Genomic DNA, 135,826 nt, shown 5'->3' on the forward strand with positions numbered 1-135,826 from the left:
CTTGTGACGGGCGGGTTGTAGGGTATGTGGACTATGTCTCAATAAAGCTGTTTGAAGATACAGAACGTGGTGCCCAGCTCGTCCTGCCCTGAGTGCCGGGAGGGAGGCCCCGGGAAAGTGGGAACGGTGACCCCGGGGCACGCGGCTCAGCATCTGCACCTCACCCGCCGGGACCCACCCAGACCTAACCCAGCTCTGAACTCCAACGGCCGGACGCAGGGCCGGCACGTCTGGCTCGGGGGACTCTCTGGGTTTGGCGGTTCCCCAGTTACACTCATGTACCCGCGTCCGCACGCACAGACTAGCAGAATTTAGGGTCACACGAAAGCCAGGAGGCGGGAGGGGAATGCTAAGATCACAGTCACTCCAGAGGAACCTTCCAGGAGGCCTGGGGGGTGGGGGACGAGAGGCAGTGCTGTGTCCCTGGGCCTGGGTCCCCTGCGAGGGGCTGGGGGCTCCCGGGGAGGGGGCGCACGCACAGGCCGGGAAGCAGGGAGCCCACGTGACCTGGGGCCCCAGGCTGCAGGAGGGCTGTATGGGTGCCTTCTCGGCACCGGGGTCTGGCCGGGCAGGTGGGTGAGGAGGGGGTCCGTGCTGTCATCTGTAGTCAGTTACTCCAGCCCTGGCTTCGTGATGCAGCCCCAGGGAGGGCTCGGCCGGCCCTCGAAGAGGAAAACCAGCCGCTGCCGGAGAGACCGTGGCCAGATGGGTTTCTGCTCCTTCCCGGCAGCCCTGGGTGGCTGGGCCTCACCTGGAACTTCTGGGGTGGGGGTGGGGGGGGGGGGGGGGGGGGGGGGGGGGTCCTGGGATGTGTCCCTGTGGGCCTGGGGCCCGCCTGCTGCGGGCTGTGGGAATTAAGCAGAGCCCCCGCTCGGTCCCAAGGGCCCTTCCCGGCCCCCTCAGCCCTTCCCCGGCGGCCTGGGCCTGCTGTAACCTGGCGTCACCGGGATCTCTCATTGCTTCTCACAAAGTAAACAGACCTCCCACATGGCGACAAATGGACATCTCAGGAGACGGGAGACTTGGGTGGGGGGGGGGGGGGGTTACTGGGGGCTGTCACTCTCTCCCTCTGTCCATTTACTTCCCCCGGGAGCTGGCGCCCTGGGTGCTCCCAGAAGGACCGTCCACACGGGAAGGGACACCCAGGCCCTTTAGGTCGGCTTCCCAGCCCCACGTGAGGTGTCCAGCCAAGGCTGGGGGGCCCACTGGGGTCGTTCCCCATGTGGGAGACCCTCCTCTGGTCCCCACGCGGAAACCTGGACCGTGTCTCCCAGCTGTGCAGGGACGAAGGACGCTGCGTCGCGGCGAAGACGACCTTGGGGCGGTTATCTTGGGGGCAGAGGCGACCGTGCAAGGGCTGTCCCTCCCCAGCCCCCAGCCGGGAGCCGCAGAGCGGAAGGGGTGTCCAGCCAGCTCCTCAAGCCCGCCTGGGGGTGGGGGTGGAGCGGCCCCCCCTCGAGCAGCCCCTCCCAAGCTGCAGGCCCCGCTTCCTGGATTCCTGAGGATCTGAAGGCAGCCCCCACTGCTGCCCCCCCCCCATCCAGCCTTCCCTCCTCCCTCCTCCCTCCTCCCTAGGCAGGGAGCAGGCTCTGCCGGCCCCAGGGGTGCTGGGGAGACCGGGGACGCTGCTGCTCTGCTCGCCAGCCCCTTCCTCCTCCCTGCAGAAAGACGCTCAGGCTGCAGGGGGGGTAGGGGACACTGGGGTCTCGGTGAGGCCGAAGAGCGGGGCGGTGACGGGGGGGGCCGTGCCGGGTTATGCAGGGTGGCCGGCGCTGGACCTGCTTGGATGAAGGATGGGATTCCTCTCCCAGCCTTGAGTTGGGGTCCTCAGGGCCATGGGGCCCCATGAATTATTTCTCTAAGGAGAATACCGTTGACTCTGCTCTCCGGTCGCCTTCCGGACCTTCCCCATCACTTTAAATCAATGCTGAAGGGCGGCGTTTGCCCGGACCTTCACCCTCCAAGTGGAGGGAGCTGCGAGGCCCACGTGATGCAGCCGTCCCCCGTCTGGGTGTCCCTCTGGGCGGGGGGATGTTGCTGAGCCAGTCCTCACTTCCACCTGCCCTCACGAGGCCCCCAGAAGAGGGGAGCGCAGGAGGGCAGCACTCGAGGACGGGGACCCAGGGGGTGACGTGGCCCCCCAATGATTTCTGGCTTGCTCCCAAATCCCCAGGCCCAACCTGTCTGCACAAAACCCACGCAGACACGCTCGTGCCGATGGCCCCAGCTGGGTTCGCCCGGGACCCTCAGCAGGAGGGCTCCCCGCCCCGACCCCCGGCTGCAATGGGGTCCCCTCCTTAACTGGGGGGACCAGAACGGGTCACGCCATCACCCAGGCCCTGCTCCATCCGTGCAGCCAGGCGCCCGTGTGTGCCCGTGGGGTGCAGCCCTGCACAGGGACACCGGGTACAGAGGAGAACGGAGTCGGGGGTCTTTACTCCACACGCAGGACTTTATTGGGGCCGTCACAGGCCGAACCAGCCGGGGACACCACCACGCCGCGGGTCCCGGCTCTGCCTCCGCCGCTGCTCATCCAGGAGCCTGTCCTGGATGTCTTCGTCGCTAGGGCTGCCGTCAGGGCTCTGCTTTTGCTCGGGAAACAGATCGGGGAACGTGAAGGTCTGTCCGTGCGCCTACGGAGAAAAGGCAAGGCCTCCAGCACCGCGCCGAGGACAGGGACACCGGGGCCCTCCTGCGCGGAGCCCGCGGCTGGGACACGCGGCCAGCGTCTCGGGGGCGAAGGTCCTCGCCTGGAAAATAAACATCTCGGCCTGCTGCTGGCTTTTATCTAACAGCGGGAAGCCATTACCCCGGACAATGCCCCTTTTCATCGACATTATCTCTCCGAGGCCTGGTGTCTGCATTGGCTAGAGCCTCATTAAAAGCAGCCCAGCAAAGCGCCCATTCACCGGGCGCGGGGGGCAGCCCGGCCGGACTGGGGGGCAGGAGCGAGGGGCAGGAAAACCCGGCACAAACAGCGTCTGGTGCCACACTGAAACTTTTTCCATCCAAAATACCTAAAGGCCTTTACCCACATTAAAGACTACCCCTCCTCCCGGCTCGGAGCTTGGCAAATGAGACGCGTGTAACGTACAAAGAAATGTACATATGCAGCAGTCTATAAATCAAGACCGGCTTTGCAAATTAACTGGTTTTACGTCTTTCACTAAAAGTTCAGACTGTGCCAGTGTCGGCCAAGCCCCAACCCAGACCCCCGAGCATGTGTGCGGGGGCACCGGCCGGGCCCGCTGGTGCGGAGGCGGGCGCTCTGCCCGCTCCCCGGGGACCCGGGCAACCGTGAGGTGCTGTTTCAATTTGCTAAATACCCCGGAGCAGCTCCCCAGATCGGGGGCGCAGGAGGGGACGCGCCAGGGCAGCGCCGTCTGCTTCCAGACGGGCGAAGAAGGATGCAGGGCGGCCTCCGTATCTGGAAAATTTTAATAAGTAAAATCAGTAAAGCGCGCTGGTTGTTGGAGACCCTTGTTTTGTAAAGAAATTTGGCTTTGGGCAGGCGGCCAAGTATGATCTGAAACAGCCCACCCCCACCCCGAGAAGAGGAGGTTTATGAATTCTGATCACACGGCGTGGGGCGCAGGCCCCAGTAAGAAAGCAGGGCTGTGTGCACGCGGTAGCCAGCCTGCTGCAGGATTAGCTTACACAGCTCAAAACTGCTTTTTTTTCTTTTTTAAAATACCAAAGGGCAATAGTTTACATGCAGGGCTGACTGCCCAGAACGGGGGTTTATGTGTAATATATCGAGGTGATTTTGCTAGCTTTCTGAGGTGGGGGAAAACCCAAAATGACATTTTAAAATATAAATACAAAGATGGCAATTTGCAACAGCTCGGGAAAAAACGGAGGGAGCTGCCGCGAGAAATTCTCCCTCTCTTATCCGAGGCAACGGCCACTTGTGGGTGCCGACTGGGCCCCCCGGGGCGCCCCTCTGGAGGGAAATTCGCCTTGTACTTCCAAAAGTAAGCCCTCGCTGCCTGCGAAGGGGAGAGTGTGAGCTGCTCGGCGGCAGAAAGGACCGGGACAGGAGACTGTCAGTCCCAAGCGCCCCTCGGGCCACCGGCCGTCCCCCACGGGCTCCCGCCGGCCAGCGACTGCGGTGGGAACGGCAGGCTTCCGCGTGCAGGGTGACGTTCCCCTGGCTGCGTGGGCCACAGGGCCACAGAGATGTTTATCAGGGCGTCGGGGGAAACGTGGGGCCCCCACCCCGCCGGACGGGCTTTTCCGCAGCAGTCAACTCAAAATAGATTCGGAAACTTAATTTGTGTTCGTGATTGACCCTCGTGCGCTTTGCAATTCGCTCTGTTTTTGAAAGCCCCAGAGCGGGGCCCACGGGGACACACGGGGAGCGGTCGGGCTCGGCACGGGGGTGGGGGCAGAGAAGGGACCCTTTCGGAGGGGAAGGGCCCGAGCTTCCTGCCGGTTTCCAGGCTGGGGGGCGGGGGTCCGTCACAAATGCCACTCTGGGCCGGCAGGAACCATGCCCAGCAGGGACTCTGTCCCCAGTTGTGCTGCCCGATTTCACAGAGGAAGAAAGGCACGTCCAGCGGCAGCTGCGCGCACCAGATCTAAGCAGGCTCCGCTGAGCGAGGTGGGGCCCGGGGAAGAATGCGGGGGCTCGGGTGACTCAGGAGCCGCTTGTAACCGTAGCTGGCCTGCTGGAGCCCTGGTGGCGAATGCCGGCACACGGGTGTCGGCCCGCACGCCGTGACAGAGACAGATGGCCCGATTTCACACACGGGACACAGGCGCCTTTATAAGGCCAACGGCCGCTCTCTCCACCTGGATAGGCTGGTTTTGTGCACGGCAAACGTTAGGCCAAATAATTACGGGGGCCCCTGTTTGAAACAGCAACTGCAGTCAGAAAAGGTGCCGTGCTCACCCCGTCCTGCAAGCAACGGCCTCCTAGCGCCTAAAACGGGGCCACGGGCCCAGGGGGTTTGCAATAGCGCTACTGCCATCTAGCGGCCACGGCCGGCCGCCTCCCGCCGTGAGCTCCGGACAAGGAGGAAGCCCCTGCCCCCGGCTCCCCGCCGCGTGTTGCCAACAGCGGGGGGTGGGGGGCAGCCAACGGACCCTGCAAGGAGGGCCCTCGCTGGCAGGTCCTCACGGAGACCAAGGGGAGGCCCTGCTGGGGGTCCTGGAGGGCTCGTCCGAGGAGGCTCCAGCGGGGTCACCTCACGCTGGACGGAAGGGCCTGAGCAGGGGGCTGGGAAGCCGGCTTTCGCTCGCCATGGCTCTGGTCTCTGGCCGGCAAAAGCTGTGACGGGGTCCTGGACCCTCTTCCCGAGCCCCCGGCCAGGCAGCACACGATCCAGAGGACGGGGCAGAAAGTGCCGGTGCCCCACAACCCAGTCCAGAGGGGAGGGGGCTCAGCCAGGGCCCCGGGGCGCGGTGAACCCACCCAGGCTTGGAGGCGGCTGCCCCCCACCCCCCGCCCAGGGCCGTAACTGCCTCCCAGCCTGAGGCCTGTCGGAGGCCAGGCCAGGCCGTCCATCCGCGGCAGGAGGCCCTTCGGTGCTCGGAGAGCCCTGGTTTCTGCCTGAGCCCGAACCCCCTGGACCTGAGTGGACCCGCCTGCGGCCACAGCACGTTCAAAGTCCAAGGGCGCGACACAGCTGGCCCCTGAGAAGTTCCGAAATGCCCTGCGCGGTCCCCTCCCATCAGCTGAATGTGCTCGGATCACCAGCTCAGCCTGGGGATTCGCCGGGGGTTAGAACTAAGCGCAGGCTCGGCCCCGTGCGCCGCGGGCCTGGAAATCCTGCCTCGCAGGGCCCCAGGCGGGGGCTGCTGCACAAACACGTCCCCCGCACCAAGGTCACGGTCGTGATAAGTCACGCCCATGACTTGGGACTCTGCCCGAAGCCCACTCACCAGCTGCACATAGGCCACCTTGTAGTCTGGTTTCTTCATCCTGACGTTTCTGTAATCCCTCTTCCTGTTGGAACCTGTCGCGGGGGAGGGGGGAACACTTTACTCCAAGCACGAGATCTCCAGTGCAACTAATCCAGGAACCCACTTTCTAGAAAGAGGCAAACGTGGAAGAATTGGTTGGTCTCCCACAGGTTACAGCAGGTCACGCCCGAACGGTGACCGGTTCACATTTACCAAGTATGCTCGGGGCGGTGAGCACCGCCAGGCTCTGCTGGTGAAAACGCAAACGTGTCTGAGCAACTCCAGAAACCCCTATTTCCCACGTGTCAGCACCGCGACCCCCGTGGGCTGCCTCCCCTCACGCAGGAGGCTGCCGGGTGGGGGGACGGAGGTTAAGGGAACAAAGAGGAAAGCACTTTGCTGACCGGCTCCCGAGGCAGAGGGGAAGCGGGCTGCGCGGCCTGGGCAGGGCGGGAGCAGGAGCGGGGCCGGCCCGCCCGGGTCCCGTCCCAGCTCTGCCCTGTGGGCAGCGAGGGCCCGGGAGGCTGCTTCACCCTGAGTGCCTCAGTTCCCTCACGTGCCAGGAAGCAGACCCCCGGAGCGGCTGCGATGAGGGGAGCCCACCCCCCGGCAGGGCGGCAGGGGCCCGGCACGCACCGTGCTGCACCCTCGTCCGCACGGCGGCCACGGGCACGTTGTAGATGCGCTCGAGGTAATTCCTGACGTCCACCCTGGTCATCCTGGGCAGAGAAGAAAAGCGAGACTCAGCCGGGCCGAGATAAACGGCAGCTGGCCGGTGGGGCGTGAGCCACGGTCGATGCGGCCACCAGCCCCGCTGGCGCTGTCCTGCCCTCCACACATCGGTGGGGGGACACGGGGGGACTGGGCAGCTGCAGCCACCATTTGCGCTCACTAGGGGCCAGACCCCCAAGCAGAGCTCTCCGGAGGGAAGGGCCGATCCGGGGGCACGCCTGGGCGGCCAGGAGCCCGGCCCACCATGGCCAGTCCCTTGCACAGCTGCCTCCCCACTGCAAGGTCCTTTCCTGGAAACGGCAGCCAAGGCGTCGGTAGCTCAGGCCCCCAACCTTTGCACCTGACGCGGCATCATAAACCTCATCCTTGGCCACACCTGGCCTCTAAGAGCTGACGCTCAGGCCAAGCCCAGGCCCATGCGCGGGGACAGTCACGTCGAGACTCCAGAGAGTGCCCTGCAGCTTGGGTGACAGGACGCTGCGTCCCTCCAGCGGCCAGGGCCTCTGTGAAGGAACCACCTTGAGAACTAGGTTTTGGGAAGCCATGGTAAGGAGCTCCAAGAGGATGGGCCCACCTGCTGGGAAAAGCACTGAGCTCAATGCAGGAAAAGAAGTGTCAGGCCCTCAACTAGGCTTCCCTGTGGGGGGGCAGCCGGGCCTCACCCCAGGCTCTGCAAACAGCAGGAAGGCTCTGCAAACGCCAGGACCTGGGCCACATTTGCAGAGCAGCTCGGAGAGAACAAGGGGAAGCCACACCTATGAGCCGGGCTCTGTGACACCAGCAGGTCGGCCAGCCCCTCGGGGGCGCTCCCCAGCCCGAACTCGGGGGCTTACTCCATGGGGATCCGGAACTGCACGGTGTCCTCGGGCTGGGCCGTGCCGGGCCGCACCAGCCGAATGAAGAAGTTTGTTCGGAAGACACGGAGCTGGGGGTTGCCCAGCTGGTAGAGAGGGTACCTGAGAGGGAGACATTCGTCTGCATCAAACACTCAGAATGCGCGACCCCAGGGCTGCCCCGGCACACCCCCATCTGTTCACCCATAGCCACAGGAGTGGGAAGCAAAGGGGGGCAGCTCTCCATAGGCCAGCACCCCACGGCCCCCTGTGCTGATGGCATGGCTCTGCCCGGTGTGGGCCCCGAGACCCCTGGTGCCCATCCAGTCAGAGTAGCGTGGGCTGCAGACCCTCAGGGCCAGCCCCTGCAAAGGGCCCATGGGAGACTCAAGGAACCGGCCAGCAGAGAGCACGCCCACCGCGGCCCCCCCCACACGCTGGTGGCCAGGCTTGGAGACACGCCTGTTCAAGGTGACGGTCCCACCAGCACGCAGCCCAGCGTGGCGGTGCTCCCTACGAACCCTGGCTTTCCCCGCAGCAGGGGCGTGGGCACCCGCACACCGTATGGGTGGGAGAGCATCACAGTCCCCACCCTGAGGACTCCCAAAGCAGGTGGGCACAGCTGGACAGGCGATGCCACCACCCACAGCCCCGGCCCACTGACACTGCCAACCCCACATGTGCTCTGGGCCTGCACAGGCAGCGCAGGCGGGTGAGGAGGGTGTCTGAGGTCCAGTCTGCAGGGAGGCCAGAGGCCAGGCCTGGGGGAGGGTGGGCACACAGGGACATGGGGTGCCATCAAGGGTCTCACTGGGACCCCCGGTGACCAAGCTGCGGCGCTGCACACGGCCCCCGATCTTGGAGCACCACCTGTAGTGTGAAAGGAGGCCGGTCGAGGCCAATCCTATAGCGGGCAGAATGAGGACAGCCAGGGGTTCGGAGGCCCTGGTGAGCCCCAGAGCTGAGCGCCATCTACCTGAGAGCTGCCGGTGACCAAGTCAGAGCGGCAGCTGCCCGGCACAACCTCCGTGGTGAGAGGGGGGTAAGGGCAGTTTCTGGAGGCTGCAAGGCCTCAGGGAACAAGAGGCCTGCCTTGTTTTACCCTCCACCGGAGTTTGGGCCAATGGCTGGCTACCCAAGGGGCTCACTTATTCCCCCTGGTGACCAACGGCGGCACTGCAGGGGGGCAAAGTCAGGCCCTCTGGGTAACTGTCAACAGACCCTCCACCTCTCCGGGTCCCTGCGTTTGGGGGTGGGGGGAGGCCCAGTGTGAGGGTCGGAGGTTAGAGGCCTGAGCCGGGCAGGGAGCGAGTCTCCCCCGGGCGGGGATGGCCTCAGAACCCCCCTGTCCTCCCCGACGCTGAGCGTCAGGATGAGTCCCAAGGGCCTGCCTGACGCTGGAACCTTCCGGCCCCGGAACAACCAGCACTGCTGAACACCCTCCCTCGGGGCTCCAGAACGGGGCTCTCCCGGCCTGGTGGGAGGGGACGGCACCCCTGCGCGCCCGCCCCGCCCCCTGCCCGGCTCTCCCGCGGATCCCACAAGCGCGTCTCCAGCGGAACTCCCAACTTCTGCTCCCAGCACGGCGCTCTGGCTCGCTGCCACCTGCCCTACCTCCCCGTGGCCCCGAGGGTGACTCACCCGTGACCCCACCCTCCCCGCAGGTCCCGCCGGCTCTCCTCCCGACCCGCGGCCCTGGCTGCTCCCCACGTCCGCGCCGGCCCCTCGGCCCCGCTGCACCTGCCGGGGCGCCCCGGCCCCGCCACAGGCCCGCAGGTCCACCCGCGGCGGCCGCGCGCGAGTGCGTGCGCCACCCGTTCATCCCGGGGCCGGCGCCGCTCGCAGGGGACACGGGGCGTCAGCCTCTAGCGTGGGGGGCGGGCCGCGGGGGTCCCGGCGGACACCCGCACAGTGTCCTCGCCCCGGCGGCACGGGCGGCGGTGACCCTCCCGGGCGGGCGCCCGTGGTCCGCGCCGCGTCCGCAGCCCCCTGTCCTGCACCCCGCCCCCCACCCCGCCAAGGCCCGCGCCCCGGGCCCCCGGCCCCCGGCCGCTCACAGCACATTCCGCGCCATCGCCGGCTTCCGGGCCGCGGGCGGAAGGAGGAGCACGCACCGCCCGCGTGGACCCGCCACAGCGCCCCCTGGCTTCCGGGAGGGCGCGCGGCGCCCCGCCCCTCGCCCCGCCCCCGCCCCGCCCCGCCCACCTGCCCGCCGCCCCCGCCCCCCGTGCAACCCCGCCCACAGCCACACCCACTGCCCCGCCCCCGACGGTCCCGCCCACCGCCCCGCCCCTCACACCTGCCCCCGACACCCCGCCCCGTACACCCGTCGCCCATCCCCATTCACCTGCCCCATCGCTCCGCCCACTGTCTCACCACGCCCACTGTCCTGCCCACTGTGTGGCCCACCGCCCCTCACCTGTACTCCTACCCCACCGCATCCGCACCACTCACGGCACCTGACTCGCTCTGCCCCAGCTTCCTGTCTCACCAGCCCGGACCCACGTCCCTACCCCACTGCTCCTGACCCATTCACCTGGACCCTACTCGGCCTGAACTCCTTGTCCTGCACACCCTGTAAGAGCCCAGAATCCCTCATGTCCCTGGGTCCCTCCCAAGTCCCGCACACCCTCCAAGTATCCAGAACGCATCTTGCCCCAATCCTCTCTCACCCTACCCATGGCCTACAGCACGCCCTTAGTCCCACGAGTCCCCCCCTCCACACCCCTCTGCACCCCGCACTACCCCACATGCAACTGTAGGCCATGGCCAGCCAGCTAAGGTCGGAGATGGGGGAAGGGGCGGGTGGGTGGCCCTTGTCTAAGGCCCCTATCTCCATCTGGCTGCGGTGGCTTTGTCCCCTCCCAGATCTCAAGCTCCAAGCCCCCTCACAGCCCTTCTGGCCAGCACCAGGCTGCTCTCCCCACCTCCTGTGGCCCCTTCCCCCTTACGGCTTCCCACACAGCCCTCATCCAGGGGATCCCCGACTCCGTAGGGCACATGTGGGACCCACTGCCCCCTCCCCACCAACAGCATGCAGACCTATGGGGGGGGACCAGGCTGCAGCCTCCCTCCTCCAGCCCCCAGGCCCCACTCTTCCCCGGTTTCCTATGCCCCACGGCTTTTGGCCATTCGTCAAGCCCTTTAGCTGCCTCTCCCCCACCTGAGCGGCCTGTTCTCTTTGCACCAACAGCAACTTCAATACTCCTCAGAGCCTCAGAGCCGGGAGGGCAAGAGGGAAGTGTCAGCAATCTGTGGGGGAGAGAAGGGACCCCCAGGAAGTAGCAGAAGAGCCTTGCCTCCAGGGTGACCACGGTTCAGGCAGCAAGGAGGCTGGCCCTGCTGGCTGTCCCAGGCTTCGGAGAGGAGGGCCTGGGTCACGGAGAGCGGCTGGGGTGCCCTCCTTGCCCGTGTGTTTGGCGTAAGTGGGTTCACCTAGGAGGAAGGTACTAACGGTGAGTGGCCGCTAGGGACATTAGCCGAGACAGTCCTGCCTTCTGGGGAGGCACAGAGAAGGACAGGGCTCCAGGCCCTCTGTAGGAAGAAGTCAGTGGGGAGGGGGCATGCTGGGTGGCAGGGAGGGGGATGGAGCTGGAGAATGGGGGTCTCGGGGCCAGGAGACTTCTGGTCAGCGCCGCCTCTGGTCGTGTTTGAACTTCAAGGCGTGATGTTGGGTGGGACGTGCCCTCAGAGATGTGGCTGGAAGGCGGGCCCACGGTGTGTGTGGCTGACGGGGGAGGGCAGTTGGCCGACTCTGATGGGTTGGAGGGGGCCACCTGCTGCTCCAAGGAGAGGGATCACATCTGAGCAGGTCGCTGAGGGTCGTGGAGGAGGGTGGGGGCAGGGCTGCGGTCCCCATGGTGCAGAGCCCTCAACACTCCGTCCCGTCTCTCCGATTGTCTGCCAGTGGGATTCCTCCCCATCAGGCCTGGGATTTCTGGGCGCAGAGGCTGGTCTTGCAGCCTGGGGCACCTGCGTGCACCTTCCCCTTTCCTCCCTCCCTGGTGTCATCAGACCTACCCCATCACTGGCCACGTGCCTTCCCTGGGGTGGGGCTGCCACATAAAATGGAACATGCCCAGTTAAATTTGAAACGCTGATAACTTTGTCTTGTTTTGTTTTTAACAGACACTATTTTTTAGAGCAATTCCAGGTTTGCAGAAAATACCCAGAAATTCTAGTATGTGCCCCTCCGCTCCCCCACGGATCGCCCCTTTCATTAACACGCTGCATGAGCTGGGACACTTGTTACAAGTGACAGAGCCATACTGATACCTTATTATTAACTGAAGCCCACCATTGCCATTAGGATTCCTTCCTGATGTTGTACATTCTGTGGGTTTAGACGAATGTATAAGGACAAGCATCCACCAGGACAGGGTCATACGGAGTAGTTTCATGGCCCGAATCCTCTGTGCTCTGCAACCCCCTGGCAACCACCGATCTTTTTTTACACTTTCCAGCGTTTTGCCTTTTTCAGAGCGTCACAGTGTTGGAATCCTACAGCATGCTGTCCTTTCAGGTTGGCCGCTTGCCCTTAAGATCCACTTAAGGGTCCTCTCTGTCTTTTCATGGCTCCATCACCATGAAGACAAACCACAGCCTGCTTCCAGGGCGGCCGCCCCGTCCTCCTGCATTTCCCAGCGGCAGCGAGAGGGTTCCTGCCAGTCCGCATCTCGGGCGACATTTAGTGTTGTCGGTATTCCGGACTTGGGCCATTCTGATCGGTGTGTGGGAACATGCGTCTTCTAGTTTCACACGTGTGTCCACTCACGTGCTGAGTTTTCCAGGCTGGGCTGGGGCGATGGGGCTTTTTTCAGAGAGCCGTGGACACCCCGGGCTACGGGGGAAGGATGGGGTGAGCTTGGAGGGGACTTCGGGCTGGGTCGGAGGCAGGAGAGAGGCTGTGTGTGCACTCACTCACTCACGCACTCTCACTCATTCGTTCCACCCATATTTGCCGGGAACGACCGTGCGTCCAGCATCTTTCCAGGGGTTGAGGACACAGACAAAAGCACTAAACCGACAAATCCTTTGCCTCCGTGGTTATCGTCCCCCAAGTCGACAAGTGACGAACATCAGATGCTCTTGGAGACGAGTGTGGGGAGGTAACAGGAGGTGGGAGGGGACTGCCGTTTGGAAGGAGGGGTCAGAGAGCCTCCCTGAGAGGCATTTCAAGTGCGAGGGGCATTTCAAGCGAAAAGGTCTGGTGGTCGCGTGGCTAAGCCGCTGGCCCTCAGAAGCCCCTCACCACCTGCATGAAGGGAGCCTGACCCTCTGTCACCCCATCTGCACAGAAGGGCTCCCCCAAGGGCAGGAGCGGTGGGGGTGGGGGATGGGGTTCAGAAGGCTTCTGGCGGGAGGAGGGGACTATGTCTCACCCTGGGTCCCCAGAAGCAGGGTTCTGGGCAGAGAGATACCCATGAACCAGCCCTAGGTGACCCTGGGGAGCATGAGAGCCGGGGGGGAAGGACAGAGTGGAGAAGAGGGTGTAGAGGGGCTGGTTGGGGGGACTGAGAAGCCATCGACCTTTCGACTTTTTCTTTATTTATATTCTGTTGCTTTTTGAGCTGCTTTGTAGAAGCAGACACGGCGGTCACCCCACGACCTGGTTCGGCTCTAGCCTGCGCTGGCCTCCAAAGCCCAGAACTGCGAGCCGTGTGCCTACCACCTACCGCGGACACGCCCTGTACGCAGGCCCGAGGTGGCACAGTGACACCGGAGGAGGCTGGCTTGCTTGCTTGCAAGCCTGCCTCCTCCCCTGAAGCCCATGAGGAACCACAGGAAATGGAGAACGTTCCGGAAGGGGACAGGGCGTTTCTTGGCCCACATAAGGGCCAGGATCATCAAATTCCCGGGCGTGTGTCAGTCTCGGGCACCAGCTGGGTGTCCTATGACTCAATGCAAATCCCGCCCTGTCCACCTGGAGTCGGCCCACTCCCAGAAGACCCCCCCCTTCAGCGGCCAGTCTCCCAACCAGGTTATCACCTGTGCTTCTGACCGATGGGCTATAAACTGGAGGCTCCCACGCCCCCCTCCTTGGGGATCCGTCGCTGGATCGTCCATTAATTATAAAAGAATATAATCGGGAACGGCCAGGCGGAAGAGATGCGCAGGGTCCGGCGTGGGGGCGCGGCGTGGAACCTCCACACTCTCTGAGGGTCCCTCCCCTGCCCAAATCTCCACGTGTTCGCCGGCCCGGAGGCTCTCGGAACCCCTCCTCTTAACGGAGGCTTCATTGCACCAGCCTGACTGATGACATCATCGGCCTTTGGCGATTGAGCCCATCTGCAGCCCCCTCCCCTCCCCGGAGGTCAGGGGGCAGGACTGAACCTTCCAACGGTCCTCCTGGGCACCCAGCCCCCACCCTTAGGGCCTTGCTGGAGCCTCCCTCTAGCGCGTCACCCAGCTGCTACACAGAACAAGACACCCTCTTCACCCTCGTGGGACTGAAGACAGGGACCAGCTCCCGTAACGAAAGAAGCTTCTGTTGTTCTTGGGCGCCCCAAGGGTTCGGGAGCTGCGAGCCAGGCACCGTGGACGAAGACCAAGTATCTGTGAGGATTAGCCTTTGGTCATCTCAACGACCCAACATCGATTTGCCGTATCGCAGCCCGGCTCCGTGCCGGGGGAGGCACCAACTGTGTCCTCCCGGCAGGTCCCTCTGTCCCGCTCCTGGCTGGGGCCTCCCTGCTCCCATGGGCCCCCAGGCCTCACCCCTTCTCCAGGCTGGTGCCCCCCTCCCCCGTTTGAAGCCCACAGCCCCAGCGTCTCCTCCTGACTACACCGCCCGGCGGCCTCCAGCGGCCCTATGCCTCTCACCGCCTCCGTCGGGCGTGCCCTCCTTATGGGGGGCCCCCTGGGTTTCCGGTCCCTGGGGGTCTCAGGCAGTCAGCCATCCAGCAGGGCCCGGCGTCCCTGAGCTTCGCCAGCAGCGGTCCTGCCTCGGGGCCTCCCGTGTGGTTGAGAGGGTTCCCTCCTGGTTTGAAGGCTCCATAAGTATGAGGTGGCCCTGCTGGCCGATGGTCAGGCTGGTCAGGCTGGTACCCGCACAGGCAGGACAGCCCAGGCCGGGGCCGCAGGGTCTTCCGGACCCTCCCCTGCACCTCACCGGGCATCAGTCCTGGCTTTGGGGCCCCAAGCAGGCTGCACTCCCCGGAGCCGAGGTCACCCGGCCAGCACAACGGGTCAGGATGGCTGCTCACACGATGGCACCGTGTGGCATGCCTGCCTTCACGGCCGGGCTCCGAGACTCTGCCCCGTGAGCCCCGAGGGTCCCTCCCCAGGAGTCCCTGGCACCTGTGCCGAACCTGTGTCTGCCTTTCCCTCGGCCCTTGTTCCTGGAGGCGCGTCTCTGCCAGGGTCTGGCGTATAATAAGAAACGTTGAAGCCTTTGCAAACCTGGGCATAGGACGGCGTGTCACATGTCTGTCTTCACCGGTATCTGCCTCTCCTGTGCATTGGCCACTCATTGGTCATTCGTATTCCTGAGTCTGCGACTTGTCTGTTTATGTCTCTTGCTCATTTTTGCCATGAAGGTGTGCTATGGGCTGAATCCCGTCCCTCCCAAGGCCGTGTGTTGGAGTTCTGACCCCCAGCACCCCAGGATGTGACCATATCTGGAGACGGGGACTGTACAGAGGTGATTAAGGTAACATGGGGTCACCGGGGTGGGTCCTGATTCCGTGTGTCCAGTGTCCTGGTAAGAAGAGGGATCAGGGCACAGACGCACACAGAGGGACGGCCCCGTGAGGACATAGGGAGAGGATGGCCGTCCACACACGAGGAGGACCCAGCCCATCACCCCCGAAAGCATCTTTGGACTGTGGCAATCCCTTCTTTCCTCCCTTCCTGTGCCCCTCCCCATCCCCATCAAGCAACCAATGACCTGGTTAGCTTGCATTTTCTGGAGTTTTCTATAAATGGAAGCATATAGTTTCTCCTCTTCTCTGTCTGGTTTCTTTCTCCCGGCATAACTATTTTGGGATTCATCCGTGCTGCCTCGATCCTACATTCCTCCAGATTGCCATGGTATGGACAGACCAAAATTTGTTTATGCTTTTGTCTGTTGAAGGACATTTGGGTTGTTTCCAGTTTTTCTGACGATTAAAAATAAAGCTGCTATTTACATTCATGTGAAAGTCTTTGTGAGGACAAACATTTAATTTTCTCATGGGGAAATGCCTGGACATAAGGACCACATCACATGGCAGGTGTACGTTTAACTTCTCGAGAAAAAGGATACTGCCGAACCACATCATTTCACATTTCCACCAGCGACGTGAGGTTCCCCTGCCTTCTGCCCAGCGTTTGGTATGGCTGGGCTTTCTCAATATTAGCCGCTCTTATTGGTGGTTCCTGTGATTTGATGTGGCGTCTCGCCGATGACCGTGGCTTACTTGCTATTCCAACATCTCGTTTACTGAGGTGCCCGTTCTGCTCTTCGGCCCATTTTAAAAAAATTGGGTGGTTTGCTTTCTTATTACCGAGTTGTAAGAGTTTTTTCTATATTCTGGATCAGCCCCTCATGAACTACATGTTTTGCAAAGGTTTTCTCCCAGCTGGCATCTTACGTTTTCGTTCTCTTTACAATGAAACACTGAAATTTGAAGAGCAAATTTTGAAGATTTTGGGTGCATTTCAATTCACCAATATTTTTGTTTTTCAGGGATTGTGCTTTTGGTATTATATCTAGGAAATCTTTGCTGATCGATATTCACAACCATTTTCCCCTATGTTTTTATATTCCTGGTTTTACATTTAGTCTATGATCCATTTTGAGTTAATTTTGTATACAGTATGATATGTGAATTCAAATAATCCTCCCTCCTCCTCCTCCTCCTCCTCCTCCTCCTCCTCCTTCTCTTTTTGTCTTGTGTGTGGACATCCACTTGCTTCAACATGATTTATTAGGAAAGCTATCATTTCTGCATATGTGTGGGTTTATTTCTAGAATACTTCGCTCTGTTGATCTAATATCTTTATACCAAACTCGCCCTGTTTGGGTTACTCTAGACTTATCCTAATTCTCAGAATGTTAGCCCGACTTTATTCTTTTTCAGGGTTATTTTGGCTACTCTTGGTCCTTTGCATTTCCATATGAATAGGCTTATGAATTTCTACATTAAAAAATGCTGGGATTTTCACTGGGACTGCATTAAATGCATAGGCCAAACTTGGGGAGAGCTGGCATCTTAACAGTGTTGAGTAAGCCTTCCGATCCATGAATACTCTACACCTCTCTGTTATCCAAGTCTTTGACTTCTCTTGGCAGTGTTTTGTATTTTCAACATGTAGCTCTTGCACGCCCTTTTTCAGATGTATCCTTATTTTTTGATACTATTAGGAAGTGGTGTTTTTAAGTGTCAATATCTGATCGTTCATTGCTATTCGACAGAAGTACAACTGACTTTGTATGGCGGCCTTGTGTCCGGAAACCTGGGTAAACTCACTTGTCAGTTCTTGTGGCTTTTCCTATAGGTTCCATTGGATTAGAGGATCCAGTTGTCTGTGAGGAAAGCAGCGTTCCTTTTCCCCCTACAATTAGTGTGACTCTGTCTGGCATAATTGCACCAGCAAGAAATTCCAGTACGATGTGACTGCAAGTGGTGAGCAGACATCCTTGTCTCGTTCCTGTCTCTGACGAGAAACCTTTCTCTTTCACCATTGGACGCCCGTCATTAGGTTGAGGGAGTCCCCTCTATTCCTGGTTTGCTGGGAACTTTTCTTTTTTTTTTTTTAAGTCAGAAATAGATGTTGAATTTTGTCAAAATGCTTTTCCTGCTTCTATCGAGATGATCCTATGGCTTTTCTTTCTTAGTTTGTTAAAATGGTGAAGTACTCTGATTGAGTTTTGAATCAATCATGGGGGTTATACAAACCCCATGTTGCTGGGATAAACCACACTTGGCCATGGCATGTAATCCACTTTATACACTGTTGAATTCTACCTGCTAAAGTTTTACTTAGAATTTTTGCATCAACGTTTATGCAGGATAGTGGTCTATAATTTTCTTGTATTGTCTTTGGTTTTGGTATCAGTAGAATGCTGGCCTCAGAAAATGAGTTAGAAAGTATTCCATCCTTTTCAATTTTTTTTTTTAGAAGAATTTGTATGTATGGGGCACCTGGGTCGCTCAGTCAATTAAGCATCTGATGCTTGATTTCAGTTCAGGTCATGATTTCAGCAAGGTTGGTGGGGTCGAGCCCCAAGTCAGGCTTGGCACAGGGGCTGCTTGGGATTCTTTTTCTCCCTCTTTCTCTGCCCCTCTCCCCCCCCCCCAATAAATAAACTTTAAAAGAATTTGTATGTTATTGCTATTATTTCTTCCTTTGAATGTTTGGTAGATCCAATAGTAGATCCCAGAGTTTGGACCCAGACAGGCCTAGAGCTTCCTTTGTGGGAAAGACTTTAACTACACTTTGAGTCCTTTAATCACTGTGTGATTGCTTGTGTTGTCTGTTTCTTCTTGAGTGAGTTCTGATTTCAAGAAATGTGTCCATTTTCATCTAGCCTGTCAAATTTGTGGGCATGAGGTTGTTCATAAGTTTCCTTATTATTCTTTTATCTTTTGACATCTGTACAGTCTGTAGTGATGTCACCTTCCTCAGTCCTGATTTTGGTAATTCCTGCTGTTTTTCTCTCTCTCTTTCTCTTTTCCTGATTAAATTGACTAGAGTTTTGTCAATTTTTATCGATGTTCTCAAAAAACAAGTTTTTATTTTATTTTTATTTATTTATTGTTTAACGTTTGTTTATCTATTTGAGAGAGAGAGCAAGCAGGGGAGGGCCAAAGAGAGAGGGAGAGAGAATCCCAAGCAGGGGCTTGAACTCATGAACCGAGAGATCATGACCTGAGCCAAAACCAAGAGTGGCCGCTTAACCAATTGAGACACCCAGGTGCCTCTCATTTGATTTAAAATTTTTTTTTCTATTATTTTTCTGTTTTCTACTTCATTGACTTCCACTTGATCTCTATTAGTTCCTTTCTTGTGCTCACTTGGGTTTAATTTGCATTTATTTTTAGATTTTCCTTAAGGTGGGAGCTGAGGTTATTGACTTGAGACCTTTCTTATTTTCTACGATGGATATTTGATGGTGTAAATTTCGCCCTCAGGACCACGTTAGCGGCATTCCACAAGTTCCCTTGTGCTGTGCTTTCATTTTCATTCAGTTGACGATGCTTCCTAAGCATCAATTGCCTTTTTGATTTTTCTTTGACTCATGAATTATTTAGAAGTGTGTTATTTAGATTCCAAACATTTGAGAACTTTCCAAGGATCTTTCTGTTATTAATTTCTAGCTTAATTTCACTATGGTCAAAGAATATAATTTATGTGACTTGAATCCTTCTCAACTTACTAAGTTTTGTCTTATGGCCCAGAACATGGTCTGTATGGGTAAATGATGTATATTTGAGTGGAGTATTCTATACCTGCCAAGCAAGTCAAGTTGGTTGGCAGTATTGTTCAAGTCTCCTATGTCCTTGCTGATTTTGTGCCCACTTGTTGGATTAATTGTTGAGAGAAGGTGTTGAAATCTTTGACCAGGACCATGGATTTGTCTGTCTCCTTTCAGTTCTATCGGTTGTTGCTTCATGTAACTGTCATTCCTTTTAACCAGTTCGTGTGTTTGTTTGTTAAAATGTGTTTCTTGGGGTGCGTTGGTGGTTCAGTTGGTTAAGCGTCCAACTTTAGCTCAGGTCATGATCTCATGGTTTGTGAGTTCGAGCCCCACATCGGGCTCTGTGCTGACAGCTCTGAGCCTGGAGCCTGCTTCGGATTCTGTGCCTCTCTCTCTGCCCCTCCCCCAATCGCACTCTGTTTTTCTCTCTGTCTCTCAAAAGTAAATCAAACATTTAAAAAATTTTAAAAATACGTGTTTCTTGTAGGCAGCATATAACGAAGTCTTGCTTTTTAAACCCAATATGACCAGCTCAGCCTCTTAATTGGGGTGTTTAGACCATTTACATTTAATGTGATTATCGGTGTGGCCCAGTGTGAGTTAATCATCTTGTTACTTGCTTTCTATTCATCTCACCTGTTCTTTCTACTCATTTCCCCTTCTTCTGCCTTCTTTTGAATTCTCAAGAGTCTTATTTATTCCCTTTTATCTCCTCTGTTGGCATTTTAGCTGTGGCCCAACCTTGGCTGGTTTTTTGTTTACAGTGTTAACTTATCACAGTTGGTTTTGATTGGTTTTTCTCCTCCTTATGGGTCACATTCTCCTATTTCTTTGCCTGTCTGATCATTTTTTATGAGATGCCAGATATTATGAATTTCCTTTCAGTGGGTGCGGGATATTTTTAGATTTCTATATATATTCCAGAGCTTTGTTTTGAGGTGTAGTTAAGTTATCTGGACACATTTTGATCCTTTCCAGTCTTTTTCTGATTTGCAAGGCAGGTTTGGAGCAATGCTCCATTATTTATCCAGGGTTAATTATTCCCGCTACCGAGGCAAGACATTTCTGATACCCAATGCCCCGTGAATTATCCACTTTTCTAGTCTGGTTGCTGGGAGCAGACCCTCTTCCCGGCCTTGTGTGAACATCAGGCACTGGTCTCTCCAATCCTTTCCAGTGGCTCTCTTCCCAGCCTTGGACAGTTTCTGTCCAGTGTGAATGCTGGAGGGGCCTCGCTGCAGGCCTCCAGGGTTCTATTCCTGGGCACTCTCTCCTTTGTGGTCCTCAGTCCTATGCCTCAGTCTCCCCAGACCCTCAGCTCTATATTGTCCACTCAGAGACCTCTCCGCAGGTCCCCCTTCCTTCCCTGAGGCCTGGAAACTCTCTCAAAAAAAAGCAAACTAGGCAATTGTGGGACTCAACCTGACTGTTTCCCATCTCCCTGGGACCTCAGGTGTTCACTGCCTGATGCCCACTCTCTTGAAAACCATTGTTTTGTGTATTTCTGTTCGGTTCCTCCCCCCCCCCCCACTGTTTTAGGTTGTTTCAGGCAGGAGGATAAATCTGACCCCTCTTGCTCTGTCTTGGCTGGAAAAGAAGTCTGCCTTTTGATGAACATCTTTGATATAGAAACATAAAATTTCCAAGTAATGAAATCCACTGAGCTTTACCTTTCTTCCCTGATGCTTCCACTGCTTGTGAGCTTAGAAATTTCTCCCCAGCATGAAAGCAGACAGACACGTACCTACATTTCTCTCTAGGTTTAGTTTTAACAATTTTTTTTTTCATGCTGAACTCTCTAATTCTCCCGGCATATATTTTGGTATTTGGCATGCAGTGAAAATCTCATTGCCTTTTCTTCTCCACATGCACGTCTGATTTTCCCAACCTCTTTTATTAAACATCTCACCACCTCCCTTTCATTGACTGAGAGGCTTCCAGATGCTCATGTATATGTGATAGCGTGCTGATAAGTACTGTAGAATTGGGCGAAATTTTACAACCTTAGAGAGCAGAGGGCGTGAAGTCGTAATCCATGGTGTACGGTTAAGTCCACTGCTTAGGGGCTATGTAACCTCAGGACCTGGCGTCACCCATTCTGAGCGTCAGTTTGCTCTTCTGGAAAACACAAATGATGGGAATATTTGCCTCTTTGGTCTACTGCGAACATTGCATGAGGAAACTAAGAGGAACTTTGCTGGACCCGGGGTCTGCAGGGAGTACTCAACACATATCAGCTATAATACCTTCACTTTGGAAATCTGCTCTTAATTTTCAAACATTTCTTAGCTATCCCTGCATATTTTTCCTTCTCTATGAATCTGAGATTCATCTTGCCAACCACCTCCCCACCCCTGGCTCACCCTCTTCCCCAAATAAATCCTATTTGAATTTTGGTTGAAGATCTGGCAAACCTATACATTAATTTGGTAAGAACTGATTTTTTTTGGTAAACTTCCCACTCAAGAACAAGCTATGTTTTTTCTTTCTCTCTCTCTCTCTCTCTCTCTCACTCTCTCTTTTTTCAAAGTTCATTTTTATGTTTCTCATTAAACTTTGTCCTTCTCTTCCTACAGACCCTGAACATTCCTAAGAGGGTTATTGCTAAGTATTTTACGCTCTTTGTTTTGTTTTGTTTTGTTTGAGAATAATATTTTTATTCCACTTTATCTTCTCTCTGGTCGTTGCTAGAAAATAATAAAAAATGTTGATTTAAAATATGTATTTTGCATCTGGCCACTTTCCTGAGTTCTCTCATTTATCCTGAAGGTTCTTCCGCTGACTCTCTCGGGGCTCCTAGGAATGTGGTAGTTGGTTTCCTCCTTTCCAGAAGTTATACATCTTATTTCCGTTTAACATCTTTCTCATTGTCTTCAGTTTCCAGTCCAGGGCCGAAGAGTAATGGTAAAAGCAGGCGTTCTCGTTTGGTTCCTGTCTTGGACTGAAACACTTCGTGTTCCACCACCGAGTGTAGATAAAGGAAGTGCTTATTTATAGTTTTCTATAGTTTCTTGAGCCTTTGTTTTGTTCTCAGAAATAAGGATTGATTTTTGGCAAGTGCCCTCCCCCCGATGTTTAACAATTAGGAACTATTTCAGATACACCAGGAGGTAGAAATAAAAATAGGAAGGACCTACATCTATGCACCCACCACTTGGCTTAAGAAATAAAACATGATGAACCCTGTCTTGGTGCTCTGGGTCGCCCCTTCACAATAAAATCCCCTGGAGGGGAACTGTTCATCTGAGATGTGTGTTCCTCACATCTAGGCATATATAATTTGTTTTCATATTTTTTAAAGCTTATCCATTGAGAGAGACAGAGAGAGAGAGAGAGAGAGAGAGAGAGAGAGAGAGCACAGAGCCCAACGTGGGGCTCGAACTCCCAAACCATGAGATCATGACCTGAGCCGAAATCAAGAGTCGGACGCTTAATGGACCGAGCCACCCAGGCGCCCCTTGTTTTCATATTTTTAAAAATGTTATGTAAGTAATTTTTTCCTTTTGCAACTGACTCATCGCCCCCAATGTTGTGTTTTCACGATTTGCCAGTGGTTGCATTTAACTGCAGGTCCTGTGTTTTAACTGCACAGTCCGTTTGTGAATCTCCCACAGTTTACCTGTCTGCTGTCCCCTGGATGAAGGTTCCAGTGTTCTGCAATTGCCAACAGTAATCTGTGCGGGGAGAGGAACCAGAACTGGCAGGCTTCCTGGAGTTGACCAGGCGTCCCGGTATCTGCTCCCTAGCACAGCGCCCGGTCGTCTCCGCGCCTGCACCTGAGCACAGGTGTGCACCACTGTGCTAGAGCTTTCCATCTGCAGACTCGATTTTGCTACATCTGGTCCCTACCTCTCTCCCTTCCCGAGCCTTGAAGGACACTCCCAGACAAGTCTCGGAGCAAGGACCTTCTCCTCCATGACCACATCTCCACTACTGCCCCGTTGATACAAGTGTCACAAACGTTCTCTGTCACTTTGGGTTTGGATGTGGCATGTAGTCAAGGCTGCTGCATCTCCTAATGTGCCCCGAAGCTCCTTCTGTATATTGAACACTGGCCTTCATCGGGGATGTGCTCCCAAGACGTGGCTGGTGGCTCCCCTGGGCTGATGGTGTCATTTGGTGCAAATGTGAGAAAAGAGACGGCAGGACCCACGCGGAGTCCCTTGTCCGGAGCCCACGTCACCAAAATGAGCTTTCATGGTGACCTTCTGCCTGTCCCTGGAGCTCGGGAGGGCGGGGCGAAGGGAGCAGGACAGAGGCCCGCGTCCTCCCGGGAAGCCGGGCCCCTCTGCCGGCCGGACCCCACCCTGGCTCCGTGGCCCTGCCTGAGTCCAGAGCCCCTGAACCCACCAAGGCCTTGAGAGCTGGCTCACCTGCGCTCTGTTTCCTAACCTGGAGAGGTTCACCTTCTTAAGACTTTCTTTATGCCTCTGGACTTCACTGAACTCCTGTTTCACGGTGCGAAGGTTTTACGCCTGGTTCAAGAAATTCCCTTAGTGGGAGCTATGCTCTCCTATAGCTGCTTCCTGAAACTTGGAATGTTTTCCTTCTCAGACTTAGGCCTTTACTTGGCAGGGGGGCTGATTTTCGGTGGTCGGTGTGAAGAGGCGGGCGCACTGTTTTACTATTCGCGGTGTTGGTCCGTCCCGGGCCCCCCACGCCCCCGACACCAGGCGCGCCCATGGCCCCGCACATGTGCCTGTCCTCTGTGTGCCTGTGTCTGTGCTTGTGACCGTGACCGTGTCCTTCTCTGCGTCTGTTCCCAAGTTCACATCCCTGTCCGTGTCTGTGTCCGTCTGGGAGCCGGCGCTGCCCCTCATGTGGTCTGGTCTGTCCACAGTCCCCTTTCCTTCTGCGCACATTTAGACTCAGCATGAATTTACATGAATCCCTGCGGGCACATGGTTGAGTTGCCCTGAATTTGTGGATTAATTTAGAGAGAGCAAATAGTTTTGATACATTACTCCTCGTCTTAGGGAACATATAATAGCCTGTAGGTATTCATGCTGTTTAGATACTTTTCACTAATGCGATTTTATCATCTGTCTGCTTGCCTTGCACGTGTTTTCCTAGATTTGTACTTATTATTGTATGTTTCTACATTTCTGTTGTAAATGGTATTTTTAAACACTGTCGCCTAACTCTCGATCTTTCTATCTTATGCTCGCGCACACCTATACAGAACTCTTCGTTCTGATTTAGAGTTGCAGATTTTATTTTCTTGGGGGTTTTTTTTGGTAGACAACTATTTGGTTGTGAATGGTGGCAACTTTTTTTAAGATTTTCTTTTTAAGGACTCTCTATACCCAATGTGGGGCTCGAACTCCCAACCCGATCAAGAGTCACACATTCCGTTGACCGAGCCAGTCGGGCGCCCCAAATAGTGGCAATTTTTTAAGGCACAAGTAGGTAGGACAAGATACAATTTTTCTTGGCCTCTTGACCCCCTTTTCTGGCAGTTTATTTTTCTCGCCCCGAAGCTCTGGCTGAGACACCCGGACTGTGAGGAGGCAGGTGGCATTCCTGCCTGAGTCTTGAAACATTTCCTCGTTGAGGGCGATGTTTGCTGTAGGCGTTTGGAAGATGCTTTCCTCGCTCCAAGGAAACCGTCTTCGACTCTTAATTGGCTGAGAATCGCCTTCACTGACTGTGTTCTGTTTCCCCCAAGTCTCCCCCAAGCCTCCGCTCGGTGACTGTCTCAAGAGTCCCCCGGACGGCTTGCTTGCCAATATAAAACTACCTTCGCATCAGAGGGGACCCCCTCGGTCGTGACGTCATTTAAAAAAGTTCTTAGTATTTTTGGTGATTCAAGTAGGATCACTTCACCAGTTCTGCAAAACCAATCTTTGACTCTTCTGATTCCTTTCTTTCTTTTTTTTTTTAAACTTTTAAAATGTTTATTTATTTTTGAGAGAGAGACAGAGCATGACCGGGCGAGGGGAAGAGAGAGAGGGAGACCCAGAATCCGAAGCAGGTCCAGGCCCCGAGCTGCCGGCACAGAGCCTGACGCGGGGCTCGAACCCACAGACCCTGAGATCGTGACCTGAGCCGAAGTCAGGTGCTCAACCGACTGAGCCACCGAGGCGCCCCATCTTCTGACTTCTTGAATTAGATGTTTAACACGAGCGTTTGTGGGGGGGGGGGGGTCTCTCCCCTGCTTTTCCAGCGCGGCCGGCCCGCTGCTCGGCAGAGCCCGGCCTCCAGGCTCGGCCCCAGATGTGTTGACATTTCTAAACACATGCTATTAAGTTCCCTGCCTGGGTCCACTTGGCCGCAGGGGGCTGACTGCTGGCTCCAAGTGCTGGTCCCAGGCAGCTTCTAAATTGCTTCACATGTACTCTGGTTTAGAGAAACAACCTTCTTCTTTTTCTTTTTCTTTTTTTTAGATTTTCAAGTTTATTTATTTGGGGAGAGAGTGAGAGAGAGAGAGAGAGGAGGGGAGAAGCAGAGAGAAGGGAGAGAGAGAGAATCCCAAGCGGGCTCCGAGCTGTCGGTGCAGAGCCCCACGTGGGGCTTGAACTCAAGAACCGTGAGATCATGCCGTGAGCGGAAACCAAGAGGCAGATGCTTAACCGGCTGAGCCCCGCCGGGTGCCCCGGTGGAGGAACAGGCTTCTGCCAACGCCCGTCTTCCACACCTGACTGTCTGGTTCAAGTCTGTCCCCCGCTACTCTGATCCTCCCGACCCGTGGGCGACTTGGGATGTGCTTTCAAACCTCCCGCTCAGATCCCGGACCTGTCCGTGTTGCCCGTGGTTGCCCGCGTTCTGGTCAGCTCCCGGCAGCCCGTGTCTGCACAACTTGGGGTGAGCCGACCCTCCTGGCCCCGGGCTGACCGTCTCCCCAGGCAGCTGTCGCCTCTCAGAAGAAAGCCGTGTGGTGGGACGGCTGTGTGGGCTGGGCGGATCCCGCCGTCTGTGCGGCGAAGGCCTTCACCTTGGAGTCTCTGCAGTACGGCTCAGGGGCCACGCTTGGTGTATCTCACCTGCTCCCCACGGGTGTGCCGGCGGGGCTGGGGCGCGGGGGTGGGGGGGCCCGCGCGTGCCTGTGTATCTGTGAGCGTGTGCGGGGGGCGGGGGGGGTGCCCACACGCGCCACGGGCGTCCGTCTGGGGCGCGGCCCTGTGTCTGGGGCGGGCACGTGCCGCCTGGGGGTTCGACCTTGCCCCGGGGTCCCGCCGCCGCCCCGCAGCTCTCTGGAAGGCGCGCTTCTCGGGTTCTTCGGCTCCGCGCAGCCCTCCCGGGGGGCGGCTCCGGGCTCTGAAGCCGCCTCCGTGAATGCTTCGCTGTGCGAGGCTCTACGTCTCCGTCCAATTTTCGTGATTTATATTTTCCATAATTCTGTTTGGTCAGGATTTTCAAATTTATTACACAGTTGTGCACTGTGCCGTCTGATAATATAGAAAGAAGGGTCTGTGTGTGCTGTGTCTGCCCTCGCTGAAATGTGTTTTCCTGCTCCTTTCCTCCGCGGGCGAGAGGCCCCTCAGGCTGAGTGCACCCCCTTGTTCTGGACCCTGCGTCTGCCCCCCACGTTTCCGGGGGACGCCTGTGAGCTCTCCCAGTGTGCTCCGGCCCCCCTCCTCCCACACCCTCCCAAAGCCAAGCTCTCCCACCCCAACCTGGCTTCAGAGCCGACCCAGGCGGCGGGGGACCGCTCAGGGCGGGGGCGGGGGGCAAAGACCCCAGCTGAGGCGGGGAACCGAGGGGCACGTGGACCGCAGGGTGGGGGACAGATGTGGAAGCCGCCGGCAGAGCCGGGGTGGGGCGCCCCAGACCTGGGCCCAGGGCCCGGTCGTCTCCCGGGCCGACCCCGAAGGTGAGCGCCCCGTGTCTCATGGGCCCCCGGCCCGCAGGGTGATCACCCCACACTCCTGTCCTCCCAAGCCACCCCCCCGGCCCCCTCCTCCAGGCCCCCCAGGGCCCTCTCCCCCCCCCCCCCCCCCGTCCAGGAGTCAGCACACGCTTAGTGGAGGGGAGCCTGCTAGCTTTATTCACAGGCCCCAGGAGGTGGGGGCAGCGAGGACAGAGACGTGGGGGGTGCCCGGGGGTGGGTCTGGGGGCCGGGCGCTGCTGCGTGGGCTGCACGGGCCGAGGGTCTCTGCCTCCGGAAGCTTCCCTGGCTGCTTCACTTCCAGCGCCCGCCGACCTTGCCCTTGGGCTGGGCTCCGGCCTTCTTGCTACTGCAAACGGAAGCAAGCTGGTCTTGAGCGGCTGGGGGGGGGGGTGGGGCCCTGGCCTGGATCCTCCTCAGCGCCCCCCCGCCGCCCCCGGCAGCCCCCCGGCCCCGACAGCTTAGCCCACCCACCCAAGCCCCGGGCACACATTTCAAGCAATGGTGACTCACCTGCACTTGGCCCGGCTGGGCCTGGGCGCCTTGTGCCAGGACGGTTAGTGTGGTTAGTGGAGGGAGCAGCGAGCCCAGGGCACCCCCCAACCCCTGCCAGGGGCTCGGGCTCCGGGGGGCCACCCTCAGGCAGACCGGAGCCTGCCAGGGAAGCTGTCTGGACAGATGGCTCTCACTGTCCCAGCTACTTTGGCCTGGAGAGAGCCTGTGCCGTGCGTCCCAGATCACAGCCTTCCCGAGGCGGGACAGGCTGAGGACAGTCCCTTGTTCCCTGACCCCGGGCCAGCAGGCCAGGCCTCGTGGACTCGGGGCCTGGAAGGTCAGCGCCCTGCCGGATGGCGGTCCTTAGGAGCCTGCTGTGTCTGACTGACTTTGCACATCAGGCAGCCAGCAGGGAGCTGGGTGCTGGGTCAAGGTCCCAGAAGCTGACGCTCCGGGGACAACTTCTGGCTGTGGCTTCAGGGGAGACCCTGGTGCTGGTGGCCATGCCCGTGGCCCGCGTCCTGCAGGGGTCAGCCTGAGAACCCTCACGCACATGCACGCACACACACAGGCACACACGGAAGGGCTCTCACGAGGCCTGCCACAACCCCCGTGACAGAGCCCAGGGAGGAGGGTGTCCCCTTGGCCAGTCCCCTGGGGCGGAGGAGCCCAGCCCTGGGAGCAGCAAGGAGTCGGGGGCCGGTGGAGGAGGGAGAGAAACCCAACGGCAAGCGGTCCTGGGGACACTGCACTCCGTGGGGGTGTGAACGGGCTCAGTGATCAGACTGGGAGGCAAAACCCCAGCACAGGGGGCACTGGAGCGCCCACCTTGGGGGCGGCGGGCTCCTCCAGGCCTTTCCTGGCGTCTGGGGTCGTGGGTCCCACGGACCTCGGGTGATTTTGCATACGGAGGGCTCACCGTCTGAAGAAACGGGGGCCAGGGAGGCCCGCAGCCAAGCAGGTCGCATCTGGAGCAACGCTCGGCTGGGGAGTCGGGGTGGCGGCCCAGGACGGCCCAAATCCCCAGGCGGCCTCCTCCCGGGGCTCTGGGCTGAGGAGGGGCCAGAGGAGGCTGCAGGCCCGGGGGGTGCGGGTTCCAGACACGCGGGCGCCAGTGGCCCACCAGTTAGTGTTGTTACCGTCGAGGGCGGCGGCCCCCGGGACCGGCTGAAAGCGCCGGGCCCCGGTCAGGGGGGCGGCAGCCGGCCAGCCCCCTGGCACCGTGTGCCCGGCACAGAGCGACGGGCAGGGGGGGTTACTCACTGCTTCTGGGCCTGATCGATGCGGCTCCTGAGGTTGGTGATCTGTGAAGAATACGGGTGGCTTACCTGGCAGTTCGAGCAGGGCCGGGCCGGTGACCCTCTTCACCTGAGGCCTTGCTGCCTTACTGCGCCCTGGCTCCTCTGCTCGGAAGGCAGCGGCCCTCGGCCCCGGGGCTCGTGCCTCTGACTTACTTTGGGCGGCCTGAGCTGGAGACCTGGGCTGAGACACACGCAGCCGCTCTGGAGCCGGCCACTTACCTGCGGGCCTGCGGCAGGATGCGGGGCGGGGGCGTGGGGAGGGAGGCGAGCCTCGCGGAGCCCCCCGACTCCGGTCGGTCGGAGCCGGCCCTCTCGCTCCCTCCTCCTGACCGCCCGGAGAGGCTTGGCTGGGGCGGGCAAGGCCCTTCCCCGCCTGCCTGCCGGCAAGGGCGGCAGGGCGACCTCGGAAGCCGCGGGCTGCAGGTGGTGGGGAGGAGGTGGGGTCGGGAGGCCGGCCTCCGTCCCCGTGCCCTCCGCTGCCATCCTCCACGAACCAGGCTTGCCATGCGAGAGGCTCACCGTGCATCGCACACCACGAGCCCGGTCCAGGGTGGACCCTGGCTACTTACAACTTGGCCAGCATCTCCACTCTGGCCCGCATGTTCATGATCTAGAAAGACCGAGATGGTTAGCCGGCTGGGTGGGTGGCTGAGGCTTCGGGGCCCTGCCGCGTGCTGGGCTAGCCCAGGCGGGGGCCCTCGTGGCTCTTCCGGCCCCTGGGGACCCACTGCGGGTCGCTCACAGGTGTGTCGGGAGGCACTGGGTGCCCGACTCGACTCCCTGGACCCCGAGGGGGGCCGTGTGCGGGTGAAGCCCCCTCCTTCACGCCGGGCCTCCCGGAGGAACGTCAGGAGAGGACGGCGGTGTCCCTGACCCTGGGCGCGGAAGGGACACGCGTGCTCCGGGGGCGGCCCCGGTGCCCCTCCTCCTTCTAGGAGAGGTGAGGAAACTGAGACGGACCAGGCGAATTGCCCTACGGCGTGGCTCCCGAGAAGGAGCCGCATTCTCCAGTCACCGGACGCCCGCTTTCCTGGCGGCCTGCGCCGACAGCCGTGGGAGATGCCCCTGGGGTGTGCGCCGTCTCCCGCCAGGGACCCTGGAGGACAGCGGACGGCGGGGACCATGCCCCTGATGGTGAAGCTGGCGGGGTCGCATGTGCACAGGGCAGGTTATCTCCCAGCCACCAGGACGGCGCCCCCTCCCCAGGGCTGGAGGGGCGTCAGGGAGACAGAATCTGCACAGGGCCGCTGTTCCGAGTTGTGAACCCCACCCGGGCAGCTCTAGGCAGCCACCTTGCCGGGGACTCAGTCCCAGACCCCTTTCCCAGCTGCTGGAGGGGGGTGTGTGCCCTCCTGCCTGCACTGACCCGAGGAGGTGACAGCTTGGGGACCTGAGCCTGGGCCTCCCCAGGGGATCCAAGGAGGCCACCCTGGTGCTAGAGGAAACTGTGCTATACGGGGGCGAGCTGTCCACCGGCTCCGGGCGATTCGGAGCCTGGACCCCGAGGCCCCTCTGCCCTCCGTTCCTCTTGTGGCCCTCGGAGTGAGGCCGACCGCTCGGGACACGGAGGCGGCCCCGGAGGGTGCCTGCGGCCAGGCCCCGTGAGGACGGCCCTCGCGGGCGTCCCGGGCACCGAGGCCGCGGGGGTGCGGGGAGGTGGCCGCCCCGGGACCCGAGGGCCAAGGTGTCCGCACTCACGTCGTATTTCTGGCGCTTCAGCTTCTCGCCAAACTCGAACTTGTCGATCTCCAGTTGGTACAGGGTGTCCCAGAGTTCCTTGGCCTTGTCCCTGGGAAGGCGGCAAAGGCGCGGCGGGGCCAGTAAGCGCCGGAAGGCGGGACCCAGGCCGCCCGCTGTCCCCCTCGGGTCGCCAGGGAGAGCCAGCGCCCCGCCCCCTCCCGGCCCCACCTCAGCTTATCTTCGCTGAGATGGTCGATGTTGAGCGGCTTGCGCCTCTCTGCCAGAACCTTCTTCTTCATCTCCCGGGCCGTCTGCTTCTTGCCTCTCTTCTGGTCGGCCTGAGGGGACGCGGCAGAGGGGCCCAGCGTCAGGAGGGGCGCGCCGCACCCCGACAGGAGGCCGGTCAGCGCCGCGGCTCCGAGGGCCCGCGCTCACCTTGGCCAGGTAGCTGCTGTAGTTGGCGCCCATGGAGGACAGGGCCTTCTTCTTCTTCAGGTCTTCCTCCGCTCTCCTCTTGGCATCCTCCTCCTCCTTCCGGGCTTTCTCTTCCTGCAGAGACCCCGTCCCCGAGGCCTCAGTGCCGGGCTTCGAGGACCTGCCGCGCAGGACAGGGGGAGCCCGGCCGGGGGCCCGCGGGGTCCGGGGCGGGGAAGGGGCCCCCGGCTCACCGCCAGCCGGTTTTGGCGCTCCCGCTCCTTCTCGGCCCGGATCCTCTGCTGCTCGGCTCGCTCCGCACGGCGCTTCTCCTGTGGCGGGAGGAGCAGGTCAACCTCGCCTCGCCGGCCCCGGCGCCCCCTCCCCGGGGCGACCGCCCGCCCCCGCCTCCCCCCAGAAGGGCCCCGACTCACGATTCTCTCCTTGAGGGCGATCAGCTCCTCCTCCTCCTTCTTCCGAGCCTCAAAGTGGCTGTCGATGAGAGCCTGCAGCTCCATGAGGTCCTTGTTCTGGCGCTTCTTCTGGATGTCCTGTGGGTGGAAGAGGCCCCTCGTCTCCAGCTCCTCCCGCCTGACCCCCCCCGCGCGGCAGGCGGCCCCTTCCCGTGCTCCGGCAGGGGCGCCCTGTCTCCTCTGGCCAACACGAGGGTGGCCAGGGACGTTTTGCCCTCACCGTGTTCCCATGGCCATTGCCCTCCTGAGGCCCAAAGGCGACCTGATCCCTTAGCCCCAGGGTGGGAATGTTGCCCTCCCTGTGGGTAAATCGGGGCCCCGCAAAGCCCTGAGGTCATCAGCACTCCTGGGATGGACTGGCTCTGACTTGGCCCCGTTATCATCCTCGGAGATGTTCCACATGGGCCAGACAGAGAGGAAACTGGTGAGTGAGGTAGTTTATTGAATAGACAGATGGATGGGTGGGTGAAAGGATGGACGGGTGGATGGACGGGTGGATGGATGAGTGAATGGATGGATGATGGGTGAATATATAGTTGGACGGATGGGTAGACGGATGATGGACAGATGGTTGGAGGGATGGGTGGATGGATGAGTGAATGGATGAACGATGGGTGAATGTATGGTTGGAGGGATGGGTGGATGGATGAGTGAATGGATGGACGATGGGTGAATGTATGGTTGGAGGGACGGGTGGATGGATGAGTGAATGGATGGATGATGGGTGAATATATAGTTGGATGGATGGGTAGACGGATGATGGACAGATGGTTGGATGGATGGGTGGATGGATGAGTGAATGGATGAACGATGGGTGAATGTATGGTTGGAGGGATGGGTGGATGGATGAGTGAATGGATGGATGATGGGTGAATATATAGTTGGACGGATGGGTAGACGGATGATGGACAGGTGGTTGGAGGGATGGGTGGATGGATGAGTGAATGGATGAACGATGGGTGAATGTATGGTTGGAGGGATGGGTGGATGGACGAGTGAACAGATGGATGGATGGGTAGATGGGTGGTGGACAGATGGATGGACAGATGGGTGGATGGATGGGTGGGTGGATGGGAGAGGAGGGAAGAGAGATGCTTGACACTGTGGGAGTTTCCTTTGGTCCAGAAATAAATTAAGGCAGAGTTTCCTGGAACCAGGAGGTTCTGGCTCTGGCTGCTTGAGAGCAGATGACCTTCCCAGGCCTTGTCTGTAGGCTGAAAGCTGGGGGGGTCTGAGAATGGAGGCCATGTTGATCCGGGTCCCATAAACTTACATCGAAGTCTACTTTCTCCCCTTCCGGGATCTTAGGAGCAGTGAGTCTGAAGAAGAGAGAAGCTTGTGAGCAGGGGTAGGTAGAGACCTACCAGGGGTCTGGCCCTCCCACCCTTCCCCCTGGGTGACAGCTGAGGACAAGTGTGTGTGTCCTGGTCAGGCGTGTAACCCACTGTCCCCAGAGCGGCCTGACCCCTTTGAGAAGAGTTCAGCCTCTTTGCATCCCTCTGTTTTGCCAACATCTGGACATCGAAAGGGCTGTTTCACCCCCGTCTGTCCAGGAAGGGCACTCTCTCCTTCTTTCGCAAACAAAGAAAGAAGTGCAGGCAGGCCAGACCAGACACAGGCTGGCCACTGCAGACCCCTGAGGGGCGTTGGCCTCTGTGGTCGGGAACGGCCATCCTGACCCTTCATGTGTCTCCGGCCCCTCTTTAAACTGTCTTCCTGGGGACCCAAAGAAAGGGGGCTGGACAGAAAGCAGTTTGAGGAAGAAACGAGGCCCCCGGGTCCCGGGCCCTGCCCCCAGTGCTTTCCAGATGGAGCAAAGAGTTACGACAACAACAACAGTTGTTTAAAACAAGCCACAGAAGAAAGTGGGTCTGAATATGGACCCAAATGCTGGAACAGGAGAGGGTTTTCTAAGCTCGGCAGCACCAGAAGGTCCCGCTAAGGGAAAGATGGCCAGACGACTCCATGCAAATGAAAAACTTATGTATGTGAAAAAAAAGCAAAAATTGGAAGGGGGGGGGAGCCCAACCCAGACTAGAAAAATATTTTCAGCGAGTACAGAGAAGACTTATATCCTTGTGCAAACCGATGGCTGAGAAAACGTGCAGACGCCTTTGCCGTTAGATAAATGGGCAGAAGGTGCACGATGCCAGGTCTCGGTAAGAAAGACGGCCAGTGAGGCAGTACGCGGGAGAGGCTCTCCCGGAGCAATCGGAGGCATGGGAGCAGAAGCGGCCCCGAGAGGCCCTCCTCATCCATCAGTGTCCCCGGGCGCGGCAGCGTGGGGCACAGACCCGCTCACGTCCACGTCGGAGCCCGCGCTGGCACGGCCCCCGTGGAAAGCAATTTGGCAACGGACGTCAAAAGCCTGAAAGACGTTCATACTCTTTGACCCAGTAATTCTAGTTCTGGGAATGTGGCCTAGGGAAATAACCCGAAAGACAGAAAACGCTTTCCACCCAGCGTTATTTATGATAGTAAAATATTGGGGGAAGCCTTAATGTCCCGCAGAAGGCGAACGGTTCCAGAAATTATGGTTTGTCCAATTGATGGAATATTATGTGGCCATTCAAAATATTTAAGAAGGCTATGTAAAAACATGGAAAAATACTTATGAATAGTGCTAAAATTTAAAAAAGCAGAATTGAAGTTTGTATAGACAGTACGATGTTTGAAAAACGGCTCAGAGTTTAAATCTTTTTTTCCGAGCCCTATGCATGGAAAGAGTAGGAAGAAGTAAGGCTTTTATTCTTTTCTGCCTTTTCCCGCAGTCTGGCTGGCGGGCGGGGAGAGTTATAGATGATTTTCTTTCTTCATTGGACTTTTACGTATTTTCCAAATTTTCTTTAATGAGGTGTTTTATTTTCATAATGAAAACACAAACATTTTTTTAAAGCTAGAAAATATCTTGTGACCCGGCAGCTTTATTTAAAATAGCAGAAAAATAAAGTGCAGTGGGTGGAAATATGCTGGCTGTACCCGGAGCGCGCCGCAGCCCCCCGGACCCCGGAGCGCTCCCCAGGTGGGCGCGAACCCCGGGCACGTGCTGGTGAAGACTTGGGTTAAAAAAACAAATCCCTGAAATACTCACAAGCAGGTCGAAGGAGGGAAAGACCATCTAGACCAGGACGATGGCTCCCCAGAGGCCCCAGCGGGGGTGGTGGGTCCACTCGCGGTTTTCTTCTGAAGGGGCCACGGGGCAAGACCCTCCCTCCAGCCCCTCTCAAGGGTGTCTCACCTCTAGGGCCGGGAGAACCCCACCGCAGGCCGCGCGCAGTGGGGGCCGGGGAGCAAGAGGGGAGCTCCGCTGTGCCTCCCTCTCTCTGCCCTGTCTCCCCCGACCCCCTGTTCCCCGTCCTCCCTTGGCCCCCCAGCCTCCTCTTACAGAAGGCCTTCCTTGCCCACACTGGACGAACGGGTGGGGACGCCCCACCGTACCCCCAGCGATCGTCTCTGCTCCCCGCCTGGGGGGAAGGCGCCAAATAACCCCATTTTCATCAAGGACCTTCACCGGATGTCTAGAGCTTTAAACACCCAACCAGGGAGCAAAGAAGCAGCCACCTTCTCGAAGGGGTTTGGGGTTTCGTCCCCCACAGAGCCCAAAGGCGTTGTCTTCCACGGGACCCCAGTTTCCCAGGTGCCCCCTGCCTCCGGCCCACCCTGGTGTCCAGCCCTGCCCGGGCCCCACACTCACCTGGGTCTCGGTTTCTCCTCTGGACACCGCGGCGCCGGCATGGGGAGAGGGGAGAGAGACCCGGATGAGCCCGGTGGCCTGCTCCTGCCCACAGGCCCCTTGGGGCCACCCGGCTGGGGGCTGGGGGCTCCTGCCTGGACGCCCGCCTGCCTCTCCCCCTCCAGCCGAGCCTACCACCCATATGCCTGCCCGCCAGCAGCAAGAGAAAGTCCCTGTGGGGTCCCGGGAGGAGAGCTCGGGCGTGTGGACCAGGATGTGGCACGGGAGGGGGAACGAGGGAGGAAGGAGGGAACGGACTCCAGGGGCACGGCGTCCTCGGGGGACCGAGGAGGAAGAGAGGAGGCACCCCCTGTCCAGGCGCCCGGTCCCCTCTGACCACCCCACCTCTGTGCCGGGCAGAAATAGGAACTGGACAGCGTGTGCGAGGCCCGGGAAAGCCGTGCCCCACGGTGGACGCCATGCGAGCAGCCGGCCTGGCCGTCGGGAGGAAGACAGACTGGCGGGCGAAGGAGAGGGGTACAGGCCCAGTGTGTCCTCTCTAAGGGTCCGGCCAGGTGCCCTTGCCTCCCTCACCCTCCCTCTGCTCCTCTGCGGAGGCGGGGGCCGAGGGTACGGGGGCCGTGGGGGCCGACGCCAGCCAGGGACAGCACCCGGACCCCACCAGTGCCCTGGCTGTCTGGGGACCGGACGCAGGAGCTGAGGGCGGCCGTGATGGGGAGGCCTGGTGGCGAGCGGACGTCCCCGGCAGGCTGAGCCCCGGGCTCCTCTGAGTCTGTCCACCGGGGCCGGCAGAGCCCGTCTGGGAAAGCTGAGACCCTCCCTAACTTGGGAGCCTTGCAGCTGAGGGTGGGTGCTTCGGGGGGCCTGCCGTGGGGCCATCCACGCTGAGATCTCCAGTCCCCACGCTACCCCCCTCCCCGACCTGCTTGCCTGAGCCTGGCTGCCCTCCCGCGGGGGCTGCTTCCTTTGGCCACCCTGTCCCCCGCCTCCGGCCTTGGGGAGGTCCTGGCTGGCGGGGACACAGCCCGGGGTCTGCAGATGTCTAACAGTTGCCTGACCCTTGTGCCTCGCTGTCCGCTCGGGGCCCTTCAGAGAGATGAAGGGTCCACCGTACTGCCTTCAGCCTACACGACCCAGAGAGGCCGGGCTGAGAACTCGGCTTTGACCACCTGCTCCCCTGCCTGTGCCCTTGGCCGACCAGGGGTGGGGGTGGGGGGGGGGGTCCGGCTGCACGTGCACTTGGCGTACCCCCACGTGTCCCCCTCGGCTTGGGCTCACCCGGGGTGCTTAGGAGCCTGCCACACACAGGCTGAGAGCGCGGGGGAAACTGGGTGGGAGGAGGGGGTGCTTTGGGAGCAGGAAACTGACCAAGGGGCAGAAGGAAGGGGAAGGGGCGCCTCTGAGCTGTCTGCCTTCTCTGGGGGCCCAGCTGGAGAGGTCCCGGGGCTGCCCCCGAGAGCTAGGGGGGCTGTGCTGCAAAGCTCCCCCAGGTGGAGCCCCCCCCACCCCGCTCCCACTTGCCTGTTTGACTCTCCGTCTCAAGGTGGGTCCCGGGGTGACCTGGTGACCTCTAGCCCCTGCAGGACTGTTCCCCAGACCCCTGTACCTGGGCAGCCCAGCATCTGCCCACCAAGCCCGGGGTCAGCACCCCTCACCGCCCCCCACCCCGGGCAGCCTCTCTGAGGCCGGAGAAGGGAAGACGGGCTCAGGGTTGTGCTCAGGGCTCAGGCCCAGCCAGGAGGCCCCCGCAGCCCCGCCGAGGGGAGGGACTGCAGACAGCTCGAGCCCCTGCCTCGAACCCGCGTCTCCCTGGCCTCCACCCCGGCACGGCCCCCCCCCCCCCCCGCCCCAGGGGCCTCCTCCCGCCAAGGGTGTGTCTGGCCCCGACCCAGGTGCTGGGTGGGATGTGGGACCTGATCGCTCCTTTGCACGCGAGGCCCCTGGCTGTTCCAGGTCACCGCCATCCTGCCTGGGGCCCCAGCCTGACTTTCCGCTTCACCCCATGTGGCCGCCCACCCTCCCCTCGACCTCAACCCTCCTGACGCCCCCTCTCTGATGTGCTCTCTGGGGCAGGGCGAGGCGCTGTCCTGTCTCTCCCCCTCTGCTCTTCTCCGCCAGAACCTGTCGGGTCCAGAGGGTCCTGGTGGACCTCGGCATCCTCTTCTGGGGGCCAGCGCCCTGCCGTGGGCTCTGCCCTCAGGCTCCGGCTGGCCACCCCCACCTGCCTGCCGGGGGCCCGGGAAGGGCCTCATCCCCGCAACCCCGGAATGCTGTCCGCCAGGGGGCCAGGAGGAAGCCTGTAGGCCACCGGTCAGTCTTACCGGAGCCAGCACCCAGGACCTAACGTTTCCCACCTTGTCCTCAGCCCGTGGGAAGGAGGCGGGAGTCGGGCCGCAAGTGGGGGAGGGCGGGGATGGGGGGGCAGGGGCAGGGCATACCTTCTTGGACTTCCTCTGTGGGAGCAGCAGAACGGCACCGTGGGGGTGGGGGAGAGAGAAAATCAGCTGTGAGCCTCGGCAAAGGCTGAGGGGGACAGGGGTGAGGGGTGGCGGGGCCCAGCAGAACCACTCTGTGAGTAGGTTACTCGGCCCCTGGGCGCCTGGCCACACCCGCACGTGGTCACGCGTGTGCACAGGCACCCACACGGGACTGAAGTCATGGCACATACCTGGTTCATGAACTTCTAGGTTAGGGAGGGCCACGGAACAAGAGGCAACACCACGCGTGGGTCAGAGGTCAAAGGAGGAAGGATCCCAGGTTAATGGAAACACCGGTCGCCACTCGGGGGGCGGGGGGTCAGCGGCCGAGGCCAAGGGGCGGGGAGCGTGCGGGAAGCCAGCAAGGCACCGTCAGCGTTCATGGGCACTGCCGCCCCCCACCTCCCCGATCCTGTCCCTGCCTCGCTGATCTGCCGGGAGCAGGGCTCAGGGTGGAGTGGCAGACCCCTGGTTGTGGGGGACCCTGGGGTCCCCGCCTGTCCTCTGCCCCCCGGGAAGGGCTGACGGGGGCTGGCAGCCTCTGGCTGCGGCCTGGTAAGGTAGCAGCGTGAGTCCTGAGGGCAGGGCCTATAGCCCAGGGGTCACCCCTCCCGCCGGCCCCAGAGCGGGGCACCCACCGCCCTGTTGTCTAGCCTCCGAGGGACACGCTCGGCTGCTCAGCCCGCCCACCCGGGCACAGGGTCCCCTACCCTGCCGCTGTGCACCTGGATCCTGAAGAGGGGCCCATGGGGCATGGCGGAGGGGTGGCCGGGGAGTGACAGTGTCCCTGCTGGGGGATGATGGGCTGTTCCTCCATCATCCTGCACTCACCCGCCCTCTGGCTTGGGCCCCGACCCGGTCAAGGGGTCACATTCGGCCGTGGGCTCTCGGTTACCCACCCTCGGGGGAGGGATATTTCCAGGGACGGTGAGGCCAGGCCTCCACTGACCCGGTCTCCCTGTGCCGGGGCCTGGGGCCCATCCGCAGCCCTGCCTCTCACAGGGTGCGTGGCCCCGGGGACCCCCCTCTCTGATTAAGCGTTGGCCAAGGTTAGTGGGTGATGTTAGGGCCACATGTGGGAGTCCTTTGCTGGCTGGCACCTCGCTGCCTCCCCGCCCTCTCCCCCGCCCTGCGTGGGCTCCAGCCAGACCCGGGCCCCACATGGGGACCAGAAGTCCTGTGTCTTCGTACCTTCTTTGTGGACTTCTGCGGGTGGAGGGGCGCCGGGCGTGCGGGCGGCGGGAGGAGAGAGGAGAGGTTAGGCCAAGAGCACACGGCACGTCCTTAGGGGGTGGGGACACGCGGGGGGCAGAAGGGCTGAGGGTGTCGTGGGGGCCGGGCTCCTGGACCCCACTTACCTTCCTCCTGGGCCTCTTCTGAGGTGGGAGCCGCGGGACAGGAGGGAGAGAGGGAACAAGGACAGTCATTAGGGGGGAGCATGAGCAGTGGCGGGAGCGGGCCCTTCGGGAGAAGGGGCAGTGGGTGCTCCAGGCTGGAGGTGGTGAGCCCGGGAGACCTGGGCCTGGACTCTGCCTCTGTCCCGTGAGCACCCTCGGGCCCTTTGCTGCCTCCTTGGGGTCGTGGGACCGCGGCCACCCGCCTGCCCCGACACGGGGGTGTCTGTGTGGGAGGGTTTTGGCGGAAATGGGGGCAGGGGGGCCTTCGCTGGGGAAGGGGCAGTTCCCCAGGACCACGCGTCCCACTCAGAGAGGAGCCTTTCCACCTTTTTGGCACAAAAAGGAACGTTTTGCTTACGTGGTTAGGGTAGCGAAGTGTTTTCAAAACATGTTCAAAACATAGAACATAGCACCCAGAGCGCCTCACGGCCCAGCCTGGTGAGGGTGCGGGGACGCCTTCCGCACGGTTCCCGGGTGCCGCGGCACCCCTTTGTTCCGCACCCGCCCAGGCACGACCGCGGGCCTCCCCCCCAGATGCCAGCCCAAGCGAGCGAGGGGGCTCCAGATCGGCCCGAAGCTTATGCCCCAAGGCGGGGATACTGAGAGAGACAGGGACACAGAGACAGACAGAGAGACAGAGGCAGAGAGAGGGAGAGACAGAGACAGACAGCGAGAAAGAGTCAGACAGAGAGAGCGAGAGACAGAGACGGAGACAGAGAGAGGGACAAGCAGGGTCCACACCACCCGGCCCTTGATGTCGGTGAGGGTGAGTCTTAACCGGCACGTGTCAGCTCAGTCCCTGCAGCACCACGGGGATGTGCAGGAACGAAGGATTTTCTATTAGTGGATTAAGAGACGGGAGGTCAGCAGGGACGTCGGAGAGTAGTTAATGATGAGACACACAGTTAGCCGAAGTCCAGCGCGGATGAGGCCGAGCCGCAAGCAGAGGTTCTGAGCTAAGGGGCGGCGGGGCCGCTGGGTCGGGGTGGGGGGCGTGCGGGGCTCCCAGAGTTACCTTCTTCCTCGTACTGCTCTGCAATGGGGTAGAACACAGGGGCCGTGTCAGCGGGGGGCGGGGGGCCCGGAGCCAGCTGCCCCAGCCCCGGAACCCTGAGGATAGGGACCGGGGGTCCCTGGGCCCAGAGGAGGCCGCCAGCTCCAGGGGAGAAAAGCCCGCAGGGCTGGGGGATCTGGTGCTGGGGCACCCAGGTCCTGCTGGGTGAGGTGAAGGGGCCGCCAGGGCCCGGGACCCCCTCCCGGATGCCACCCCCGAGAGCCAGCGGGACAGGCTGGGCATACGGGACAGGGTTTTCATGTGACCACATCTCGGGGACATGTCCTTGGAGAAAGAGGGGGTCCCAGCCACAGGGGCGGGAGTGGGGAGCCCATGTTCAGAGGGGGGGTCGGTCTAGCACCCGCCGCGGACCGTGACGCTTCTTGGGGTTCCCTGCCAGGGGTCCCCAAGGACAGCCACGTTGTCAACAGTTGGACGGGCCTGCCTCAAGTGTGAGCTTTCCGTCTGGGGTGGACGCAGAGAGGAGATCGTTTGACACTTACCCTCCACCTGCTCACTGTTGGGGGTAGAGGGTAAGAAAGAGAGAAGGGGGAGGGAGAGAGAGAGAGAAGGGGTGAGGTGGGCTTTCACTCAGCGGCTTGTAACCAACACCAGCAGGTCCTCTGGCCTCTGAACACAGCTCAGGTCCAGGGGCCCACACGGGGCGGGCAGCTACTCAGACTGGTACTCACACTTCCTCGTCCGACATGGTGGGAGGGTTGTTTCTGTGGGGGGGGGGGGACCAAGACGAGAGTCAGGAAGGCCTTGGTCTAGGAGTGCTGGCGTGGGCGCGCGCTGGGCTCTTAGGGCTGGGGGTGTGAGGGGACGTCCAAGGACAGGGTGGAGGCCAAGTGTCCGGCCTTGGGCGGGCCTCCTCCCCAGGCCCCCACAGCCCTCCTCGCCGGACTCTGCTCCCACCCTGCCCCCCTTCCTGCCCCGGCTCCAGCCTGGAGCTTGGAATCGCAGAGTTGGACGGGATGCTGGAAGGTCGTGGCGTCCACCCCCACCCAGGGCCGACATCCTCTGTAGAGCACTCCCCGAGGAGGGGCGTCTAGGCTGCTTTGGACAGCAGGGAAACCCTGCTGACGCGGACTCAAAACCCGCTTCGTGATGGGCTGTGCCTTTGGGCCGAGGTCGGGGGGCTCCCCAGGAGCCCCTAGATTACAGAGCCCAGCTCCCCCAGTGTGTGTGCCCGGCCCCCGCCACCCCTGTGACAGCCTCTCCTGGTGTGAGCTCCAAGCTCCCTTCCTCCATTGATGCTTTCTTGCAGGGACCCCACTGCTTCCTTCTGGGGTGCCCTGGGCACCCCCAGGGCCCTGTGCAGCCCCCTCTCTCCAAATCACAAGAACGTACGAGCCGTTCCGTCTCCTCGTCTCCCCACCTCCCCCCGAGCTCACGGGGACGGGATCTGGCCGCGGCCGCGTGCCCCCGGCCCGGGGCCCGAGCGCGAACGGAGTGGAGGCCCCATCTGGCTGGCCCTCCCCGGCCTGCTTTCCCAGGCCCCTCGGACGCTCTTGAATTTGTCAACGTCTGCAGGGAAGCTCACGTGTGCAGGTGCGGCCCGCGCCAGGCCAGTGCGCTCAGGGACCCTCTTTCCGTGAGCTGGCCGCCGCACACGCCTGAGGCGGCCCGGGGCCTGGGAACGCTCTGAGCAGCTGTATCACACTGTTGGCCCGGGGTTTTAAAACACAAAGTTCATGACAACATATCACAGCTTAGTGGAAGACAATAGCCGTGCCCCCCCCGGGGAGCTGCGTATAAGAAAACACAAGCTCATCATCCGAGGAGGCCTGAGCATCACAGCGCTAAGGTGGGAACAGTTTTCCGAAGCCTCTGTCAAGAATGTTAATTTTCCCGGAGCAATTTAAGCTCCGTGCAGAATTAACCCACAGATCGCTACTCCCCCCACCCCAGCCCGGGGAAGCGCGTGGCTCTTCCCTGGAAGAGGGCTCGGCCGCCCCCTCCGGTTACAGCCTCCCGCCTCGTGCACGGCTGGGGTCTCCCCCTGTTCCCGGGCCCCGTCTCTCCCCGTGGGCCCTGTCCTCAGCACCCCAGCCCGCCGGGGGCCACTCTCTAGGATGGGAGGCTCCATGAGAGCCCGGGGCCTCGCCCTGCTGGCCCCCCCCTCCACCCGGCCAGGGCCCTACACCTGTCGGCAGCCTCAAGTGGGGGCTGGTGTGGCCCGAGCCCAGGGGCCGGTTATTTTTAAGGAGCCAGTGGCAGCTGAGGTGTCCAGAAATAGGCACCCAAATTAGCCAAGACACCTCTGCCCAGAAACCCAAGACGCTGGGAGGGGGGCTGAGAGGGCAGCCGCGGAGCTCAGGTCTCCTCCTGGCCAGCTCCCCGCCGGCCCCCGCAGGTGTCCCAGGCCCGCCTGACCTCCTGCATCTTGCCTTCCTGCCTTCTGGGCTGGTGTCCAAGGGGGTGCCCAGGAGGACCCCCGTATCCCCAGGCAGGGTGCCCGCAAGCCCCTGGCAAAGTCTCACTCTCCCGGGGGAAGCAGACGCTTCTCCCGCATCCTGCCCCTCTGGCCAGGGGAGCCCTGGAGGACACATCACAGGGCTGCTCTGTCCCCTCACCTCACTGTCTGTCGGGGCCAAGGTGGGGGGTGCCGGAGGGCAGGGACGGCATTTCGACAGCTGGGAAGGAAGCCCATCCCTCAGCGGGGGCGACAGTGGAAATAGCCCCTGAGGTCAGACCTCCTCGGAGACACATACCCCCTTCCCTCCTTCCCAGGTGACGAGATGGGGTGGGAAAGGTGGGAGGCCCTGTCCTCACTGGCTGTGGGCCCCCGGCCGCGTCACCACTCCCCGGCTGGGCCCCCACCGTATCCTGCAGTGGCTCTTGGCCCGGCCTCCCCCGGTGGCTGAGGACACCAGCAGGTGCGGGCGCCCGGTCTGGGCGAAGTCAGGAGGGCAGCTGAGCCCACGGCATGGGGCAGGGGGAGGCGGGAGGGCAAGGAGCAGGGGCGGGGCCCTGGGGAGCATGCCCTCCACCCTGCGAGGACAGAGGCCCAGGTCCCCACTGCACCCCCTGCCTGGGCCCGTCCGCCCCTGTCCTTGACCTCTGGGAGGTGCCCCTGGGGCTGCGAGGGTCCCGGCCTCCCCTCCTCACGGAGCTGCCCCTGGGGATGAATTACACAAGCCCCCCGACGTGTTCGTCTCTACAAATGCCAGGATTGGAGGCAATGACTGATTGAGGCCAAGAACCCCCGGCTTGTGCGAGGGGCTGGCCTTGGTGCCCTCAGCTTATTGGAGTCCCCGGGGAAAGGCCCAGATGGGCCGGGGCTGGGGGGGGGGGCAGGACACGGCACCCAGGGGCCCTCGGGGCTGTGCGCAGCGCCCTTCCTGGGCACCTCTGTCCAGCCCTCTGCCCCGTTCCTTCCAGGGAGCCCCCACCTTCCTCCTCGGGCCACCCCGGCTGTCGCGTTCCCGTTCAGAGTGGCTTCCCCCACGTCCAGAGAGCATCGCCCTCTGCGCCAGCACCCTTGGGACCCTGGGCTGTCTTCGTGGGCTCTCCGGGCCGCCACGCTCGGAGCTGAGACATGTGCGAACACGACGGCCTGGCCCCTCTCAGCACCCCGGGACCCAAGACGTGCCTCAAATGCCGGGCCGGCCCCGCCCAGCCCTGGGCCATACCGACCTGTGGCTGAGTCTGGAGAGAAGGGTTAGAGCTCCCTGTGGACAGGACCGGCTCAGGCACTGCCCGCTCAGCTCACGCCCTCATGTTATAGTGACATTTGATCTTTCCCAGCAGCCCATTGGCCAGGGGCTGGGTGGCCGGGCATGTGGGGCAGGCGGGAAGGGGCCGTGCCCACGCAGGCCCCTTACCAAGTATAGGAACAGCAGAGGAGGAGGCCTGAGGAGGCGCGGATGTGGGGGACGTGTCTGGAGACGGAGGCAAGGTCCACCCTCCTCCCCGGGAAGTGTCAGCTTCTATTTTTACTCCCCCGACAGCGGGCACATTCTTGATGGGCTGAGGAGGGGTGACGGGAGGGACGGGGTGGCCCCAGGGATGCAGCCAAGGCCCTCTCTGGGCCAGGCTGCTGTGGGGTCCCAGACGGGGGCCCCGACTCCCCCAGTCCAGCTGCCCCCCGCCCCCCCACGGTGTCTGGGGCGTGGGCACTTTGCCCCAGGCCCACCCGCGTCCTCCATCAGAGCACGCGGCCCGGCGTCCCAGAGACCGCCGTGGAGAGCAGGGCTCTGGGCGTCCTCAGCCAGGCCTCTGTCCTGTCTGCGCCCCACTTAGTGACCAGGCCTGGCTCTCGCGTGGGTGCTGTTGGGGCACAGGACAGACGGGTGAGAGAAGAAACAGCCCAAACAGGATCTCGACTGCTGACGGTCCTGCTGGGTCTCCCCCCCCCGCGACCGGGGCCGTACCCCTTCCTTCAGCCTGGGAGCCGCCGTCTGGGGGTCCAGAGCCTGAGGTCCTCTCTCCCCGAGGCCGGACTCAGCGTGCTGCTCAGGGCGGGCCCCGCCACGTGCCCGTGGAGCCTGGCCGTTCTGTCCACAGAACTCCAGATGGCACCATCCGCCCGGCAGACACCTCTCCCGGGCCTCTGATGGTCCCCTCACTAGCTGGCAAGGCCACGAGCTCCGACGGGCCTGACCCTCGGATTAGGGAAACCGAGACACGAAGAGGGGTCAGAGCAGGCCGGCACCTCCTTCCAGACCCGAGGGCTCCAGGCAAGGGAGGAGCACCGACGGTGGGGTCTGCTCGGTGCGCAGGACCGGGGTGAGCCCTGGGGAGACCCAGCGGAGGCTTCCGGTCAAGGACGTCGGGGGGCTCGCACGCCCCAGCCCCAGCTCCACCCAGCTCTCTGCCTGCTCTGGGGCCTCAGAAGCTTCTGGAAGGCTTCCGCTGGCACCTCATTCAATCCCTGCAAGTCGGAGATAAGGCCACAGGGACCCACGACAGGAGAGGCATGCCCACTGTCACGCAGCAGGGGGAGGCAGGGACCCTCTCCCTCCTGCCTCGCGGAGGCTGGAGTTACTGGGGACACCCCTGCCCCCTGCCCCCCGTTCCCGTCTGAATTTGTTCCTCCCGTCTGATGCTGTCTCCCAAGCTGCCCAGATCCTCGGATGGGCCAGGGTTTCGGGGGGCCACATACAGCTGACCCTTGGCCAACTCTGCCCAGCGGGGCCACCTGAAGACTCACTTCTAGGGAGGGCCCCACGAGGCTCCCGGGGGCCACCGTGGCCTCTTTCCTGTGGTAAGGTTTCCCTTCTCAGGCTGGCTCCTCTGGGTCCTCACCACCTCCCGCCCCCCCAGACGTGGGCACACTCGTGGGGACAGCACGTTCGGGACCATTCGGCCTTGTCTGTAGGCTGTGCTGGGGCTTGGTCGAGGAAACCCCGTGCACACCCAGCCCCGCTCAGACCATCTTGCTCCTGGGAGCCGCCCGCTGCCCCTTGCCGCTCTTAGGAGCGGCACCTGCCGACGGGCACGCCCAGGCCCTGCAGTGGCCCTCCTCGGCCAGCAGAGGAGGGTGGCCGCCCGCTCAGTGGCCTCGGCCCCTGGCAGGTGCTCTCCCGTGAATGGGCCGAGCCAGAGAACGGGCGCTGAGGTCAGAGGAGGAACAGCACAGGTTTTATTTTGGGTATCCGTGACCTCCCCCTCAGGGCACCAGGCCCGTGGTGCGGCCGGACAGCATTGAGCAGGCTCTGCTGGACAGGCCGCAGGCCTCCGAGAACCTTCGACAGGTAATCCACACCCCGGTCCACCTGGCCTGGCCGGGCAGGGGTGGGAGGAGAGGGACAGGGCAGGGGCCTCCCCGGAGGGCTGGAGGGGGTCTGGGGTCCCGGGGTGGGGGCAAGGGAGAAGGGTGGCCCAGCCCTGGTCGGGGTGCAGGATGGGTCTCAACCCCAGAGAGGGTTTGAGAACTGACCACGCAGGCCCTGGGCCCAGGGATGGTGGGGGGCGGCTTCCAAAGCCGGAGGTGCTGAGCGAGGCCACAGAGCAGGGAGGAAGCCGGGACAGGGAGAGGCGGCCCCAGAGCAGTTTGGCTCCAGCTACCTTCAGGGGGGACCCTAGGGTGGCGGGGGAGAGCGGGGCCCCTCAGTCTGGTCCGGGCCCCGGTTTGCACGGGTGGGGTGGCGGGGCCCGAGGGACCTTGAACAGGTCCTGGGCACCCACACTGGTGCCAGCCCCACGGGCTTGGGCTCTGCCAGGCCCCAGATAGAAGCGGCTGACGCAGCACTTCAGAGACGGTCCTGCCACAGCCCCGTGCGTCTGCGGCCCCACTAGCCTGGGTGCCTCTTTACCATGTGTAGATCACTGGTCTGTTCCGCCTCCCGCATGCGGGGCTGGAGTTCTGCGCTGGGGTGGGGCTCTCGGGCAGGTGGGACCGATGGCAGAGGGGCAGTGCCTGGGTATCCCAGTCCAGGTTCCCCTCGGGCAGGGGCCCTTCTGAACCTCTGGACCCTTCTGGCGCGCAGGCCCCGACCCGCAGTCTCTGAGAGGCAGGGTCTTACGTCATAGCGGTAGCGGGCTTGGAGATACTCAGAGGAGACAAGCCCTGGGTCCCCGTCCCCGAGGCCGGGCTGGGGTGCGAGGCTCCTGAGAGGGCCGGGGTTGTTCAGGGCAGCGTGGCCGTCTGGCTTCCTGGCACCGTCCGCCCCACCCGCCGCCTCCCATCCCGTGGCGTCATCCACTCTGACCCCGGCTCACTGTACCGCCATGGGCTTTGCGGCCACCTCTGCCGCTCCCCTTGCCTGATGTGCCATCCCGCTGGGTGGGGAGGGAGAACGTGGCGTGCCCGCTGGGAGATGCGCCCCGGCTGGCAGAGCACGGCCCTGGACGCAGTCTCCAAGGTGGGCCGTGGTGAGAAAAGATGGCTGTGGCTTGGTGGAGCGTTAATGCTCCTGACTGGTCCGTATTTACTCCATCCTCCAGGAGGCAGACCGATTTTAATCACAGAGACTTCTGAAAATGGAGGTTCCCAGCAGAGCCAGACCTAGAACGCCAAAGGTCCAGTGGTCCTGCTCTTCAATGGGTTCCCCAGACAACAAGGGCAGCAGAACCCAATGTCAGATCTGGGTGCGGGCCCAGGGCTGGGGAGCACGCCCTCCGCCCTGTCTCCGCCTTCACACACTGGTCCGTTCACCCACCCACCTGTTTGTTCCCATCCGTTCTCACATTGACTACCTTCTTTCCTCCCTCCCACTGTCCATCCAGCCATCATCCATCTGCCCACCAACACACCCAGCCAGCCAGCCAGCCACCTACTACCCATTCAGCACGCATTGATCTGACTGCCTCTCCATCGCTTCTTCCATCTCCTGCCCATACAATGGTATTTCTGTCCAACTACCTTCTGTACATCCACCCATGTACCCATCTATCCTCTATCAATCCATCTATCCATTAGCCAAGATTCATCCACCCATCTTGCTATTTATACATCAGTCCACCCACCTATCCATCCCTCCACTCCTTCACCCATCATCCATCATCCATATCTGTCCATCCACCCTTCCATCTATCATCCCTCCACTGGCCCATTCGTCCACCCATCCATCCATCCACCCATCTGTCCATCCATTCGTCCATCCATCCACTCATCCATCTATCCATCCATCCATCAATCCACTCATCCATCCATCCATCCCTCCACCCATCCATTTGTCCATCCATCTACTCATCCATCCATCCATCCATCCATCCATCCACTCATCCATCCATCCATTTGTCCATCCATCCACTCATCCATCTATCCATCCATCCATCCATCCATCCACTCATCCATCCATCCATCCATCCATCTGTCCATCCATCCACTCATCCATCCATCCATTTGTCCATCCATCCACTCATCCATCCATCCATGCACTCATCCATCCATCCATCCATCCACTCATCCATCCATCCATTTGTCCATCCATGCACTCATCCATCCATCCATCCATCCATCCACCATCCACATCTGTCCACCCACCAAATCTTCACTGAGCACCTCCCAGGTGCTGGAATGGGGGATGACCCCAAGGTGGGTCTTGTTTTCAGGGAGTTCACAGTCTAGGGGTACAGATCAGAAATGCACACTGTTTCGGGTGCAGTAAAATTTAATCTGGCCAGTCAAGGAAGGAAGTGTCATAGATGTTCTGGAAGAGGAAGACTGAACCCCCCCATCATATGCGCCCCAACTTAAGCCACCACACACCTCAGATCTCGGAGTCTAATACTGCAGAAGGCCATGGGACAGGACAGAGTGTCTGATTCTGGATCCTACCACTGTCCAGGGGCTGGGGAGGACTTCCCACCGGGCTGGCCCTCTTCTTTGTCGCTCCCCCCCAGTTATGGACACAGAGCCAGCACTTGGAACACACAAGGAGCTTTATTGCACACGGAGGACAAGGCTGCAAGCCGGGAGCAGGGAGGGGGCAGGGCCTGAGAATGCGGTGCAGGCGCTGGTGTCTCTCGACCTGGAGGTCCCCCAGCACGTGTCCTCTCTCTGCCCAGGCTGGGCCTTCCTCGGGGACTCTTGGTCTCTGGGGGGGGGGGTGGGCCCTTTGGTCAATCACCAGTGAGAGTCCCTTTCCTGCCCCTGCTGTGCGAGGTAGAGTGGGGGTCAGAGAGCGGGAGGGGAGAGCGGTCGGGGGGTCGAGGAGTAGAGAGACGGCGATGGTGGTGGGTGTTGGCCGGGCGCGGGCAGGCCAGGCAGGCAACGGCAGCGGCTCCCATGGCAGGGCCGGGGTGGGCGTCTGGCTGGACTCGCCCCTGCGAGGGCGGAGGGTGCTGCCCGAGCTGTCTGCAGTCTCAGAAAAGCTGAAACACCGGCATGGGTGGGGGTGTCAGGCTTCGGTCCGGGGAGGGGGCTACCCCCTGCCCTCCGCGTCTCCAGCCCGTCTCTGGTGGCCACGCTGGCCCTCCCTACGACACCCTCTCCCCCGGGAGCAGCCGCCCTGCTCCAGCCACCGGAACCCCACGTCCGCTTCCACCTTGGAAGCTGGCTTCCTGACACCGGGGCCCCCCCGGGGCCGCGGGCCTACTTGGGATTCAAGGTGAAGGGAGCTGTGCCCGTCGCCTGCTCTCCCGCTAGCCTGGCTGCCCCCGAGCTCCCGCGGTCCCTGGGGTCCTGGGCCCCCTGAAGCAGGCACAGCCGAGCGGGAACCCCGGGCAGACCCCTGAGGCCCCTCCCCAGGCAGACCCGCTCCCGCCTGACAGAGCCGGCCCCCACAGGCCGGCAGCTCCGGGCCTCCTTCCTCCCACAAACCGGCCGGCCTCCGGCTTGGCCCAGACGCCATTTGTCAACGTCCTTGCGAGCACGTGGCGCCCAGAAACCAGGGCGGGCGGCTTGGCCAGGACCACCCCAGCCAGGATGTCTGCGGGAATATCCCATTTAGCGTAGCTCAGCGAAAATTGCTCCCACCTCCCGGCCAATCGACCTCTGATGATGCAGCCTCAGCTTTCCTGAGCCTCTGGCCGCCACCCTCACCGCTGGCTCACAGTGGACGAGCCTGTGGTCAGACTGGCGACGGTGTGGCGCCCCTCACGCGTCTGCGGGCGGGCGCTCTTCCTGCCCTGGCGGGCGGCCGGCCCAGCACGTGCCTCCCCCTTGGAGCCCGTCCACGGGTCTCACGGTCTAGGCTGTGCCCCCGGGCGGCGCCCTCGGCCGTCGCCCACCGAGTCGCTCGGGCCTCCGTGGGCTCCTCTCCGAAGCGGCTGGAGGCAGAGCCGCCCCACAGAGCTGCGGACGCGGACAGACTTGCTAGGGACGCACCTGGCAGGTGCCGGGCGCTCGGGAAGCAGAGATTCTGATGGTCAGGGTCGGGCCGTGACCCCTCTGGGCCTCAGGAGCTCCTATCTCACCTCGGGGTGGTGGGGGCGGGGGCACCGGCAGAGAGGACGGCTGGCCTGTGACGGCTGTCCCTCTCCACCCCAGGGTGCAACGATGCTCATCGTGGCCGGCCTGTGCCCCCCGGGGCCCTCGGGACCCCCGCCGCCCCTGCTGCCCAAGCCAGGCAAGGACAACCTTCGTCTGCAGAAACTTCTGAGGAAGGCTGCCCGGAAGAAGATGACCGGGGGCGGGGCCCCCGTGCCACTGGGGGCTTTCCGCACTTCCCTGTCCCCCGTGAGCGAGGCCAGCCACGACCAGGAGCCAACGGCCCCGCGGCCCGCGGAGGGCCCGCGCAACGTGCCCGCCCTGCCCCGCTCCCCCCACCCCTCCGTCATCCAGCACGTGGCATCGCCTCTGCAGAAGTCCACAGCCCCCTTCAGCTTCACTCAGCACAGGAGCCTGGCTGCCCACTTCAAGGCCACGGGGCTCCGGCTCACGACACCGGCCCTGCACCCCACCCGGTCCCCCAGCGGCTTCACGCAGGTCTCGGCCCCCACAGCAGGGGCCACCCACGTCAGCCAGGTACACATCCGGCTCGTGCCGTCCCCACAGGCCAGGACCCCGGAGCCCTGCCAGACGGCCCCAGATGGGGGGCCTGGTGGGCAGGACAAGGACACGGTCCCGTACCCTCCTGGGGCCCAGCCCCCGGCCCCCGCGGCCCACATCCACCCTCTGCCCACCGAGGCCCAGACTGCCGGTCCTTGCCCTGAGGCCCCCCCTCCTCAGTGCCCTGGCCCTGAGGCCTTGGTGCCCAGAGAGGGTGGCCCTCGGCTTGTGGTGCCCATAGTCCCCACCTACCGCTCACCGGGACCCTCGCCTCACAGGCCGGCCTCAGCTGAGCCCGTGGAGAAGCCCCCCGTGGCTGGCCCTGCCGCTGAGGCCGAGGCGGTCTCCAGTCCCCGGGGGGCCTCGTCCCCGGCCCCGCCCTCAGGCCCGCACCCATACCCTGTCCCCGAAGTTGCACCGAGGCCCCGGCTCAGCGGCTGGACGCGCCTCAAGAAGCAGCTGATGGAGGAGGCGGAAACATCCCCGTGCCCGGGGCCAGAGCAGAGCCCAGAGGGCGGGGGGCAAGAGGTGACAGCCCCCGCCCTCCCAGCGTCCCGGCCCCCAGCCTCCCGGGCCTCCAGGATGTGGGACGCGGTGCTGTATCGCATGTCAGTGGCCAAGTCCCAAGGCAGCCTGGCTGGGCCCAGGGATGGGGCTTGTACCCTGGCCGGCCTGGGCCGCCTGCCCTTCCTGTGCAGGCCGCGATTCAACGCCCGGAAGCTGCAAGAGGCAGCCGCCCGGCCGCCTCCTACAGTCCACTCTGTCGTGGACCTAAACCCCAAGCCCAAGAACTTCAACCGGACGGCAGCTGGCTGGAGGCTCCAGTGACCGGTCAGGGCGGCACCGGGGCCCAGGACCGTGGTGTGGACAGAAGAGGGACAGGGGGTCCAGCTGGGGAGCCACGGCCACTGCAGAGGGCGCCAGGGCCGGACGGACACCGGGCAGCCGGGGGGTGCGGGACGGACAGGCTGCGGCAGGAAGGACTGTGGCGGGGTGCGGCAGGGGCAGGTGGGGTCGGGGAGGAGGCCGGTCTCCACGGCATGGACTGGGGCAGAGAAGGGGTCTGCACTGGGTTAGAATATCTATGGGGGCTAACGGGGTAAAATCACACGCAAGAAGGAAGGAACACGGCTCAGTGACGAGGCAGCGGGTAGATGAGTCGGCCCCGCACAGCAGGGCCCATGGCTCGGGACTCGGGGCAAGGAGGCGCAGGGGGGTGTCTGGGCTCCTGAGGGGCTGTGGGCCGGCAGGGCAGGGAGGATGCTGGGGCTGGGTTCTGTGGTCCCCGCGCCCCTCCGGGAAAGATGGGGGACAGATTTATGTTTGCTGTGCAGAGCGGGGCTGGCCAGGGCGACTCAGTTGTGCGTGCGCACCAGTGGCTGCATCAACGGTTTGACTGTCGTTCCTGACACGTGTGGGGGGTGGGGGGAGGCCAGACCCCAGGCTCAGCTCCTTTTGTTGCCCGCCTCTGATTCCCCCGCCTGGGGGGCAAGGTGTGAGGGGGGCTCGCTGGCGGGAGATGGGGGCGGGGCCCAGCTTCGATGGCTGGGTGAGGACGGGTGTCCTTGGTCCCGGGGCAGGGGAGGCAGCAGAGGGGGCCCCAGGCCTCATGCGGCTTCGGGGCCCCCGCATCTGCAGTCCCCACTGACTCGGGACAGGGGCCAGGGCTCTGATGGGTCAGCAGTGATGGCAGAGGGACACGGAGGTGTCTGGGTGCAGGACTCAGGAGGGGAAGAGACAGCCAGTAGGCGGCCAGCTGCCTCACGCAGGGCATAATGGGTGCTGTAAACGGATCCTGGGACCCAGGCCACTAATAAAGTGTGTCTAACCACGGCAGTGGGCCATGTTTCTTCACCAGGTGATGGGCAGGGTGGGGACCACCAGCCCCCAGCTGGTGTAGGAGAGCGAGCCAAGTGTGGGTTCCGACCAGCTCCAAGGCCGGGCATTCAGTCCCCACAGGCCGCCCTTGCAGCTGTAACAAAGCAGGCCTTGTCCGTGGCCCCACATTCCCAGAAGGACACATTCCACACACACGACACCTCACGCTCGGGCTGCTGCCCCGGACTCACCAAGAAGGGCAGCCTAGGGCACCGAGCCCTCGTCCACAAGCACCTTCTCATACTTCCCATGTCCGGTAGCCACAAACTTGTACCTCTTTCCAGACGGAGTGCTCTGCTGGGAGAGGTGACCAAGAGCAAAGCTGAGAGCGGCAGAACGGAGATGGTGCTGCCTCTGGGAAGCCCTCCCAGATACACTGAGGATAGCCCCTCTTTGCTTTCACCTGCTAGACCTGCCCTCCCTACATCAGCCACATTTAGACCCTACCTTAATTGTCGATGACGTCTTGGAGCCTCCTTTTTGCTCCCAGAGGCTTTTCTTGCTCATGTCTCCAGCTACGATATCCTGTGTTCAGAGGAAGGACATGTCACAGGTGCAGACCCTCGACCAGGGAACTCAAAGCCGTGGTCCTTTCTCTCCTGTCCAGCCTTGCCCGGCTGGGTCCCAGGCCTGCCCACCCACTTCCTTGTACGAGAGCCCAGGGGAGGAAGTAAGAAAGGGAAAGTGGCACCACCTACATGCACTGGGCCACCAGTTCCCCCACATGGCCTTCCACTCTGGGGGCCAGCCTGGTGAGCACCCCCCAAACATCCCAGTGCTCTGTCTACCCACACTGCAGCCTAGACAGCCTCCTACTTGCCTTTCCAAGGGGACCCCACCTCACCCTGGGATGGGTGTTACCTTGCAAGAGGGGGTCTTGGCAGTGGACTGAGCCTGCACTTCTCCCGTCTCCCACCGGCTCTTGGTGCTCGCCACAGCCATGCTGGGCAGCTCAATGGAGGGCTGGCGGGTTAGCTTGGGGGTCCGGCCAGCAGTCTGCAGAGGAGGAAAAACCCAGGACCACTTTAGTGGACAGCCACATGGGACATGTCAGAGAAGCCAGGGTGAGGGTCTCCAATACATGACTTCTTCTACATCTTTGTATTACCAGAGGAGTGCTTTCCCAGTAAGGGGCTAGGGCAGGGCACTCTGGAAAAAAAAATGCATGTGCCTCCATTGGGTGTACTTGTGAAACACCTTCTTGATCTGAGGAGCACAGGTGATATGGTGGGGTAAGAGACAGATGTGGTGCTATCATGCTGCTCAGAACATAGGGCTGGAGGAGCATGGATTGAATGGGGGGGTTGTTGGAGAGAGGGGCATTGGTAGGATAGAGAGGTGTAGGTCTGGACGAGTGGTGGTTGGATGGAGGGGTGTTCGCTGAATGGAGGAGTGTTGTTTGTATGGAAAGACATTGGTTGGATGAAGGAGCATCAGTTAGATAGAAAGGTATTGGTTGGATGGAGGGGAGTTGGTTTGATGGAGTGGTCTTTGTTGCATGGAGAGACATTGTTTGGATGGATTGGTCTTGGTTGGATGGAGGGGTCTTGGTTGGATGGAAGGGTATTGGTTGGATGGAGTGGTCTTGGTTGGATGGAAGGGTATTGGTTGGATGGAGTGGTCTTGGTTGGATGGAAGGGTATTGGTTGGATGGAGTGGTCTTGGTTGGATAGAGTGGTCTTGGTTGGATGGAGGGGTATTGGTTGGATGGAGGGGAGTTGGTTTGATGGAGTGGTCTTTGTTGCATGGAGAGACATTGTTTGGATGGAGTGGTCTTGGTTGGATGGAGGGGTCTTGGTTGGATGGAAGGGTATTGGTTGGATGGAGTGGTCTTGGTTGGATGGAAGGGTATTGGTTGGATGGAGTGGTCTTGGTTGGATGGAAGGGTATTGGTTGGATGGAGTGGTCTTGGTTGGATAGAGTGGTCTTGGTTGGATGGAGGGGTATTGGTTGGATGGAGTGGTATTGGTTGGATGGAAGGGTATTGGTTGGATGGAAGGGTATTGGTTGGATGGAGGGGTCTTAGTTGGATAGAGTGGTCTTGGTTGGATAGAGTGGTCTTGGTTGGATGGAGGGGTATTGGTTGGATGGAGTGGTATTGGTTGGATGGAGGGGTCTTGGTTGGATGGAAGGGTATTGGTTGGATGGAGGGGTCTTAGTTGGATAGAGTGGTCTTGGTTGGATAGAGTGGTCTTGGTTGGATGGAGGGGTATTGGTTGGATGGAGTGGTATTGGTTGGATGGAGGGGTATTGGGTGCACAGAAGGGTATTGGTTGGATGGAGGGGTGTGGTTGGGATGAGCCAATGGGTATGTGAATAGAGGAGGGACCCAGCAGAAGAAGGGAGGCCTAAGCATACCTCAATGGCCTGTGTGTACTGCTCCAGTCGCTCATCAATCTTGGAGATGGGCAAGGCTGGTTGGGACTTCTTCACACTGTTACTGGAGGGTAGGAGAAGGGTCACGCCCCATGCTCCCTCACTGGGCTTCCACACCCACCCCGACCCCTACCAGAGCTCCCTCGGGGCTCTGCATCTCTAGCCCCCAGGCCCCTCTCTTCGACACCGTCTGGGGGAACCCAAGTCCTAGTCTGGAAAGCAGCAGGTTCACCTCTTCCTGATGGAGCGGTTCAGGGACTCGGTTCTGTCGATGAGCTGCGGAAGGCAAGCAGAGATGTGAGTCTCCAACCAGAGCCCCCCCCCCCCCCATTGCCCCAGTGGCTCCCATCCACCAATCGAGCCATCCGCTGGTTCATTTCTCAGGGATGTGCTGAGTGCCAGGCTGGGGGGATGGCAGAGAAAGGGCAGGGTGTACTCGTGTTCCTGGCACCGCCGTGTGGCTTCCTCTCTGGGGCTGTCATGGGGTTGGTGCTGTGATTCTGGGAAAGAGGAAAAGGCAGCAGGCTCTGGGGCTCGACCTACTTTGGTGCTGGGGCTCAGGGGAGGTGAGCCCTGTTCGGTAGCACCCTCCAAGACCAGGGGGCTGGGCGTCCCGGGCTGCTGGCGTTTCTGGTGCTAGGAATAGAACATCAGAGTTTATACGATGAGCACCCTTGCACCCCTCCTGCCCCATTCGGGACTTGTTGGAGCAAACGTCTTCCCCTCCCTGGGCCTCAGGCCCTTTCCAGCCCTGACATGCTCTGTTTCTCGAATTCTCTGCAGTGGGGTCTGGTGAGTCCGGAGGAGAGTCGCTTGATCCCAGGGTCACGAAGACCCTCCTCCCTCTGGGAATGCGGATGCCACAGAGTCTGGGGTGTGGGGGGGGGCGTCTCCCTCTAGGGCAGCCTGCTGCGCAGACGGTCAGCAGACACAGACCCAGCCCAAGGGGCGGGGTGCACCCGGACCCCAAAGGGAGCCACCATCACCTGCTCGTCTGCCTCTTCGGCTTCTGCCGGCCCCAGGCTGCCCTGGACGGTCCCCTCTGGGCTCTTGGGCTCTGTCTCCTCTGTTCCTGGCCCGTCCTGGAGCTCTGAGCTGGGGCTCAGATGCAACTCCTCCAGGCTGACTCTGGCTGGACTCTGCTCATCACCACCCTGGCTCCCGTAGGCATGCTGATGGGGCCTGGGGGGCAGGGGAGGGATGCAATCCCGGTGAAGGTCGTTCAGTTGCTGGGTTTGAGTCCCTCTGGGTTTCCAAACCTCAGCTTCTCCGTCCGAAAGGCGGGGGCGGTCTGACCAGTTGAGTGCCAAGGAATCCTGAGACCCCAGCCTCATCGGGGGAAGTGGGCCCAAGGACCTTGGAGGCAGCCCTCCAGCCCTGGGGCGCCTTTGTGGACAGGGCCCGCTGCCTCAGCCCCCTCTCGCCTCACACTCGGAGGCCGGACCCGGTCTCCAGACTCTCTGGATGGGCCCCAGCCCCCGGGCCATGCTCGTCTGTGTCCACCCTGCTGGCCTAGCGCCCCCCCCCCCGCCGCCACCCGCTCCCGCCCTGCTCCATGAGGGAGGCAGGTGGGCCTGAGGAAGAAGGGTTTTGCCTAGGAGTGGGGCAGGATCTGTGCGTGGTTTGGGGGAAGATCAGCTAAGGGACAAGGCAAAGGCCGAGGTCACAGCTAGGACGGCACCCCTTGAGGAGAGGGGCTGCCTGTACTGGCCATGCCTTCCGGCAGCCAGCGGGGCTCTGCATTTGAGCAGGACTGAACCAGCAAGAAATTCTCGCATTTTCCATGATTTCACGCCCCTTGGTGTTGGTGCCAGCCCAGACCCACCGCCCAAGGTGGGTCAGCGCGAGCCGGCCGGGCACACAGAGGGCCCATTCAGCTCCAGCGGGTCCCGGGGCCAGGCAGGTGTGGGGCGGGGAGGAGGCTTGCTTGTGAGCAGAGCAGGAGGGTTCAACAGAAGAGCCAAAGTGCCCCCTGCTGTTGGGAACAGCTGTGGCCTGGGGCCGGCGGGAAAGAGGAGGCAGCCGGCAGGGCTGCGGCCACCCGACACGAGGGGGACAGGCCATCCTTGCAGACCCCAGACCCACCTCGGAAGGTGCACTGAGTCTCAAAGGCAGATGGGGGAAAATGAGGCCTGCAGGGGCACCGGTGACCAGGGGGTGGCCAGGACCAGGGCCCCAGCCAGGCAGCTGGCTCCTGGGGTGCAGGAGCCTACTGGTAGGGTGGTTGGAAGACTGGAGACGGAGACGGTCCTAGCTAGAGACGGAGACTAGAGGGGCCTCAAAGGGCCGGGAGGTGGTGTCCCCCAAGCTCGAAGCTCCTGGGTAGAGCTTGGACCCTGCCCACGGTGGGGGGGCCCTTGAGCACGCCTGCAGGGTGCCTCAGACCCCAGAACTGGGGTGGGGGTGAAGCTCCCGGAGCAGCCCCCCATCCCTGGGCCCCCACCCCCTCCTGCCCTGTTCAGCCCAGCAAACACGTCTGCACATCTGGAAAGCTTGTCCCTCCAGGCCAACTCACAGGCCCACACATCTGGAAATACCTGCTCCCCTCCGTGGGAATGGAGATCAGCCAGCCCCGAGGGAGGAAGGGGCGGGCGGGCGGCAGGGGCGCAGAGCCTCCATTACGTAAGTGGGCTGCAGATGTGTGCTGATGTGGCAACACCCTGGCCGGGCCGCAGCTGGTCTGGATGGGGCCCAGGGGCCCTGGGGAGCCCAGGAATGAGATTTCCTCCCCACCCCTCCCCGCAGCCCCTCGGCCCGCCGCCCCGCCGCCGTCTAGCTCTCTTCCTCCCTTCCCCCTGCTCCCAGCCCGGGGGGCATTTTGCGGGGCCGGTGGCCTTTGCTCAGGCGCAGGCTGGGGGCTTGGAGAGCGCCCCTGCCTGGTAACCCTGCCTCCGGCCTCTGACCCCCACTTGCCTGTTCTCCTCCTGCTGCCCCTCCGGACTCTCGCTCCGAGGGGGCTCCCCGCTGTTGGAGGCCCCCCCGGCCTCCCAGGGCTGCCGCTGTGGCTCTGGCTTCTGGGACCAGTCGCTGAAACCCTCGTCCTCATCCAGTTCAGGGGCCTCCGAGGGCTTCAGGCTAAAAGAGCAGTGCCGGGTGCTCAGAGCCGGACGGGGCCATGAGGGGCAGGGGGCACGCTATACACACCGGCCACATCTCCTTCCTTCCTCAGACCCTGGGCTCCAGGGGTGGGAGACCCTGTCTGCCAGGGGCAGCACCCATGGCTGGGCCGAGCCTCCCCGCTGTTAGAGAATCCCTGAGGGCAGGACTGTGTCTCCTCGTAGTCTGGAGCTGCCTGAGGCCGAGGTTGTGTCTGACCCTATTAAGCTAGGGCTCCCCAAGAACAGGGCTGTATCTCCCTCGTGAGACTAAGGTTCCCACAGAGCTAGGCTGTACTTCTCCCATCAGTGTAGGGCCTGCTAAGACCTGGGCTGTGCCTCCCCCATCAGTCTAGGGTCCCCTGAGAACTGGGCTGTGCCTCTCTCACTAGTCTAGGGCCTCCTGAGAGCCGAGCTACGCTTCCTCCATCAGTCTAGCCTCCCTCCCCTGAAAGCAGGGCGATGCCTTCCCCATCAGTCTAGGGTCCCTTGAGAGCTGGGCTGTGCCTCCCCCATCAGTCTAGAGCCTCCTGATTTCTGGCTATGCCTCCTCCATCAGTCTAGGGCTCCTTAAGGGCTGGGCTGGGCCTCCCCATCAGTCTCAGACTCCCCAAGAGCTGGGCTATGCCTCCTTCATCAGTCTAGGGTCCCTTGAGAGCTGAGCTATGCTTCTTCCATCAGTCTAGGCTCCCCTGAAAGCAGGGCTATGCCTCCCCCATCAGTCTATCCCTTGAGAGCTGGGTTATGCCTCCCCCATCAGTCTAGGGTTCCCCAGGAGCTGGGCTGTGCCTTTTCCATCAGTCTTGGTACGCTGAGAGCTGGGCTATGCCCCCTTCATCAGTCTAGGGCTCTCTAAGAGCTGGGCTGTGCCTCCTCCATCACTCTAGGACCTCTTGAGATCTGGGCTATGCCTCCCTCATCAGTCTAGAGCCTCCTGAGAATTAAGCTCTGCCCCTCCCATTAGTCTAGAGTCCCCTGCGAGCTGGGCTATGCCTCCTTCATCAGTCTAGAGTCCCATAAGAGCTGGGCTGTGACTCCCCCATCAGTCTAGGGCTTCCTGAGAGCTGGGCTATGCCTTCTTCATCAGTCTAGGGCTCTCTAAGAGCTGGGCTGTGCCTCCCCCATCACTCTAGGACCCCTTGAGATCTGGGCTATGCCTCTCCCATCAGTCTAGGGCCTCCCGAGAGCTGGGCTATGTCCCCCCATCAATCTAGAGCCTCCTGAGAATTAAGCTCTGCCCCTCCCATTAGTCTAGAGTCCCCTGAGAGCTGGGCTATGCCTCCCCCATAAGTTCAGAGCTCCCTAAGAGCTGGGTTGTGCTTCCCCATCAGTCTAGGATATCTTGAGCGCTAGGTTAGGCCTCCCGTTATCAGTCTAGGGCCCCCTGAGAATTGGGCTATGCCTCCCCTATCAGTCTAGGGCCTCCTGAGAGCTGGGATGTGCTCCCCCATCAGTCTAGGGCCTCCTGAGAATTGGACTGTGCTTCCTCCCTTGGTCTAGATTCCCCCGAGAGCTGGGCTATGCCTCCCCCATCAGTTCAGTGCTCCCAAAGAGTTGGGCTGTGCCCCCCCCATCAGTCTAGGGCCTCTGAGAGCTGAATTATGCCTTCCCCCTCAGTCTAGGGCTCCTGAGAGCTGAACTATGCCTCCCCCCTCAGTCTAGGGCTCCTGAGAGCTGAACTATGCCTCCCTCATCAGTCCAAGGCTCCCCAAGAGCTGGGCTGTGCCTCCTCCACTCGTCTAGGGCCCCCTGACTGCTGGGCTGTGCCTCCCCTGTCACCCTGGGGTCCCCGTGTGTGGGTGACATGTCTCCCTCCAGGGCTCTGGTGACTGCTCCCTCCGCGGGCAGCAGGGTGAGCCCCTGTCCCCCGCCCCCCACCCCCATCAGGGCAGGATTGGGATCTGGTGCTGGTGGGCTCCCCATGTGCCCCCAGCCCCTGCTATCTAAACTGAGGACCTGGCCTGAGGGGCCGTGACCGCTGCAGCACCCCACCCCGCCCAGAGCTGCTGACTCGGAGAAAATGGAACAAAACAGGGGCGGGAGGAAGGGGGGCATTATTGTAAAAACAGCCCAGCCCGGCCGCGGAGGCCTCCTGGGCCCAGGGAGGAAACGAGCCGGCCTGCGGCCCGCCAAGTTGGACGTGGCCTCCATGAGTCACCGGCAGCAGGGAGCTTGGGCGGGGGGCTCCGGGGCCAGGGCCACGCAGCTGGGGTCAGTGTCGGTCCAAGCAGGGGCCAGGGCCGCGCAGGGCGGCCAGGGCCTGAGTCAGCGCTCTGGGAGGCTGGCTGGGAGGGGTGGCCGCACGTGAGTCCCTGCGGCCGGCCGGCGGGCTCCACTGGTGCCTCGGGCTTCAGGGACCCTCACCCCAAGCTCTCTCCGCACCCGCGCTGAGCCCCTCCTCACTCTCCTCCTCCGGGAGCCCTAGCCCAGGGCCCCACCACCAGCCTCCCCTCTGCCCTGGGGAGCAGGGCCAGGCGGACTGCTGGGGGGCGGCTTACAGGCTCTCCCGCTCCGGCGGCTCGGGGGACTGGCCGCCGTCCTCGTCCTGGGCCCGAAGCTCCCTGTCCCTCGCCCGGCGGCGACGCTCGCGGGCGGCCTCCTCCTCATCTTCCGCGCTCCGCTGAGTCGTGAGCCTGGGGGACACGGAGCGTCAGTAGGGCCTCAGCCTGCACCCCGCTGCTCCTGTCCTCCCGGTGGTGGAGGGGGCTCCGGTGTCCAGGCAGGACTGAGACCCTCTGTCCTCCGCCCCCCGCCCAACACCCCCCCCCCCCACCGCCCAGCAGCCAGGCCTCCTGGACCTAATCAGAGCCGGGACAGGGGCGGGCCTGGCTCTGTGGCCCCCGAGGCCCTGGGAAGCGGCTGCTGCAGGTACCAGACAGGTGCCACGTGTCCCCACTGGAATCCGGTGGCAGCAGCCTCGCCGATCAGGCACTGTCGGGCCAGGGGCAGACCCAGCCGGGCAGCCACCTCCCTGCCCGGGTACCCCGGCTGGGGCACTCCCTCCTGCCCCCCAAGGGCCCCAAGAAGAGGCTGCCTGCACCCTGAACCTGACCTCTCTGGGCCCGTTCACAGAGGACGGACCCGAGGCCACCGCAGAGCCAGAGACCTTGCTCCCTCGGTGCACGCTGACCCCGTGGCTTCTCGGGGTCCCTCACTAAGGGCGACACAAGGTCAGCCTGGGACGAGGCGTTCACAGCCTGGTCCCCCTGGCCCTGGCCTAGCAGATCTCACGCTGTCGGCATCCGGGGGGCACCCCGGGCCTGGGTCGCCGACACGGCCCTGCCTCCCCCACCACCCAGGCTCCACTGGACCCAGAGAGGGGAGTCCTGGTCTCTGCCTCTGCAGGGCTCACTGCCCTAGCCTGGGGTCTCGGTCCCTTCCCGCTGCTGCCCGCCGCCTGACCCCGCGGCCCGCTCCTTCTGGGACTCCGTCCCTTGGCCGGGACGGCCGGCTCCGTGGTCTCAGCAGCCCTGCCAGCCATGATCTAATCTGTCCCAGGTCTTCCCAGAGCCTCCCAGACAAAAGCCAGGCCCTCCTCAGCCCCGGGCTCCAGGCCCGCTCCCCCCCTACCGCCCCCCGCCGTGGCCACCTGGGACTCCAGACCTGCTCAGCCCGCAGCACCCCTGGTCTCCCACCCTCGATGCTCAGAAGTGCCTTCGGCTCCCACCCCCGGGGGCCTAGGCGGCCCTTCCTTCCCCACGCCTGCTCCCATCCTGCCCTGGGCCCTCGGCTCGGAGGCTGCAGGGCCACGTTATCTGGGGAAGCGTTGCCCCGTGGTTCCCGCTCCCCAGACCGTTGCCCCGAGATCTGAGTGCAGAGCCCGCAAGTTGCCTGTCACCCCACACACAGACATGAGCAGATCCTCTGGGGTCCACCTGTCGGGCGGTATGTCCAGGCCACAAGAGCCCCACGCGGGCCCGGCCCGCCTTGCACGCCCAGGTGCACACGAGGCAATAATGCGCGTGCACACACACATACACACGTCTTCCGTGAGCCCGACGCCCAGGCCAGCGTGGCACGCGCACCCACCCTCCACCCATGGTTCCAGACACCCCACAGCACGCACACGGATTCACGAGCGGGAACAAGGCGAGGCCGAAACGGCAGGTCCGGGGTCCCCGCTCCAGACCCCGTTCTCTGCTGTCCTTGCCATCGCCCCGACAGCGGCCCTGTGAGCCGGCCCCTCCGAGGGCCACCCTCTGCGACCCGCCATCTGCTCGTGGCCCCAGGAGCCCTGACAGGCAGGGGCCGGGGGGCGGGGGCGGGGGGGCAGGCAGACAAGGGATACGGGGTAGGGGTCTCCTGGTGTCTCTCCAAAGCCCTGGGCCGGGAGCCCCAGCGGCCCAAGGACAAGGGGCCCTCCCCCTCGCCTCCCCCCTCCCACCAGCCCCAGGATGTGAGTAATGCGGCCCCTCTGGCCCCTCCCGTGACCTCACCCCTCGCTGTTCCACAGCTGGGCTCCGTTCTGGGAACTGAGAGGGGGCGGCTCTCCTGGGGTGGGGTGGGGGCCTCTGGCCCGGGAAAGGCGCCCCCCTTCCCCGGCCAGCAGCCCAGACCCCTTGGCAGGCTCCACGGAGCTGTCAGGACACCGGCGATGGCCGCCCCACCCGTGGCCCCTGGCTCAGCCCGCGTGCAGCTGTAAGGGATTTGGTGTTCCTTAGCGAACGCAATTAGGCTATTTCCTGTGTCTGCTCTGGCTCTTTGCAGCCCGGGGTTCAGCCCCGGGGGCTGCCGAGCGGGGCTCTGCTCCCCCAGCATCGGGCTCCGCCGCGGGGCCTCGCCCCCACCCGGGTGCACCGGGGCGCGCACAGCCCAGCGGGCCCCGGGCCGCCTCCCAGCTCCCCGTTCTGAGTGGGGGTCCCCACGTTCGGGGGCTGCCCCGTTGGCCGCGTCCACCGCCTACCGGCCCCGACTCGGGGCGCCGGCCCCCCACTCCTCCCTCTGCGGCCCCCCGGTCCCCCCACCAGGGTCCCGTGATAGGCTCCTGAGCCGGCCCCGGCCCTCGCAGCTGCCCCCACCTCCTTCCTCCCCTGTCTGCCTGCGTGGGTTTGGTCCCAGCTTGACTCTGCCCCCTGCAGGCCGCTTGTCCGGTGCCTAAAGGCCTAAAGGCCACCCGTCTCTGGTGCCTAAAGGTCGAGGGGAGAGCTCGGGCGCCGGGCTCGGGGGCGGGGGCCCAAAGGGAGGACAGCCAGGCAGGGCCAGGCCTGTCGTCGGAGAACTCTTTCTTCAGGTCTGCGGGGGACCCTCTGGGCCACAGGTGTCCGGGACACGGCCAGAGGAAGCTGCCACAGAGGCCGGGGGAGCAGCCCTGGTCAGCCCCACCGCCGACCGACCACCCCCGGGGTCTCTGGTCCCCTCCGCGCCCCGCCTCCCCAGGGGGTTCTACGCTGTCGACCGGGGTGGACACTTGCAGAGCCACTGGTCCCTCCGGCGGCCGTAGAGCCCGTGAGTGAAGCGGCAGTGGGGGGGAGCCAGCCCGGGGAGAGGCCTCCTCCTCCTGCACCTTGGCTTCCGGGGACAGCAGGACGGCAAGCGTCCCCGACTCCCCCCAAGGGGAGAGAGCGGGCCCCCAAGGGCAGAGGTCGGGGGCCCCGCCAGGGAGCTCAGGGGAGGGCAGCCCCACGCCCCACAACTCCGAGGGTGCCCCTCACTGGTTATGCGAGGCGGGCGGGGGGCTGCCCCAGGCAGCACGGGGAGGGGTCTGTGGGCACGGCACTGGGTGTGGCATCGCCAGGGCCCCGGAGGTCACTCGTCCTTGCAGAGAGGCGGCAGCGGGGGTGAGCGGGGAGCTCGAAGGCGGCCCCAAATGAGCAGGTGGGCGGGGGGCTGGGGCGGCGGGAGGGGCACGCTGCTGCCCGGGGCCAGGGGTGGGCGCACGGAGCTGCGGCTTGGGGGGTACCCGGCTCCCCCCCACACCCCACCCGAGGGCCCTGGCACGGGTCCAGACCGCCCTCCCAGCCGTGCCCCCTCCGGCAGCACGTCTCCGGGCGCGTCTCCGGGCTTCCTCAAAGTCACTGCCCAGGTAGACGACCCCCACCCCCACCCCCCGCAACGAGCCCAGTCCCGCTGCCCAGGGGAGCCCAGGAGGCGACCTTGAACTTGGGTCCGAAAGATGAACCGGAGTGTGTGGGCCAGGGAGAGGGTACAAGAGCCAAGCCAAGGCCAGCGGCCAGAGCGCTCAGGTGGCCCCGGAGGGGCGGCTGCAGGGAGGCGGACGGGAGAGTCTCTGAGCCCCCCGTGAGGCGGCCCCGGGAAGCCCTGTGCCAGCCTTCAGGTCCTTTCTGGAAGGAGGCCCAGTGGGCGTGGAGGAGGGGAGATGCAGTTAGACCCGCAGGGAGGGCTCCCGGCCGGGAGGGGACAGGAGCCTCCAGATCTCCAGAGTCCCTGGGGAGACAGAGGGACTACGGGTGAGGCGAGACCCCGCTGACCCAGGGAGAGTAACCAGGCTAACTGGGGACGCGGTGGCTCAGGGAGCCCGGGACAGCAGTGGGGTAGCAGGGTCTCACGTGACCAGGGAGCAGAGGCCTGGGGCACAGGGAGAGGCCTGGAGCACGGAGGCCTTAGGCCTCCTTCCTGCCCGCCTCCTTTCTCCTCCTCCTCTTCCTCCCTACCTCCCCTCCTCCCCTCCTCCTCCCTTCCTCCCTCCCTCCCCTCCTCCTCCTCCCCTCCCTCCCTCCTCCTCCCCTCCTCCCTCCTCCTCCTCTTCTCTCCTCTTCTCCTCCTCCCCTCCTCCCTACTTCTCCTCCTCCCCTTCTCCTCTCCTCCCCTCCTCCTCCTCCTCCCCTCCTCCCTCCTCCTCCTCCTCCCCTCCTCCCTCCTCCTCCTCCTCTTCTCTCCTCTTCTCCTCCTCCCCTCCTCCCTACTTCTCCTCCTCCCCTTCTCCTCTCCTCCCCTCCTCCTCCTCCTCCCCTCCCTCCTCCTCCTCTTCTCTCCTCCTCCCCTCCTCCCTACTTCTCCTCCTCTCCTTCTCCTCTCCCCCCCTCCTCCTCCTCCCCCTCCCTCCCCCCTCCTCCCCCTCCCCTCCTCCTTTCCTCCTCCTCTTCCTCCCTACCTCCCCTCCTCCTCTCCCCTCCTCCCCTACCCTCCTCCTCTCCCCTCCTCCCCTACCCTCCTCCTCCTCTCCCTCCTCCTCCTCTCCTCTCCTCCTCCCCCTCCCTCCCACCTCCTCCCCCTCCCCTCCTCCTTTCCTCCTCCTCTTCCTCCCTACCTCCCCTCCTCCTCTCCCCTCTTCCCCTACCCTCCTCCTCCTCTCCCTCCTCCTCCTCTCCTCTCCTCCTCCCCCTCCCTCACTCCTCCTCCCCTCCTCCTCCTCCTCTTCTCTCCTCCTCCCCTCCTCCCTACTTCTCCTCCTCCCCTCCTCCCCTCCTCCTCCTCCCCCTTCCTCCCCTCTTCCCCCCTCCCCCTCCTCTTCTCTCCTCCTCCTCTCCTCCTCCCCTCCTCCCTACTTCTCCTCCTACCCTCCTCCTCCTCTCCTCTTCTCTCCTCCTCCTCTCCTTCTCCTCCTCTTCCCCCTCCCCTCCTTCTCCTCTCCTCCCCTCCCCTCTTCTTCCTCCCCCTCCCTCTCTCCTTCTCCTCTCCTCCTCTCCCCTCCTGTCCTCCTCCTCCCCCTCCCTCCCTCCTTCTCCTCTCCTCCTCTCCCCTCCCCTCCTCCTCCTCCCTCTCTCTTCCTCCTCCTCCTCCCCTCCTCCCCTCCTCCTCCTCCTCTTCTCTCCTCCTCCTCTCCTCCTCCTCTTCCTCCCTACCTCCCCTCCTCCCCTCCCTTCCTCCTCCTCCCCTCCCTCCCTACTCCTCCTCTCCTCCCCTCCTCCTCCTCCTCTTCCCCCTCCCCTCCCCCTCCCTCTCCCTTCCTCCTTCTCCTCTCCTCCTCTCCTCCTCCCCTCCTCCTCTCCTCCTTTTCTCTCCTTCTCTCCTCCTCTTCCTCCCTCCCTCCTCTCCCCTCCCCTCCTCCTCCTCCTCCTTCCCTCCTTCTCCTCTCCTCCTCTCCCCCTCCACTCCTCCTCCTCACCTCCCCTCCTCCTCCTTCCCCCTTCTCCTCCCCTCCTCCTCCCCTTCCTCCCCCCTCCTCCTTATCCTCCCTACCTCCCCACCTCCTCCACTCCTCCTCCTCACCTCCCCTCCTCCTCTTTCCCCCTTCTCCTCCCCTCCTCCTCCCCTTCCTCCCCCCTCCTCCTTTTCCTCCCTACCTCCCCACCTCCTCCTCCCCTCCTCCCCTCCTCCCCTCCTCCTCTTCCTCTCCTCCTCCTCCTCCCCCGTTTTCCCCTTCACAGGCTGGCACCTCAAGCAGCTCCGCCCAGCTGTGCAGGAGTTCAATCCTTCTTGCCCCTCCCCTTTGTGGTTGCTCCCAGACGGGCAGCATTAACAAGGCAGGGCCCAGGGGCCTGAGGGTCCTGTTAGGTCTCTGGAAGACCCAAGGCAGAGCAGCTAGGGACTCTGGGGGTCCCAGGAGGTTCTGAGCAGGGAGGAGCTCAGTGGAAGGCAGCTGCAGGGGACACAGGTGGGGGGGGAGGCTGTTGACCTCGCTGGGGTGATGGGGTGAAGGCTGAAGGGGTGGGGGGGGGATGGGGTGAAGGCCAAAGGGAAGCAACCACACAGCCCGCCAGCCCAGGTGGAGGGGCTGGGACCAGGGCGGGGCTGTGGCTTTGGTCTCTCTGACCCCCCCCCTGCCCAGGGTGAGACCCCAGGCCCAGCCCCAGCTCTCCAGCTGTAAACAGGGGTGCGGCACCGTGTGAACCAAGACCCCTCCCCAGGCCACCCCAGCTCCCGCTTCCGCTTGGATGGCACCGTCGGCCGACCTGGCCTGCCCCCACACCACCTCCCTCTTGGTCCTGGTGGGCAGGTCCCATCTAAGAAGTCTCCCCGGAGGAGGGGACACCGACCTCCTCACAGAGAGAAAGGCACAGGCTGGGGCCACAGGCCGCCCTGGCGAGCGGGGAGGGACAGAGGCCCCCGGGCTGGGGCCTCCTCCAGGACACCGGCCTAGTGCTGGGGGATGTGGGGCACAGCCGCGGCCTCTGGGGGCCCTGCTCTGCCTGCCCCGGGGCCTAGGCCAGGGCTGAGAGGAGGGACCTCCGCTCCTTCCCAGCCACCGGCCGGCCCGGCCGGGGGCTCTGGGCCTTCGGAGCCCTGCCCGGGGCAGGCGGGGAGGGGAGGGAGGCCAGAGCGGCTTCTCCACCAGGATCCTTTACACCCTCATCAGCCCCGAGCCCCCAGCCGGGCCCACCTTCTGCCTGGGCATCCCCTTCTCGCCGTGGAGGCCAGCACCCCCTTAACCACCGTGTCACCTCCGCAGGGCCCTCGCTGGGCCTCCTGGCCCAACAGCTCTCATCTTCCCCCAGTGGGGTGGCACTTGGGGGGGCTCTTGTTTGGGGAAACCCCCTAGCTGCCCCACAGAGCCCCCAAAGCCAAGGAATCCCCTTTCTGCCCATCTTTCTTTGCCAGCCCCGGGGGCAGATCAGGGAGGGTCGCCTCTGCCCTGGCCCTCAGGTCACCGGGGTCCCCTGAGGAGCACCAGCTCCAGACCCTGCCTGGCCCGGGATGCCCCCCCGCCTCGGGCCTCAAGATGCCACCCGGTTCTCACCCCGCTTAGGGGGCACGGCCACCCCAGTTCACAGCCGAAGAGGGGAGCTGAGAGGTCTCCTCCTGGGAAAAGGAGGCAAGAGACCTCAGCCACTGCCACCGCTGTCCCCACCCCCCTCCCCTGCTCGTGGGCCTGGAGTGGCCTGTCCCCTCTTTGTCCCCATCCCCCTCTTCAACCAGCTCTCTATCCCGTCAGGTGACAGGGCCCACAGTGAGGTCCCTGCACCCGTGGACCTTAGAGCTTCCAAGAAAGCCAGCGCTGCGCCCAAGGTGTGGCTCAGGGACCACAGGCGAGGGCCCCTATTCCAAGCCATTGGGGACTGGCCGGCAGGAAGTCCTCTCGGGACAGGGTCCCTGGTGCCCATGCCCGGTGGTGGTTGACATGGTGGGCAGAGGCCCGTCGGAGAGGAAGGGGCAGCAAAGCAGTGTGCAGGCCGGCCCTCCTTTCTGCTCCCATCCCCCCAGTCCAGATGGAGAGCCACGCCCCTCCTGGGTGACCCCCAGTCCCAGCACATCCCGCTCGGGCGCCCCTCCGGGAGAAAGCGGTGTGGGGAGAGCACCCGTTCCTTGGGGTTCCCTTCCTCTCTCCCTGCTCACACGCCCCCCCCCCCCCCCACTAAGCTGCTCTCCTGGTCCCTGCCTTGCCCACTGCCGCCCTCCAGCACGTGAGCCGCCCAGGCTCCCTGGGGCGGACGGGCCTCTCCCCCGACAGCCCCGTGCAGGGCCCGGCTTCGCCCCAGACCCTCAATGCCAGTCAGGGCGACCCAGCCCAGGGCAGGGCAGTCCCACCAGCGGTCCCCAGGGCATCCGGGCCAGCTGGGTGGACCCTCATCATGTGCCCAAATGGCCCGACCGGAAGGCGGCTGTGCCGGGGAGTCTCTGTCGCCCAGGCGCCTGCTCGCTGGCAGAGGGTTCCGGCTCGAGGGAGACAGAGTCTGTGTCCCGGAAACCTTCCTCGTGGGGGCTTTGCCTCCAAGTCCTTCTATCCCAGGTTTCCCTTGGTTCCCAGAGTCTGGCTCAGGGACTGTCCCCTTCTGCCCCACAGTGAGGTCCAGAACCAAGCTTGATGTCCCTCTGGCTGGCCGTCACCTCCCTCTTGCTGGGCACCCTACCTCCTGTGATGTGCTCCACCGTCAGCCTCCTTGCCCCGGCACCGCGGCTCTTCCGCATCTCTGTCCCCATCTGCTCTGGCTGGCCTGCCCCTCCGGGCCTGGGGTCAGAGAGCGAGGCCGCCCCCTCCCCCCCGCTTGCCCTGCCTGTGGGATGCTGGCGTGGCCGAGACGGGCACTGGCCCTGGGCTCACCGTCCCTCCCTCTGCCCAGGACACTGCATTTGCTGTGACTCTTCTCCGAGTCACTGACCACAGTGCTGCCGGGTCCGGGCCAAGTGTCCCGGAGACACCCAGGCACCCCCCCTCCCCGCCCCTCCGCATCCTTTGCGTCAGCGAGTTGCCCCTGCCCACGCCTCTGGGCCGTGTGTGGGACCGACCCCATGGTCCCCACACCCCCCCCCCCCGGCTGCCTGGTGGCCCCGGCCTCACCTCCAGTCCCGGCCCCGGCTCCTCCTGGCGCTGGACGGCCCTCCAGGGAAGCCAGGCGCTCCCGAGCCGGGCCGGGACCGCCTGGCACAGGGCTCGGAGCGCTCACGAGGCTGGGCTTTGGCACGTTCCATGACACGCGACTGGTGGCTGGCACCGGCTGGGGCCTCTGCCGCCCTGTCCCCATCCCCCTGCCGGGTCGTATCCCGGTCTTCCGCACACCCCGAGGGCCCCGCGCCCGGCTCTGCCCAGTCAGTGCCCAAATGGCTGTCATCCCGGGGTCTCAAAGCCCGGCTGCCCGCCCCCATCCCCGGACGCAGCCTGGCTCAGCCGCCTGCCATCGGCTCCCGGCCCTGCCTCCCCGGAGAGCCCCCAAGTGCACGGAGCGGCCTGACCCCGTGCTGGACACTGCCAGGGCCATTTCTGCCACCTGCCCCCGCCCCCAGCCCCTCCTCTGAGGTGCTCCCGCCCCTGGGACTGAGTATCCTGGGGGCCCAGGGGGGCATGGCAGAACAGGAGCCGGGGCTGTGCCCCTGGACTGGCCCCCATTCAGTCTTGCCGTGACAGCTCCTGGCCGTGTGCCCCTTAATCCTGCAGACCCTCGCTGCCCGCCCACCGGGCCTCGAACCCTCCCCGAGCCTCAGCTTCCTTATCCCCACGGAGGGGCACGCGGGGCCGGGCTTGGGGTGGCCCGCTGGCTGAGTTGGGCGAGACCTGTCCTGGTGTCTGTCCCTGAGGACACGGGCGGGATCTGGGGGCTGTTGCAGGAGGGGAAACTGAGGCTGATCAGTGTGGCGTCTGACCTGGGGCTCCAAGCGCACAGGTGCTGCCGGCTGGTGCAGGGCACCCGGAGGGTCGACAGGGAGTCTGCCCCGCTCAGGGGAGACGCAGCCCCGCCCGCAGCCCCTCTCCTCTCCTGTCCCCCTCTCTTGGCCTCACTGGCCTTCCCTCCTTCCTTCTTGCCCGTTCCGGCCCCTCCCATCTCCCCGGTGAACAGCCGCAGGTGCTAGACTTGCCGCCCCAGACCTCCTCCCAGACCTTCTGGCCCTTGGGGCCTCCTGCCCTCTGCCGCTTCACGAGGACGGCATGGGAGGGGACGGCGTGGGGCAGACAGTGTGGGGCGGACAGTGTGGGGCGGACAGCGTGGGAGGGGACAGCAGGTGGGGGACAGCCTGGGAAGGGATAGCATGAGGTGGACAGTGTGGGAGGGGACATATGGGAGGGAACAGCATGGGGCAGACAGCATGGGAGGAGATAGCATGGGAGAGACAATGTGAGAGGGGACAGTGTGGGAGGGGACAGCGTGGGGAGAGCAGTGTGGGGCAGACAGTGGGGGTGGACGACATGGGACAGACAGCATGGGAGGGGGCAGTATGAGAGAGACAATGTGAGAGAGGACAGTGTGGAGGGGACAACATGGGGCAGACAGCATGGAAAGGGACAATAGAGGAGAGACAGTGTGGGAGGAGACAGGGTGGGACAGTGTGGGTGGATAGTGTTGGAGGGGACAGTGTGGAGAGTGTGGAACAGACAGCATGGGACAATGTGGGGCAGATGGGGGGGTGCACAGCATGGGAGGGGACACATGGGAGGGGCAGCGCAGGAGGGGACACGTGGGAAGGGACACGTAGGAGAGACAATGTGGGAGGAGACACATAGGAGGAGACACTTGGGAGGGGACACATGGGAGGGGCTGATGAGCCTCCACGACGCCTTCACCCTGTCCCCTGCCTCGTTCATCCTTTCCCTCTTTTTTGCTTTCATTCGACCTCTCCCCTCCTCTTGCCCACCATCCTGTCCGCATCCCGTCCCCTGTCCCATCCTGTCCTGTCCTTACTCTGTCCTGTCTCTGTCCTCTCTTGTCTTGTCCCCCTCTATCCCTCTCCTATGCCTGTCCTGTCCCATCCTGTCCCTGTCCTCTTTGCTTCCCTATCCTGTCCCCTCCTGTCCCCATCCTGTCCCCATCCCCATCACGTCTCCATCCCTGCACGACCTCTTTATGCCTTCGTGGAGACCTCCTGCCCCTCGCCCCCTCCTCCTTATCCCCTTCCCTGTCTCTCACCTCCTTTCTCTTTCCATGGCCTTGTCCCCACGTCTGCAGGGACACTCTCTAGAAGAGCCTCACAGCCCACGGGCACACGGCGCCCCGGCCCCAGCCTCATGTCAAACCCGCGTCTGGACCTCTCCCTTCCTGGGTGGAGACCCACCTTCCTGGGTGGGCAATGCCCCTCACAGCCACACTCTCACCTTCCAGGGTGGGCCACTGCCAGATCCCGCACTCTCCCTGCCCCCGGGGGCCGCCCAGGGCTACCCCCCACCAGCTCCCGCTTGCCCCTGGACACCTGTGTGGGTCGGCCCCCGGCCACCAACCTGTGCAGAGCCAGTCCGAGCTAGACGAGGCGCTCCTGGGAGCCGTGGCCTCTCCAGCCACCCCTCGGGGCCCATGAGCCACGGGTGCCCTCTCGATGCTGCAGCAGGGGCGTGGGGGGGTGGCGAGCCCACAGGTGCCCGAGGCGCCCAGGCTGCTGCTTGCTCGCCGCCCTGTCCCGCTCTGGTTCGAGGGACGGGACTGGAGCCTGGCCCGAACCTCAGTGCTCTGGGTTCTGGCCCTGACGTCCTGCCCAGGGGGCTGGGCCGCTCAGTCCCCACACCCCCGCGATGCCAGCTCGCTGGGGTTCCTGGGGCGGCTCTGGCCGACAGACCGCTTGGTCCCAGGGCAGCACCACCCACCAGACACCGGGGCTCTGCCAGGCCAAGGGCAGCCCCCTCCCATCTGGGGCCCTGGGTGGGCCTGAGGCAGCCACGCCTCTTTGGAACCTGGTTTGGAGGCCTGGCCTCCCCCCCACCCATCGCCTCCTTGGGCCAGCCCCATCCCTTGCCCTGCTGGCCACACAGGGGTCCCCAGAGGCCTCCCGGGCCTGGCGTCCCCGGGGCGGGGGCCAGGCCTGAAGGCTGTCGGGGGTGGGGGGCAGGCGTGGGCACAGGGACTTGTGCCAGGCTCCTCCAGCCCGGAGAGCCTCCCCTGGGAGACTGGGAGCCCAAACGCCGATAAGGACGCCAGCAGGGTGACCCAGCCAGCCCCGTTGGGCTGTGCCAGCCAGGCCGCCGCCTCAGAAAGCCAGGCTCCCAAAGACTGTTAACCCGGGAAGGCAGCCCAGAATTCAGGCGGCCTGTGGAAGTGAGGGCGCCCAGGGTCCCCTTGCTGCCCCCCGGTCATGGCTAATGTGGGCCTGGCCCAAGGTGGGCCCGGGCAGGGCTTTAGATCCCCCGTCACCCCGGGGGCAACAGGAGGGAGCCACCTGCAAGGGGGTAGAGCTGGGCTGGGGGCTGCAGGAGGAGGGAGTGGTCCCCGGCTGGCCCTGCCCCCCTGAAGCTTGGACAGCTGAGGAGGACCCCCACGGCCGCAAGGACTGTGCCAAGCCGTGCCAAGGGTACGGGAGGGGCACGGGGCTGAGGCCCCCTGCCCGGGCCCGTTTTTAGCCTGCTTAAACTGGATTCAATTTACACCCACCCCAGCCGGCTCCCCGCATGCGCCTCTGGAGCTTGTCACCGCGAGGGGCACCGCCTCCGACGCCCCCCTTCCCACCCCGCACCCAGGAGGTCCGTGGCGAAGGATTTCGGTGAAGCGCGGGGCCCGGGGGGGGGGCAGGCTCCCCCACGCCCAGGGTGGCCTGGGGGGAGTCACTAGCCTCTCTGCGCCTGGTTTTCTGTCGGTCAAACGAGGACAACGGTCGTCTGCCCGGGCTTCGGGGGGTCACGGCCGAGACGCGGGAAACACTAATCTCAGTGAGGGCAGCGGGGATGCCGCCGGCCGCCCGGCCTCTCGGGTCCACGCGTGGGGGTGTAAGCCCGGCCGTGGCTGGGCCTGGAAGCCGTGTGGTCCGTGTGCCTCCGTGAGCGTCCCCGTGTGCGGTGTGCGACTGGCTCGCCGGGGTGCGACAGACGCCCCCACGTTATTCTTTGGGAGACGCTCTCGCCTGCCCTCCACCCCGCCCCCCACGCCCCCCACGAGGGGGCCCAAAGGGCCGCTTCCTTCTGTCTCTGCCCCACGGGCCTCTGCAGGCCCACCTTCCCCGGTCCAGGTCCTCTGGGGGCTCCGGGCCCGCGCACCGGCCTGGCCCCCACTCTCGGCTGAGCTGGTGCCACACCTGCCGTGCCCCATCGGTGCCTCCAGGGCGTCCCCTGCTCACCCAGGACAGCAGCTTGACGCTGGGTTTCGGAACGGAGCCGTGGTTACCACCGGACAGGTGTTTGTGGCCCACGTCCTCCTGCGACGAGGGACGTGTGCCCAGCCCGCGTCGGGGCTCCTTCTGTCATCCCCGATGTACGGTACAACTGCCCTCTTGGGCCTCAGTTTCCCCACTTGTTAAGCAGCGCTGGTGAGCCCCGGGGCTTGACCCCCGGTGCCCCTTGGTCCTCTGGCCACAGAAGTTTCTGGATGGGGACAGCAGCAGTGACCCCTGGGCGGCCACATCCCAGCTGGGCAGGGAGGAGGAGGCCCACCTGAGACGCATGGTCCTGCCTGAGGGTCCCCTGGTCAGCCGCTCAGGGGCGGGCCTGGCAGAGCCGGAAAAGAACACACGTGAAGCCCGGCAGCTGACTCGTGGGGGTCCACCTAATGAGTGGGGGGGTGGGGGGCGGGTGGCTGCAAGGGAGTGTGTCCTGACCCTGGAGCGGGGGGCCCTGGAGCCATGCCTGTGTGGGGCCGGGAGAGAGCCATCACTCAGGGTCCGAGGGACCCGACTGTCCCGAGCTGGAGGGGTCCCGGCTGCTCTCAGCCGACCCGCACACCTTGTGCCTCCTCCTTCCCCGAGTCGGGGCTTGGGTGGAGCTGGGAGTGCTGAGATGCCTGTCTCTCCCTCCAGGAGCCTGCAGTCTGCCCAGCGCGCTCCGTGCCGTCAAAGGAGAAGCCAAGGCAGGCTGCATGGAGGAGGCAGCATTTCAGCTAGGCCTTAGACGCCTGGAAGGGTAGAGGAGGAGGAAGGACATTGCATGTGGCTCAGAGTGAGGCCACGAGAGGCCCGTGGCACGGAGCCGGGGCTCTGAGCCCACCTCTGGCCCTTTGCCTCTGCTCTCTCTCTCTCGTCCTCTTCGGGGTAGGTACCAGCAGACCACTACTTTACAAAGGGGGAAACTGAGGTCCAGGGAGGACGGGGTCCCGGACCAAAGCCCTACGACGCAGGAGGCAGGATTTCAGCTGGGGAAAATCTGCCTCTGAGGCCCAAGCGCTCACCACGGCCCTGTGGCACCTCCCACGCAGGGCTGGTGCGCTACGGGGGGTGGCGAGTGTGGCCGCAGAGTCCGGCCCCCTCGTCTGTAAAGCAAGGGGTCACAGGGTGGTCCCCAGGGGCCGGTGGGAGCACGTCAAGGCCTCGGAAGCGGTGCTGGAGGCCCACTTCTTGCCCTGGGAGCGGCGGGCCGGGGCGGAGGCCCCAGGGCCAGGAGGAGGTCTCCGGGGAGACGGCGGCCCGGCCGAGGCCAGGCGGGTGTGCAGGTGGGAGACAAGGAGGGCGCGCGGCCGGCGGAGCCGAACTAACAGCGGCCGGCGCACGTGCGCACGGCCCACACCCTGCCCACGGCGCCCCGGTCCTGCCCGCCCTGCCCCAGCCCGGGCCGGGGGGCACCTACCTCACGAGGTTCTCCAGGCCCCGTTTGCTGGAACTTCTCCTCAGGAGGGCAGAGCCACTCATGCCGCCGGCCCGGCGACCTGGCCTGACCCCAGCCCTGGGGACGCGGCTGCTCCTTCTTCAAAGGCTGCCGGCCTCCGTCTGCTGCCCTCCCCCTGCTCCTCCTCCTCCACTGGGACCCCTCTCCCCCCTTCCTCTCTTCTTGCTCTCTCCCGTCCCCTCCTTTGCTCCCTCGTCCCCTGTCCCTGTCCCTGGATCCGAGCTGTCGCTCCCTCTGTCTGGCTGTCTGGTCTCTCTGCCTCTGACGCCCCCTCCCACGTCTGCTCTCCCCCTCTGCCTGTCTGTGACCTGTGTCTCTCCACCGGGGGGGGGGGGTCTCCGGGGCTGGCTCCCTGCTGGCTGCCCCCGGGGGGCCGGGTGCCCGTGTCCCCCCCCCCCCCCCCCCCCGGTCTGTGCGGCCTCACGCGCTCTGTGGGTCTCCCCTTCAGGACGCCTAGCAGCCGTTTCCCTTTTGTTCCCCCCAGCCCCCTTCTCCCCCCTCGGCCTCCTCCCCCTCCCCCTCCCCCTCCTTCCGAGACTAGTAAAAATGTCAGAGAGAAAACCCTCCAGCCCAGCAGCTCTGGGGCTTAGCGGGACCTCAGCGGCCTGTGATGGGCATCCTGTCCCCTCAGTCACCTTGGCGGCCGCTGGCCTCACTCACTCTCCAGCCCCCTGCAGCTCATCCCTGCTACTTGCAGGGTATCTCCCCCCTCCCCCCCCCCCCCCCCCCCACATCTGCCTCTCCATCCCTCCCTGCCTCTCTCTTCGTCCTGGGCCTGGCCTGGCCAGCCCACTGGTCCTCTCCTTTATGGACGTCTTGGATCAAGCCCCCCTGCCCTGCCCCAGCTGGCCTGGGCTCTCGGCTCCTTCCTCGCCAGCCCCCCCCCCCCATCCCTCCCTGCTCCCACACTCAGCCCCTGTCTCCTCTCCTCTCCCTCTGTGGCTCTCTCTGCCCCTATCTCTGTTTCCCTCCCTCCCCCTCCCTCCCTCCCCCTCCCTTCCTCTCCCCTCCCTTCCTCTTCTCCCTCCCTCCCCTCCCTCCCTCCCCTCCCCTCCCTCCTGGTTCTCCAGTTTTCCCCTTGTTTATGCCCAGCTCTCTGCTCCACTGATCACCTCGAGGGGGGAATCCTCTCAGCTCCCCAAATGGGGAGCCCCTGCCCGCCCCGGCCGCTGCCCGACTACCCCGGGAGCTCAGAGCAGGGAGACCCCAGAGGCAGAGACAAACACGGCCAGCCCCGTGCGGTACCAGAGAGCACGCTCCCAGGGTGGCCGGTGGGCACAAGGTCAGTGCGGTGCCCTGGCCAGCGGGCCCCCTGCCCCCGTGCGCTGGCCAAGGCCCGGGAGGTGCAGCCCAGCCCACTGTTCCTCTGGTTGGGCTTAGTCGCCGTGACTCACTAGAGAATGCTCGCGGGCGAGTGACCGGACAAGGCGGGAACTGGACTCATGTCGGCGGGGCGTCGCTGAGCCCAGCTCAGTGCCCAGCGGTCTTACATCCAGCGGCTCGCCCGGCTCGCCAGCCCTCACGGCCGCTCTGAGAGGCAGACGCCAACGCACCCAGGTCCCGCGTGGGGAAACCGAGGCACAGACCGGTGTTCGAGGTCTCCGAACTGGGACCGGAGAGCCAGAACCACGACCCGGCCTGCTGACCGCCTGTCCCTGCCGCCCTCCGTCCCCGCAGCACAGTGGCGTGGCCGCTCTCACCTCCCCAGCTAGCCTGACCTCGTGCTGGCGCGGGTGGCCAGGACCGAGACCACCCGGGGGATGTGTGACCGGACAGAGGCGAGGCTACGATCAGATGGGCGAGCGGCACACACGCGAGCGAGTCACTGTGAGGGCAGTGAGTGTTGGAGGGGCAGCCCCGTGGGCCCACAGCTCAGGTCCGCAGCGACTCAGGGGGTGGCTGGCCGGCGCAGACTTCGTGGGGGTCATGAAGTCTGGCTCCTTCCGCCCTCCACAGGCCAGTCCCGTGGCCAGTCCTGGAGGGGCACCCGCAGCTCTCCCCTCCCGCAACCCCGGGGAAGCCAGAGAACGCGGGTGTCGTGCCCACGACCCATCCCCAGCATCCTGCCAGGGCTGTCCACTCCTCAAGCTTCTAGCAGAGCACGGAAAAGGGATGGGGAGCAGGGCCGCAGGGTCGGTCCTCAGGCTGAGCCAGATCACCCAGGGAGAGTGAGGCTGAGCCTCTTTTCCATCTCAACCTGCGCATTCCCCCACCTCCCACCCCCGCCTCCTGTTCTCGGTTCTGGAATCCCAGTCACAGACAGCCAGGAAGGGAATGTGCCAAGGTATAGTTTGGTTCAAAAGAAGGAAAAATATTCCCATGGGGAGAAGGCTGCCTCGGATGTCAGGAGTTCTCTGTCACTAAGAACTTAAAATAGAATTACTTGATTATCTATCAGAAATGCCGGTGGGTGGGAGGTGGCAAAAAATAGCTCTTTAAATGCAGCAGCCGGCATTTGTAGCTTTATAACTGGAGCACGTCCTAATAGGAACAACAGGGCAGAGTATTTGACGTCAACCTTCCTGTGGTTTCCCCATGCATCTAACCATCCAGTCATCCACCACTCATCTGTCATCCACCCACCCACCCATCCACCCTCCATTCATCCATTTGCCCATTCATCATCTACCCATCCTCCTTCCATTCATTTACCCAGCTATCAATCATCCATCTATCATCCATCCACCCGCCTCCCCATCCGTCCATCCCGCCATCCATCCATCATCCATCATCCATCCATCTACCTTCTATCCGTCCATTCGCCCATCCATTCATCATTCATCCTCCATCCATTCTCCCACCCACCCATCCATCCCACCATCCATCCTCCAACCATTATCCGTCCATCTGTCCACCCTCCATCTGTCCATCCACCCATCCACTCATCTACCCACCACTCATCCATCCATCCACTCATCCATTCATCCACCCATCTATTTACCCTCCATCCATCCACTATTCATCCATCCATCATCCACCCATCCTCTCTATATAGTTATTTTTTCCCCATAGATCATTATTAGCACATCAACTTCTCAGGGTACCTATATATTCATTTTCCCATATAAGAACAAGATATCCTTCCATCCATCCATTCAATCATTTATCAATACATATATATCTGTGTCTATTCATCTTTCTTTACATTTCTCCACCGAGCAAGTATCTATCCATCTAACCATCCACCCACTCATCCACCCCTCCATTCATCCATCCACTCCCTCTACACACACACACATCCATCCATCTATTTATCTAAATGTCATAATACATATAAAACACCTAGAAGAAGCATCCACCCACTTGGAGCATGATAACCACTCATATAGTTACCTATGTGTCCAACTGTCAATTTTATGTCTATTTGCCTAGCTACCCAACCAGTGGACTATCTGTTCATTCTTTAATATATCCTCTATCGCTCCAAATATGTTTCCGTCCTCACTTTCATTCATATCTCCAAAGTATTTACTATTAATCAATCTCATTCATACACTCACTCATATATATGTCCATCCATCTTCCCATATAGCAAGTCACGTATACGTGCATAAACACATATCTGTTTATCTTTCCATATATGTGTTTGCCAATTACTTTGACCATTAAGCCATCCAAATGAGTTAATACTTAAAATAGTTGCTGCAACCTGGTAAACCTCCAAAAAAAGTTACTTTCAGCCATACTATCACTCATCCATAGTTCATCTAAGCAAGCATCCATGTATTCATACCTCCAATTATCCTCAAAGATTTGTTCAATCTATTCATATCATTTTCAACACTTACTGTATTCACTTTTTAGGTACTGGGGATTTAGCATTAACAAAGTCCCTGTTCTCACAGGGTGACATTTTAGCTAGAACAACAACAACAAAAACAAACAAGTTAAGTATATATTGAAATATATCAAATGATGGTAAATGCTATAGAAAATATAATTCAGGGTGGGAGGATATGGAGATCTGGAGGATATATGATAGTCAAAGAAAACCACTTAGGAAGGAATAAGCTTTTCCTTATTTGAAAAGAGACTTGAGAAATATTAGCGACAGCTATATACATTGGTGGGGGAAAGTGTCCTAGAAAGAGAGAACAGTGAGTGAAAAACTCCTGATTCAGGTGCATCTGTTCATCAGTCTATCTCTTCAATAGTTTATCTAGCTTATCCACCCAACCATACGTCTATTTACTCACTGTCTGTCTTTCCATTCATCTACTATTTCCTATTTTTGCCAATCTGTCCATTGGATTGATTCTACTTATTTTTTTAATTAGAATGTTTTCGAATGTTTCTTTGTTTTGGAGAGAGAGAGAAAGACAGGGCACAAGTGGAAGAGGGACAGAGAGAGAGGGAGATACAGAATCTGAAGGAGGCTCCAGGCTCTGAGCTGTCAGCACAGAGCCCAACGCAGGGCTTGAACCCAAAAACCGTGAGATCATGACCTAAGCCAAAGTCGGATGCTCAACCAACTGAGCCACCCAGGCGCCCCTCCATTAGATTGATTTTAGATCAATGGATCAATTTTGTCCATTGATTTTAGATCTGTCCATCTAAAACTCTATCCTTTATCCATCCATATGTCTTTTATTATTATTTTTATCATTATTATTTTATTATTTTACATTTGTTAATATACAATGCAATATTGATTTTAGAAGAATTCAGTGATTCATCATTTATATACAATTCCGAGTGCTCATCGCAACAAGTTCCTTCTTTTTTTAAAAATTTTTTAAAATCTTTATTTTTGAGAGAGAGAGACAGCATGTGAGGGGGGGAGGAGCAGAGAGAGAGGGAGACACAGAATCTGAAGCAGGCTCCAGACTCTGAGCTGTCAGCACAGAGCCTTACGCGGGGCTCGAACTCATGAACTGTGAGATCATAACCTGAGCCGAAGTTGGACACTCAACCGACTGAGCCACCCAGGCGCCCCACAAGTTCCTTCTTAATACACATTATCCCTCCAACCTACCTCCCACCCACCTGCCTCCATCAGTCCTCAGTTTGTTCTCTATCATTAGAAGTCTTTTGTGGTTGGTTTCCCTTTCATCCATATGTCTTCATAACCTTCTATTAGTCTACCAATGAGCTATCTGTCAACATTCCATCCAATTACCCACGAGCTTATCCATACTTCCATTCCATGTGTCCATTCACCAATCCATCCATCCGTCCATCCATCCATCCATCCATCCATCCATCCATTTACCCACCCACCCACCCACCTATCCATCCATCCATCTTCCATACCTACATACATCTATCCACACATCCATCTACCCATCCATCATCTATCCACTCATCCATCATCCATTCACACAGCTATCCCTCTGTCCATTCATCCATCATTCATCACCCACCCACCCATCCATTATTCATCATCCATCCACCCACCCATCATCTACCTACACATCCATCCATCTGTCCATCCATCCATCTGTCCATCTATCCACCCATCGATAATCTGTCTACACAAACATCTATGTGTCCATCCATCCATTCGTCATCCATCTATCCATTATCCACCCATCCGCTCACCCACCCATCCATCTATCCACCCTCCATCCATCCGTCCCTTATCCATCTATCCATCATTCATCTATCCATTCATCCTCCCACCATCTATCCATCCACCCATCCATCTACCCCTTCCTCCATCCATTCCTCCATCATCCATCATCCATCCATCCATTCAACTGTTCCTAATTCCTACCTTTCTTCACCCACTTTTCCTTTCATTCAGACTTTTCTCCATCATTAAGTCTTTTAGTTTCTTTTTTTCTTTTTTCTGTGACTAAGACACGGCTCATAAGCTTGTAGCCCAAGAAGATAAAAGAGAAGACTCTCATGGCCCGGTAGGCTGAGTGCCAAAATAGAGCTCAAATAAGGACCAGAGAAGTAGGAATCTGTCCTCTTGTTCAAACATCCTCAACACACACACGCTCACAGAGTGGTGTCCCAATGAAAGATGCAATAGGCACCCAGGTAGGGGTGGGGAGAAGGGGTAAGAGGGTGACCTCATGGCTCCTAGTGACCCTGGATAGAGAAATGTCTCTGGTTTACATTGGAGGCAGCCTCCAAATGCCCTGAGCCCTCATCTGTCTTATGTGGGCCTCAGCCCAGCAGAGAGAGAAGAGCCAGGGAGGTGGGTGTAGTGAGAAAGCTGGGACTGGGTTGGGAGTGAGACCAAGGGAAAGACTGAAGGTTTCTTTCTAGGTTCCTCCAGAAACAACTGGCTAGATCCATCTGTCCTGAGCCCCACTTCTCTCCTGAGAGGTGGTACCTGGGGGAGGACGAGAAGGCAGCCTTGGGTTACCTTGGCAGCAAAACTATAAAAATAACGAGTTATGCCCAGGAAGGGGGACAGACGCCTATGGAGTGCGGGGCTGTGCTCCTCCCTGGGAGCAGGAAGGAGCAGCATCTGAGGTCCCATCTGCCAAGCACAAAGCAGGGCAGTGACTGTCCCCCTCTCCTCCCACACAGTCCATGTGGCAGCTGAGGAAGCCGAGGCTCTGGGGGGTGGGGGAACTGGTGCAGAACCTGCCACCCCCTCCCCCCACACGCTGCTACTGTCACACCCCACCTCTGCTGGCTGTCCCTGCTGCCTTCTGCACAACCGTACAGCTGCCCCTGTGGCAGGCTCCAAGGTCCGAGTCCCTCCCACTCTTGCCGGGGGGAGGTGGGTGCCTCGGAGGGGGCCACAGGCAGGCTCTGGGTTCCCAGACAGTCCCTCCCTGCCAGCCAGTAGGACTAGACAGTGGTCCCTCCACCACCCCACCAGCTCCCAACTTGGCAGCTTGGAGGCAGTTAGCTGATGGAGTTTGGACAGGGCTGCCCGCCGCCCCCCCCCCCCAGGAAAGGGTGAGGGGCTTTCCTCCCCACCTCCTGCCCCCCACTTCTTAATGGCCTGTGTCCGGCACCACAAGGCTCTGCTGGCCAACAGGGTTAGGAGGCCTGATTTCCAATATTCCCTCAGCTCCTATCCGCCCCACACCCCACATAGACCCCCAGCCCCCCTGTCCAGGCTCATGGGGTGGGGGCAGGGGCGGGGCGGGGGTGGCCTCTAGGAAGGTTTGAGAACTCTCTTTGCTGGTCGCCCTGGATCCCCAATATCCGAGAAGATGTTAGGAGCCCCTGGAAAGAGGCTTCCCTGAGATGAACTGGCTGTGGGCCCTGGGAGCGACGCCTCTCGAAAAAATCAGCTTGTTCTAATAGGGCCACGTCCCATTTCTGCCTTTGGGGAGGTCTCTGGAGGTGACTTGTCAGCTATTGCCTTATTCTGGATGGGCCTCAGGGAGCACCGGCCTCACCCCTACGGGAACCCGCTGGGAGCAGAGCCATCAGGCAGCCCTGTGTGGGGTTATTGAGCACCTCTGAGAGGCAGCCCGGATGCCCTGGGCCCCCTGGGCCTACACCCCAACCTTGAGCCAGAGCAGGTCCCAGAGCGGGTTGTTAGGACACACACCTCCAAGCTGGGGTCAGCCAGTGTCCCTCCAGGTTTGGGACAGTGTCTCTTGGCAGTTCATTCGGCCCTTAAAGCCTTGGTTTCTCCCCGTCAAGTGCCTCACTGGCTAACGGGAACCTCTGTTTGAAGAGCTTGGTGAAGGCTGGCACATGGGGAAACTGAGGCCTCGGGGGTGGGGCTTACTTGTTCCAGAAAGAGCCATGCCTCTGGGACCCTGTGCCCCTCCTCCTGCTCCTCCCCCTGCACTGGGGGCTCAGACCCCAGGAGAGCAAAGCTCAAGCCCTCAGCCTCACTGCTGGGACCCTCATCTTCCCAACTGAGGGCCCACCCACCACTCTGACAACCTCTGAGGGAGACTGAGGCAGAGGTGGGCTAGTGGGGTCGTGCAGGCCAGCCACCGCACGGATCTACAGTGTCACCCTGTCTGGGGCCTGCCCTATTCTGGTCCCTGAGACCCTCCTGGTGCCGCCCCTGTGTGCCTCCAGCATTGTTTGTATGAGGAGGCAGATGGGGACCAGGGAGGGGGCCAGGATGCGGGAGAGGATTTCCGGCTTCCTGAATCAGCAGCGGGGGGGGGGGGGCTGCAATGTCCCCAAGTATGGTGTGGTGTCCTCTCCCTGTCCCCCACCTAGGGAAAGAATGTGACAGGGCCCAGAGGGAAGGCAAGAGGAAGCCAGTGACCTCCGCCAGCCCAGGCACGGGAGAAGGCATCCATCATCTGGGCTGAGCTCAGCCTCCCCCTCCCTGGGAAATTTCCGGGCGCCAGAGACCCCTGACCCGGAGGGAGGAGGAGAGGGGGCCCACCTGGGAGTCTAAGGCCTGACCCAGCTCTGACTGCAGTCCTCAGGTCTGGAGCCTGGGCAGGGCTGGGAAGGAGCCCTGGGGAGCCACACCCAGTGCACCCACCCGCGGCCCACCGCCAAGGCCAGCACCTGCTTCCACTCTCCCTCCTTCACGGCCTGGGGCGCTGCCTGCTGCCCCAGAGTCGTGCACCCCGGCTCTGCCAGGTGGTGTCCAGCCTCACGGGGAGGGCAAGGGGTGAAGGAGCACTGGGGGGTCTGGCGGTGTGTGGGCAGTCCGACCCGTGGGGGGCTGCCCCTCCAAGGCCACAGACCCCTCCCACCCTGGCTCCCTGAGGGAGTCAGGAGGATGAAGTCCAGGGTGTCCACAGCCCCCAGGCTAGCTCAGCTCCCTCCTTCAGCCGCCAGCCACCCATAGCCCGAGGGGCCTTGTGACCTCTTTCCTGAAGACCCTGGGGTCCAAAGAGCAAGGCCAAGGGGTTCTGCAGGGACAGATAGCCCAGAAGGGGACTCTGCCCAGGGTGGCCCCGAAGGTGGTCCCTGCCCTCTCTTAGGTCTCTGCCCTGCCTCTTAGCTCCACACATGGAGAAGTACTGGGGCAGCATCCCTGAATCACGTGGGACCAGGAGCCATGCCCTGCCTGCGGGGCAGTGGGGGTCAGGAGCCCAGGGGGCAGGGAAACAGCGGCTTACCCAAACCCGGCCCCGATCAGTGTCCTCAGGGCCAGAGCTGCCCAATCAGTTGGGGGGGGGGGGTTGGTGCTTAGGACCAGGGTTCCCAGTCCGGACTAAGGCCCCAGGACAGGACCAGGGTCCCAGGACAGGACCAAGGCCCCAGGACAGGACCAGGGTCCCAGAATAGGACCAGGGCTCCAGGATAGAACCAGGCTTTCCAGGATAGAATCATGGTTCCCAGGACAAGACCAGGGCTCCAGGACAAGACCAGGGCTCCAGGACAGGACCAGGACTCCTGGACAGGGCCAGGGCCCCAGGACAGGACCAGGGCTCCAGGACAGGACCAGGGCCCCAGGACAGGACCAGGGCTCCAGGACAGGACCAGGGCCCCAGGACAGGACCAGGGCCCCAGGACAGGACCAGGGTCCCAGAATAGGACCAGGGCTCCAGGATAGAACCAGGCTTTCCAGGATAGAATCATGGTTCCCAGGACAGGACCAGGGCTCCAGGACAAGACCAGGGCTCCAGGACAGGACCAGGGCCCCAGGACAGGACCAGGGCCCCAGGACAGGACCAGGGCCCCAGGACAGGACCAGGGCTCCAGGACAGGACCAGGGTTCCCAAGGTAGGATCAGGGCTCCCAGGAGAGAACCAGGGCTCCAGGACAGGACCAAGGCTCCCAGGACAGGACCAGGGCCCCAGGCCAGGACCAGGGCCCCAGGACAGGACCAGGGTCCCAGGACAGGACCAGGGCCCCAGGACAGGACCAGGGCTCCAGGACAGGACCAGGGTCCCAGGACAGGACCAGGGCTCCAGGACAGGACCAGGGCCCCAGGACAGGACCAGGGTCCCAGAATAGGACCAGGGATCCAGGACAGGACCAGGGCCCCAGGACAGGACCAGGGCTCCAGGACAGGACCAGGGATCCCAAGGTAGGATCAGGGCTCCCAGGAGAGAACCAGGGCTCCAGGACAGGACCAGGGCTCCAGGACAGGACCAGGGATCCCAAGGTAGGATCAGGGCTCCCAGGAGAGAACCAGGGCTCCAGGACAGGACCAAGGCTCCCAGGACAGGGCCAGGGCTCCAGGACAGGACCAGGGCCCCAGGACAGGACCAGGGCCCCAGGACAGGACCAGGGCTCCAGGACAGGACCAGGGCCACAGGACAGGACCAGGGCTCCAGGACAGGACCAGGGATCCAGGACAGGACCAGGGATCCCAAGGTAGGATCAGGGCTCCCAGGAGAGAACCAGGGCTCCAGGACAGGACCAAGGCTCCCAGGACAGGGCCAGGGCCCCAGGACAGGACCAGGGCCCCAGGACAGGACCAGGGCTCCAGGACAGGACCAGGGCCCCAGGACAGGACCAGGGCTCCAGGACAGGACCAGGGCCCCAGGACAGGACCAGGGTCCCAGAATAGGACCAGGGCTCCAGGATAGAACCAGGCTTTCCAGGATAGAATCATGGTTCCCAGGACAGGACCAGGGCTCCAGGACAAGACCAGGGCTCCAGGACAGGACCAGGGCCCCAGGACAGGACCAGGGCCCCAGGACAGGACCAGGGCTCCAGGACAGGACCAGGGATCCAGGACAAGACCAGGGTTCCCAAGGTAGGATCAGGGCTCCCAGGAGAGAACCAGGGCTCCAGGACAGGACCAAGGCTCCCAGGACAGGGCCAGGGCCCCAGGACAGGACCAGGGTCCCAGGACAGGACCAGGACCCCAGGACAGGACCAGGGCCCCAGGACAGGACCAGGGATCCAGGACAGGACCAGGGTTCCCAAGGTAGGATCAGGGCTCCCAGGAGAGAACCAGGGCTCCAGGACAGGACCAAGGCTCCCAGGACAGGGCCAGGGCCCCAGGACAGGACCAGGGTCCCAGGACAGGACCAGGGCCCCAGGACAGGACCAGGGTTCCCAAGGTAGGATCAGGGCTCCCAGGAGAGAACCAGGGCTCCAGGACAGGACCAAGGCTCCCAGGACAGGACCAGGGCTCCAGGACAGGACCAAGGCTCCCAGGACAGGACCAGGGCTCCAGGACAGGACCAAGGCTCCCAGGACAGGACCAGGGCTACAGGACAGGACCAGGGCCCCAGGACAGGACCAGGGTTCCCAAGGTAGGATCAGGGCTCCCAGGAGAGAACCAGGGCTCCAGGACAGGACCAAGGCTCCCAGGACAGGACCAGGGCTCCAGGACAGGACCAAGGCTCCCAGGACAGGACCAGGGCTCCAGGACAGGACCAAGGCTCCCAGGACAGGACCAGGGCTACAGGACAGGACCAGGACTCCAGGACAGGGCCAGGGCCCCAGGACAGGACCAGGGTTCCCAAGGTAGGATCAGGGCTCCCAGGACAGAAACAGGCCTCCAGGATAGGACCAGGACTCCAGGACTGACCAGGACTCCGGGACAGGACCAGAGATCCCAGGACAGGACTAGGCCTCCCAGGCTGGGGTCTGACCACAGGCAGTGGCAGATGCAAAGGAAGCCGAGGGCAGCGGTCACTGCAGGCGGGCCTGGTGGGCCTTTGGAAACCTGGCAATGGGGCAGGACAGCCAGGCAGGGCTTGGAAGGAAAGTCTGCAGTGACTGTGGCACCTGTCAGAACTGGGAGGTGCTTTTAGCAAATCCTGGAGGGGAAGTGAGGTCTGAGGACCCAGGGCCGGCCTGCAGGGGCCTCCGGAGGTATGGCTTTTGCTGCCCCGTGGTGAATGGTTCCGCACGTGGGGTCCAGTGGCCTCGTGGAGAAAGAGCATGCTGGGACAGGGGTACGGAGACCCCTGGGAGAGGGCATCCTTGCCAAGCTGGGGAGCAGGCCGGGCTGGGGCAGGGGCGAGGCCCGTCTGCAGTGTGGGGCAGCTCTCCTGTCACGTGGACATGGGGAGGGCCCAGCACAGCCTGGTCTGGCCCTGGTGAAGTTCGGGGTGCACGCTGGGGGTGCACATGGGGCCTCCAAGGGGTTGGGATTCCGGGATCCAGACCTGCCAAGCCCGGGACCCTGGGACATCCTGAGACTCCCTTCCATGCACTGTGTGGAGGCCCTGTCCCCGCTCTCCGCAGGGTCTCAGGTCCATGGCTCCCCACAGGGAGGGGTGCAGGGCCACACCTCAGCTCCACCGGGGGGCCCCACAGAGACCCGTGGTCCTGGCCAGCCCTGTGGGACTGGGAGCAAGGAGAGGGTATCTTGACCTGGCCCACAAGTGGGACAGAGGAGGGGCAAGCACCCTGCCCGGGGCACGTTGTTGGGGTACGCCCCAGTCCTAGGCCCTAATGTGAGGTTCTGAGAGGAGAGGCCCCATCCTGGGGCTGTCTGAGGGAGGTGGTCCCATCCCATAGCAGTCTGAGAGGCGTTGGCCCCATCCTGGGGCAGTCTGAGAGGGGAAGCCTCATCCTGGGGGCAGTCTGAGGGAGGTGGCCCAATCCTGGGGCAGTCTGAGGAGGATGGCCCATCCTGGGGCAGTCTGAGAGGGAAAGCCCCCTCCTGGGGTAGTCTGAGGAAGTGGCCCCATCCTGGGGCAGTCTGAGGGGGGGTGGCCCCATCCGAGGGCAGTCTGAGGGAGGTGGGCCCATGCTAGGGCAGTCTGAGAGGGAAGGCCTCATCCTGTAGCAGTCTGAGGGGGATGGCCCCATCCTGGGGCAGTCTGAGGGAGGTGGACCCATGCTAGGGCAGTCTGAGAGGGGAGGCCCCATCTTGGGGCAGTCTGAGGGAGCTGAAACCATCTTAGAGTAGTCTGAGGGGGGTGGCCCCATCCTGAGGCAGTCTGAGAGGGGAGGCCTAATCCTGGGGTAGTCTGAGGGGGGTGGTCCCATCCTGTAGCAGTCTGAAGGAGGTGGCCGCATCCCGAGGTAGTCTGAGAGGGGAGGCCTCATCCTGGGAACAGTCTGAGGGGGATGGCCCCATCCTGGGGCAGTCTGAGCAGGGTGGCCCCATCCCAGGGCAGTCTGAGGGGGGTGGCCCCATCTTGGAACAGTCTGGCAGGGGTTAGTCTGAGGGGGGTGGCCCCATCTTGGAACAGTCTGAGGGGACAGTCTGAGGAGACAGTCCATTGCCCAGTTGCAGGGGGGAGGCCTGACCTGGCTGGATAGGAGGGGCGATGTCTTGGATGCAGGCAATAGAGGGGGTCTGGGGGCAGGTCTTATCTGGAATGCTCTAGCCCCAACCTGCCCAGCCTTGGCTCTCCTGGGGTCTCCCATGGGGGCTTCCCAGGTCACACATCCCCATCCTGGGCAACGGGACTTCTCACCCACTCTGGACAGGAAAATCCCAGTTCCCTTAGTCACCTTGTGAAATGAGAACCGTGCCTCACCCCGGGTCTCAGTTTCGTTCTGACACCACATGGTGGGGGGGAGGGGTGCTTGGGGGGGGGTCCCAGACCCTAAGGGGCCAGGGGCATTCAGCCAGCTCTCAGGCTGAGCTCCTGACCGAGCAGGCACAGGTGCCTCCCCGCCTGCCTGGGCCTCGGCCGCGGTCCACGCCGTCCTCTGTGTCCTCCGCCCGCGGGACAGCTGGGGTGGGGGGGTCAAGGAGGGAGGCGGGGATGCCCCGGCCAGGCTGCTCAAGCCGTGCCCTTCTATGGGCACACGGTGGCCGGAGGAACACGAGACAGGCTGATGGGAGGAGACATTCCTGAGTGGGGCACAGCTGTCTGCCGGTCGCCCCCTCCCCCCAGCGCTCGGGCCCCCGAACCCCCGAAGCAGGGCGCCCTGTGGGCCTGGGCGAGGGGAAGGCACCCTTCCACCTGCCTCACGCACACATGCACACTCGTGGCAGAGACTTCCAGATCGGTTCCCTCGTTACGAATAACGTCGCCACGGGATCAGGGAGGCGACACCAACCTCAGTGGTTAGAATCCACTGAACAAGTCAGCCCTGAGGCTGTGGGGACCCGGCCCGCGGCTCCGCCCTGCCCAGCAGGTGCTGCGGGGGGCGGGGGGGGGGAGCAGACGGAGCTGACCAGCAGCGCCCTCCTCTCCATGCTGGTGGCTCTGGGTGTCCTGTCCCTGCACAGGCTGGCACCCAGCGGCTCCGCGGGGCTCCCTGCCCAGCTCTGGGTGTGCTGGCACTCCCCTTCTGCCCGCGTCCGCCTCCCGCGCCATCTCTAAGCAACAGCGGCTGCGGCACTGGGAGCAGACAGCGGCCAGCATCGTCACCTCCGTCACCTGGGCGGGGGCGGGCGGGGGACCCGGCCCGGCCTCCAGCAAGGGCTTCGAGGGTCCTGGGGCCAAGCAGGCCCTCCCGGCCAGGCCCTCCCACGCCCACCTCCTGCCGGGGTGAGGCCCTGAGTCCCCGCCTCGGGGGTCCGGGCCTCCGCGTCCTGGGTCAGCATCCCAGCGGCTGGGGCGCGAAGCCGGCCTCTCCCGCCGAAGCCCGGCTACAGAGGCCGACTGGAGAGACACGCACCCACCGCGGGGTGAGACGGGGACCCCGGGAAGTACCCTGCAGCCGCCTGCTGCCCCAAGTCCCGGTGGCCCCATCCACCCCCAGATTAAGCGTCCCCCAGTGTGAAAGCGAACTCTCCCGTGCGCTCTGAACGACTCTTACCCGGCGTCTTTGTCCACCAGTAGCGCCTCCTGCTCCTCGGAGCCAGGGTGGCTCGGAGCCTCTGCCATCGGGCCGGGGTCCGGGCCGCTTGGGGCTGTGCGTGTGCCTGTGGCTGCCGCTGCTCCCTCAGACGGCTGGTCCCAGAGTCCCCCTCCCCCAGCTGGGTTTCACTTCCCCCTTCCGGCTGCAGGTTGAGGTTTGAAGGGCACTGGGGCTGGGGTTGGGGTGTTGTTTTTTAATCTGTTGATGCAAGAGAAGAGAAAAAAAAAAAAAAAACCAACCAGTCATCAGGAAGTGTTAAGCAAGTTGCAAGGGCCAGCGGTGACAGAGAGGGGCCCCGGGAAGGCAGCAGTGCGTGCACGGGCCAGACAGTGTCGGGGCGCCTGTCGGGGAGCCCCCGTGGGCTCCTGAATCCCCCACGGTCCTGGATGGAAGTCTGGGCGCGGCAGGCCGTGCATAAGCGCCAGGACACGGGTCCGGCCCCCAAGCCTCCACGATAAGCATCATCTCTCTGGACGGAAGCCTCCCGGGAGCGGAGCACAGATGCACCTGTTCTCCGAGCCTCTCGAGGCCACGCCTCGGGCCCCCCGACTGGTCTGAGCTCTTCAGGCCACTGACCGCTGGGGCCCTGCAGAAATGCCCCGCGCGGCACACCCCTGCTTCCTTTACTTCCCTGAGCTGCTGGGTTCCCCGGTCTCCTGCTGCCCCTCCCGGTCTCCTCGCCCCCATACTCAGGGAGCTTGGAGCTGACTTGGCACCAGCAGCGTCACCAGGCCCTGGAGGTGGGGGCGTAGGGGCTCCCCAGGGAGGCGGGGAGGGCAGTAGCGCCCCCAGAGTGTTCATGCTTCAGGGTGGGGCCTGGCCAAGGGACAAGCCGACTGGGAGGCGGTGAGGCGCCCTCGTCCCCACCCACACGCACCGAGGAGCCTCCCCATTCAACACTGTGAAGGGGGTCCCGCACCAGGACTGCGCAGGGCCACCGGGAGCTCTCAGCCTGCTGCCTCCCCCGTCCCCCCTGTGGTTCCCAGGGTCACTCTCGCTGTCCTGCCACGGACCAGGTTGCAGTGGCTGGACGTCCGTCCGAGTGGGGGCTGGGCCTCAGCATTGCGGCCAGCATCCCCAGGGACACGGGCCACCCCGGATCGGCCCGCCATTTGGTCCTTCCTCTGCCCCTACGGTGAGGTCGGCCCCAACATCACAGCTGGGAAATTTAGGGGCCTTGCCAGGAATGGTGAGGGCAGATAGAGGCCGGGTGCCCCTCCCAAGACATGGCTTCCGGCCGCCACCGCTGTCCCCCGATTCACGGTCCTGGTGCGGCGTGAAAAGGCGGGGCCTCTGGGTCAAACGCTATTAAGAATGTCAAAAGGGAGACTTTTTGGGAGCTTGAAAGCAGGGCCGAGGGGGGCGCCGCCCTGACCTGCCGGACCCCTCAGGCCCTGGCCCTTGTGACCCTCTGGACGCTCACCGGACCCCAGGGCCCTCGCGGGCTGCTGGCGTCCCCTGCCCACGCCCGTCCTCAAAGGCCCAGAGGCACCCGCTCCCTCCTGCGGGGGGGAAACTGTGTCCCCCACACCCCGGACCTCACAGTGGGACCTGATGTGGAGAAAGGGTCCTTGCAGATGTAATGAGTGAGGATGAGGTCGTCAGGGTGGGCCCCTCGTCCCATGAGACTGTGTTCTTATAAAAAGAGGAAATTTGAGTGAGACTCGCACGCAGGGCGAGGCCACGTGAGGACGCGGAGGCAGAGGTGGGGGTGCGTCTACCAGCCGGGGAGCTTCAAACAAGGCAGGAAGCCGCAGGATGGGGGGGGGGAGACGGACCCGGAACAGACTCTCCCTCACCGCCTCGGAGGGAACCCACCTGCCCACGCCTGGAGAGGGGACTGGGGGACACCAGTTCCTGCTGTTTAAGCCGCCCTGGCTGCGGGTCTTTGTGCCAGCCGTCCGCCCCCTGCCGTCGAGCCCCGATGGGCCCCGGGGGGCTGGGAGGCAGGCGCATCCTCCAGGGGCGGGGGTGGGGGGGCTGCGGGCCGCAGAGTGCTGAAGGAGCCCAGATGCGGTCGCCCCTCCCAGGGTCACCCCAGGCCTCCCTCCTCGTCGCCCGCACTCGAAGGAAGACGCAGAAGCCAGCACAGGGGGGACTCTCGTCTGGAACCACCTGCAGTCCTGAGCTCTGTCCCCCTGCTCAGCCCCCTGCTCAGCCCCCTGCTCTGCCCCCTGCTCTGCCCCCTGCTCTGCCCCCCTCCTCTGCCCCCCTCCTCTGCCCCCTCCTCTGCCCCCTGCTCTGCCCCCCTGGCCCCCTGCTCTACCCCCCGCTCGGCTCCCCTGCTCTGCACCCCTCCTCTGCCCCCTCCTCTGCCTCCCAGTCTGTCCCCCTGCTCTGCCTCCCTGCTCTGCCCCCTCCTCTGCCCCCTGCTCTGCCCCCTCCTCTTCCCCCTCCTCTGCCCCCTGCTCAGCCCCCTCCTCTGCACCCCTCCTCTGCCCCCTCCTTTGCCTCCCAGTCTGTCCCCCTGCTCTGCCTCCCTGTTCTGCCCCCCTGCTCAGTCCCTTCTTCTGCCCCCCGCTCAGCCCCCCTGCTCTGCCCCAACCCTGCCCCTTAGCTCCTCTGCCAGAACCTCGGGTCAGACTCCCTCCCGGGCCAGCACCCTTCTACGTGCTCGCACCCAAACCTCTCCAGGCTTTGAACAGATAAAGCTGAAAATGCCCTGGACCGTCCAGCCCCGGCCGCCGGGGCTCCCACACCTCCCTTCACCGGCGGCTCCTCGAGGGCCCTCCTCGCCGTTCGGCAGGGACAGGGGGGCGAGGATGGGGCGAGGCCTCCCGGGGACCCGCAGTGCCGCCCGCGCCCTGCTCTGACGAGAGGGGTCTGCTGAGAAACGGACGCTCCCTCTTTGGGTCCCTTGGGGTCATTCGGCAATGGAACTTGAGAGGCGGACGCCTTGCCTCGTCCATCCTGGCGCCTGCACACATGTGCGCGGGCCAGTGGCACAGCGGGTGGTCAAGTGAGGCCATAAGCCGGCCCGAGGCTGGGCCTGAGTGAGCGCTGCTGGCGGGCGGTGGGCTCCAGGCGGGCTCCTGGCTCGGGCACTGAGCCGAGCGGCACACAGAGCCCTGAGGCCGGGGCCAGGGGGAGGTCTGTGCAGGGCGGGCAGTGCAGAGGGACACGGTGGGGGGGGGGGTGCACTGACTCCGCAGGGTCTGCGGGCCACCCTGGCGAACCGTCCAGGGGCAGCTGGGGCCGCGGGCAAAGTGACCTCAAAGGCCCAGGTGGGACAGGTTCCCCAGGGAAGACAGCATCAGGACCACACGCTCAAGTGACATTGAGTGACAGGATGCTGGAGAGGGGCTGGGAGGACGGACGGAGTGAGTGAGCAGGAGAGGTCAGGAATGGAGAAGCCGTCTACACGCAGGGCAGGGCAGGCCAGAAAGGACAGCTGGTTGGTCAGAATCGGGGAGCTGGCGGAGCGCAGGGGTGTGTGAGGAGGCCCGCGGGGGCCTGAGCTCAGGGGGAGGGAGTGCCAGCACGTGCCAGCGCCCAGGGCCGGAGCAGTGTGGGCAGAGGATTGGGGGCGAGCCGTGTGGGGCAGTGGGAAGGGTGCTCTGAGAGTTCAGGAGGGGACACTGAGAATGAGAGGACAGGGTGGGCTGGAGAGGGTCGTGGGCTCCGCCGTGTCCCTATGAGCTCGGGCCTGGGAGCAGGGCCGCACAGGAGACGGGGCCTTGTAGGTGATCAAGGTAACACGGGGCCACCGGGGTGGGCCCTGGTCCCGTGTGACCGGTGTCCTTGTAAGAAGAGGGGATCGGGACACAGACACGCACGGAGGGACGACCCCGCGAGGACACAGGGGGAGGACGGCCGGCCACACACAAGGAGAGGGGCTTGGAGGGACCCAGCCCCGCCCACGCCTGGACCTCGGGCTCCGGCCGCCAGGATGGGGGACGGTGACCGTCTGCGGTGTGAGCCCCGTGTGTGGGCCTTCCTCGTGTGGCCCCAGGACACCGACGCAGGGACCTGTTGCTCAGGAAAGCGGAGCAGCTGCTGAAACAAACAGCCCCGGGGGCTCCGCCCTCACTCCGCCCAACTCTGGGGCCGCGGTGTTGGGGAGGGGTCTCCGCGGCTGTCCCAGGACCCCAGGCTTCTCCTCCCTGAGGGCCTCAGGGTCCCCGGCTGGCGCTCCTTGCCCAGCGGCAGGGGAGGGGCCGGGAGACCGTGAGGAGGGCTGGGGGGCCAGGGGCCCGGCTGGATGCACACGCGCCACCGAGAGCTCAGCGTCAGGGCGTCACCGGTCCTCAAGCTGCACGCCCAGGAGGGAGAGGCAGCAGTGTCCTGGCAGCCGGCAGGTCCTACGTCAGCCCCCTACGAGCCCCGGGGTGAGACAGTGAGAAGCTGGGGTGCCCAGGATGCGCTGGGGGTCCAGATGGTGCGGTCAACACGCTCAGGCAGGGAGCAGGGAGGGTCGGAACGGGAGAGGATTCTGGATGCGGATTTCCCGGGCTGGAGGCCGGGAGGGAAAGCCAAGCAAAGGTGTCCGGGGGTGGTGGTGTAGACACGCTGAGCGCCCACGGGTGGGGGCGGGTCGATGTCCCTCCGCCCCAGCGTCCCGGGGGCGTCCACAGACATTTGGGGGGTGTGCCGTGGGGGGTGCGGGGGCAGCTCCGTCCGCCTCCCCCCATCGCAAGGAGCTGGGTCCTGGAGTCCCGGCATGAGGATCGTGAGGAAGAGGTAGGCACAGGTGCGGCCTGGGGGCGGGAGGGGACAGGGAGTCTGAAAGGCAGCCGGGGGCGGACAGGCTGGAGGGACCCCAGGGGAAGATGGGTAGACAGGCAGGTGAGGAGGGGCCACTGGCCATCAGGGGGGTCCCCTTATTCCATTTTATAGTTAGGAAAGGCCCCGGGGAAGAAGGTGAGAGCCTGGTGCTGGAGCCTCTGGTTTGGGTGACGTGGGCCCAGGTCACTGGGGGTCCTGGAAGGGCCTGGTGGGGCGGCTGGGAGGTGGGCCGGTACTGATCTGCACCTGGAGTTGCCAGCAATCCCCTCCAGAGCAGGGGGGGGGGGTGCGGGGCAGGAGGGCCCTCTCCCCGAGCACGGCCTGGAGGGGCTCAGAGGTGGAGGGTCCCGGGGGACCGAGGTGGGCACTGGGGGGAGAAGCTGTCTGGATGGAGGGTCTCCCGTGGGCCGGGACCCTTCCAGTAAGGACGTTGGTGATGGGCGTGGCTAAGAGATGGGGGGGCAGGGGGCGCCCAAAGTCCCGTCCCCACCCGACGGCCTCCCTCCCCTCTAGTGATGGCCGTCTAGGCCCAGACGTGCCGGGCCCTGGGGCCTGACGGATCATGGAGGTCTTCCTGGAGGAAGTGACTTGAGGGAAACTGAAGGTCGGGGGGTTGGGGGGGCGGGCAGCCGAGGGACAGCCCAGACATGCTTCCAGGCCCAGTACTGAGGCAGATGTGACATGTGTGAGGCTGGGAACACGCGCTGGTCCTTCCCCATCCGGCCATCCAATGAGGTGGGCATTCTCTTCTCCCATTATTGTCGGGGAAACTGAGTCCCAGCAGCTGGCCAGGGGGTGTCAGGGAGGCAGAAACTGAACAGCAGAGGACCCGGAGGCCTCACAAGGCACAAAGGCAGGTCTGGACCCAGAGAGCTGGTGCTCAGGGACCAAAGAGGGGACAGGTCACCGGGGCAAGGCTGGCCGGGGAGAGGGGTGGGCCTCAGCAGGGGATGCTTGCTCACAGAGGAACTCTGGGCCCAGGGTCCCACTCGGGCTTCCCCTTGGCCGGCAGGGCAGGGGTGGAGGGGAGATCCCTCTGAGTCTGGGCCAGTCCCATCAACTGGGAAGCCCCTGGGCCACGCCCGCCCCAGGCCCGCCCTGCGGTCCCTGCCGTCCCTGCCCGGCCCCGGGAGGGGTGCGGGGGTCCCCCGGGCCCGCCCTGCGGTCCCTGCCCGGCCCCGGGAGGGGTGCGGGGTCCCCCGGGCCCGCCCTGCGGTCCCTGCCAGGCCCGGGAGGGGTGCGGGGGTCCCCCGAGCCCGCCCAGCGGTCCCTGGCTGGCCCCGGGAGGGGTGCGGGGGTCCCCCGGGCCCACCCTGCGGTCCCTTCCCGGCCCCTGAGGGGTGCTAGGGTCCCCCGGGCCCGCCCTGCGGTCCCTGCCCGGCCCCGGGAGGGGTGCGGGGTCCCCCGGGCCCACTCTGTGGTCCCTGCCCGGCCCGGGAGGGGTGCGGGGGTCCCCCGGGCCTGCCCCGCGGTCCATACCCGGCCCGGGAGGGGTGCGGGGGTCCCCCGGGCCCGCCCCGCGGTCCCTGCCCGGCCCGGGAGGGGTGCGGGGTCCCCCAGGCCCGCCCCGCGGTCCCTGCCCGGCCCCGGGAGGGGTGCGGGGGTCCCCCAGGCCCGCCCCGCGGTCCCTGCCCGGCCCCGGGAGGGGTGCGGGGGTCCCCCGGGCCCGCCCAGCGGTCCTTCCGGCCCCGGGAGGGGTGCGGGGGTCCCCCCGGGCCCGCAGCGGTCCCTGCCCGGCCCCGGGAGGGGTGCGGGGTCCCCCAGGCCCGCCCTGCGGTCCCTGCCCGGCCCCGGGAGGGGTGCGGGGGTCCCCCGGGCCCGCCCAGCGGTCCCTGCCCGGCCCCGGGAGGGGTGCGGGGTCCCCTAGGCCCTCCCTGCGGTCCCTGGCCAGCCCGGGAGGGGTGTGGGGGTCCCCCGGGCCCGCCCTGCGGTCCATGCCCGGCCCGGGAGGGGTGCGGGGTCCCCCGGGCCCGCCCTGCGGTCCATGCCCGGCCCGGGAGGGGTGCGGGGTCCCCCGGGCCCGCCCTGCGGTCCATGCCCGGCCCGGGAGGGGTGCGGGGTCCCCCGGGCCCGCCCCGCGGTCCCTGCCCGGCCCGGGAGGGGTGCGGGGTCCCCCGAGCCCGCCCCGCGGTCCCTGGCTGGCCCCGGGAGGGGTGCGGGGTCCCCCGGGCCCGCCCCGCGGTCCCTGCCCGGCCCGGGAGGGGTGCGGGGTCCCCCGGGCCCGCCCCGCGGTCCCTGCCCGGCCCGGGAGGGGTGCGAGGTCCCCCGGGCCTGCCCTGTGCCCCCAGTGCTCGCCCCGCCTGTCCACGCCCGTGTCTCCACATCCAACACCTGGTCCACGCATCTTGGTGGATTCCACCTCATCTGTTTTCACGGTTGCTCGGGAATTTTATTGTTTCGATGGTCAAGGAAAAGTTTAACTTTGGAGAAATTATTCCAAACTTACAGAAAGGTTTCAAGGGTGACGATACACGGAACACGGGCACATCTGCCCCCCCCTCAGCTCCTCGGCCGGAAAGACCAAGGGGGCCTGCTTCCTGGAGACGCCCCCCCCCCCCCCCCCCCCGCACACCTGCCGGTCTGCATCCTTGCGACCTGCTCCCTGAGTTATTTTGCTGTATGTGGGTTTGTCTGGCACCCCAGCCCTGGCTCAGCGCCTCCTCCAGGAAGCCCTCCGTGGAGGATGGTGTCGAGGGCGGGGAGAGAGCTGTGGGCACGGACCTGCCTCACACAGGCGCACACAAGCCCACCTGCACGCGCACCAGCCTCGCCCCCCCCCCACGCCCTCCCGCCCTTGACCTCCTGGGCTGCCTGCCATGCTCCCCCTCCTCACCTCTCCCAGCTGAGGTCCCCTGGGGCTTCCTGGGGCTTCATCCACACCCCGACCTCCAGCATCACCGACATGGCAGGCCACGGCCGCCGTACCTTTGGCGCCCTGCTCCTCGCTTCCGGGGTCCTTCCTGGGCAGCTTCCGGCCCGGGCCTCCAGGAGCAGCGTTCTCCTCCCCTCCCCCGCCTGCCCATTGTTGGGGGTCCCCCAACACTCATTTCTGAGGATGCCCGGACCCTCATCTCCAGCCCAGACCCCTGCGTCCAGCAAACCCACAGCTGAGAGCCGGCCCCTCATTTGCTCAGAGCCCCCTCCCTGGGGAGCAGCCCCCCCCCCCCGCCTGTTCCCATCCCCCTCCGGGACTCTGTCTCTTAAGCATCTCCCATCCCTCTCCCCTCCCTCCCTCCCGGGAGATGGCTGTGGTTCCTGTGCCCTCCCCCACTCCAGCCTCACTCCTGGACTGCCTGTTCTCCACCCGTGGAGATCTTTCTAGAATGCAGAGCCCCCTCTGTGTGCCGGGTGCTGGGCCGGCCACGGGCTTCACAGACATCCCCGTCCAAGGCTGTGCGTCTTTTGGGGGACACCAGGACAGCCCGGCCGCGTGCGGAGAGGGCGCGTGGGGCTAGCTGTGATGTTTGCTCCTTGTCCCATTTGCCTGTTGTAACAAACACCCACGAATCTTCTTCCCAGCCCGAGTCACGGCATCTGTCCCTGCGTGGCCCCTCCCATCACCCTCCCACCCAGGGGGTCACTACCTGGGACTGTGTGTTCGACATTTCCTTGACTAAAAAAACCCCCCAAAAAACCATCATTTCTCCACATGGTGAGTCTTCCCAAACCAGGATGTTGAGTCTCGGGGGAGCCGGGTGTCCCTGCCTCCCGACGGCCCTCCTGGTAGGCAGGGCCCCTGGACAGCTGCCCGGGTCACTCTGTCGGGTGTGCGGTGGGGCGCTGCCCCTATCCCTCTATCCGGCCACCGAAACTGTTCTTTGAATTCACTGCCTGCCTTGCCCACTCTCAGCTCTGCGTGGGGAGTGCCTTGGCCCCCAACATCCTGCCGGAGCTGGAGCTGGGGGCCGTGCACGGGTGTCCGAGCTGGGAGGGCCTTTGGGGAGCTCCCCCAAGGGCAGGGTGGGTGGCCTGGCCTCCCCTGGCATCTCTCCTGGGTACCCCTCCAAACATTCGGGTGTTCAGACCTTGGCGGGTCACCGTGTCACTCCCCACAGAGGAGGTGGGACAGCCGTGGCCTTGCCGTGACCGTCCTCTTCAGGGCCTGTCAGGGACGGCCTCCTTTGACGTTGTGAGGTGGGCCAAGGCCTTGGGAGGGGGGAGCAGACGCAGCGTGAGCCCTGTCGCCGGGCCTGCCGTGGGGGCCAGGTGGGCCTGCCATCAGCCCCCAGGCGGGAGCATGGACCCCAGCCCCGGTGCGTCCCTGCTGGACAGGCACGAGCCACCCCGGGAGGGCAGTCTGAGCCGGGACTGTGCCCAAGAGTCCCCCATGGGAGGGATGGGGGCCGCCCACGTCGCGTGCAATCATGCCACACAGAGGGTCCCTGGGCCTGGCAGGCCCCCTGATGATGCCATGCAAACGGACAAATGATCTCTTCTCCGCCACCGTGGCTCCGACGCGGCCCAGGCCATCTGCCCCCAAGCCCTCCCGGGGCGGGCGAGTCCAGGGCAGGTCTTGGGGAACAGCGGGGACGGACCGCTCACCACTGACCACACCAACCCACCCTGGGCCAGCACCCCCCCGCACACAACAGTCTGCTGGGCGCCCGAGGCGGTCGGTGGGCAGTGAGGCTGCGCAGGACCAGACCAGACCAGCCATGGGGATTGGAATCCTTTATTGAGCACTTAGACGAGCCCCATCCTCCCTCACTGCGCCGGGAGCTCCGGGCCCTGGTGGGGCACCGGCGGCCTAGGACTCGGACTCGAACATCTTCTTCCTGCCCTCCATGCCAGACTTCTCCTCGATGTTCTTCCGCCAGTCGCCCACGTCGCGCAGGTCCCGCTCCTGGGGACGGGCCAGGACAGGGCTCAGGAGGAGGCTGTGCGTCACCCCTTAGCATCCCTGTCGCCCCCCCCCCGCCCCCGAGGCGGGCAGCGCGGTCGAGCCCCCCCGCAGACACCCCGGGGGCCTGGGGCCGGGCCGCCGCGTACCTTCTCGGTGTCCTCCTTCTTGACCTGCTTCAGGTTGGCCCGAAGGTCCATGCACACCTTGTGCTTGGAGCCCAGCAGCGCCTTGAGCATGGCGTCAGCCGACATGCGCACCCGTCTCAGCGGGGGCCTCTTGAACTTGCCTCTCAGGTCGAACAGCTTCTGGTTCATGTCCTCCAGCTGCCGGCGGGGAAGGGCTGGGTGGGAGCCCGCGCTGGCCGGGCCCCCCGCCCCCTCCCGGCCAGGGCGCCCCTCGCCGCGTCCGGCCCTCCCCCCCCCCCCCACCGGCCGCTCACCTCCTTGCTGCTCTTCTGGACCCTTATTTCCATGTCATACTTCTCCTCCTCGGCCGCGTCGATCTTGGCGTGCAGCTGTTTGCAGAGCTCCTGGGGGTGGGGGCAGCGGGTGGGCGGGCCGCTGCCCCCCCCCGACCTCCACCTGCCCTGCCCCCTCTCTTGACCGGTGGGGAGACCGAGGCAGCAGGCAGGGGCGCCGCCAGGGGAGGGTACCTGCACTTCAGACATGGAGCCAGGGACGTGCAGTGGGGGGCAGTGCTCAGACAGGTAGTTCTGCTTCTCAGTCTCACGGCGACTCTCCTCCTTCTCCAGCTCGGTGGCCGCGATCTGGAGCATCACGCTCTGCAGGGGGCGGGGCGGGGGGGGCAGGCCAGTGAGGGGCTGTGGGGGCCTCGCCCCGCGCAGACCCCGGGACGGCCCTCTCTGGGCCAGCGCCTACCTTCAGGTGCTGTCTCCGGGCCGTGATGGCCCTGTTGCGTTTCTGTGGGGCAAGGGGGAGGGGGCAGCGTCAGGGCCAGCCCAGTCCCCAGCACCACCACATCCCCTCCCGCTCAGCCCGCCCCAGGCCGGTGGGCCCTGTCCAGGAGGCAGCTGGACACCGGGCCGGTGGGCCCTGTCCAGGAGGCAGCTGGACACCGGGGCTCCCGAGGCCCCCCGGTGGGGGGGCCGGGCCCAGGACACCTGTACCCAGGTGGCAGGCCGGGTTCAAAGGTTAAGGGGAGGGGAGAAGTGGGAGGTGCGGGGCATCCCTACAGGGCCAGGGCTGTGGTGGGGGGGGGGGCGGGGGGGTGGCAATCGGGAATAAGAAGCGATTCTGGTGACCTGGCCACAGTCTCACTTCCCCTGCCCCACGAGGCACTGGCAGCCACTTCCTGTTTTCGCCCCTGTCCTGGTGGCTGGGTGGGGCTCGTTCGTGGGGGGAGGGCTGGGCAGCTTCCCTCGAGCTCTGACCTTTGATCTATCCCAAGTAGGGGGTCCCATCCCCTCTGTGTCTCATGCCCCCCCCCCCCCAAGTAGGTACTCACCTCCTCACTGTCCCGAGAGTGCAGGTGGGATGGGGGGAGAGAAGACAGAGGTCAGGGCGTGGACGAGGCAGCGTGGGGGCAGGTGGGAGTGGGAGGGGGCCAGGGCGGGGGCTGGGGCGCTGTGGAGACCCCCCCACCCCGTGGTGGGGGAGGGCAGGGGTGGCAGGGGCCCCGGGCTTGGATGGCACTTACTCCCCCATCCTGAAGTCCTGGGCTTAGAGCCTGTGGGAGAGAAAAGGCCGAGGTGTGAGGGCGGTGGCTCCTGTCCTGCCGTGGACACCGGCTGCCCAGGTTGGGGGTGGGGGTGGGGGTGGGGGCAGGCCTCACACCAAGCCTGCCCGTTGCCCTGCCCCCGCTCCGACCTCCTTGAGGCTCTGTCTTGGAATTGCCAGGGTGAGAAGAGGAGAAAGTGTTCCCAGAATGTCCCAGGCAGGGCCCGGAGTGGCCGCAGCTGTCCCTGAGGGAGGGGTGGGACGGGCCAGCGCAGGTGGCCACCAGAGCCATCCAGCTAATTTTAGCTCTGCTCCTTCGGCTTTGGGCCCAAGTGCATGCGAGAAACCACTCCCCGCTTTGGCCTGGGGTCCCTCGACCCGTCAGATCTCCTCCTGGTGTCCCACCCAAGAGTGAGGCCTGCTGATCGGGGGGGGGGGGGGGGGCCGTCCGCGACCCCTGCCGCCCCCAGGCCGTCCCCCGACGCATCTCCGGCTCACGCCCCACACCGTGCAAGCCCCCGAGAGAGGGCTGCTGGAGGCGGCCCCCAGCCCCCAGGCCCCCACGCAGGGACCTCATCCTGCAAACAAGCTCCGGAAGTGCCTGTCCTGGCCTCTGCCGTCCGGGCTGGCCTCACCTAGTGTCTGAGCAGCAGCGTGAGGAGCGAGGTCAGGCCGCAGCGGCAAGTTGGGCTGGTGGGCCCAGGGGGAGGGGTATAAATGGCCTCCCCCAGGCTGGGCCCCTGCTCAGAAAGGGCATGGAGCCCTCCTCAGACCAATGGGGGCACAGGGGCCTCCCCACCTGCCCAGGCCGCCTGGCCCGGCCCAGCCGCGTGCTGTCATCCAGTCCAAGAAGTCTTGGCGGTGGTGGGGGGGGGGGGGGGGGGGTGTGTGCACCGAGGTTGGGTTGCTCTATTTAGAGCTCAGTGACGAGTTCGAGAAGCCTCCCTTGTTCTTGCAAGGAGCCTGCGGTCAGCTGTACTTGGCCTCGCCGGGCCACCTCGGGGCACACGGCTCGAGGTCAGCTGAGGGGTCACTCTGGTCCTAAGTCAGGGTCCACACTGTGGTTTCCCCCGGGCGGCAGGCTTCCTGGAGGGAGCAGTGCCCTGCATCTCACTGCTGCCTCCCAGCCGGGCCGGGCATCTCAGGCACGAGCTGGCCACATCCCTTCCTTTCCCCAAGGCCCAGACCCCCAAACACGGCCTTGCGGCAGTGGCCAGGGCCCTCTGGGTGGGGGCTGCCCTCCCCTAGGTGGGATCCCACCCTCCCTCCTGGGAGAAGAAGGGAGGGCGCCTGGACGGGCAGGCCCGTGGCTCTTTCGACCGCGTCCTTCAACCCGCGGATGGCGACACCACCGCCTGGGAACCTCTCCCTGACCCGAGGGGGCCTGGGGCCCGCCCGCCCGGCTGCCCGGGACTGAGCCCCCTCCCCCCGCCCCACACTGCCCGGGCCCCCCACCCAGCAGAGACATCCGGAGGAGCATGACTTGGCATCCTCTGAGCTGGGGGTGCGTGGCCCCAGGCCTGCCGGCCTCACGGGCCACAGGGAGGGTCAGGGGAGCTAAAGCCATCCAGATGTGTGGGGGTTAGCGCTGCACTCCTGGCCGGGGCTGAGCCCCCGAAGGCCGGAGGAGGCTTCCGAAGGTATCTACTGCCCCCTGCCGTCTGGAAGAGGCGGCCCTACAGCGGCCTTTGGAAGGTTTGGGGCCCTGTGCGGTGGCGGGGTGGGGTGGGGGGGCGAAGCGGGCCCCCCCCAGGTTGGAGTCCTTTCCCTCCACCATCACCACCCCCCAAATGCCTCCTCATCACCCACACTGTCCCCACGGGGCCGGCTCCAGCCTACCTCCCACCACGCTGTCCCTGCAGCCCCACTGACAGAGAGGGCTCCCTACCTTTCCACACCGTCCCCGTGGGGCCTGGAGGGGACCCCTTCACCCCCCGAGGCCTCGGGTCCTTTCCCCACAGCGGTGACGGCGGAACCCCTGCCCCGACCGTGTCCCCGAGGGCTCAGGAAAGACGCAGCACGGCAACGGGAGGAGGCGTTTATTAGTGGTCCCGCGGGGCGGCCTGGACAGGCGCCCACACCGCAGCCTGGGAGGCCGAGGCCCGAGGGCGCTTTCAGGAGCCAGGCAAGGGCAGGTGCAGGCGGGGCTTCAGGGCCAGGGCTCCGTCCACCTCCCCGGCGGGCCGCAGGCGGTGCCACTGGGCAACAGGCCGCCGGGCGTGGGCCAGCATGTCGGCCCAGTGCTGCAGGGCCTGACCCGAGGCCCGCGCGCCCAGCAGCACCTTGCCCACGGGCTCGGCCCGGAAGTGCGGGCCCCGGGCCCAGACGGCCAGCACCAGATCCACGCTCTGGGCAGAGGCGGGCAGAAGGGCAGGGAGGGAGAGAAAGACAGGGGTCAGCTTGGCCCCAAGGGTGGGCCCGCCCGGGCCCGCCCCGCCCACCCCTTTCTCCAGGCAGCCCACCTGGACCTGGCTGAAAGGCACGAGGAAGGTGAAGGCCTCGTTGAAGTAGGGGGCGGCCGTGCCCTTCCGGGCCGAGGTCTTTCTCTTCTTCCACTTCCTCTGGTTCAGCATGAGCTGGACCTTCACGTAGGGGTCTGGGCAGGCAGAAGGGGTCAGAAGGCCTCCCGGGTCCCAGGGCCAAGCACAGGGCTCCCCCTCTCTCCACGTGGAAGGGGCAGGGAGGGCTCTCACCTGCCAGTCCCGGGCTCAGGCCTCGGGCCTCCAGCACGACGACGGTCAGCCGGCCCGAGCCGGGCACGTACCGGAGCGAGAGGCACAGCTCACCCGAGGGCTCGGGCTGCGGGCAGCGAGATGGGGGGCCTCGGTCTCCACCGCCCCCCCCCGACCCCCGGGGCACCCCGGGCAGGGCCAGGCCGGAGTCCGGCAGTCCCTGGGCTCACCTCGGTGGTGCCCGGCGGGCCCAGCTGGTACCACTGCTCTAGGACGTGCTGCGGGTCCACGGTGCCCAGCGGCAGGCTGAGCTCAGCCAGCGGCTCGTGGGCAGAGAACCGCCTGAAGCTTAGCACCTGCACCCGCAGGGCGGTCCGAGCCAGCTCGCGCTGCGGCACCTGCAGGAGAGCGAGTGAGCGGGCCCCCTCGCCCCGGCCCCGGCCCCCCGCGCCTCCCCCACCCCAGCCCAGACGCACGTGGAAGCAGCAGGTCTCGTGGAACGTGGGGCACAGCGTGCCACGGTGCACCCTGGTCTCGTGCGTGTGCCCCACCCCCGTGGAGAGGCTGACGCGGGCGTAGGGGTCTGCCGTGCCGCCCGGGCCCCCGGCCCTCAGGTCTGCGGCCTGCTTGAGGCCCACCTGGATCTGGGAGCCAGGGGCTGCTCAGCCGGCGGCCGTCCCCGGGCGGCCCCGCGCCCAGCGCCCGCCCGGCACCCTTCTCCCCTGCACACACCCCGCGGACCCTCTGGGCCTGCAAAGGGGGCCCCTCACCTCCTGGCTTCCAAAGTCATACCCCAGGGAGAGCAGCAGGCGTCCCCAGTGCCGGGGGCCCCCGGGGGCAGACTCCGAGCTCTCCACGTCCGGCTGCACCTGGGGCGGGTGGGGATAGGAGGCGGGGGCTGCTGGGACCGGGCCTCCCGGGCCCCAGCCCCAGGGCTGCGGCCCAAGCACCTCCCTCCAGACCAGGCCACAGAAGGGCTCGTGTCCTCGGTTCTGTGGCACAGGCCTTAACTGATGTGCCTCCCCCACATCCGTTCTTGCAGCACTGCCCTCCTCAAGGACCTTCCGTGGCTCCCCATGGCCCGACCCCTGGGGCCGGCGCTCGGGGCCTCCCTCCTGCACTGCCTTCCTCTCGCCTCTGCTCATCACTTCCCCCGGCCGGGAGGGTCCTCCCTGCCTGGGCCTTGAGCCGCCCTCTGGGCCCGAGCAGCCCGCAGCTGGTGCTCCTCACCAGGTGGATGCTGGTGGTGCCCTGAGGGCCGCCCAGGCCCACAGCCTCCTGGCCCCTGGGCTTCTTCCTGCAGCCCTGGTAGCAGCAGCAACAGGCGACGCAGAGGAGGCAGGACACGGCGAGGACGCCGGCAGCCACGGCGACGGCCGTGAGCGCCCAGCTGGGCCCTGGGGGAGGCGCAGAAAGGGGCCCGAGGTGCATCCGTGGACAGCAGCTGCCCCCACCGGGCCCGCCATCCCCACTCCCCTGCTGGGCATCCCGCAGCTCACAGGGGAGCCCGGCGACGAGGTCCGGAATGAGCCCGGGTACAGTTGTGGTGCCCGCCGGGGCCAGGGTGCTGTGGGCGTCTGGGGGGCGCCCCATCTCCCCTTCCTGCTGGCCTGGAGCAGAGCGCCCGGGCGGCCGGGTCACGCCCGGGGACGGCCCCGCGGCCCCCAGCCCCACTGCCCCATCTGCCCAGCAGCATCAGCCCAGGGTTTGCCTGGGCGAGGAGGCAGCCTGGGGTGGCCGGGGGCAAGGGCTCTGAGTGGAGCCAAGGGAGGGAGGCCCCGGCCAGACGGCCGGCCCAGCAGACACAGGCCCAGCCTCCTGGCCGCCTCCCCAGCCCCCAGCCCCCAGCCCCCAGCCCAGCAGGCCGGGCCTTCGTCATTGCAGAGCCTCTTCCTCCAGGAAGCCCTCTCCCTCCAGGCCTCTCTCCCCTGGGCCCTGGGATCTGCCTGGGGGCTGTCGCTGGGGTCCCGGTTCACCCCCGCCCTGACCTCAGGCCTGCCACGGTTCTCCGTCACACAGGTGGAGCCTGTTCACACATGCGGGGCGGCGGGGGTTGGGGGGTGGGGGGGGGGCCCTCCGGCCCGGGAAGTAACCTGGGAGCGTGGGGGTGGGGGCTCTGAGGGACCGGGGCTCTGTTGAGGTCATGGGGGCAAGCAGGGGGAGCGGTGGGGGTCGACTGCTGGGGGGAGCTGGTCCGAGCAAGCCCGGGCTGGAGATGCGTTCCTGGTCTGGGCGCCACGCCAGCCACGCCTGGGGAGAAGGGTGAGGTGGGGGCAGGCAGGGACAGGGTGAAGCTGGGAGAGGCCAGAACATTCCTTGCAAACTGACTCAGCAGCCGCTGCCCGGACCTGCCCACCTGCCGACCTGCCACCCTTCTTGCTGGTGGGAGGGGGGTGGGCCTGGTGTAGCCTCCCTGCCAGGGGCCTGGGGTGGGAGCACACCCACGTCAGGGACGTGGGGCTCTGAGCTGGGGGCCGGTGCCACAACGGGGCGTCCTGGGACCCCAGACCCGCGGAAGTCTCTCTCTGGCTCAGCTCCTCCCCCCCGGGGAGCGCTGGTGGCCAAAGTCACGGTTCTGGCCACCAGGGACCTCCTCCTGTTTGTCCACAAGAGCCAGGAGGGGCCACCCCCTCCAGGAATCACCAGGCACCCGGCCTGGATCCCCTCGCTCCTGCACGGCGCCCAGGCCTCACTCCCAGAACCACCCCCGCCCTTCTGTGTGCTGTGGACGGAGCCTCTGCTCAAAGAGGCGGGGAAGCACCCAGACCCCAGGTGGCCCGGCCCCCAGGCCCGGCTCTGTCACCCCTGCAGGGGCTGTGTGCATGCTGTCCCCGCGAGGCCTCTCACAGACCCGTAGGCGAAGGGAGAGGAGCAGAGGCCCAGGCCCGTGGAGCCCCAGCACCAAGAAGGGACGTGGAGGCAGGTCCCGCACGCAGAGGGAAGGGCCCCGGGCCTGGTCCAACGCCCGCCATCGCGCTCTGGAAATTGTAACCGTTTTGAACAAGGGGCTGCAAGTTTTCTGCACGGGCCCCACCGAGTATGGACACGGGTGTGGCCGGGGGCCCCTCGGGTGAGCCCCTGCCGTGGAAGCTCACAGGTGTCCGGGCCCCATGTCCCCTGAAGGACACTCCCAGGTCTGCTCGATGGCCTGAGGGCTTCCGGGGGGTCGGAGCCCCCAGCTCCCCGGGAGCCAACCTTCCGGAAACGCCAGGGCCTGTGTGTTCTGGGATTGGAACAGCTCCACTGGAGGTGTTTATGGTGGAGAATTCCAGACGGGTTGTCGGCTGGAGAATCCCGGCGCGTGCGTGCCCGTGTGTGCGCACACCTGTGGGTGTAGGTGTGTGCGTGTGCCCCTCCCCCCGCCCCTGCACGGGGGCGGGGGCGGGGGCGGGCACCGACGCACAAGTACTGCTCGCCTGGCAGGATTCCTGGGCCGGCCTGGGGAAGGTTGACCCCAGGACCGCAGGAGATGCCTGGAAGCTGGCCCTAGAGGGTCCCAGGACCCTGGGCAGGCTGGCCACAAGGGCTGCAGGACCCCAAGGCCTGGGAGAGGCACAGGGTCCCTCAGGACCGCCAGGCCCCCATGGTGGTGCAGGTTCAGGCAGGCGCGCCGCCACCAGGTGGCGCCGGCCGCTCCGCTGGACCCAGCCGGCAGGTCCGGCTTCGGGGAAAGTGCCCGGGAACCCCAGGGGGGGCAGATACCCGAGGGCGACTCTTGGGGGCCATGGGAGGGCTGTCCGGCTCTCCTACCCCAGCGTCCCCCGCCGCCCTCCAGGCCTGGAGCCACCTCCGGGAGGGGCCTTCCCGCCTACAGCCCAGGAGGCCCGAGGTCCCTCCCGGGTTCCACCCCTGCTCCCTCTTCTGTGACCCGGCGGGGAAAAGCCTCTCTAGTGCTAAGGCTCCTTTTCCCCAGGAAGGGGGCTGGGCATCCTTCCTAAGTGGAGTCCCTGTCCCGGCCACCCGCTGCGGGACACGCCCTCCCGCCGCTGTGCAGATCCGGCCTCAAGGCTCCTTGCGGAGCAGGACGGCCTCGTGGCCACCTGCGTGCACGGACCCAGCTTGGCTCCCACTGCTCTGTGCTGACGCTCGATGTTCCTTCCATGCCACCCCACCCTACTCGCCCTTCAAGGCCTGTGTGAGCCCCACCTCCTCCGGGAAGCCCTCCCCGTGACTCCCCACCCTCCGACCGACCACCTGACCTGCCAGGCCGTTTGTGCTGGGTCCACCCTGCCTCTCCCACTCAGGAGCCCCGACTCTGCCAGGCGGAGGGATCCACGTCAGCCTGGGGCTGGGCACCCACGGAAGTCAAGCCAACCGCTGCCCCCCATCAACAGCCCAGCTGGCATTGTTTGTACTGTGGGAGGGAGCAAGTCTCCCCCTCGGGAAGAGCAGGGCTCCCCCAGATGTTGTTGGGGTGACAGTCACCACCCGCCCCCTCCGCCCCGGTGTAGAAAATTCTCACCTGCTGCCTGAACTTCCTGCGGCCGGCCTGGCCTCCAGGCCTCCTCTCTACCTAGCACACGCAAGGACTGCGAGCTCGGAGCCGTGGCCAGGCCTCCAGTGAATGAGAGAGTCTGCTGGGTGGGGGAGGGATGTGAGAGGCAGGGCTCCGGGGAGCCCCACCTCAAGGCCGGAACTGCTGGCCCTCAGGAATCAGGGAACTCCCTTGGGAGGAGGGTCCCCCCTGAGACCCAGGTACCAGGCGTCCAGGCTCCGGGCCACCTCCAGGGGTCCCTCCAGGGGATGCGGGGGCATTTCTGGTCCTCCGGAGGCCTGGCAATAAGGGGTTGACTGCCCACCTGGGCTGAACACCGGGCAGCGGGAGGGAGGGACGGCCGGACCCGGTCTGAGAAGGTTCTGCACCCCGAGGAGGGTGTCCTGAGCCCCAGGGACGTCTGGGTCTGGAGGATCACAGCTTTCTGGTGGTGCCGGAAAAGGCACAAGGCCACAACCCGGCCAGAACCGCGCGGCTCGTGCTGGGCAGGGCTGGCCCGGACGCACTGTCACGTGGGCAAGCCGTCACCAGGCGACTATCTGGGTCTGCCTTGCCGTGCTGACGCCTGGGCTTCTGGACGTCACTCCATCCATGCCTGTGCCCCTGGCGAGGCTGGCCTGTCCCCAGAGCTCTGGGTTTCTGTTGGACCAGCCCCCCATCCCCGCCGCCACCCCCAGCTCCTGCTTTGACAGGGCCAGCGGGGCCTGTGACCTCAGCGCCCTCTCTGCTCTGGCCAGCTCAGGTCCCTGCCCGGGCCCGGCCCTGAGTGGCCCTTCCAGGCCAGGGTGACTCTCTGAACCCACTCCTGCCCGCGGCCAGACATAGAGCTGGTTAATGCTTAACAGGAGAGCCGGTGGCACGGGGGCCACCGGCAGGACTGGTCAGGCCGGACTTCCGGGAGGCTCGGCCCCCGGCTCCGAGGTCGCTCGGGAGACACTGCAGGTGGGGGGGCGGGCTTGCGTGTGCGTGTGTGGACCTGCCGGTCACGCGCGGCTCTGGGAACGCGTCCCCCCCGTCCAGGGGCTCGGCGCTTTCTCCTGGTCCTACCCGGCGATGGGGATTTGGGAGAAGCGGCTGACACCTCGGGGCCACGGGAGCAGGCCGTTGGGGGGCAGGCAGGCGCCCGTGCTCCGGGGGGAAGAAGCAAGGCCGGCCGCACGTGCCGTGGGGCCCTGGTGTGGAGTGAGCACATGTGCCCCGTGCGCGGCTCCCCCCCAGCCCCACTGTAGGGCCTTTGTGCCTGTCCCAGGACACGGGCGCCTCCACGGCGAGACGGGCGTCTGAGCGTCCAGGGCAGGAAGGGGAAAACCAAACAGAGCTGGCAGCCCCCGGCCAGCCCTGCGGCCCCCGAGACGGCGGCTTGGCAGCCGACAGCCGCACGGAGACCCTGGCGGGGCTCCTGGACGGGGGTGCTTCCTTTGAGGTTGCCTGGGGAATGTTTGAGGTTGGAACTCAGGGCGAACGCTGGCTCGGGGTGGCCGGGAGCTGCTGGCACAGAAGCGTGAGACGTGCCAGGACAGCACGCGTGCACCCTGCCCGCGCTGACCCCGGCCGCCGCCCCCCGTTCCCGCGGGCCCCGCGCGCTCACCTTGCCCCAGCCCTGTGACCCATGCCGCCTCTGCCCCCTTCCTCTGGGAGTCTGTGGGCTGCCTGGATTTCTGGGGGTGTGACTCCCACTCTGTGGACGGTCTGGGTGGATATTCCCCGTTCACCTGGACGCTCAGGGGACACCCACTTCCGCGGCTGACTGCGAGCGCAGCTTGCAATCCAGCTCCCAGGTCCGAAAACCGGGATTCTCCGTGACCCGGGCCCTGGGGGCCCCTCCTGGGACCGTGGCGGCCAAGGTCCGGTGGGCCCCTTCTCCTGCTCACCGGTTGGCCCCGTGGGCACCTGAGTCCCGCACTGACATGTCTCCCGTGGGCCTGAGTGCTGGGCCAGGCCCCCCCGGTGGCCTCATTCCTGTGGCTCGGACGCCCTGTGCTCGGTCCACCCCTACCTGCGCATATCACCCTCGTCTGTGGTCGTGTGCGCCATTCATCTGTGTGCTGGGCCCGCCCAGGTGTCTGGGACACCTGTCCTAGGCCTCCCGCGAGCTCAGAATGATGGGGTCATGCCTGGGGTCTTGAACCCCATTACAGAGCGTGTGGAAGCCGAGCCCCATCATTCTGAGTGTCTGGGTTCTGAACCCCGTTCACTGCAGTGTACGGGTCCTGTGCCCCATGAGCCTGAGTGGGTCCGGAACCCGGTTGGTCGGAGCGCCTGGACTCCCGTACCCTCCTCTGCCCGAGAGCCGAACTGCCCACCCCACGTCTACAGCCTGGTGGCCGGTCACGGAAAACTCGTGGATTCTGCTCTGGAGGCTCTGCGGGCGGTACCCCGTTCCCTGGGGCCTCGGGGTGACTCCTATACCTGCCCGCCCTCTGCGCCTCTCTGTAGCCCGAGGGGGTACACCCCTCAGCCCCCAAAACTAAGCACCCGGAGCCCCACTCGTGCCTCACCTGGGCGCCTCGGGCCCCAGGCCCGTAACACCTGCTCTCGAGAGCCGGGTCCCGGGAGGTGGCGGCCTCCTGCTCCTGCCTGCGAGTCTGACGGCCCCGTCTGGGTCCCCGCAGCTGGCGCCTCCCCGCCCCGCTTCTGCGTGGCTCTGGGCGACTGGCCTGTCCTGCCGTCAGCTCACCTGAGCGCTGAGAGATCCTCCCTCGTTCACCTGAACGGATGGGGGCCGGGGTCCTACCACCCCGAATATCCGGATTCCACCACCCTCCTCTGAATTAGGGTCCGGCCCTCTATTCCCCCTTCTTCCTAGTGTGGCCACACCGTTCACGTGAAGGCTTGGGCCCTGGGGACCCACGGCTCTGAGTCTCTGAGTGTCCTCACAGCCTGTGCCCCACTCCCCCAAACATCTCAGTGACCTGCCAGTGACCTGAAAGTACTGTGCCCCCAGTTTCCAGGGCCCCTGGGCCGCCCACCCCCAGCCCTGGGCATCGGCGAGCCGGCTCCCGCGCGGCGCGACTGAAGTCTTCAGGATCTCGGGCGGCCTAGCCCCCAGCACCCGCCGCTCACGTAGGCCTGAGGTGTCTCTGGACGTCTGGTGCCCAGTCAGGGGCGTCTGGCCCGGGGGAGCCCGTCCAGGCCTGTCCCGGCGTCTCTGTGCCGGGCTGGTGCTCGGTCCACACGGGCTGCTCCCTGCCATCTAAACGTCAGTGCCCCTCCCTTGGGGGTCTGAAGCCCCCACACTGCCCGGAACGTCTGAGGGATGTGACCCCGCATCACGGAGGGTCTGGGACCTGCACCCCGTGACGGTGCACAGACACATCCAGGAGCCTGGAGACGCCCTGATGGTGAGCGCCTGCTTGCTCACCGGGGTGTGCTGACTGCAGGTTCGCACCCCCCTCCCGAGGGCCCGCACCCCACGCGCTCTTGCCCTGGTCCCCTTTCGCCAGGGCTTTTCGCAGCGTGTGCTCTCAGCGGCGGCACCCCACACCTCCCAGAGGCCCTGCCAGCCGGTTCCAAGTTCCACCGCGTCTTTGGACGCCTGGGGCCCATTCACGGCTGTCCGGCCTGTGTGAGCCCATTCATCTTGTCCCAGCGCCTGTGTGCTCTATTCATGCGTGGCTCTGGGCAGACTGCACCCCGTCCGCCCACGTCTCACAGACAGGCTGTGCTTTGTCGCCTCTGTTCCAGGAACAGCTGTCCTGCAGCCAGCAGGCACATTCCGGGCTTTGGCTGGATGCCAATGCAAACCCTGGCATCGCTGGCCGGGCGGCGAGCGGGGGCAGGGGTGGGGAGTGACCGTGCGGAGGGGAGAGCGGGGACCCCGCGGTTGGGGAGCACGCGATCAAAGCCTTCCGTACACGGCGCATGTCCTGGACAGGCTGCCAGCAGGAGTGGCTGGGCACACGTTCTAGACCCCTCCACCGCGTCTGCCGTTTCCCGCCGGGAAGGGGGCGGGGGGCAGCCCGTCCGCAGGGACTTGTTCGCCTCGGCTTGGGGCAGCGTCCGGGGTCGCAGGCCAGGGGGAGGGGCGGAGGCTGCTCGGGGGGCGCCGTCTCCGGGGGCCGCAGACCCCTGTCCCCTGGGTGCCGTGGGGCCCACGGGAAGATGGGCCCTTTGCTCACGCCCCCTCCCCATTGGCCCCTTTTGGGGCTGGCCTCGCTCTGCCCCCATTGTCTCCCTGCCTGCGTCAGGAGTATGAGGGGGTTGTGTATGTGACCCGTCTTGCCCGGGGGGTTCCTGGGTGTCACAAAGCTGTCCCAGCTTCCCAGGGGTTCCCCGGTGAGCCAGGACCCAGACGTGCCCCCAAGGGTTCCCGCGTGCGGGAAGCCTGTTCCGGGGCACGCAGGCTCCCTGGGTGTCAGCGAGGGGTGTGAGGGGGTCTGTCCAGACGTTCTGGTCTGGGTTCCCGGGGTGGGAGGGAGGCTGGCTTGTATTCTCCGGGGTATCTCTGGGTGGGCCTGCCCAGTGGGGTCCCCTCTCTTAGCACCCCACAGGCCCAGTGCTCCCCCCACCCAGGTTGGAGTGTCCCCGCCTTGCTGTCCTCGCCTGCCTCGTTCAGTCTCTGGGGCCCTGGAATCGCCTGGACCCTGGGCCTGCCCCTTCCCACTGCCTTGGAGCACGAGGCCTGACCACCGGCCCTGCTCCCACCGCCACTGCGGCCCCCTAGCCTCCCCCAGGTGTGTGGCAGGCCGACCCAGGTTTCTGGCAAGATGCACAGGAGACCACTCTCAAACAGGCGTGGGAGGTGGCGGGGGGGTGGGAGTGGGGACCTCGGGCCATGCTGCCCCGAGCGAGGGTGGGGGGCCCCGGGAGGTGTGTGGCCAGGTCCTGGCTGCCTCTCGGGGTCCGGACACGTGTCGGGTGGGGACAACGTGCGGGCACGCGGAGCCTGTAACGACCACACGCCCCGCAGAAAGTCCACCAGGTGTAGACCCCGGGCGAGGGTTGTGATGCCTCATGACACACTCAGGAGCGGGCGGGACCGCCCGCAGGTCCCCACCCCCGCCGTGGTCCCTGCGCAGCCCCGGCCGACGCTCAGGTTGGGGCGTCCGTGAGGCGTGTCCGGGGCTCCCTGGCCTCCCTCGCGGCGTGCAGGTGGCCGCCAGAAGTGCTGGCCGGCCCAGGACCCTCCCCGCAGGTACCCTCTCCTGGGCCTTTGCCAGCCTCCCAGCTGTCACCCCCAGGGCGGCCGGGGGGCCCCTGGATAACGCAGGCCCCCTCGGCGTGCCCTGCCTGGGAGGTCGGGCCGGGGCCGGGGTGGCGGGGTGGCCGGGGCAGGGCCGGATCAGTCAGGTTCCAAGCTCCCCCTGCTGTCCGCTGGCCGCTCCTGGAGGCGGCCTGACCTCCGGCTCCCGCCCGACCCTCCCTGCCCGCCCGGCCTGGCTCCGCCTGCCGCCCGGCCCGGGCCCAGCCGCCCTGGCAGGCGTTTGGGCGCCCCCTTCTGTGCACACGCCTCTCGCTGGCCCCTGCAGCACAGGCCGCGCTGCCTGACCCTCCCAGAGGCCCGTCCCGGGGCCCCTCCCCACGGAATCGCCGTTCAGGGACCCTCTTCCTGGATCGCAGCCCCGTCCTGGGGTCCGGTCTGACCAGAGGCCTGCCCAACCGGCCTTCACCCTGCGACCCCTCCTGCCCCCAGACGAGCTCGAGGCAGGACACGGGAAAGCTGGGTCATCTCGAAATGGGGTTTGATTTCCTGACCTCCGGCCTTCTGCCCAGCACCCCCCCTTCCCGCCCCAGCCAGAGGGCCGCCTGAAGTCCTGGCTATGGAGGCGTCAAAGGCCACGGACAGACACAGGGACCTCGCCCGGCACCCAGGCCCCCGGGGCAGGCCAGGCCGGGCCATCAGCTCACAGACAGAGGAGCAGCTCCTGGGCGGGGGTGCGGCGGGGGGGGGCAGGTGGGGCCCGGAGATGGCAGAGGACAGCGGTGAGGTGGCCAGGGGGCACAGGGCAGGGGCGGGCCGCCTGGGGAGGGTGGTGGTCTCAGCCGCGGGGACAGAGGGAAGGAGCTCCAGCCCACACGCAGGACGTGCCCAGACGGGGGCCTTGGAGCCTGCGGGCCCCTCCCAGGACACACAGGTGACTCCCCTCACCTGTGCGCAGGGGTGCACATGCCCTCAGGCACGCTCGCGCTCGGCAGGAGCTGACCCGCAGGAGGCCATGCCAGCCCCCTGGCATCCCCACAGAAGGCTCGTCTCCCTGCCCTCGCGCCGTCCCGGCACATGAGCCTGCTCTGGGGGTGGGGGGATGGAGTCCCGGTCCCACAAAGCCCACCAGCTCCTGCCCGCTGGACGGTCACACACGGACCTCTGCAGGTGCTGCCCAGGCCCGGGAGCAGATGGCTGTCCCGCCGGGGTGCGATCGGGCACGGGCCGGGCTGCCTCCACAGCACGTGGGGTCTCACGTGGCCAGCGGCCAACTCCACATGTCCAGGCCATGTCTACAGGCCCAGAGCCTTCGCTGGTCCGGGGTGGGGTCGCTTCTAGCTCCTAAGCTGGCCTCCCGGCCCCACCCCCAGCCTCTAGCAGCCCCTCGGGCCTCTCTTTCGTCTCTGCCCTCCCCTGAACTGGACCCAGCCAGGAGCAAGAGACCGCCACGCCGGCCCTCTTCCTGACCTTGGGGAAAGGGACTCCCCAGGTCCAAGCAGGCCCACCCCACAGTGCAGCTCGTCAACTCCCAGAGCTGGGGCTCAGGGGCACCGAACCAGGCCCACACGATGGCAGATCAGGTGCTCAGGGCACCCGTGCACACCCAGGAGGGCTGCGTCTGCTGTGGGGGTGGTGCTGGGGGCAGGGGCAGGGTTCCACCCGCACAGCCCCTTCCCCGCCGGGGGCCGGTTCCCGCGGAGGCCGTGTGTCCCAGGATGGGGACCTCAGAGAACGGGCACCGGCCTCGAGGGGCTGACCTCAGACCCCACCTGCTGCGGCCCCCTCCACTTGCTTCCCCAGTCTGGCCCCCCTCCGCCCTCAACCCCGTGTCTGACTCCCTGCGGCCCTGACCCGGTGCAGGAGGGCCCGACTCCTGAGGTCAGAGAAGTCTTGGAGACATGAGGCCCAGAGGACCAGCCAGGGTGGACATGCCCGAGGCCAGCTCGGGGGTGGCGTGTGGGTGCCGGTCCGGGAGCTCCGTGGTCCACAGCCCAGCAGTTCTCCCGGGAGACTTTGGCCACGGGGAGTGGGGGTCCCTGAAGCCCCGCTCCCCCATGGCCTCACTGGGTGGCGGGACCTTGTGTGCTGAAGGGACCGGACACTGGGGCCCCCTCAGGCCAGCCCGGCTGCAGGGCAGAATGGGGTGTGGGCCCGAGGGCCAGGCAGGTGACCCGGGAGCACCACTGACCAGCCAGAGACTCTGGCCTGCCCGGCGAGAGACAAAGCAGAAGAAGTATGAAGCCTGGGGGACACTCGGGGATGGGGCCATGGAACCTGGTGCCCAGGGGCCACAGCAGCTCCACCCACAGGCCAGGCTCTAACGTCCACACCTGGTGACCCTGGTGGGATGTGACAAGACCCCACAAGGGTCCAGGCCAGTCCCTGGAAGAGCAGAGGACGCCGGAGGCCAGAGCCCCGGGGCTGAGCCTGCTTCTGCCCCCAGCGCCGGACGGAGCAGCGCCTGCCCCAGGAGCCCGGGGGGCCAACCACACGGGCCCCCAGTGATGGTCACTGACACGCCGCTGCTGGTGGGTCTGCTGCTGCCGTTGTGGGACCCGCTCCCACCTCTTGCTCTGGGGCCCCGTGTCCAGGGTGTCTGCGGTGAGCTCCAGGACCCCGTGGGCATCCCTGGGGACGGGAGCAGCGTCTTCTGGAGCCATGTGGAGAGAAGGGCCCCTGAGGCACACACTGGCTCCCACTCACAAACACTTGGTGGTCCGAGGGAGCTTGCGGCCGTCCTGTCCAGGCGCGGCCCCCCTCGCGAGGCCCTGTTTCCCTGGGTCCTCTAACGGATGGGCCAGACTCCCCACATACTCCCAGAGCCTCCACCAGTCCCCCGCCGGCCCGTTGGGGACCTTATGCTGCAGTCGGAACGTGGGTATTCGCTATCCCTGTGCTGGGGGGATCTCGCACACGGACCACATCACGGAGAACGCTAGGATTCTCACCCACATCCAGCCGTCATCACCAAGTGGCCAGTCTGGTCCCAGCCATGCCCCTCCACTCACTGTCCAGACGACTCTCGGGCAAGCCCCAGACACGCACCCACACAGACAGGTCACTCTCCGTCGCCCTCCTACCATCACCCCATCCGGAAAGTGCACCGGCAATGTTCGTATATCGTCACATTTTCCCGACCGCCTCACGGATGGGTTTGGGGTGGTTTCTTCACATCCAGACCCCCACAGAACTCACACGGCCCTGCGGGCTACATCCCCGAAGCTCCCCGTTCATCAGGAAGCACCCCCCTGGAATTAGTCAGTTGCAAGAACAAGGTTCCCACGTTCCAGATTTTATGGATCATGCCGTATCCTGTCTTCTACACTCTATCCCTCGTTGGACCTGATTGGTTTGAGGTCAAGTTTGTCGGCAAGACTGCTTCAGAGGTGAAGGCACCTGAGCACTGATGCGTCCCCTCCTACGAGACTGGCCGGCGGGTAGCAGGTGGGGCGTGGCCAGCTAGAGCCACCTGCCGTCAGGCTCCCCATCTTCAGTCGTCATGGTTTTTGCAGCTGCTGGTGACACTTCCTGGAATGGGGGTCAGCAAACCATAGCAGCCACGGGCCAAATCCTGCCCACCACTGTTTTTGCAAATAAAGTTTTATTAGAACACGGCCCCCTGCATTCCTTCCCACACCATCTGTGGCTTCTTTCGTGGTACAGTGGCAGCGGTGGGCTGGGTTCTCAGATCTCCCCCCACCCCCTGCCGCCCCACTGCCCAGATTTCCTGCCCTAATTCCCAGGACGGTGCGTAAATACCCAACGATATCGCTCCTGTGTCTGTGTTCTGTTTCTCGGCAAGAGGATTTTGTAGACCTAATTCAGGCCACCCGTCGGTTTGACTTTAAAATAGATTCCCCGGGTGGGCTCAACCTAATCACACAAGGTCTTCCAAAGCGGCTGGTGTCAGAAGAGGACGTCAGAGCAGTTCATGGTGAGAGACTTCACGTGGGGGGGGGGGGGCTTTTCCGGGGCCGAGCGAGGCCCTCACTCACAGCCAGCCGGCAGGCGGCACCCTCGGTCCTGCACCTACAAGGGGCTGAATGCCACCAACAGCCCGGCGGGGCCCAGCGGGGGTTCTCACCGGATTCTGCAGGGAGCGGCCCACCTTGTTTCCAGCCCGAGAGGCCCCGAAGCAGAGACCCCTGCAGAACCACCCAGATGTCCGTCCGTCCGAATGGGGCTGGTGTTCACTACGCAGGCACAGGAAATGAATACAGTGCTGCTGGCACTGGGCGGCCAGGGCCTGCGGACCCCGAAATATTTACTCTCTGGCTCTTTATAGAGCAAACATGCCGGAGACCAGGGTTCCTCGACCTTGGCTTTACTGGCACTTCCTGTGCGGTGTGAGGCTTTACCGCAGACCCGGTGACTGGAGACAGCACCCTCCCATGGCCTGTGTGGGTGGGCAGTCTGGGCACAGCTCGCTGGCTTCTCCACAGGCGGGCGGCCGGCCGGGGCTGCGTTCTCATCTGAAGGCCCCACCGGGCAAGGACCCCGTGTGGCTGCGGGCGGAGCTCCTGGCCATGCTGTAGAACTCAGGGCAGACCTGCATCCTCCAAGTGAGCCCGCGGCAGAGAGAGAGTCTCCCCCAGAGAGGCCCCTCGCCTCTGGACCCTGTGTTCAAGGGCTCCCCCGAGGGGCTCAAGTCCAGCAGGAAGACCTCCCTGATTACCTCAAAGGCACTGGTCAGGGGCCTTAACTCCCTCTGCAGAATCCCTCATCTTTGCCCCAGCCTGCTGACCGGACCACGCCCAGGCGAGGGCGTGGAGCGTGACCGCGTGACTCGTGGGGACAGGGGCCGCAGGACGTGTCCCAGCTTTGGATCAATGTCCTAACACATTTAAAACAGACTACAGGACACCTAAGTCTCCTCATGACCTAAGGCAGGAGAAGATTTCTGAAACGATAGTTGAACGGAAAATAGAATCGATGTATTTTACTACATTTAGGTCTAGTTAACTAAGTTCCGTTCATCAAAGGACACCATAAAAAAAGGTTCAAGGAAAAGTCACAAGTTGAGGATGTGTTTGAAACGTGCATAAACAGCAAAGCTGTAAGTGCACAGAAGAAACGGCCAAGTCCCGCAAGTCGGTAAGAGGATGGAACAGGTAACAATTGGGGCGCCTGGGTGGCTCCGTCAGCTGAGCATCCGACTTCGGCTCAGGTCATGATCTCACAGTCCGTGAGTTCGAGCCCCGCGTCGGGCTCTGTGCTGACAGCTTGGAGCCTGGAGCCTGCTTCGGATTCTGTGTCTCCCTCTCTCTCTGCCCCTCCTCTGCTCTGTCTCTCTCTCTGTCTCAAAAATAAATTAAAAAACATTTAAAAAAATTAAGAAAAACAGAACAGGCAACAATAGAAAGTGGGCAAACTATTTAAACAGCCATTCTGCAATCGTGAGATGGAAATGGCGGTAAATGCTCAAAGCAGATCATCTCCCTGACGTGTAATCAGGGAGCGCAGATTAAACCGGCACCGATCGGTAGACTTTTCTCCACAGAAGACACACACGTGGCCAACAAGCACGTGGAAAGACGGTCAACAGAAACACATCGCACCCGCCGGGATGGTACGTTCCGGAAGGAAGGCAGTAGCGAACAGTGCTGGCGAGAGTGTGCGGGCACCGCGGCGCCCTGGGAAACGGTCTCGCGGTTCTGCAAAAAGCCAAACGTCGAGTTACCGTGTGACCCGGCAATTCCAGTCCTGGGTATCCGCCCAACCGAAATGAAAACGTACCTCCACGCAAAAACGTGCACGCGGACGTTCACAGCTGCGTCAAAACCACGGAGAGGAGACAACCGCGTGCCCGCCAACTGGTGGAAGGGAAACGAGACGTCTGGGATCCCTGTGACGGCCTGTCACGTGGCCGCCAAAGGAGACAAAGCCCTGACGCGCCCCACAAAGTGGAGGAATCTTGAACACGTGCTCCGTGACAGAAGCCAGTCACAGAAGACCTCACGTGGTAGGATTCCGCTCCCTGTTGTACGAAGCGCCCCGAATAGGCCAGTATGTCGACGCTGAAAGGAGCTGAGCGGTTGCAGGGGCTGCGGGCATATTGGGGGCAGCAGCTAAGAGGAACGGGGTCTCTACGGGGGTCCAGAAATGTTCGCGGCTGCACAGCCCTGTGGGTGTACCAAAAGCCCCGAATTGTGCGTCGCGTGTAGATGGTATCTCAACACGGCTGGGTAAAAAAATCACACCGATTACCATTACAGCATCCAGATGGGCTAACGGTTAAGTGCCCGACGGAGCCGAGCTCTGCGGACGATGCCGGCGATCAGGAGGTCTGCCACCAGAACGGGAACAGGTGCGGCGCTTTGAGAAGCAGCTGGGCATTACCCGGGAAAGGTGAAGGCACGTAAATGTCACGACACACACGTCCGCGAACGGTCACAGCGGCCCCAGATTCGCCGTGGAGCAAATGCCCGCCCGAGAGGGACGGCGAAGCCACGTGAACACACAATGGCTAATTTCCAGGAGGGTGCGCTCGCCCTGAAGAACGTGGACCATTTGCGCGGCTGAGGAAGGTAGGAAAAGGGTGTGCGTGCAGTGTGGCCCCGTTCATGCAGCCCTGAGAAACTGGAGGGGGGGGCGCTACGGTTTAGGAACCCGTCCTAAGGGGTCACGATAAGGGAAGGCAAGAGAGCTCTTTGCTCGAAACGTAGGGGGTGTCGGGTGTCTGACCGGGAGACTCCACAGAAAGCAGGTCTCTTGGCAGAAACAGAAGGCTCGAGAAACATCGCGCCTGGAAAGGGCCCAGCACGGGACTGTCTGCCGAATTCGTGCTTAGCAATGTCGGCCTGGGGAGCAAACGCTCAGGTAAAACCAAGCAAAAATTAACCGAAAACAATAAAGTGAGTGAATTTTAGGGGTAAAAAGCAGTAGAAACGAAATATTAGCCGGTAGCAGGTACAGGGGAGAAAGACTGGGGGTGAGGGCGACGCAGAGATTAACAGTAAACACAGTGAATAATGCCTGTTTAGCCTCTAATGCACATTTAATCGGACGTACGGCAAACTTCCCGTCTCGATGCACGGTCCTGTGAGTGCCCCACACGCCACACCCGTGTCCTCCCAGCGCTCGGAGTGCAGGAATGGGACCCCCAACGCGGCTCCGTCCTCCCTGCTTCTGTGAGTGTTTATTTTCGTTGAATTTTGCCCTCCTCTCTGGCTGACACAGCCTCAGAAGTGCGGTGGGTCTGCGCCCCCCCATGGTGCACCCCCAGTTTAGGGAACCCCCATATTGTATAAGGGCCCCTAGCAAACCCACCGCCTTGCACCCGGAGGGAGACATTACCCACGTTGTTCCGACACCTGCTCTCAGTTTTCCTCGTGCTACTAACGTTGGCTGGATGGAAATTTAGATCACTCATTTTAAACCTCTGTTCTTTACTAAGATGACCATGTTAAACTCTTCACTTCCTTCTAAGCAATAACTGTGTCCCACGATGGTGTGTTTTTCTTTTCATTCTTATTTGGCTCAAATGCTCGAATTTCCCTTGGAATTCCTTTTTTTGGGGGAGGGTGGGGAGGAGAATATCAAATATTTCGGGACTTTTCTAGGTATCTTTATTTTTTTTTAACTTTTTTTAAAAACGTTTATTCATTTTTGAGAGACAGAGACAGAGCATGAGCGGGGAAGGGACAGAGAGAGGGTGACACAGAATCCGAAGCAGGCTCAGGCTCCGAGCTGTCAGCACAGAGCCTGACGTGGGGCTCGAACTCACGAACCGCGAGATCATGACCTGAGCCGAAGTCGGACACTCGACCGACTGAGCCACCAGGCGCCCCTCTAGATATCTTTAAAGAAAATTTTTTCTAATTGCCATTGGGTTCAGGTAAACTATTCCATAAGACTTAAATCTTTTGAAAGTTAAAAAAAAATTGTTTTTAATGTTTATTTATTTTTGAGAGAGACAGAGCGCAAGAGGGGCGGGGCAGAGAGAGCCAGAGACACAGAATCCGAAGCAGGCTCCAGGCTCTGAGCTGTCAGCACAGAGCCCGACTCAGGGCTCGGACTCATGAGCAGTGAGATCATGACCTGAGCCTGAGTCGGACGCTCAACCGACTGAGCCACCAGGCGCCCCTCTCAGGAGCCTTTAAATGGCACGTTCAATTTCTCTAGGCGGTTGAGGGCCATTCAGATGATCTGTTTTGTCTCAGTTGAATACAAGTAGTCTGTGAGTTTTTAGGGACTTCTCCGCTTCTGCCAATCTGTCAAACTGGCCCAGCGCAGAGCCGCTCTAGTGTTCCAGCGTTTTTTTTTTGTCGCTGCAGACCGCTTACCTCCTCCCCAAGCATGGGGACCTTGCAAAGACCTCGTCTCGCCCCTGGTGAGAACAGTCGTCTTGTCCCCAGGCTTACTGTTGGGGCACGGTGCGCTCCGAGGCCGTGGCCCTCCTGGGGTTTGGACGGACGCCCTAGGTGTGTACCAGGTTCCCCGCTTTGCTGCTGTCGCCTCGCCGAGCACTCGGAAACTCTGAGGTCTTTCAGTGCCCTCGCTGTCGCTTTCAGCCAGGCCCCTGGATCTCCCCCTGCACGTGCTTGGTTCAGGGGTCGGGGGCCCTGGATTTGGAGGGAGTTACGTGCAAATGGAGGGTCCCCTCTCTGTGGCTCCCTCCTACCTGGGGTGTCCTCTGTCACCCCAGGCCCTGCCCTCTGCCCTCCGAGTTCACCAAGGTTGAGATTGCTGCTCACGCTGGGGCCGCCCTGCTGCGCGGGCCGGAGACCCTCGGGACCAGAGCCCCCGGGGCTCGCCCTCACGTCGAAGCTCATCAAGCTTCTGCCAAGTCCTTTTAAGGAGTCGAGAATGTGTATATTTTGTCTTCGGAGGGCTAGTCTGACACAAGCTGCCTGCAATTTCTGGAACGCAGCCTGCACGGAGGATTTAACCGCACGGTTAACAAGCCCCATCTAGCGGGACCCACGCAGTTCTCTGTCCCTGACAGAGTCACCGTTCTCCTCAGGCTCACATTTGCGCTGACCGATGACCTAAGCCCACCGCCTGAGTCTCGTGTACTTTCGTGAGTGTGCGCCATACCGACCCCCCATCTCTGATCATCCAAGAGAGTTAGGAAAACAAAATAACAAGAACCTGTAAAATGCATCCTGAGCCTGGAAAAAAAAAAAAAAAAAAGACGTTCTAAACGAGCCGGAGGGCAAAGAATAACTCATAATGGGGGTCAGATAGAGCTTGGCACAAGGCGATGATGAAAACAGGAAATACTGTGGAGCAGAGTCTCGGGAATGCGGCTGACGCCGTGCTTGGGAAAACCGGAAGCTCTCCGCTGGAAAGGAAGCCGGGCTGAGGTCAGCGGGGCGGTCACCTTGCGTACGAAGGAGAAGACAGGGCAAATAACCGCCCTCCAGAATTTGAGGGAAACACGTTTTTAAAATGCAACAGGAATTGATGACATTGAAAACAAAGACGTGTCAGAAGTGTTCACAAGACCCAAGGGGGTGTGGGGGGAAACCACCCACAACACCAACAGCGAAAAGGAGACAAATGCAGATGCATCCGAAACTTTACACAATAACGAGAGAATGCTATAAACAGCTTTACGCAAAGCAATTTGGATTGTTTTGGGGATAAACGACCTCACAGAAAAAGATAACATTGAACCGACTCAAGAACAGTAAAACCCAAATGTATCTGCCCCTTGGAAGACACGAAATCAGAGGTAGAACACTCCACAAGGAGGAAAGAAAATCAAAGAACAGGAGTTCCGATCTCACACAGGTGCTCTGCTGAATATAAACATAAGTGGGTTTTACTATCCCTTTTACGAGGCTGGTATGACTTCAATACCAGAAGCAGACAAGAACAGTCAAGAAAGAAGAAGTCCAAGGTGAGCCTATTTTAAATGCAAAAATCCTAAACGAAATGTCAGCAGGTCATGTCCCGAAGCGTGTAACAAACCCTCCCAAACCAATGTGGGTTTGTTCCAGGAGCGTAAAATGGCTTAACGTTGAAGACTGCATTCATGTAAGGCCACGTCTGAGGGGGAGTTCAGGACGATGCCTCATTCGGGGTGACGGGAGCATCTTTTGGCCGGCCGGTCAGAGGCCCCTGGAATCAGCAGCGAGCAAAGCCAGGGAGCTTCCGTTCAGGGGCAGGACGGGGGCGGGGGGGGGGGGGGGACAACAGGAATGGAATGAGCAAGGACAAACACACCTGCTTTGAGTACAAGTAAAACGCACTACACTGTTACACGGCCCCTACCTTTGCCAGGGCCCTTGCGTCTTAACAGCCACTGTTTCAGAGTGATGCTTGCTAGTGATGGGACGGAAGCCTGTTCTCTCTCCGTCTCTGTCTCTCTGTGTCTCTCTTCCTCTCTTTCCAGTTACTAAATACAAGGACATTCTTGACAACACTGCTCTTTTATATTAATTGTAGAATCAGCTTGTCTAGTCCCCTGGGAAACTCTGTCCTGTCTGTCTCTCCATTAATTTAGTTTCCTTTGAATCCTTTGACACGTTGTTTGTAATTCTCTGTCTCCACAAAGGTCATAAACATGTTTGTTAGTTACCTTTTTTGTTACTGTTGTAATTGATACATGTAATTCTGAACTCCACAAACATCATAAACATGTTTGTTAGTTACCTTTTTTGTTACTGTTGTAATTGATACATGTAATTCTGAAGCGTATTGTCTGTTGCTCCTAGTTTGGAGAAAGGCATTTCATTTTTGTGGTTGTTGTATATTAATCTTTTATCCAGGAGCCTTGCTACATTCTCGTATCAAGTTTTTTTCTGGAGATTCTCTAGGCTTTCGCAGTGACATCGCCTGACAATGCTAAGAACTTTCTTCCTTTCATATCCCGGTCCTTTTTCTCCCTCCCCTATCTATCTGGTTGGTCTGTAGACTGGCGAGGCTTCCTGCCAATGTCTAAGAAAAAATGGTGACAGTAGGCATTCTTGTTATATTCTTGATCCGGGAGGGATGCTTTTAATATTTTACCATCCAATATAGTATTTGCCATAGATTTCTGGTAGCTAACTGTTATCAAGCTAAAGAACTTCCCTTCGGTTTCTAATTGGTTATGGTACTCATTATAAAAAAAATAATGAATAGACGTTGAATTTCATGAGGAAAATTTCCACAGCTTATAAGACGAACATATGGTTTTTCTTCTTTTTTGTCTTAATGGATTTTCTTGAAACATGTTTAGAATTCAATTTATTGTTGGGGTGCCTGGGTGGCTCAGTCGGTTGAGTGTCCAAGTTCGGCTCAGGTCACGATCTCTCGGTTGGTGAGTTGGAGCCCCGCATCAGGCTCTGTGCCGACTGCTCGGAGCCTGGAACCTGCTTCGGATTCTGTGTCTCCCTCCCTCTCTCTGGCCCTACCTCACTTGCTCTCTGTCTCTGTCTCTGTCTCTCTCTCTCTCAAAAATAAACATCCAAAACAACTTAGAATTTGATTTATTGTTTTTGACTAATATGTTCACATGGCTCTAAACGAAAAGGGGTGTGCAGGCAAAGCTCTCGATGGACGGTTTTCCCTCTCCACCCCCCACCCCCCTTCCTCCCAGAAGACTCCTGGGTCCCCAGGTTCATTTGTGTCCACCCTGAGATACCCCGTAGAAAAAAAGGAGATTAAAATACATTATTTGAATTCCTCTTTCCTATTATATCATACTAATTATTCTGGGCCATGTTTTTTTCTTTTGTTTTTGTTTTGGCTTAACAAATGTCTCCGAGATCATTCCCCGGAGTGTATACAGGGACCCTCCTTATTCTCATTTCTAGCGTAGCCCTCCAGTGCTCCATTGTACCTAGTGTTCCACATGTACCTGGCCAGCCCTCTCGGGATGGACGTCTAGGTCTGGCGGACCCCCGCTAGCGTGTGCGGGGCTGTGGTGACGGCACCGCACACGTTCTGTCTGCACACGCACGAGGGTGTCTGCACGACAAATCCCGGAATGAGAACCGGTGGGTCAAAGGTTACGTACACTTGAAACTCAATGCATTTTATCAAATTCCCTTTCCCAGAAGTCGGTCTGATTTATATTTCCTCCAGCAAGGCACGCGAGACTTGTTGCCCCATTCTCTTGTTTCACAAACCTGTGTGCATGTTAAAGGCTTTGTTTTGTTCTGTTTTTCTCATCTGATGAGAAACCGATGGTATCTCTGTTCTCATCCACATTTCTTTTATTACGAGGGGGTTTGAACACGTCTTCGTACAGTTAGGCCGATTATATTTCCTTTCCTCTGAATGCTTGCTTATCTCGGTTGTCAGTGTTTCCACTGGTCCTTGTTAAGAAGATTATTTACAGGAGCTCCCCATATATTAGGGAAACGCAACCCCTTCTGTGATTGCCGTCCATTCCGAGTTGGTCCGTGGCCTTTTGACCTGGCCTACTTAGGGTTTTACCTAATTAAACGCTTAAAAAATTTTCAACTTAATTCAACGTAAAAGAAAAAAAGTGTACGTAACCAAATTCATCCGTCTTTCAGGTGTTTGGCCTCTGGGTTCGGTGTCACACTTGGAAAGGCCGTCCCGGCTCTGAGGCACTAAGGCGATGCAAGTAAAAACTGGAAGAAAAACCACCAACGATGATGATGAGGGCTAACCCACGTCTAGCGGGTCATCTGGGCCAGGCCGTTTGTTCCAAGAGGGAACTCCGCCATTATTACATGGTACAGATGAGGAATGAGAGGCACGGGGGCTGGTGACCTCCACAAGCTCACAGAGGTCACGCCTGGCCCCGCCGGGATGGGAACCCGGACCCGCCACCTCCAGAGTCTTGTCATCTCCGCTCCTCCGCTGCCCATTGCTTGCCGCGTTCCTTCGACAGTTCCACCTTTTACTGTTAGATCATCTGTACACCTGGGACTGGTTTCCACGGAGGGGGAGGAATGTCCTCCTGGCCGTGAAATAACGATTGCATCGCCACCTTTTCCAACCGTCCATCTTCCTCCCGTTTGAAACGCCTCATGACCTCAGCCTCCGCCCTGTCGCTGCTTTGGGTGTGCCCCGTCCCCAGGGAGCTTGGTCAGTGATGCCTGTCGCCTTCAACTCCATGTATCCACTGACCCTCAGCCCAGACCTCTTGCCTGAACTCGACTCCCGAATCCGACCCATGGCTGCACCGCAAGCATGTCCCCTCCAAGCCTTCTCCTTCCTCTGATGTCCCCAGCTCTGCAAAGGGAGGCTCTCTTCCCTCAGGCCGTGCAGCCTCCTTCCCTTATACCCCACTCCACATCCATCAGGCAAGTTCTCGCTCAAAACACACAAAATACATCGAAACAGCTATTGGGAGCTGTGCATTCTGTTATTTCTCTCCAGACCGCTCAGCGGGGTCTAGGTAGACATTGCAGTCACCAGCTCATGGCAGGTCACGTTGGTGCCCTTGTTCCATTTTGTCTGTAAGCCTAGTGTCCATATAGAATGACGTTCCAGAGACAGGAGGGTCACCATGACGAGGTTAGGTCTGCTCAATCGGTTGAGCGTCCCACATCAGCTCAGGTCATGATCTCACGGTTCATGAGTCTGAGCCCTACATCGGGCTCACTGCTGTTATCACAGAGCCTGACTCAGATCCTCTGTCGCCCTCTCTGCCCCTGCCACGCTCACACTCTCTTCTCTCTCAAAAATAAATAAATATCTTTAAAAGACATATGATAAAAATAAAAATAAACGTGAAGACACAAAACACCAATAGGTTAAAAGTAAATGGACAGAAACAGATACACCACGGTAACCCTCGTCAACAGAGAAGAGAGTGGCATATATTAACTTCAGACTCTTACGGAACCAGGCCAGATCACTGGCGGAAAAACCAAGCAGCACTCAGAGATCTTGGTGGATCGGAGTTTTGTTTTACACCGGCGGGCTCAGAGGAGATCCTTCTCCAGATGTCTGAGTCTTGCGCACAAGCAAGGGGGACAATTTATCATAATGCGTTACTTCTGCGTCCCGCGCTGGTACTAATCTGGCTCACACGGCAAGCAGGGCAGGAAGAAGAACCTGGAAGGAGTTTCTAAGCTAGGAACTAGAGTTGTTAGTCCCATCAGCCATCTTACGGTGCAGAACTTTACTTATTTTCCCAACAAGACAAAGCACGTTTTGTGCAAAGAATATTACCAGGCATAAAAAAGTCACTTCATAGGGGTAAGTGGGTCAATTCATCGAGAGGTGTAACAATCCTACATGTTAACGCACCTGATAACAGTGCTTTAAAATACATAAGACAAAAATTAATGGCGTTGAAAGGAGAAGTAGACAAACGCACAACGGCAGTAGGAGAGTTCAACAACTCTGTCAATAATTGCGGCAACAAGTAAGCAGAAAGTCAGGAAGGAAGTGAACTCGGTCCCCGCTGCCAACCCAATGGACATCATTGACATTCATAAAACACTCCACCCTGAAAACAGCAGAATTCACATTCTTTTCAGGTACCCATGAAACATTTACCAAGGTAAACCATACTTCGGGCCGTAAAACAATTCTTAAATAAACTTAAAAGGATTCAAATCAGACCAAGTGCGGCTACCGTAGAATTGAATTCTAAATGTAAAAGAGGGCAGTATGTGGGAAACCCCCAAATCCCCAGGGGGGTGGGGGGTGGTGTGAGTGGGGTGGGCAGAATTCTAAGGTGGACTTGTGACGTGTGCCCTCTGGTGTTGGTGTTACTCCTGTGAATTTTCTGTTAAACAAAGGGATTTTTGCATACGTAATTAAGGCACTATTCAGTTGACTTTAAGACGGGGAGATTGGATGGGCCCAACCTAGTCAGAGAGTTCTAAGTCCGAGATCTGAAGCTTGAGGGAGAAGAGGTTCATTGTCATTTCGGTAGGTGGAGGGGCATGAGGAGGACCTGAGAGGGGCCTCTGGGAGCTGCAAACAGCAGTCAGGTGGCCACCAGGAGGCCGGGACTTCAGTCCTCCGACGGCAAGGGCCTGAGTTCTGCCAGGCGGGTGTCCGTGCAGGAGAGGACCCACGCTGTCCCGCCACATCCTGGCCTCCGGGACCGGGTGAAAATAAGGGGGTGTTGTTTGAAGCCTCTATTTGCGTAACCGGTCGTTCAGCGGCAGGAAACTGATACAATATAGAAAGCAAACGACACACTCGAGTATAACACATGCGTCAAAGAAGGAAAACCAGAAAGCATTTCAAACAGAATGAAAACGGAAACACGACGTAACCATTCATTGGACGGAACATGGACGGACCTCGAGGGGACAGTGCTGGGTGGGAGGAGTTGGGAAGGCAAAAACACCATGTGATTTCACTCGCACGCACGTGGAGTTTAAGAAACAAAACCAAGGAGCAGAGAAAAAGAGACAAAGGAGCAGACTCTGAACTTCAGAGGGCACGCGTGTCCGGTGGCGGAGGAGGCCGGGGCGGCGACAGGGGCGGGGACTCGGGCGTGTGCTCCTGGCAGGCACCGAGGAGGACCGAGCAGGACTGCTGAGTCACCATACCGCGCACCTGAACCTAATACAATGCGTCCGTTAGCCACACTGGGATTTAAGAAGTAAGTTAATTTTTAACAAGTTCATTGGATCTGGCTTAAGTCACATGAGAAAAGAGGAGAGGTCTCAAATCTGTGACCTCAGCCTCTGCTTGAAGAGATCGGAGAAGGAAAACAGATGAAATCTGAGGTCGGCAGAAGAAAGGAAGCGACGGACGTGAGGGCAGAAATCTATGAAATTGGAAACGGAAAATCAATGAAACCAAAGCTTGGTTTTTTTTTTTTTTTTTCAGATTAAACAACTTAATCAACCTTTGACGCGTCGGATTGATGCGAACAATGAGAGCAGACACGGATTGTCGGTCTCAGGAGAGAGACCCTGGTGGTTATCGCAGATGCAGCAGAAGCGCGAAGGAGAGTAAGGGACTGTGACGAGCGCCTTTCTTCCAGTTCATCCACGGAGGCGAACCGACCACACGCCCCGGCTTTGCCGACGGAGGCGCGCGAGCCAGATGACCTCAAACCGACCAAGAAATTGAAATTGTGCCTTGAAGCCTAAAGAGACGTCTAGGACCGGACGTCCTCATGATGGATCCTACCCAACACCTAAGAAGGAAACAACACTCATTCTACGTGAACTATCCCAGAAATTTGAAGGGAAGGAAACGGTTCCCGGGGCTCCTCCGAGGCCGGCGTTGCTCTGCGCCCGTAACCAGGCACAGGTGTGAGTTATCAGAAACGAGACTACAGGCCGTGAACAGAAACGCGAACATTCTTAACAAAATCTTAACATGACACAGATAATACGCAACCAAGTGGGGCTTCTTCCCGGTAGGCCGGGTGGTTGTGACACTTGAAAACTGATGAATTTTAGTTCATCATATAAACAAACAGACTAAAAGAAGCGACCGTGTGTGATCATCTTCAAATGTGCAGAAGACGCATTTTATAAAACCTACCCTCCATTCCTGAGAGAAGGTCCCAGAAAACGGAATGAAAGGGAAATCCCACGACCTGATGACAGGCGTCTATAACACCACCAGGGCGGACATGGCCCTTCCTGGTGCAGGACGGAGCACTCTCTCCGCCGACGGGAGAGAGGGAGGGTGCCTGCCGTCACCCCTCCTATCCGATGACGTGCTCGAGGTCTTGCCAGTACAAGCAGGGAAGGAAAGGAAAGCATCCACAGCAGAAAGAAAATAAAACTGGCTCTATTTAAGGAAGACACAATCATCTTCTGAGAGACCCTACACAATCTGGGAGTCGCTAGAATCAACCTGTGAGCTCAGCGGGTTTGTAGGATAGAAGGTCAGCACACAAAATCCGTTGCGTTTCTCTCTTTCTTTCTTTTTATTTTTTTTTTAAACGTTTATTTTTTTGGGGACAGAGAGAGACAGAGCATGAATGGGGGAGGGGCAGAGAGAGAGGGAGACACAGAATCGGAAGCAGGCTCCAGGCTCCGAGCCATCAGCCCAGAGCCCGACGCGGGGCTCGAACTCACGGACCGCGAGATCGTGACCTGGCTGAAGTCGGACGCTTAACCGACTGCGCCACCCAGGCGCCCCTCTTTCTTTCTTTTTAATGTTTATTTATTTTTGAGAGAGAGAGAGATAGAGGGAGAGAGAGAGAGCATGAGCAGGGGAGGAGCAGAGAGAGAGGGAGACACAGAATCTGAAGCAGCTCCAGGCTCCGAGCTGTCGGCACAGAGCCCGACGCTGGGCTTGAACTCATGAACCACGAGATCATGACCTGAGCCGAAGTCGGACGCTCAACCGACTGAGCCAGGCGCCCCTATTATTGTATTTCTTACACTAGAAACGAACATTTGGAAATCGAGGTTTCAAAATGCCATTTTTTTTTAAATTTTTTTTTCCACGTTTATTTATTTTTGGGACAGAGAGAGACAGAGCATGAACGGGGGAGGGGCAGAGAGAGAGGGAGACACAGAATCGGAAACAGGCTCCAGGCTCTGAGCCATCAGCCCAGAGCTCGACGCGGGGCTCGAACTCACGGACCGTGAGATCGTGACCTGGCTGAAGTCGGACGCTTAACCGACTGCGCCACCCAGGCGCCCCCAAAATGCCATTTTAAAAAGAATAAAAACATAGAAAATATTTGTAGGTAAATTCGACAAAAGGCGTCTAAGACTCACACTCTGAAAACTAAGATGCTCCGAGAGAAGGTAGGAAGCTAAAGTAATGGACAGAGGCAGGGTTCACGGACAGGAAAAAATTCCATGTGACCGGGGTGCCTGCTGTTCCCAAGCTGCTGTATAGATTCAACCCAGTGTGAATCAAACCCCGGGAGTTTGTTTTTTTTTTTTCTTTGTTTCTTTCTTTCTTTCTTTTCTTTTTTTTTTTTTTTTTTTTTTTTTACAAATTAACAAGCTGATTCCAGACTATGTAAAAATGCAAGGATATAAGGGAGGTGAACTCACTTTGATGCAGAGGAACAGTGAATGACTCAGTGACCTGACCCGGAGACTCCGGTCAGAGCAGTGTCCACGCGTGAGGTCGCCCAGTTTTCAGCCAGGTTGCCGAGGCAATCCCGTGGAGAAAGGATTGCCTTTGCAAGAATTAATTCAAAAGGGAGGGTATACCTCATGTCGGAGATCAGACTGTGTAGCTTGTGGAAGAAAGCAGGGATGAGAATCTTACTGACCTTGAGCTCGGCAAAGATTTATTAAACACGATACTTGACATGGGGCGCCTGGGTGGCGCAGTCGGTTAAGCGTCCGACTTCAGCTCAGGTCACGATCTCACGGTCCGTGAGTTTGAGCCCCAAGTCGGGCTCTGGGCTGATGGCTCGGAGCCTGGAGCCTGTTTCCGATTCTGTGTCTCCCTCTCTCTCTGCCCCTCCCCCATTCATGCTCTGTCTCTTTCTGTCTCAAAATAAATAGACGTTAAAAAAAAATTAAAAAAACAAACAAACACGATACTTGACAGAAAAAGCAGTATAAAAGAAAACAATCAATAAATTTGAATTCACCAAAAACATTTTTGAACTTCTCTTCGAAAGACACTGTCAAAAGGATGTGAGAAGAAACCACCAGCTGGGAGAGAATATTTGCAAAACACGTATATTTTGCAAAACGACAAAGGACGTGTAGCTAGCATATATAAAGAACTTTCCCCACCAACGATAAGACAAGTGGACCGATAAAGAAATGGGGAAGGGTCTGCAGGCACGCTCCACGAAGATTCACAAGTGGCCGACGAGCACCTGAAAAGATGCGCAAATTCCTAAGTCGTTCGGGACACGCAAAAGAAACCCACGGCGAGAGGTCACGAAACACCGAGTAGAGCGGCTAAAATGGGAAGTAGGGACCCTACCAAGTGCCGGTGAGGGCACTGGAGGCACGGGGGCCCCCACGCGGCCCTGGCGCGAGGGGAGAGCCACACAGGCACTCTGCAGAGGCCGTTTGGACAGGCCTTTGAACATCCCACACGCCCCACCCCACGAGGCAGCAATCCGTTCCACGGGACAGTCAGGCATACACCCCCGCGAAGACGGGTACGTGAACGTTCTAGCAGCTTTGTTTGGAAGAGCCAGAAACCGGAAGCCGCCCAAATGTGCGCCCGCGCTGAAAAGGAGGGACAGGTTGCGGCGCGTGCATGTTCTGGAACACTATTCATCGGTGAAAAGTAATGTGACATCGATCGTGGCAGGCAGAACAACGTCCCGGAAGACGGGCGTGCCCCGACCCTCGGAACGGCGGGTGGCACCGGAGGAGAGGTTGCAGACGGTGTTAGGATTGCTAGGCAGCTGACCTTGAAAGAGGGAGATCATCCCGGATTAGCTGAGGGAGCCCTGTCATCACAAGGGGGCTTAAGTTGGGAGAGGGGCGTGTGGCTTCCCGGAAGGAGGGCCGGAGGGAGGCCACAGGGGACTGGCCGCCGTGGCTGCCTCTGGAGATGGAAGGCGGCCGCAAGCCGAGGAGTGTGGGGCCTCAAGCGGCCAGAAAGGACAAGGAGCCTGGGTGTCCTTGGAGCCTCTGAGGGAGCGCGGCCCAGGGACACCTGGGTTTTGGCCCAGTGAACCCCATTCAGGTTTCTGACGTCCGGGATCGTAAAATGATATATTCGTGCTGTTTTGAGGCACCGAGAGAATGGTCATGTGTTACTGGGCAACGGTAAAGCAACATTGATAAAGGCAGTGACAAGGACACATCGCGGAATAATTACGCTGAGGGGCAAGAGACCAGAGGAAGGGGCACCCGGGTGGCTCAGTCTGTTGGGCGTCTGACTTCTGCTCGGGTCATGATCTCATGGTCTGTGGGTTCGAGCCCCACGTCGGGCTCTGTGCCGTCAGTGTGGAGCCTGCTTCGGATCCTCTCTGCCTCCCTCTTTCTCCGTCTCGAAAATAAATAAATAAACATTGAGAGAGAGAGAGAGAGAGAGAGAGAGAGAGAGAGAGACTAGTGCTACCTGACTACGACCACACCAAAGCCCAGACTGCGCAAACTCCGGCAGGTGCTGCTGGGTGGGTGGGGGCAGGGAGGGGCCGGGAGGGCGGCGGATGTCGGTGAGCGGGTCACAGGGCACCAGGGGGCCCCCAGTGTGCTCACCCCCCTCAACCGCAAGCCGCGTTCCTTGGGACAGCCGGATGTCAAGACTGGTTAGACTAACTTTAAGGACGGGTTCACACCACAGGTCACCGGGACAGCAAACGCAGCGGGATGAGAGGTGCTGCACCATCTGAATACCCGAGCAGGTGCAGTGAAAACGGTGCCAGGTGGTTCAGATTTGGGCTGGGGAGCCCCCTGTCGGGGCCCTGGGGGGGCTTCTCTGCACGGGGTGGGGGCAGGACCTCAGGACAGGAGGGGATGGGGGCCCAGGGCAGGCGGGCACCGGGGACGGCACTCTCGAGGCTGCTTGGGAAAGGTCTGCGGGGCGAGTCGGCAGCCGGGCTGAGCAGGGGTGAAGTGCACGAGGCGTGGGGGCCTGGGGAGAACCACGTGGACCTGCGTCCTGTGTCCAAGTGCACCGGGAACCATTAGCAGGTTCAGAGGAGCAGAAAGGGAGCTGTGGGGGGGGTGGGGCAAAGGAGACTGCGGGCCCCAGGGTGCAGAGAACAGAGGACTGTGGGCCCGGGTGGGCCGGCGGAGGGGGTTGTGGGGACCCGGGGCCTGAGCGGGGAGAGCCCCGTCTCTAGCGCACAGCGGGAGGTCAGCAGGAAGAGGTTCCAGGAGGCTACTTGGAGACGCGCGGGCGCGTGTGCGCACAGGAAGGAGGCGCGTGTGCGGGGGTGAGGACGTGGAAGAGGCAGGGGTGCTGCCGTGACGGCTGAGTTGTGCCCCCAGATCCATGTTGGAGTTCTGGCCCCAGGACTTCAGGACGTGACCACACACGGGGATGGCATCTGTGAATGTTTAAGGTGACACGGGGTCACCGGGGTGGGCCCTGGTCCCGTGTGGCCGGGGTCCTTGTAAGAAGAGGGGATCGGGACCCAGACACGCACGGAGGGACGACCCCGTGACCCCGTGAGGACACAGGGAGAGGACGGCCGTCCACACGCAGGAGAGGGGCCTCGGGGGGACCCGAGCCCGCCCACGCCTGGACCTCGGGCTCCGGCCTCCAGGGTGGGGGCCGGTGACCGTCTGCGGTGTGAGCCGCCCCGTGTGTGTGGGGGGGGGTGTGAACGTGGTCTGAGCCCCGTGTGTGCGTATGGGGGGGGGGTGTGACCGCGGCTCTAAACACGTGCGTGCACTGCTTTTCTGAATACACCTCTTGGAGCTAATTGCCTGCACCGCCGAGAGTGTAAAAGTGACCAACAGAAACAACGCTCCTTGGGAGTGAGGGGCGGGAAGGCCCCTGATCCTGTGGGGCCGCTCCCAGGGCGGTACAGGAGGTGACAGGGCCCTGTCCTCTGTCCCCGGCCCACAGGGGAGCGGGGAGGGCAGGAGGAGGGCCGAGCAGACTCTTGTCACCGCCCTGCCGGGGTGCGCCTGCCGCTGTCGGTGACTGGGGGCTCCCTTTCCCCGCCAGACCCAGCCCCTGGCACCCACTCCCGGAGGGCTCCCGGGTCTCAGCGGGGGGCTGTGCTTGGTGACCCAGCAAGGTCAACGAGAGGTGAAGCACAGGGGCCCAGGAAGGGGCGGGGGCCGGGGGCCTGGAAAGCACCCCTGCTCCGGGGGCGCAGGCGCAGTCTGGAGGGGAGACTCCTCCCTGTGCCCCTGGGGGTGGTGGCAGGGCTCAGCCCCCCCCCCCCCCCCCCCGAGAGCTGCTTGAGCAGCCCGTTCCATCCCTCCCCTGGCTCTGAGGAGTCGGCACGTGGACAATGTCGCCCCCCCTTGGCAAGTCAGGGACTCACACGTGAGGGGCCAGGCCGGCTGGAGGCCTGTGTCCCCTTCCCACAGCCAACATCAAGGCTCGAAGCCACACCCACCACCACCTGATGGTCTGGGAGCTGCTGGGAGTCCAACACGGGTGTCACTGGGCTCCAGTCCAGGGGTCCCCCGGGGCTGGCTCCTTCCGGAGGCTCCACGGCAAATCCGTTCCTGGCCTTCTCCAGCTTCTGGGAATCCCAGTCCGTGGCCCCGTCCCCCCACCACATGGGCAGCGGCTGGCGTCTTCCAGACTCTCCTTGTCTCTGGCCCTCCTGCCTCCGCGTCATCGGGACACTTGTGATTGCCTTTAGGGCCCACCCAAACCGCCCAGGGCAATCCCCCCAGTTCGGGGTCGTCCACTCAAGTCCATCTGCAAAGTCCCTTTGCTGTGTGAGGTCATGTGCTCACAGGTTCTCGGGATTAGGATGCTGTGTTAGTCAGGGTTCTCCAGAGAGACAGCCGACAGGACGTCTGTCTGTCTGTCTGTCTATCATCTGTCCCGGGTCTCTATCATCAATCAATCTGCGTATCTATCCACCTGTCTATTTTATAAGGAATCGGGTCACATGATTACGGAGGCTGGCAAGTCCCGAGATCTCCAGGTGGCAAGCTGCAGCCCCAGGAGAGCCGACGTTCCAGTTCTAGTCCAAAAGGCAGGAAAAAGCCGACATCCCAGGCTAAAAGCCATCAGGCAGGAAGAGTTCCCTCTCACTCAGGGGACGGTCAGCCGTTTGTTCTAGTCAGACCTTCGACTGATTGGACGAGGCCCACCCACCCTGTGGAAAACCAACTTCACTCAGTCCACCGATTCACATGTTAGTCTCATCCAGAAACACGTGCATAGACACACTCAGAATCAACTTCCACCAAATGTCAGCCCTCCCCCCCGCCCCCGCCACCTGCCATGGCCCAGCCCAGTTGACACATAAAATTGACCCTTACAGGTATGCCTATCTCTTGTTGGGAGGGGGCGCTATTCAACCCAGCACCAGGACAAGGGGACCGGTTGGCAGGAAGGGACAGGGCAGGGAGAGCGGACTGAGGGTCAGGGACGGGGAGAAGTGGCATTCGTGCTCTGTTCCCCACGGGGGCACGGGGCCTGGACCCCACTCGCCGCCGGGCAGGTCCTGAGATCTTCCATGGCCGGGGGGCGGGGGGAAGGACAGGCAGGGCCACCCAGATGGCAGAAACCAGCAGGGCCAATGGGCTGTGGCCGCTCTGAAGGGGCTTCGAGAGCCTCTGTCCCCGCTCCAGGCTCAGGCGGCTATGGGCAGAGACCGGCCGAGGCTGAGCAGAGGGGCCGCCTCCCCCAGGGGGTGCTGCAAGGCAGAGGATGGCCCAGGGCGCAGCCCAGCCTCCCACGACCGCCCCCACCCGCAGCGCGCAGAGGCCGCTTCGGGAAAGGGAAGGAAGTGGCCGGCCAGGCCCTGCTGACCACAAGAAGGCCTCTCATCATGCACTCAGAGGTCGGCAGGGCCTGGGGCCTCCCCGCTGTCCTGTGCCAGGCGGGACCCCGCAGTCATCTCGGCGATCCGCCTCCTTCTCCCTGTCTCCCCTGGGGGGCTCTCCCTGGGGAGGCTTGTCCCCAGCTGTCCCTCTGGCCGCATTGGCCACGTCCCTCGGGGCCGGTCCTGCCCCTGGCCTGCCACGCTCCCCGGGGTTAGCGACAGGCACCAGCCACTCCAGCACCTCTGAGGGCAGCTCCCAGGCTCAGCGGTTTGCGGCCCCCGGCGCCTTCCTGTTGGCCGAACCCACCTCCCCTGCTCGCTTTGGGGCCTTCCCGCTTGCTGCCCCGTCCCTTGGCCGGGAC

The 135,826-nt window shown here is 62.5% G+C and overlaps 6 protein-coding genes across 11 annotated transcripts; 1 reads left to right on the forward strand and 5 right to left on the reverse strand.

Annotated features, from left to right (window-relative positions):
• Nucleotides 1-2,431: 2,431 nt before the first annotated feature.
• Nucleotides 2,432-9,610, reverse strand: MRPL23 (mitochondrial ribosomal protein L23). Its single transcript, XM_030331383.1, has 5 exons — nucleotides 9,530-9,610; nucleotides 7,473-7,595; nucleotides 6,544-6,626; nucleotides 5,887-5,960; nucleotides 2,432-2,633 (listed from the first exon to the last, which is right to left on the reverse strand). Exons 1-5 carry the CDS (start codon nucleotides 9,544-9,546, stop codon nucleotides 2,466-2,468), a joined length of 465 nt encoding a protein of 154 aa, XP_030187243.1. The 5' UTR covers nucleotides 9,547-9,610; the 3' UTR covers nucleotides 2,432-2,465.
• A 17,230-nt stretch (nucleotides 9,611-26,840) lies between these two features.
• Nucleotides 26,841-43,416, reverse strand: TNNT3 (troponin T3, fast skeletal type). 3 transcript variants are annotated; one of them, XM_030331375.1, is made up of 17 exons: nucleotides 43,332-43,416; nucleotides 40,382-40,414; nucleotides 40,193-40,206; nucleotides 39,651-39,668; nucleotides 38,597-38,614; nucleotides 38,430-38,444; nucleotides 37,430-37,444; nucleotides 37,200-37,214; nucleotides 34,762-34,780; nucleotides 32,341-32,386; nucleotides 31,029-31,145; nucleotides 30,849-30,926; nucleotides 30,616-30,729; nucleotides 30,409-30,518; nucleotides 30,199-30,289; nucleotides 28,463-28,503; nucleotides 26,841-27,053 (listed from the first exon to the last, which is right to left on the reverse strand). In XM_030331375.1, the coding sequence occupies exons 2-17, from the start codon at nucleotides 40,396-40,398 to the stop codon at nucleotides 26,999-27,001; spliced, it is 783 nt and encodes a 260-aa protein (XP_030187235.1). In that variant the 5' UTR covers nucleotides 40,399-40,414; nucleotides 43,332-43,416; the 3' UTR covers nucleotides 26,841-26,998. The 3 variants fall into 3 exon arrangements, with proteins under 3 accessions (XP_030187235.1, XP_030187234.1, XP_030187236.1); XM_030331374.1 differs by lacking the exon at nucleotides 28,463-28,503 and adding an exon at nucleotides 29,070-29,110; XM_030331376.1 differs by lacking the exons at nucleotides 28,463-28,503; nucleotides 38,430-38,444 and adding an exon at nucleotides 29,070-29,110.
• Nucleotides 43,417-48,005: 4,589 nt separating this feature from the next.
• Nucleotides 48,006-90,288, reverse strand: LSP1 (lymphocyte specific protein 1). 4 transcript variants are annotated; one of them, XM_030331356.1, is made up of 12 exons: nucleotides 90,143-90,288; nucleotides 88,678-88,917; nucleotides 59,921-60,055; nucleotides 57,241-57,402; nucleotides 55,314-55,509; nucleotides 54,871-54,963; nucleotides 54,560-54,603; nucleotides 54,310-54,385; nucleotides 52,813-52,947; nucleotides 52,399-52,476; nucleotides 52,143-52,248; nucleotides 48,006-48,455 (listed from the first exon to the last, which is right to left on the reverse strand). In XM_030331356.1, the coding sequence occupies exons 2-11, from the start codon at nucleotides 88,743-88,745 to the stop codon at nucleotides 52,156-52,158; spliced, it is 1,080 nt and encodes a 359-aa protein (XP_030187216.1). In that variant the 5' UTR covers nucleotides 88,746-88,917; nucleotides 90,143-90,288; the 3' UTR covers nucleotides 48,006-48,455; nucleotides 52,143-52,155. The 4 variants fall into 4 exon arrangements, with proteins under 4 accessions (XP_030187216.1, XP_030187215.1, XP_030187214.1 ...); XM_030331355.1 differs by having other exon boundaries at nucleotides 52,143-52,245; nucleotides 54,310-54,391; nucleotides 90,143-90,286; XM_030331354.1 differs by having other exon boundaries at nucleotides 54,310-54,391; nucleotides 90,143-90,286.
• Nucleotides 49,582-50,901, forward strand: LOC115526481 (proline-rich protein 33-like). Its single transcript, XM_030333863.1, has one exon. It carries the CDS (start codon nucleotides 49,582-49,584, stop codon nucleotides 50,899-50,901), a length of 1,320 nt encoding a protein of 439 aa, XP_030189723.1.
• Nucleotides 90,289-98,100: 7,812 nt separating the features above from the next.
• Nucleotides 98,101-100,675, reverse strand: TNNI2 (troponin I2, fast skeletal type). Its single transcript, XM_030331380.1, has 8 exons — nucleotides 100,599-100,675; nucleotides 99,944-99,973; nucleotides 99,752-99,758; nucleotides 99,166-99,207; nucleotides 98,940-99,068; nucleotides 98,727-98,816; nucleotides 98,434-98,610; nucleotides 98,101-98,287 (listed from the first exon to the last, which is right to left on the reverse strand). Exons 2-8 carry the CDS (start codon nucleotides 99,949-99,951, stop codon nucleotides 98,192-98,194), a joined length of 549 nt encoding a protein of 182 aa, XP_030187240.1. The 5' UTR covers nucleotides 99,952-99,973; nucleotides 100,599-100,675; the 3' UTR covers nucleotides 98,101-98,191.
• Nucleotides 100,676-101,997: 1,322 nt separating this feature from the next.
• SYT8 (synaptotagmin 8) lies at nucleotides 101,998-107,753 on the reverse strand. The gene is made up of 9 exons (XM_032594954.1): nucleotides 107,098-107,753; nucleotides 104,135-104,245; nucleotides 103,866-104,032; nucleotides 103,406-103,504; nucleotides 103,112-103,279; nucleotides 102,866-103,033; nucleotides 102,657-102,762; nucleotides 102,426-102,559; nucleotides 101,998-102,311 (listed from the first exon to the last, which is right to left on the reverse strand). The coding sequence occupies exons 2-9, from the start codon at nucleotides 104,226-104,228 to the stop codon at nucleotides 102,078-102,080; spliced, it is 1,170 nt and encodes a 389-aa protein (XP_032450845.1). The 5' UTR covers nucleotides 104,229-104,245; nucleotides 107,098-107,753; the 3' UTR covers nucleotides 101,998-102,077.
• Nucleotides 107,754-135,826: the final 28,073 nt, after the last annotated feature.

Source organism: Lynx canadensis, chromosome D1 (genome assembly GCF_007474595.2).
Source record: "Lynx canadensis isolate LIC74 chromosome D1, mLynCan4.pri.v2, whole genome shotgun sequence".
Classification (NCBI taxonomy): Eukaryota; Metazoa; Chordata; class Mammalia; order Carnivora; family Felidae; genus Lynx; species Lynx canadensis.

Bases quoted from the DNA above. Each gene is read 5' to 3' on its own strand.
- LSP1 (XM_030331354.1), bottom strand. From the start codon at position 88,745: ATGGCAGAGGCTCCGAGCCACCCTGGCTCCGAGGAGCAGGAGGCGCTA. The intron at 54,964-55,313 runs GTGATGGTGGCT...TTCTATTCCTAG, and splicing joins CCGAAGAGGCAGACGAGCAG to CACCAGAAACGCCAGCAGCC. The intron at 52,948-54,309 runs GTATGCTTAGGC...CCTCCTCTGCAG, and splicing joins AGTACACACAGGCCATTGAG to ACTGCTGGCCGGACCCCCAA.
- MRPL23 (XM_030331383.1), bottom strand. The intron at 6,627-7,472 runs GTAAGCCCCCGA...TTCTCTGCCCAG, and splicing joins CAGTTCCGGATCCCCATGGA to GATGACCAGGGTGGACGTCA. The intron at 2,634-5,886 runs GTGAGTGGGCTT...TTTTCTCCGTAG, and splicing joins AGGTGGCCTATGTGCAGCTG to GCGCACGGACAGACCTTCAC.
- LOC115526481 (XM_030333863.1), top strand. From the start codon at position 49,582: ATGCTCATCGTGGCCGGCCTGTGCCCCCCGGGGCCCTCGGGACCCCCG.
- SYT8 (XM_032594954.1), bottom strand. From the start codon at position 104,228: ATGGGGCGCCCCCCAGACGCCCACAGCACCCTGGCCCCGGCGGGCACC. The intron at 103,280-103,405 runs GTGAGGGGCCCC...CCTGGCTCCCAG, and splicing joins ATGACTTTGGAAGCCAGGAG to ATCCAGGTGGGCCTCAAGCA. The intron at 103,034-103,111 runs GTGCGTCTGGGC...GCTCTCCTGCAG, and splicing joins ACGAGACCTGCTGCTTCCAC to GTGCCGCAGCGCGAGCTGGC.
- TNNI2 (XM_030331380.1), bottom strand. The intron at 98,817-98,939 runs GTACCCTCCCCT...CCCCACCCCCAG, and splicing joins GCTCCATGTCTGAAGTGCAG to GAGCTCTGCAAACAGCTGCA. The intron at 98,611-98,726 runs GTGAGCGGCCGG...CCCCGCCGGCAG, and splicing joins TCCAGAAGAGCAGCAAGGAG to CTGGAGGACATGAACCAGAA.
- TNNT3 (XM_030331375.1), bottom strand. The intron at 28,504-30,198 runs GTGAGTGCGGAC...TATTCTTCACAG, and splicing joins TGAAGCGCCAGAAATACGAC to ATCACCAACCTCAGGAGCCG. The intron at 27,054-28,462 runs GTGAGTAACCCC...TTCCGTTTGCAG, and splicing joins ATCGATCAGGCCCAGAAGCA to TAGCAAGAAGGCCGGAGCCC.